Here is a 107102-nt window from a genome sequence, read left to right on the forward strand (position 1 = left end):
GTAAATGTTGGTAAATCTCCGTAAATTTCCGTAAATTATAGAAAAGTCGCTATAAATTAACGTAACTTTGAAGAATACTTGCTTAAACTGGACACTACATTCTCGATAATAACACTGATGTTTTTGGATTAAAAAAAATCTGTATTTACTCCAGTGTCGTCAGCATTGTTGGTTTTTTTCATTGGATCGCTAAATGTACTAAACTCCATATTTTCTTGAAGTGTATATATAGCTGTTGCTTCTGGGTTTCGTTTGTTTATATGGAAAATTTCAGAGCAATTACTCTGCGCTCATTACATCCTTATTAATTGGTTTTTGTATATGTTTTTGAATTTCTGGTATCTATTTTTTTAATGTCAGCATTTATTTAAACGCAGCGCAGTTCTTAAAAAATAAATATTTTTGACAATTACCTAGAGGTTCTAGGGATAGAAGGGGATAACAGTGGAGTTGGGCAGTATAAAAAATGTAGGAAAGGGAAGAGAAAAACAACATACAAGTTTTAATGTATTTTTATTCCATATATGATTTATTTATATTATATCTTTTTGAGAATCACTAAATTACGAAACTTTGATGTAATAAATACCGTGCCTTCTTCAAGCCATGTCACTTTTGATCCAAGTGAAAAATTTCTAAAACATTTTATGTACAATTTAGAATATGTAATAAATATCGCCAATATTATTTTCATATTTTTTTTTCAATCCAATTTCAAAACCTACAAATAGGAGGAATTTAAGTAGTTATCGCTGAAAATCTATATACACGTCAAATCTAAACTAACAATTTTACAGTCTATACATTTTCTGGGGTTATTGAACTTAAATATTCATTAATTTTAACACAATAAATAATCTACACATTATTATAATTCGATTCTTTTATACATTTTGTACATACTATTATTATATTTTACAACAACGAATAATAGAGTTACATTTAAAAAGTGAGGCATTTCACTTTGAGACAAAATCAGACAAATTTTTTTATTGCTGGTCATCATGCATAATTTTGATATTGCAGTAGTTAATAGCTAGCTACCAAACCGTCCAATAGTTACAAATAATCCTCAACTGAGGACGCTACAGAAAATCCATGTAATGTTCACGTTAATCGAATAACTATTAAACAAATTGTTTCCTTTTAATTTGTTTTTCAAAAACGTTATTTTTTATCTATTAAAAGTCTAAATGGTGCATATAAATGTAATTGGCAATTATTCGAAATTATTCCATAGATACTAACAGACAAACATCAGTCAGTTTGGAAAATATCGCATTAAACACAAAAAAAATTACCTATGCAGACCTATTCGCCTGACAAATATCACAAGCGCCATTACAACAAAATAACCACCGAAAAAATTTTGATCGTCAACCAATACTATGAAATGACAGCCGGAATATAATTATATAAAGTATCTCAAAATAGTAGCTGAGTACTTCAAAGATATACGTATTTTAATATGTGCATTAGATATGCATCATTCAATAAAATCTGAAACGGTTTCTCTTTTTTACATATTTTAATTGCATTCGAGATCCGAAAATAATATACTATGCCATATAACATAAAATTATGGCATAAAGTTAAAGTACCATAATATTTAATTTTTTGTTCAATTTTTACATTTTGACAAATTATGGATAATTTTTCCATATTACTTTACTAATTTGCGATGTGGAATTTAGAATTGATAAGCCTTATTGCGAAACACTGCTGCTGCAATTTTCCTAATGTTTCTTTTGTAAACTGAGCTGAAAATCATAATCATACGGTTTTCCAAGATGTTTTAAAACTAATAAAGGAAAAAAATAAGTCGATATGTCGATACGTTTTAATGAAACGAAAATAGCTGCTCCATTTCCCCTTGCGTAGTAAGTAAAGTATTAATTTTTAATGGAGCAAATTAAACCAACAACTGTATCCACAGGTTGCTTGAACAACAAAATAATTATGACACTTTAAACTTCCACGAAGAGCCTATGTTTACCTGTTTCCAATTAATTAACCAATGTTTCCTAAAAACGTATCTAAACGTAGCTCTCAAGAGTTAGGCTTTTCAGAAACTCTGTGACATTACAACCAGCTTAATGGCAATGGGGGTTGAGTATACAGATCTTCCCATGCCAAGTTGCGTTCACAAATTAGGTTATTTATTTATTGGGCACGGGGTTTTTGCAAAACTTTTGTCACCACCGGAAATAGCATAAATAGTAAGTAACAAAAAAATGCAATTTTTATAGTAAAAATAAATATCAGCCATCGTAACTATAAAAAAAAATTAACTCAACAATTCAAAATTGACATTGTAGAAAAAAATGTATTGTTACATTTATGACAAATTCCGGATCTTCTAAATTAATTAATAATTTAGGAAATTAATTTATTAAATTCAGTCAAAATCAATAAATTCAGATTTTCTATGGTATTAGTTTGATTTTCTGTTTTATATTTTAAGGATACTGTAAAAAATATATAATTATTATTGAAATGTGCTCTTTTCAACAGTGTGTAAACAAGCTTTTGCGAACATCAATCTTTTTTCTGCGAATCGCAATTGCAAATCGATTCGATTAGACTTTTCCTTGACTTTGCATCTTTTCCAGCTCCTCCTCCTCCTTAGTCAAAGGTATAGTGGAATGGTTATACAAACCCTGCGCCATGAGTTGCAGCGCCAATGGATTTTTTTGACCGGACGCCTTTTTAATTTTTGCCCGTTTATTTTGAAACCATATTTTGATCTGAGCCTCATTTAAGCCCAACTCAGCACTCAACTGTTGTCTACGTCGTTCTGTTAAGTATCGGTTTTCAGCGAACTCGTGTTTGAGACGAGCTAATTGGGCTCCCGAAAACGCGGTCCTTGGTCGTTTTTCTTCAGGTACTGTCCCACTTTGTTTAGTACTGCCAGGTTTTTTGACTCTTCGTGTTCTTGGACCTATAACAAAAAATGGGACTCTATAGTTAATAGTATAAGAAAACCAGACAAAAGTTTAGAATGCACCTTAAAATTCGGCATTCGATAAGTTAGTAGTAGGGGAACAGAAGGAAAAATGGTACCCTTAAAGGTATGGCCAGGATAAAAAAGGTGAACTTTTCACAAACCAAACTTATATTTGTGTAACATGGGTATGTTTCCTTTCAGTATCATATTTAAGATAAATGAAAATAAACAATTACGGTTTATAAAACAATAAACTATTAAACGACATTTGCTCCATTTTGCCTTCATAACAAGGTACAACGGCACACGCATGAAGGCATAATGGACCTCAATACAAAACATTTCATCCTTGCATGTTTCGCAAATAAAAACTGCTTCTACGTATTTCATCTTCAGCGCCAGCGCAGGAACAGCGAGCCCATTGTTTACACGTGAGACACTGGATCCAGTTTTCTGTTGGCGTTGAATACAAATAGTGACAATATAGGCACTCTGCGCATTCTTCTTCACTTGGAGAGTACTTTTATCATATTGAATAGCAATGAATTTGAACAACAAGGTTTATCTGCTTCCGTCGTCGTTGGATCCAGATTTTAAAGTAAAAACAAACCCTGTTAAACCCTGCAGCCCTTGCAGCTGAGGTGGCATCTGGTTTGCGAAAACTAAGATCGGGATTTCGTTTTAAAAAATTCTCAAACCAATATCTACCGGCCATCCTTGTACTTGGGTCAAAGTGATGCTGGCCCCCATGTTTTTTACGTGCGCAGTAAGCACTTGCTCCTGATGTTGTTTTTAAATACCCTTTGAAATCTCCCCATTTTAGTCGCTGTTTCTGTGTCAATACTTTGATACATTTCTAATTCCCATAGCCTTAGGTGCAACTTCAATTATTGCTTGATTAATTGATTCTTCGGACCATTTTTGCCTCTCGATCTTTCTTTCGTATCTAAATATATTAAAAGCTTTGTTTAAAAGAAGTTGTTTAGGCAAAACGGACCGCAAAATGGTCCAAGTGTCCAGGCTATAATAGTATCTACGCACCTTATTATAGAAGTAAAAAATACAGATATTCTAATATTGTTTCATTTTTATATTAAATTCCACCATATTAAAATTTTGTAGGTTACTCTTTCCGGCTTGTGGCTAACTGTCCGGAGCTTGTTCCGTTCAGCAAAATTTCATGTTAACAACTTTGTATAGATGGTGTAAATAGTATTTAAAGTATTTTAACCCACCCACCGTTTTACCTGCAGGGTCCGTTATGCCTCCTTTTCTCCTATATTATGCAACAAGTTTGATAAATGCCACCTTGGTCACTAGTTTGATTTAGCACGAGCGTAGAGAGGCCATTTTATTTTTTAAAGAAGTTAATAAATGAAAAAGTAATGTTTCAAAATAAAGTATTTTATGCTGTAATATTAAAAAAATACAATTTTACGGAATAAGTTTTTTTAACGTGCTTTTTTTGTTGAAGTTGCTGAAATATTAGTAAACAAACCATTATTGTCAACGTGCCGTTTTAGTTTTTTGATATTATGTTGTGTTATTTGTAACATGTAATCCTCGTTTCGTTAAAAAAAAAATAAACAATATTTTTTAGGACAATATCAATAATTAAAAACGATATGTTCGCTGTCTGGTGCGAGCAGAACAAAGGAGAGCATAGAAAATATTCCTAACATTTTGATCAACAACTATAAAATAGAATATATTGCTTTAATTAGTTTGAATAATTGTTACCTAGTTAGCGTTGATGAAAGATAAAAAGGATAACAGTATTATTCTGGCTTAAGGACAAATTTTAAAGTAAATATTTGCGTCTAACACCTAGAAATATTTAAGCTGTTCATTTGCTTAATTTACTTTATAATAATACAAATACAACTTAAAAACAATAACTAACATATAACATATCCAAAGCTATTTACACAACGTTAGTTCAGTAAAAACATTTCTATGTTTGTATTTATTACTGTGTATGTCGCATACTATATTTTTTCTATGACTATTAGATTTTGGGTACATTGTTGCCAAACATAATGAATACATCCACTGTGACATGTGACGTGACTATCGGAACAGACAAATGTCAAAATACTATCACTCAAGTCCGTAGTTAAAGTACCGAAAACGTCCAAAGGGACAAGCCGCAGTGGATAATCAGCTGACGTCTTAAAGTGACACTTTGTGAATGTCTAATCAGTGCAAACGTTCTTAACATTGAGAAGCGCAATTACAAAAATGCTTAGAAAAAAACTTTTCCATTTATTCCATTTTTTTCTGTTATAAAACAACAATTAACATATCTTCTTCGAGGAACATCCTAAACATTTTAAAATGAATTTCTTAATCTCTCAATCTTTTAATTCGCTTTGTTTAGGCAAATTACAATTATACCTCAAAATTGGGATTATCCTATATTTTCAACAGATTCCGATCCATTTTGTGGAAACGAAGCAGGTGACTAAACCCACTAAGACCACCAGTAAAATCAGTACTAAAAAATTACTGATTGATTAATGAAACTTATTAAATTTACTTATAAATTTTGCTAATCATTTATATTTATATGTAAACATAACATAAAATTTATAATAATATAATTTTTTTAAAAACTTTCGACAAATGCGCATAAAAATGTATACCTATACTTAGAAATTCAAAACAATTAAGCTTTCTAGCATACTAATTGAAAAACACTTAAAATATCCATGTATACACCTATATATGAACGCTTTATTTCTTGAACTATTTTAAATTTTTGTGACAACAAAATACTAATTTATTTTTTATTTTTATTAATAATACGTACAAATAATACATAATTATATCTTACATCTGATAAATTCGAATTCTTTATATCAAAATTCAAAAAATGAAAAATGAGTTATAATTTACTTATAAAACAGATCAAGTCAATAGGTGCGTAAATAGTCTATTTATAAAAAAACGTTTTTTTGCAGGTTATATTTATCGCAGTGCAACACAAAACAAATAGATACATACATACATAGATACAAATAGATACATATCAAGATTGTGTATACTACTATTAAGTTCAAAGATGAATAAACAATTTAAATGATTTTACAATGATGAAAAACCCAAACAGAAAAAAAGCGAGATAATTAAAACAAACCGTTATTACACCTAGATGCAATTAGTATTAACATGAATACAGCGTCCGAACCATCCTAATTCGTTAGATGGAGTTCACCGATGACACCATATGCTGCCTCCAAGAAACTCCTAACGGTATAACGATATTTTATTTCACCTGTCATCTAGATATATTTGCCATTAGTGTATAAAGTTAAGCGCTTTGCTTTGGATTTAGCTTCGTTGCTCTAGACAAATGTCCATCTCCTAACCGAAAACCATATTCCTATTTCTTACACTTCTCACATCTATTTTCTCTTGCAATTCTCTCGAAGTTAATGCAGACAATTTAACATTTACTTGTCCAATGGCTCGATTAATTTCTTCCGCTTGTAGCATTTGCATTCAGCAGCGAGTATGAAGACCACGGGGAGAAGTTAAAATGAATGACTTCGTTCAAAGGTAATTTGATGGAGCCAGTTTCGCACGCTCGCCATCTTAAACGCCGAATATTTTTTTTTTATTGTCGAGATGTGAGTGAAGTTTTTACAAAATATTTCCAAGCAATCAAGAGGTTAACAATATGGGTTGCTCAAGTTAAGGGAGACCTATAGCTTTCATTTACCACATCTCATATAAAAAAAATGTTATATGGTGTTATAAGTTGGAGAAAATGTAGAAAGAAAACTCTTAAAATATTTTAAAACACATGTACTTCATCCACATCCAAAAATCAGTGCCCTAGCGATCGATTTTCCACTAAAAACCGGAATAAACCCACATTCCCCCTAAAACGCCCTTAAATTATTCTCGAGCGTCTTCGGCGTTAAAGTTTCAACTTTACAGTAATTATCACGAAATGGAGCTTTTTCCACATGACAACGCAGGAAGCTCTAATTGGAAACCTGTCAGACTCAAACGAGCATTGTCTTAAACGTGAACCAATATAACTGTCACTAGTCACATCTTAGTAATTATAAGTGGAAGCAGTTTCTTGATGGTTCAGTTGAGTTGTTCGGCTAATTTAAAATTTGAATAATCAAGCGTACGGGTGACTATAGTGTATTGAATCATCATTCTTAAGAAAAAATAATCTGTTTATTTTTTTTACACAGAAATAGCAATAGCAATTACCAATACAAAGTGACGTAACTATACGCTACAAAAAGAGACTAGCTAAATAATGACTTTATTTTTTATTGATGACAGCTGATTGATTTTATTGCGTGCAATACGAAGCAGAGTCAAATACAAACCTTTACCTACACCTATACAATATCCACAATATAGAACTAACCGAAACTAATCAAAACTCGCTAATTCTATTATATTCTCTCTCTCTCTCTATCTCTCTCTCTCTCTCTCTCTCTCTATATATATATATATATATATATATATATATATATATATATATATATATATATATATATATATATATATATATATATATATATATATATATATATATATATATATATATATATATATATATATATATATATATATATATATATATATATATATATATATATATATGCACTTTTATTAACTAAATTTGTTACGCAGGTGTTGGTATTAAAACGTTTTTTTTTTGTAATGCAAATAAAATAATTTTAGAGGACTTGACGTCAAATCCAATATTACAATTAGATCTCGTCAAGAGCCGTCTCAAGTAATTCATCAGAACTAGACCTGCATATAGCATATACAGATAAATTTGTTGTGTGTCTACTACAGCCTATTCATTCCCCAGACCTCATTATCAGCGGTTATCATGATAGAGAACAAAAACCCTTCGTTAATCACAAAAAGTCAATGTTACAACGGTTTGGGATTCGTAGATCATAAAAATGCTTACACATACGCACAGCCACAGACATAGACACAGAAACATGCTAGTTATTCCTTTTTGAAAAAGAAAAGTGTTATCAAAAAACCGATAAACTGACAGTTTAATAAAAAGTTGCAGTATTGGTATTTGTTTTAGTTTTCTTAATATATGAAAGTGCTTTTAGACTTCTTCAGATCGATAGGCAATAAATTATAAATTTGTTTAGCAGAATAAGCAGATGATTCGTAAATGTTTCTAAGTGACCAACGTCAACGAGTAAAAGCTCTTTTTTACAACACATCTCCTCTATATTAGATTGCCATTTTAAATAAACATGTTTTTGGTCCGCAAAGTCGACGTAAACAAATGATTAAAAATGGTGAATCAGTTTTTGGGATTTACAATGTATTTTCCATAGAGTGGTTCTATAGCTAATCAAGTTTGACATGTCATAGCTTCCATCGGAATCTTTACGTTATACTGATTAGTAAATCATTTTAGAAAGTTAATTTTGATTGATTGATGTAAATATAAAAGTCTCAATTAAAATTATTTTTAAATAAATAAATACATATCACTAAATAGCTGTGCAAGGAAGTGCATCAAACGCAACGGACGTCGAAAAATTAGAATTATGTTTACCGTTGCGTAATAAAGTTTACCAACATTTTTAAGCTTTTCATTTGACTCTGCCTCGTAGGTTGATCACCATATATTTTCCTTTAGTAAATCAGAACCAAACTAAAGCATGAACAAAAAACATTCGCATCCCAAATCATACATCGTACGAAAAAAATTATAAGCCATATCAAATATTTTTCGTAAACCTTTTACGCATTCAAATAATGTTTTGCAACAATAAAATCTTACGACCCAAATGCAACGCTTCGTTCGTCGCGTGTGTGTGGCTTAACCAGATTTATTTTATGGTCATTATGGCAAAGCAGTCATCAAAATTTGTGGCTTTTTTAACAATACGTCATATAATATCCCATTTATGGGCCCACAAAAAGTAAGCTTTGTGCATTTAAAGGTCATATTTTACCACAATACAGTTCGTCCCGTGCTTAATCTTCTTAATCGTTTTGGAGCTGAGTCATTCTTTCGTTAACTACTTTGTACCTGAAGCAAGTATTTGAATATGTTGATGGTACCTTTCATTTGCATATAATGGGATACAAGTGATACAAGGAAAACAAAAATTATATATAAAATAAATGTGTCTCACTCGATATTACTGGCTGGCTGTTGAGTGATTGTCTACTTACTTCGTCCTAAAACAAAAAGAAAACAAATGATTAGGAGCTTACCAATCACTGAAAACAAAAAGCGCAACGAAAATAATTCAATACGACAAATAAGGCAACGGGGAAAAAATTATGTTAAGTCCTGTTATGCAGACTACTATTAGCGAAGCCAATTATGTCTCGTGATCGAAAGGCTCTTAGCACCTCATGACTATTGCATACCGAGACATACACTAAATGAAACTCTGTCGACTGAAGCTAAAATTTCAAATTATGTTTATAACACAGCTCTGAGTCTTTGGATTGGAATTGGTCGTAAAGAATTGAAACAAAATCTCTTTATTTGGACGGATTTAAAATTGTAATTTAATTTGTTCATTCGCTAAAATTGATCATTAATGGATCATTTCCTTAAGCGAACTGGACATTTCGAAACTATTAATAAGCTCTTTTCTCACTTGGGATACAAAAAGTATCGAATTGCCTATAGGACGATACCATAATTTCTTAATCGGATTGGACATGCTTAGTAAACACGAGAGCAGGTTCAAATCATCGGACTAATGAGATAGGACAGGTGCGAAAGTTATACCCACAGTGGACCAGTTCATATAGCAGAAAACGATATACCTAACATTATTTTTAAAAATATAAAAAGCAATAGTTGCTTGAAATAATACAGAGAAACACAACTATAAGGATAAATAATTTTTCATGCGCATAGTGGCTCACAGAGTTATTTTATTTTTTCATATTCTTTTATTTAGAGTGTACCCAAAAATGTAAAATTCAAATTTTTACAATTTTCGGTATATCACTTTTCAAGTTTTCGTGTAAAATGAGGAATTCAATTACAACACAAAAATATTTGATAATATTTCTAAATTAAACAATTGTTTTATTCATAAATAAATCTATCTGATATGAAATTAATATTTTGACGAAAATGCCAACCAAACTATCATTAACCCACTATGCTATTTCTACACTTGAATAAAAAGAATATAAGAAGAATAAGAAAATATAAGAACTTGTAAAGTTAAAGTCATTCAGCTGAAGAAATTACCACGCTTAATAGGAAATAGGCAACAATAACGCAGTAGGTATGGTATTTCTCAAAGTATATCATTTTGACTTTTGGAAATACCCTGCCGACGGCAACACCTGACCAGTCGGTATTGTAGTCCAGAGTATCATAGACATACTTTTACGATGGTTAATAAGAAATACGTTTATTTAGAAAATACGATGACATTAAATGTTATACAAATTATCAATAATTACCAAAAGAAGTATGTTTTTGTTCAAAATCTAATTCTCTTTCCCTCTCAGAGTCGTCATTAAGATTAAGTATAATGGGCTCGCTATGTTATTTTGTATGCAAATGTAAGAATCCTCAATTTTTAAAATTTGCTGTACTTCATTTTCGAGTTCTCAACAAATATATTATTAATTACATTTTTAATTAAATTTATTACACTCGTAAAGTAAGAGTAATATTTTCTGCTCTCACATTTGATTTTGCTTGACGACACAAATGTTTTATGGAATTGAATACACACGCTCTTTTATCTATTTACGTATTAAAATCCTATTTTTCAAATAATTCTATGGAGGGTGACTTATAATTATATTGGCTTCATCTTCTTCTAGCTTTCTTTTGATGATGATGTTCATGAAGAATATATTTTATTTCTTATCATATCTTGGTAACTATTGTCCAGAGGGAGATTGAAAATACCTTTTTTTCTTTTATTCAATAATTTTGTATAACAGTAAAACGGGATATTCAACAATGCCGACACGTTGTCGACATATACTTGAGTCGCCCCTGTCCTGACCTTTAAGTATAGGTAAATTATTGGTTGTTCGATTTACTCAGTCGTCGAAAAGCAAGATTTGAGACACATACCTACGCGTTTTCGAATTGAAAGCAAAAGTCCGCAAAATGTAAATGAAAGTATTTTAAAGTTATAGAAAAAACTTCCAACCTTAAATGCGAGCCTGAAAACTTTGAATGAAAGGCATCCAAAACTTTATATTTATCTAACACCGTTTAAGTTAGCAGTGTCAAGTGCAAGATAGCAAAAGACGATTGAGACATGTAATTCACACTAAAAAGTGTCATGTTTTAACAGTTGTTTATTTAGCCGCTTTGAATTTACTGCTTAAAAGCGAAATCCGGCATATTCGGTTATCTGCCGATATTTCCCAAACCAATTGACCGATGGTAAATCTGAAGTCGGTTATCATAGTCAGTTAGTTTGCTCTATAACTTTCCTAATTCAACCTTTGCGATCGGTAAAATAGGAGGCATCAGGTGTATGTAGTATATTTAATTTGAATCAAACAAAAACTGTAAAAACATTAAATTAGTTTGTTTCAATTAACTATGAAAAAAACCTAACACAGGGTGAGATAAGCACAACTATCGTGTAAAACAAACCCTCAAACTAACTAAACAAGATTACATTCAAATTCATAGGTATTATATCTTTATTTCAGTTTGTATATTGAAAACAAATGGTTCACACTGAAAGTGACATATTATACTATAAAGGATCAACGATCAACAACCCACACTTATGTAACACTCTGTGTACGTTATTATTAGTTCAATTTTTTTAAATTGAATGTACACGAGTTTCAATCTACTTCCAATAACAATTATTTCGATTCCATAAACTCGAACGCGGGGTTTATTTTGTGTGAAAGTGAAGTTGGGGGACCAAAACCCAATTCGAACTTTAAAATTCTTCTTATAGGCCATTTAGCAGCCCACTGGGCCGTGACAGAATCAGGTTTTCGGCTTAACTAATAAAAATTTTATTGGTTACTTTTATTTTATTATTTAGATGGGAGTAAAATACTGCGATTTACTTCCGTATCGGTAAATGATGCCCTATTAGAATTTTGATTTTTTGGATGTACGGGGTGGCCCTTTTATTATGGCATGATTCTTTATCTATTAAGGTTGTGGAATTGACAGATCAACTATTTTCTGTCAATTGACGGAAATAGTTTTTAAAATAATAAAAAAAAATAAAAATTTATAATTATTTATATATATTTTAAGTATCGTATTCGAGTACGCCTTGAAGAGGGTTATAGGTAAATTAGACATCACAAACACATAATAATTTATTATAAAATACATATTGTTATTAAATAATGATAGATAACACTCTACAATTGCAAGATGTTATTTAAAACATTTTGATCGAATTTGACTAACATAGCCCTAACTTAGAATTAGTAAATAATATTAAAAAAAACCTAAATTTGTTTGGATTCACTTCGACTTTTATAATTTAATATTTAGAAAAAACACCGTGTATATAAGGCATTTTCAATTCCTCGGAACTTTCTATATTCATATATTGTATATATAATAATCTATAGTTAAGTCTTATTGTTGCTGACATATTTTCAATTTTATGTCAAACATGACGTTTGCAGGTTGAATCGCAGAATTCTTCGATTGAAACCCTTTGTCATATATTTGGTATTTACTGATATGTGTTGATATTTGAATAAGCACATCGTTACAGGTAACTTTTTTTTATCCTATTTCACATTTATAAAAAGGTGACTTTGTATAAGGTTTCCTAATTTATAAAAGTTGTCGATTTTCGATTTAGCAATAAAATGGTTTTCCGGTGTAAAAATTCCAAATGGCTATTAATTGGCCAATAACGGTAATCAGGCACTAGAGAACTAGCAACTACTATGACTGTGACTGGTCATTTTTTTTAACCATGCCTGGGAAGTTAACACATCAGATTTTAAAATGGAATAAATTTTATCAAAAACATTTAGATATTTGCTGAAAATAAAACAAAAAATTTGAAAAGTTATACTAAAATATCATATTATAAAAAATATATGTTTTTATAAAAAAAATCATTTTTGTTTTTTTTTGGATGGATTTATTCTCAATTTCGTTTGGCAATTCATCATGAATACACTCACGCCTGAACAACGCTTGCAAATAGTGCAATTTTATTTCGAAAATAATGGTTCTGTGCGGAATACGTATCGCGCACCACGTCCATTTTATCGTCGACAAAATCGTCCATCAGAGCAGTTAATTCGATTAACCATGGAACGTTTTCGCACTACGTTGACTCTTATTGATAACTCGCATCCCCAGAGACGCAGTACGGTGCGTACAGAAGAAGCTATTGCTGCTGTAAAGCGTAGCATTGAGGAAGACCCGAATGAGTCCATCCGCCATCGAGCACAGGAATTGGATCTGTGTCCATCCACTTTATGGAAGATTTTGCGGAAGGATCTTGGTTTACGTGCTTACAAAATCCAACTCGTGCAAGAATTGAAGCCAAACGATCATCAAGTAAGGTGTAGATTCGTCGAATGGGCCCAAAACGAGATTGCCGTTGTTCCCGATTTTCATAAGCGAATTTTGTTTAGTAATAAAGCGCACTTCTGGTTGAATAGCTACATCAACAAACAAAACTGCCGCATTTTTAGCGAAGCTAATCTTCAAGTGTATGTCGAAACACCGTTACTTCCAGAAAAACTGACTGTTTGGTGCGCTTTATGGGCTGGTGGAATCATTGGTCCGTACTTCTTCAGAAACGATGATGGCCAGAACGTTACAGTCAATGGTGATCGGTATAGAGCTATGATTACTCTTTCATTCCTAAATTGAATAACCATGATGTCCAGGAGATGTGGTTTCAACAAGACCGCGCAACATGTCACACAGCTCGTCCCACAATCGATTTATTGATTGACACGTTTGGTGACCGCCTAATTTCACGTTTTGGACCTGTGAATTGGCCTCCAAGATCTTGTGATTTAACACCGCTAGACTACTTTCTGTGGGGCTATGTAAAGTCATTGGTCTATGCGGATAAGCCACAAACGCTTGACCATTTGGAAGATAATATTCCCCGTGTTATTGCCGATATACGGCCACAAATGTTGGAAAAACTCATCGAAAATTGGACGTCCAGATTGGACTACATCCGCGCCAGCCGTGGCGGTCATATGCCAGAAATCATATTTAAAATGTAATGCCACAAGATTATCTTTCGGATAAATAAAATTCATGTCAATCGAATAATCCATCGTTGTTTTATTGCAACTTAAAGTTCTATACATCGAAAAAAAAACCCCTTATTTGCGGTACTTGGCCGATCACCAAGTTTCGAAAAGTTTCCTTTGTTAGTTCTCCCGGACTTTTAATTCGACACTCAACGTGAATCTTCTTGGCATAAATATGAGAGATAAAAAAAGTAACAAGGAAAACAAACATCCGCACAGCATTTCCATTCCCTAAATAATCTAGTGCATCAACAAAACGTTTAAGTAAATAAAGCCGAGCCACCCTCAGACAACCTGTAGATTGTGCCGAGTTATCTCAAGATGAAAGAAACCCCAAATACAATAAACGGGTGGCGAATTAATGTAGTACAACGTTTACGAGACAGTTGCAATATTGCTCTCCATCTCTTTCCAGAAGACTTTCGATGACTTGTTTGGATGGATCAGTGGCGACTCGATTAAATTAGTTATAACTGTGCACTTTTTATCATGTTTTATTCGGGTGCGGATGTGAACTGTTCTGCCATTAAAGTTTACACCTCTAACTTCGACAACACCGAGTCAAGCAGAATTACATGCCTATATACATATTTCTTAAATACCGTTCAAGCAAATGTTAATCTTTCGTTCCATAAACTAAACAGCTTGAAGTTCTAATATTTAGTAAGTTTAAACACCAATTGCTTCTACAAGATCATAAGAACCAGATGCGTCAATGTCAATGTAAGAAGTGAAAAAATGAACATAACTTGTTTACGAGTTTCCTTTAGATTTATGCTCATATGAAGTCGCACACACGCTTAGCCTATAGCCATGACCTAAAACTCTCAAATTAAAACGTGAATTTCATATCCATTATGTCAATATTCCAATTTATTTCCGGATCCACCTGGCACTGACTGAAATTTTTGCTAGTAATTTATGACCGGTAATAGTTCGGTTTGATCCTTATTTATCGGAACTGGGTAGATATCTGCTTTCAGCTGCATGGTCGCATGCTTCCTTTTTACGTAGATAACTATAGCTTTTGTTTGGGTCATTTGAATTATAGTAAATGTTTTTTAGTGATTGAAACCGATTTGCCTCGGTTATGGGTACCCAGTTCGAAACGGTATAAGGGTTTGTTGTTTAAATAAATAATAGCCATAATTAAATTGAAACATTTGATAAGGATATAACAACTGAAAATATTTTAATTATGAATATTTAAATTAACTTCTAAAATTAAAATAATTTTATTAATATCAGAAACTTAAAGAAAATGATCTATTCAGAATTGAAATTTGAATTGGCCTCCATGACCAATGCAAATTTCACACCACCACAAATGTTTCTAATGAAACACATGATCCATGGTCACTGATTTTTGAATTTGGTATCCTTAGGCTACGTTTTCTACCCCTTGAGTTTATGTACTTCTGCTTTCTCCAATTCATCCTTACATTCAATATCCAACAACTAATTTATTATTATTAATTTTATGCAAAAGTTACTTTAAAGGACCTAATAGTGGGACAGAAAGCCGAATTTGCTACGTCACTGAGTCTTTGCCAGAGTAAACGGAAAGTGGGCTGATAAAAGTCGTTGTGGGAGCTGAATTAAAGCGAATGCTGATTCGATTGCCCCAACGGCGCCATTTAAAGGTTGCTGCGTGGCTCAGATAACAACCGGAACGGCCTGTGAATTTATATTAGAAAGTGGCGAGTGTGAAGAGGGTGCGAGATACGAGGGAGGGAAGGGGAAAAATTGAATTAAAGAGGGTGAGCCGTTTATTGCTTTGCTATGGTGAAACTTTTTCACGGAAAGGTGTAAAGAATTTAATTCAAAAATAACGATGGGCCTGGTATTTTAGTCATGGGTTTGCGAATGATCTGATTTTTCAGTAGATTTTAGTCACGGTATTTTGACGTTTTGTCAGTTCTGACAATCATGTGACATGCCGTTTAGTGATTAATTATATTCCTGTTGTTTTGCAAAAATTTACCCAAAAAATAATGGGCATAGAAAAATTATGGCTCACAATATATTGATGAACTTCTTTTGGTCACTCGGTTATTAAGCATTGACTCGGCGTTTAATAATATAATATTTGATTTAAGTTTTGCGAACCAAAACGGCATATCAGAGGAAAAAACCCGAACTTAAGCAAAACTTATTACGTTTAATATTCCAACCGCATCATTTTTTCAATCTTGATTTTTGTTTTGAACATATTTTTGTTAAATGCGATATCCGTACCTACATACAGTATACGTATTATGCTAAATAATTTTAAAAAAAGGAAGAAAACCCAAGGTAGACATTTTAAGTATTTTTTCGTATTGACCTTAATTATGCAAGGTAATAGGGTACAGAACACTTTTTGCTAGTCTATCACTCTTATGTACAAATTTCACAAGTTTCAACAAAATGTAACAAAATCTACGAGATTTATAAATAAAATAGTTATTTTTTAAATAAAGTTCAACGACCTGCATTATAGACACCTAGACCGAACATAAAAATTGACATATTAGAATCGCATATATTTTCACATAAAGAATCTGTCATTTTCGGGTCCATCTTCGTTTCTACTTTATACATGTTTAAAGGATGGTTTATGCGGTTTGCCTTTGTGCGGCGTAACTGTGAGGAGCAAGTGCTGACTTTACACTAAACCGACGAAATAAAATGTAAATAAAAACAATCCACTATGACCGACCTTCAAGAAATAAAAAAAAAAAAAAAACATATTAAACCAGAATTCAATGATGCCATTTAATAAAAAAAAACTATGGATATGTTTATACGAATTGCATTTCCTCTGAACCTACCGCAGTCCCGTATATACTGTATCACAAAGACTGCACAACGAAAACGACAATTTATACGGCCGTTTAAGTTCAGAGCTGTATAATTAAAAGTCATATTAAATAAGAATTATCGCACTTGTTAATGACTTAAGAAATCTTTGAATGCGCCTTCGGAACTCTATTATGTTCGCAGATGCAGATATTTTCGTATTTCGAAAACTATTTTTATCGCAGGCGAAAGGAAACATTTAAATAAATTGGTTGCATGGTCCGCCGTCCGTTGGGTCTCACCGTGCACATGTTTATTTAATATTTTAATTGGATGTTATAACTTTCTGTATATTGACTAATTAACGTTAATGTTCCAGTCAATTGTTGATTCTAATCACATAATGAGAATTTGTGAATAAGTCAAATAACTGAACTGCTGATGGACACTCGAAAAGAGTAACTAGAAATTGACTGCTTTTAAAAACCACCGCGGACAACCAAAACTGAAATAGTATATTATGCAATAAGTTTAATAAACGACACTCCACAACTCTGGCACCAGCGCAATTTTGGATAGTTACTACGACCATCACATGATCACAGCACGAGAACATTTACTAAGGGACCTAAGAAATTCAGACCACAAGCACAAACTGTCCAAATGTTGTCGTGTTTTAAATATCTACCGTGACCCCACCTCGTGACTAAACCTTGGAAAACGGTTGAATTAGCTCGGGATAGTGTTTGAAGAAACCAACGTTTTCAAGTGACATCTTGCGCATACTTGGTCTGTGCATGATTGCGTATTTTAAAGTAGGAGTGAAAACTCAAAAAATGGTCATTGATGGTATTTTGATGTTGGTCGGTTGCAACTGTCATGTTGCATTTTTGTGTGACTGTTTCTTATTATAAATAGAACACCATGTATATTAAAGCATTTTTAAATTTCTGGGAACTTTCTAGACCTACTTCATGTTATACCTACTTCATAATATAATTTACAATGTTTTTTTTATGTAAATACGTTAAAATTATTAAAATGGGTTTGCTTTCATCAAAAAAATTTTTTTTTCATTTAAAGTTTTAAGGTTATTTTTTGATGATCCAGCATTTATTTATTTTTATCATTATGGAGTTTCAAAACAAATACGAAAAACTTAAGTGGGTGATGCCTTGTTCAAAAAAAGGTTGTTTGTTATATGGCGGAAAAATAAGAATTTTATTTATCTCCAAAAAGAAAATATAATAATAAAAGTATTACACAAGTATTTACTACTATAAAACACACTTTTGGCATAATTTTTTATTTTTCTACAAGGAGTGAGTTAGATTACCCCTATCATTCTTCTCTACTAAATTTATTTAAATTTCATGTTTTATTTATAAGCTTTTGTCTCCTGCAAAAACGAGATAAAACAATGTATTAGATAAAAAAATCTAGTGCCCTGCAGTCACTTTTTAAGCCATTTCTTATTATTGCTTCATATGACATTGCTGACTGCACATTTTATTTACTGCCATGTTAACAGAACTTCTTTATTCCTTTATGCACAAGCGTATCTTAAGCGCAAACCTTCAAATCACAGCTTGTTTACCCAGCCTCATCAAAAGCTACATGAATCTCGCAGTTCTAAAATAGTATATTATATATAAGTGTGGTAAACGGCATGACTCACGAGTATATTTGACACGAGCGAAGCGCACCGGAGCGAGTGTTTAATAAACGAGTACCTAAAAAGTGTTGCATACTATACTTTTTCTACGACCGTTAGTTTTTGGGTACATTTTTGCAAAACAACACGAATAGATTCACTAACATAACCGTCAGGTTGCTGTGTTAAATATTATTGAACGGCAACCGGAGTATCAGGAAAATCGCAGAAGAATTAAATAATGATGCGTCAAGTGTATGGAGGATATTAGAAGAACAAGATTTTTTTTAATGGTTTCGCCGAATGAATGTTTTTTTTTTTCTTGAAAAATTCTCTTTTCGGATGAAACTAATTTCTCAAGGGATTTAATTCAAAACGTTCATAACAGGCATGTTTTTGGGTTGAAGATAATCCTCGTTTAAAAACAAAATAACAAATATCAGTTTGCCGTCAGCGTTTGGTTAGGAATTATCGAAGAACATTTAATTGGACCACATTGTTTACTTTTAAGATTATCTGGACTCCCATTTTCGTTGTTTACAAGAATTACGATCTTTGCTAGAAAATGTACCCCTAGTAACTAGAACTAGACATACGATGGTGCAACAGGACATTTCAAGTTAGATGTGTGAATGTTTTTAAATCGTACCTATAAAAACCGCTGGATACGAAGATGTGCCCTTTATCATTGACCGCCTCGATCCCCAGATTTAAATCCTTTGGATTATTGCACCGGGGGTTATCTAACACAATTAGTCTACACTACCATAGAACGAATATCGAAGACCTATTAAGTCGGATAATTTTACTTTGTAATTTCATAAAAACTAACCTAGGCATATTCCATTTACCATAAAAAGTGTATTTTTGTGTGCTTTAGATATCTTGCCTATTTTTTGTATTTTTATTTGGGTTACGTTGTGTTCAAAACTGTTTATTAATGAATTCTTTTTTTAAGTAGGTTTTTTTCAACATACATTGTTTTACATTTTATATTTTTATTTGGTAACTGTAAGTTTTATGAACATAATGCAGGAGCCACAATAAATCTGTCAATTGAAATGTATTTTTTTCTCAAAATCGTTGGGTCAGTTTTTCTTTAAATTTAGTTAAGAATGATAGGGCTAATCTAATTCACTCCACACATTTAAAAAAAAATAAAAATTATGCAGAAAGTATGTTTTTATAATAGTAATATTTCCTTAATATTTTATTGTTGTGTCTATTTTCGCTTTTAAGATAAAAAATACACACATAACATTAGTTCTCCGCCATATTTGTATTTATATAACAAACTACCTTTTATTTTAAACAAGGAATCACTCCCTTAAATTTTTCGCATTTGTTTTAAAACACCCTGTATATTTTACTAATTCTTGGACTAAGCTATAGCCATGAGGAATAATTCATTCTAGAAATGATATACGAGGTAGATCAAAATTGGACAACTTAGAAAATAAATATTCTAAAATTAAAACAGTAAAGCGGTTTAAAGATATTTGGGTCAATTTTGATTGACTGATCTTTTGTTATCTGTTATGTACATAGGCACCCAGAATTTGCACATTTAAACAAATGTGTTAATTTTTTTACATGGAACATTGTTGGTTAATTGAAGATCTTAACTACTTGCTTCCTCACGAACAATAATGATTAAAATAATCATAGTTATTCAATGTCCTAATGGGCTTAATATACACATGGAAAAACCATTGATTGAAGAATACGGAAAACGCATTATTATCATCCATAAAAAGAGTTTTAAGGCTTTTATAACTTTTCTTGGGGCTATTTATGCGATCGTTGGTACCCAATTAAGGAGACTGAGTGGATTTTAATTACGTTATAAAGTAAAATTTGAATTGTTCGTTCAGGTAGTCGAAGGCGTGAGTTTAGTAAAACTGAAATTCGTACTTTACTATGCCAACGTCAAATCGAAACCCAATATAATTACATAAATTTCATAACATGAAAACAGTCTGGTAGCGCGGGCCTTCAAGGCATTATTTATTAATACAAAATATATCTTTCAGAATTCAGAACTGAAACAATCGGAACATACCAATAAAACAATAAATTAATTAATTAAAAAATCGTGGGTACTGTGGTAAGACTCAAATCCTTCTACTATCTTAGGAGTCATCAGATGCTCAAGCTTATTATTTATTACCGATCTCTAATTTCTCCTTTGCACTATGTAGCACCAGTTACGCAAAAGTTATTTCAGGTGAGACCCGTTCGTAATTCGTACTTTCGCAGTACAAAATAATGAAAAGTTCTGATAAAATCTGCGTGCAAATTTTAATTTTATGCCTCCCTTATTGCAAACAACCGGTAATTAAATATTTTCCATTCCATTCTCCCAATAGGGCCCAGTTCTTCTCATGGTTGTCAGTTAGTGGTTTAATTAAATGGTTTTATTGCACCCCTTAGTGTGTTAAACCTACAGCAGTAATTCGTGTAGCACTAGAGTATTCAATTACATGCATTATAACTTACTACTGTTTCGTTACTAATGCGATGTTTGTGTATTAAAATTTAAACTTTAATTTTAGGAAATAGAAATAAACACTTCAAGAATTTCGCTACTTCAGCTTCAAAGCTTCAAAAGCAACAAAAAATAAATAAAAAGATTCGTTTTTAAAATTCTTTAACATTTTGTGCCTATGCATCGGCCTTTTATTTTATGCATTCTCATAATATGAAAATGTTAAATTTCTGGAAATCCAATCCGAAGTGTCGACTCGACACACTATATTTGGTTTTTTAACTATGTGCTACAATGTTGCCGATAATATTGTCTATTTAAAACTAAAAACTTAAAATACCCTTAAATCCTTACAGAATTATTTTCTTAATTCTGTAGGACCTGTTATTATATTTTTCTTACTGAATGGACTTTTCATTTCATTTTCATTAGTACTGTTCATGCCAAGAGCATAAGGTAGGATTTCAAGTTATGCTGAATAATGATACCTGTAACTTAAGCTATAATAGTATGTATATTCTTACGTAAACGACAACTTAGTGTTTTTTTTTGTGTTTGGTTTGTGTTTAGTGTTTAATAAGTGGGTGTCTGGAGAAGTTTACGTGTTGCATACTATACTTTTTCTACAACCGTCAAAATTTTGCAAAGCAGCGCGAACATATTCACTGAGTGACATGGTGAAACAGATGAATCAGAACCATCAAACGCTAAAATACCATGTTCTAAATATCTTGCGAAAACATCCGATCGCTTCTAACCCGCGACTAAAGGCACCGAACATGCTCGCGATGCTGTACTTGATCAGTACAAAATTCCACATTTTAGAGTAGGGAATAGAAAATATACCATAACCAAACCGATTCACCGAACACACTAAATATATTTTTTTCACTTTTACCGGACAACAATATCTAACGGCACAAAGCGATCCACGAATAATAAAAATAACCAAGTACGGATCCCGCTTCTCAACTGCAGCAACAGCACTTCGGTGGAAGAGGTAGGTGGTCGCGGACGTCGCCTCGAGTCAACTTATTATACATTTGTAAACTTTGGTGTCGCTATGAAATATACAATAAAGTTTTAATACAATCTGTTCTTCTTTATTTGACAAAGCTATATTTCCTTTAAAATTCTGCACAGCTTGATCTAATTTGTCGAGATCTGAAACGAAATGTTTAAAAAACAAAAACCGTGTCCAATTGTCCTTTTCGTTTTCAATACTCTCAAATACTCAATTATTCACGAATCAGGGATCAGGGATCACGAATCACAGGATGGTATTTTCAAGTCAGTTCTGATGGCCAAATCACACGTCACTCAATGAATGTATCCAAAAACTAATGGTCCTAGAAAAAAAATAGTGTGCACGTTGACAAACTTTTCAGTCACTCATTTATTAATCACTCGCACCATTCGTGCCAAATTAAACTCGTGACTAATATTAAACTTGTTGTTAGGGTTGTGTATTTAAAAAAAAATCTAGCATTTTTGCAAAAGCCATTTTCAGTGCTCGGTAGCTCGTCACCACCAATGAATCACCCGGTACATCAAATACACACGAAATTCCAGGCGGGCGAAAAAAAAACAACTCGCACGACCACATTCGAAGATTCTTTCCTAACATTCGACCCGTGGAAAATCATTAAAGCTCATGTTTAAACAAAAAGGTCCCATTAGCCCGCCGTTTATCTAATATTTGTCCACGGTTGTGTCTACGATACGATAGCCGCGGGTGCGAGAAAGACGGCTTGCCGCATCAGGTCGTTTGTCAGAGTGGGATAACTAGAGCGGCCACACAACTAGAACTCTCCCGACCACCAATTAAGGATGTAAAGCACATTAATTTGGCCGAGTTGGACCTCCTGTATGTGAAAATTCTGTGTTCGATATACGATCCGCCACATGTCATTGTCAGGCTATCTTTTGGTTCTTCATATTGTGCGCTACGACCAAAACGGAATATACTCATGGACGACGTGTAGATACTTGGACGTAATTAGAGGCCGAAGTCTGAAAAAGATACGGAAAGGATTCGGTTTTGTTCGGTTTCCTGTCGTTCTTTTTTTTTGCGCGCGCCTTCTTCGATTCGTTATTTGGGTAGGTTTTTAATTTGGCAAATTTAAATATGGCAAGGGCAGATGGACACAGATTACGTGAATTGCTGCCTTTAATTAAATTAGAACACTGTGATGTGTTTCTTGGACCCGTCCCTTTTTTTGGCGGCGACGCAATTCGGCGAATAACCCGCGTACGCGGTTGATCCTTCAAAATGATGAAAACGGTATATTAGGCAACAAGTTCAATAAAGGACGCTTTGGTCACGAGTTTGTTTGGGCACAGGCGGAGCGAATGAAGAAGTTTATCAACGTGTTGCCTAGTATACCTAACAAACAAGCATTTTGACGTAGCACTGACGTCGTTATAGGCGACTCGACGTCGGCAGCCGACGTCATATTACTTCATTACCTAATTTTATACCTAAATAGAATGAGTTGGCCAAGGTGTCGGCTGCAGACTTTAACCTAAATTGAACTAGGACCGACGTCAAAAATACTTTACCAAAGATCATAGGTAGGTTTTTACTTCTCTGGGTATTTTGACACGCCAAACGACACAAAGGAACTTAATCTGTAAAATTTTCTTATAAGGTTTATAAAGCACCAAGATATTTTCTAACTATTCAAACAAATTCCTGTGCGAAATCTCCGTGCGACGGAAATTTTAATGATAAATAAAACAATTTTTAACATGTGTTTTTTTTTATTTTGCAAAAATAAATGTTTTTACAAAACTAATTTTTTGGATCAATTTTAATTTAAGTCAATAACAATCTGAAAAAAAACACTATGTTTTCCACGCGCATCCACAAGATAGTTTAGTCACTAAATGTACCTAATTTGTACTACTACGGGCATCCGGTCAATCAAAATACCACGGGAAAACATGTTATGGACATTTGCAGGTCAGCAGTTTATGCCATTGCTTCGATTTCAACGACGGATAAACGGATAAATGTCCACAGTAACAGATATTTCTAATTGTGTACTTAATACGGTGGCCGGTACATTTTAACATAATATAATCTGCAGCAGTGTTAGTTGTTGGTAGAAAATGGTACAGGAATAATATCTGACCTTAAACTCCATATAATTTTATTTTAGATTATGATGTAGAAATGTTTTGTGGAAAGCTAGGTTCTATTTCATGTAATTTCCCAGGCTTTTCTTTTGTCTATTTTTTCCTCTAGACGTAAAGCCAAGAATTAAATTTATTTGGAATTGTATGGAAATTTTCGGCTATCAACCTTTATTTGAGTTTCATCGATAACATTGCAATTAATGTTGAACGAAGAAAGACTTTTTCTTCAATGTTGATTTGACTGAATCCCTAACGGCACCGAATTGTGAACGAAACAAACCAACCAATCTTTTTATCCAACATCTTAACTTAACTTAATTTAAAAAAAAAAACAAATGGCAACCAAAAGCAAAGTGGAGATAGGTAAAGATGTGGTCGTCAGTCCGAAAAATGCTACTGGGATACTTTTTCGACAACCATTCGTTTTTGGACAGATTTTAGAAAAATAATTTTGCAAATGTCTAAATGCTATGAGGGTTTAAAATCGTACGAAAACATCGAATCGCCCAGAAACTCCTAATTAAAGTTGAGGTACCACCAGAAGTGATTCGCTACAATGTTTAATCAAGTTGGCGTCTTAAAATGACATTGTGCGGTCGAACGATCAATGCATAATTGGGTAATTTTTCAGTTGAGGCTAGAACATGTTATTCTAACTTAGATCAAATTCATCGAAATAATCCGAATAAACTACCCCAAACCTAACCGAAAACATTAGAATTAATAATCTTGAATGAAAAACTCAAAAACAAATTATGTTATGGGCATCGTTCAAGACAAGAGAGCATATACCTATAGTGTGTCCTTAAAACGTGAAATGCTTTCCCAAATTTTAATTTAATAGGGAATGATTTTACAGATATAGAATGTCAAAAGACGTATTTCAAGAAATGAAAGAAATTAAAAATGTATATGAAAATATATAAATTAAGAGAAGTTAATTCATTTTAAATGTTGGCAAAACGCTCTCGGTACTACCATGAAGATGAAATTATATTTTAAATTTTCATCCCACAAAACCTGTAGCCGAATATTAATCCTAGAATATTAATGAGCGAGATACATTATTATAACAGTATGATTGTAATTATCGATGTATGTAAAGGGTTGTTAATCACAAAACATATATTTATGAAGTCTGGACTTTTTAATGCTTTATACTAATTGCCGACGTTCCTAGAGAACAAGCTGCTTGCTCTTAATCACAAGCATGAAGTATCTTTTTACAGATTCAAGAAAGTCCGTTAGTGATTAAGATTTTTTATTGATTAACTTCGAGGTCTTTTGGTTTGTTTACCATGGCACTCCCAGATCTCCACAAATATCATTTAGGCCTGTAAACTGACTCATTCGAGAGAAACCACTCATAAACAGTAACAAAGCAACAGTTCTTAAATTTAGATCAACATAAATGCCTTCACTATTAGAATTATCGTACTATAGCATAATTAAAATTGGTAGCAGAAATACAGAGAACTTTTTTAACTGACGCATTAAAAACAAAGCTCATAACGAACCAATGCAACAAGTTAAGTTTATGACAAAATATCCAATCGACCAAAACCCGTGACCAAAGTAACCGAAACGCTCAAATTGTCGGGCCGCAGTAGTTAATGATGCTCAAATTTTAAAGTAATTCATTGCACATGCTTGATTAATGCATGCATAATAGCATATTTTAGAGTAGGAAGTAAAAAATGGTATAGTATGCAACAAGTGCGGTAAACGGCAACGAGTGAGTTAAAAAGTTTACCGAACGTGTTGCATACTATACTTTTTCTACGACCGTTAGTTTTTGGGTCCATTTTAGCAAAACAACACGAATACATTCACTGACATGACCGTCAGAATTGACAAACGTCAAAATTCAAAGCGTGGGAAATATCTCCGAGAACATCCGATTGCTCCCAAATCCGTGCGGTAAAATCCCGGAAATGTCCGAAGTGGCTCGGATTCATGGGAAACGAAACTGACGTGGTAAAGTGACACGCTAGATCGGTGGGTAATTAGGTATTTATATTATTTATATATTATATTATTTACATATTATATTTTTATTAAACTGTTAAAGTTTAAGTGCGGACACGTACGAGTGACATGGACGCGCGGCCTCTGAAGATGCCAAGTGATATTTTGGGGAATCGTCAGGCGAATTATCCCACTCCAGGGTCAAACAACAATATATATATATATATATATATATATATATATATATATATATATATATATATATATATATATATATATATATATATATATATATATATATATATATATATATATATATATATATATATATATATATATATATATATATATATGGAAAAACGTGAAGACACTCTATTCCGGAATATCATCCGTTCGCTTGTTGAACTCCAAGTGGAATCCTGCATATATATATATATATATATATATATATATATATATATATATATATATATATATATATATATATTCTCACGTATTGATTCACGGATGGAAAAATGTGATGACACTATATTCCGGGATATCATCCGTTCGCTCGTTGAACTCCGACTGGAATCCTGCATCCGACTGGAATCCTGCAAATCTTGCATCCGACTGGAATCCTGCAGACGTTTCGCCAAAATCTCACTTGGCATCTTCAATGCTCGCGCTCGCGAACACTGAGTGTTCGAAGTGTTTTCGGAGCGCGAGCATTGAAGATGCCAAGTGAGATTTTGGCGAAACGTCTGCAGGATTCCAGTCGGAAGCAGGATTCCAGTCGGAGTTCAACGAGCGAACGGATGATATCCCGGAATATAGTGTCATCACATTTTTCCATCCGTGAATCAATACGTGAGAATATATATATATATATATATATATATATATATATATATATATATATATATATATATATATATATATATATATATATATATATATATATATATATATATGTTTGTGTGTGTCTATTGTTTCAAAAGCGAATCAATCAACCAATGCAGAACTCACTCAACTACAAAAAACATATAAAAACAATTACTAACAAATTTTATCTTTCGTTGACTATACGGCAGACCTCCCACGGTCCAGGCTTTTTTCACAAAATAATTTTAAGCAAATATTTCACAATAAACGAATACGGCTCCAACTAATTTAATTAGGTTTTTATGTTTATTAAAAGTCGTCAGCCTATTTCAGGAACTTTTTCAATCGACCGCCGTCGTCTGCTTCACTAATCAAGATATTAAAAGATCGACCCACATACAGGGTGGATCGGCAATATTATTCTCCGTTTCTCTAAACTACAAGTTCGTTTATAGAGGCACTGCATATATCCACCACTTGAAAGATGCGCAGTTTCAGTAGCCTGTAGAATCCCATGCTTTTCCATACGTTGCTTATTCGATAGTTTACACGTATTTAAAATTTAAGTTATAATTGCACTTTTTCCTTTGCTTAATATGAAATTTAACCATGTTTATGACATACAGGGATCCCCTGTATTTATCTATTTAAATAAATTCATTCCTCTGTTACTTATTTGTCAACGAAAAACCTTTACCACCTTAGTATTAAAAGAAAAATAATTAAATTGTGAATTACCGACAACTGCAAAAGAAGAAATTGAAAGTTGAAACTACCAAACGATCTCTCTCACTTGTTGCTAATTAACTTTTGCATCTATTTTTATTTTATTTATCAATTTACATTATTATACGTGACCTAACAAACAAACTAACAAACTTAATGTGAAATTGGTAAGTCCATTAAAGTAGTATTGTAAATAAACCTGTTCTTCATTCTGTGTTAGGTATGTATTGTATGCGTTTGCTATTAACATAAGATTGTATAAACGTCAATGGATATTATTATTATAAACATTGTGGATCATGCTTTGCATTGTCTTATAAGCCACAAATAACTTGTTTTTCCAAATTCCTGTCCTCGGTATTTTCAGCGATTATCAATTGCAGACAATTTTTCTTCTCGCTTCTACCTAACGTTGCGATCATACATCTTAAAAATGTTTACACTTATAAGTGAACTTCGTAGTGACAGTTTATCTCATTGTCCAATCTTCGGGCCTACTTCCAAGACACTGAAAGCTAATTGAGGTTATACTAAAACCAGAACTTTGATTTCTGGTAACAACCAGCAGCCGCAGGTTGGATAAAATGATTTTGATTCTACGGAGGTACGTTCAATCTATGAACTAAGTTCATTTCTCATTGAACTTCAGTTTCACAAAACTGCGATCAATTTATGTAAGTACTAATAATTTTACTTTCTTTTTAATATTTGGTCGGTGTTTATTAACATTTGTTATATAACATTATTTATTTGTAAACTATAATAAACTGATATAGACTTCGACTTTTTCCACATTTAATCTAATTCCAAATACTTATAGAGGAAAAATACGTTTTAAAACTCTGATGTTCTGCAGTCGTTCTTGGATTAGAGAGCGGAGTAACAGGTAAGGTTTGATACCATAACGAACCGCTTCTTCTCCGTCAGAAATTTGAACTCTCACATTGGGACAATTCAGAGCTCCAATATATCTAGGAAATATGCTTATCTTAAAAAAGTCATTATAGAAAAAGATGAATCTGCTTCTGCTAAGCGAAGAGATTGCTGCCGAAACAGTAAACAGTAACAATGTAAACAAATATACTAGTTGCAAAAATTCCTTGTCATTCCATTTTATAAAACAATCACGACGTTCCCTAAACGTTCGTGGTATTTTATATACAACATACGAATCAATTACGATCATTACAAATTACAAATTTGAACTAAAATCTCCATAAAATACTGTTTATACCACAACTTTTTTATTTTGAACTGTAGTATAACAGTAAATCATAGTTCATCGACCACGTCTGCATAATATCTCTAATCCGAACAAATTAAAAATTCTTTAATTTAAATAAAATAAATGTTTCAATTGTAAAAACTCTGTATATAGTGCCCAAAATCCCTCTCTACACACCCTGTAGACGCAAACCATAATGAGTTCCCGCTCATAATCACAAGCGTTTTTATAATACTAATTTACAACATTTAGAGGCTTGGCGTTTAATATAACTACGCGTTTTCTCTTGTGGACCGTTCGTCTGTCCCTTTTTAGCCAACCGTAGCCAATCTAGCGTTATCTTTATCCCACTCATAGGATGACGTCATAAATAGTTGCCTGATGAAGACATCTCAAGCATGGCAGCTTTGTGTGTGGCATTTTGTGTTCAGTGTCTTATGCGAACGGACAATATCAGAGACGTGCATACGTTCGTCTCCTCTTTTTTTATAAACGAAGAGAAGCTTTGGTACCAGACAGAGACGAAAAAGTGAAGGTACCGGCCGAAATTAAGCTTCTTAAACGCCAAGATAGATCCGGTCTTTAAAACGTCCCGTGATTTTTTGAAAACATAGTCGTATGTCAAGATGTGAAATTGTATACGGAGGATCGTTTATTTTAAGAGTGAGTCGGCGCATACTTCGAAGGGTTGATGCACTTACGGGTCCGCTCTTTATGTGTTTATGTACGCGCAGTAGCGACGTTTACTTGAAGTCAACCCTGTGATTAAATTTTAATTTAAATTTTCCGCTAAAATGACCAAATTAATTTAGATAATTATCCTGAAAATAAAATTCCAAGATTCTGCAAGAAAATCTTTTTTTTTTTAATTGAGCAGATTATTGGATCAATAACAAGTTTTGTTTGTTTTGAAAAAACGCTACTCAACCAACCAAAACTAACTATAAGAACTATTAAAACCAGTAAAATAGTTTTTGCAATTTGAGAACATAAAGTGACATTTTTCCCACGAATTTGCAAATACAACAGAAAAGCAAATCCAAATATAGTTTATTCAAACAGAACACTTGAGCATTAGCCTATTTGCATTGCTGTGGAAGGTGTCAATTGGAAAGTTATAACCAAAATTTTAGATTTCTGGCCGAAACCGTTGAAGGATTGTAAGCGATGCCTTTGCCAAATTTCAAAAAAAAAATAATCTCAATTCTACCATATTTTACAAAAAAAGTTTTCATAGATTCTTCAGCCAAATATATGGCAACGTTGTAATGTCACGGATATTTTAAAAATACTTCCATCGACGCGTGTATCGACCCTGTATAATAACTACAAAATTATACCGTCTCATTAAAACGAAAACCAGCAAATTTAATATAGAACTAAATGCAATTCTTTAATATTTTTTATTACAAAGCTCTGTTAAGCAGCCTTTCCTAGAAATCATTTCATTTAATTATAGAAACAAGTAGGTGAAAGTGGTGATATGCCTTCGTTTTCAGGATTCCTATATTCCAAAATTATTTTAATTTTTGTTTGGAGGCAATTTTGCGAACGGGCATCGACACAATAATTGCTCAATACTGGTTGTACCTATATCGCTTACCGAAACCGGAAGCAGTCGTTTTTATATCGGAACCTTCATTAAGCGCTCTCGTCCCGTGAAATCGAAAAGCAAAGGACTAATTAAGCTATTAACGACGTAGCGCGAGACGTCAATATTTATCGTTAATAAATAGCCAGTAATACATCTGTCGTACCAACAACCATCGAGCATCATCAGAGTTCACATACGCGCACAGATGTCTAATATTTTGTCGTTTATTACTCGCGGCATATCTCGGTTAATATCTCGTCGTCCTCTTTTCGTTCGTCTCCTTCCTTTTAAGCTTGGTGGGTGGTACGGCTATAATAAAGACGTACCGAACGTCAAGTCGGGCGATTTTATTTTATGCGACTATTTATTTATTTTGGGATTGCTTGATGGGCCCTGCCGAAGAAATATTGGCGTTTACCAGAAGCGGGATGGATCCCTTTTATTTATTTACGGGGCGTGCATTAATTTACGGTATACCGCATCCCACATTTTTTCAAATTAAATTATCGTTCTTGATAAGTGTCCACTAAAAAAATTATTTACACATTTACACACAATACTGAGTAAATTTGCTAACCAAAACTAGCGTTTTTTTCTATGTCAGTAAGAAGTGTTTTGTGCATGTGCTATTTTCAAGGGAAGGTAAAAACTAAATGATTTGTTACTACTATAGTTTTTATTGTTTAGTTAATGGATTTAAAGTCGGGTAAACATTTAAAAACCCACCATGTTGTTTTTTTGCTAGCTAAGTTTAGAGAATATTTTTTTAGTAATTGCGAATAAAAATTTGAACGCAGGCTAGTTCTTCTTAAATTTACAAAGTTCTATGAAAATGCGTAAAATTACAGATGTAGGTGTCTCCGAATTTCATTTAAAATCGCAATGTATATTCATAAAAATTTTTTAATCGATTATATGAAATTTATGGTTTTAAATAACTCATTCCCAACCATGTAATTTCACAAAATACTGTGTGATATGAAAATTGCAGCACTCAGTAAATATTCTATTAAGATTTTGGGAAATAGTTGAGATAAATATGAATAGCAATCCAGAACATTTTTAAACTAATTTATTGAAGGGAGTTGTGAATCCACGTACGTTTTAGTAACTGCGCATCAAATCGAAGCTTTGCATGGGGTAGGTTGTCCTAGTATGATCTTCAGCCTGCTACGTATTATATCCCATCCATGTTCAATACGCAATAAGTCTGGTGACCTTGCGAGCTCGGAAAAAGAAAGACCGGAACGGATCCGGAAGAACCCAACCCAATTGCACTCCTGATTCCAGCGATTTCGTTCTTGGAACCATGCCATAAGTAGATGCCTACGTCTCTTGGTTAATAGCAATAGAGTACTAATTCTCCGATCAATCGATGTCTGGTTGGTTACAAGACCAGCAGTCTTCTTCGCAATTGCTGCCCAATATCGTATCACGTTTTAGCATTCCGGCAAATTCATTTTCTATTTTCAAAAAAGGACTTACGTTGTTCAAATGCACTTAATTGATACCATGCCTTTTTATAGGATGAACGATGTTTTTAATACCCCAAAGGAGATGAAACCAGATACCTCTAAGTAAATTATTAAAAATAATAACAATAATTAAAAAATCTGGTTATTAGTAAACAAACTGAGACAAAAATGTTCTACACTACAACGTTATAGAGTTGATATAATACTGAGTGTGACACACAGTACTAATCTCACTTATACTGGGTTAGTAAAAAGTATCGGAACGCTTGAATATCTCCAAAACTGCCAAAGCAAGATAAAAATCAATCTTGTCAGATTTATCACCTTTGCCTTATACGTCATAATTTTGTTATTTTAAATGAAATGTCATATTTATTTTTGTTGCAATGAATTGCGCATATCAAATTTAGTAAGGTCTCATAATTTAAAAATTGTGTTGCTATTAATTACGGCAACACCGCTTAAATATCTCTAAAACTGCTAAAGCCAGAACGATAAAATTCAATACCAAGGGGTTATTTTAAAGCCGCCAAAAATGGAATGATAAAATTCAATACCTGGGAATTTTGAACACACCAAAATCAAAAATATTAACAGCGCTATTGCCAGATTTACCCATGTAAATGAGAAAAAAATTAACAACTTTGGAAGTTTCTTTTTAACATAGGAAATTTTTGAAGTGTATTAATGAAGGGTTGACAGAATTATAACTATCATCGCGAAATTTGACATTATTGTTAGCATTTTTGAATTCTGCATCTTCAAAATCCCCCGTATTTAATTTTATCCCTTGAGCATTTGTTTTCGAGATCCTTAAGCATTCCGGCACTTTTTACTAACCCTGTATAGAAGCTGGATGCTTATAGTGATATTTAAATTTGGAATATGGAAAATGTCTACCTCTATTCTAGGCTTCTCTGTAAACTTTGGTTGGTCTCTTTCATGCATGATAAGTCATTAAAAAGCTAAATTTAATTAATTAAATTTCATTGGTATCTCATTGAATACCTGAAATTATTCGTAAAGCTATAGAGGCTTGTGTGTTTGTTATAAAATTGTTTCTTGCGTTATAGTGTCATTGTTATAATAGCGTGCCATAAAGAAAACCTTTAAAACAATTACAAAATCTATGCAAAAGTTGTGTTTATTGTAAATGATGACACTTAAATTCTAACACTATGTTGACAAAAATTATATTAACATTTCTTAAAGAAATTAATACCTTCAGAACTGAAAAATTCGTCTATATTTGCTTTTTACTTCACAAAATGTTAATGAAATAGTGTCCAGCAGTGTAGTTACGTTATAAATTTACAAATAAAATAACGATTAGCACCTTCGTTTTACTATGAACTCATAGCATTTACGCTCCATCGCCGACCGGCACGATAACCACATGACCAGGTCAGTATTCATATGATTAAGATTTAATGGCATACAGGTGAACCGCAACATATAATAAAAAAAATAAACAAACACTTAAAAAGGTTTTAAACGCTACTTTGTCTTGTTATTTGCCCGATCTATTTGCGTCTGTTCCATAATTTTCTGCCTACTAAGTTTTTGCATTCTCGCTTTTCCTGGAGTTGCGTTTGTTTGAAAAAAAAATGTATATCAGAACGGGTTTCAAAGAAAAGTTTTACGTCGATTTTAAATCTAATATACAGTTGCTAATATGTATTAAAATCTTATACAAATGGAAAATAAAAATACAATTGATGTACAGAACGTTCTGTGTAATCTTTCTATGTTTCCGATGAGCTGGGACAATTCCAAGCAAATTTATGTAACAAATAAACATGTGATAAAACGTCATCATCATATAATATAACCATGTGATGTCAAGAATTCCACAAAAACAGCAATAATCAGCAAAGCTATAATAATGGCATGTAGCTAAGTTTTGCTATAACTTGTCTTTTGTGCTATTTTACAGTTCATAAATATATCATAGAATAAGGAGTTAAAAGAATGTATTAGTTTTGGTTAGCAGGTTATTTCGGGTCAATATCCTAAAATCAAAATGATTTTTGCTGCACATGCATTACTTATTTCATTTGCAGTTTTGCCACAGGTAGATTAAATTTCTGCAAGTAACCACTAATATATCAGATATAATATCATTAAACTATAAAATGATTAAGATTGGGTTGTAAACGCATAGTCCAGTGTCCCTCAGATTGAATCTTCTCTGCAAATTGACAAGATGTTCCATATATATGTAACATCTTAGATTTAATTCAGATATCTGAGCATGGAATCCTAAATCAAACTAAAACTACTCAATTGAAAAGTATAAATTTTTTGTTTTCATAAAATGGTCCAGTTGCTTATACTCCAAGAGTTTGGGAGAAAAGAATTTAAATTAAAAAAAGGAAAACAAAAAAAATACTGTGTGTAACCTTTTAATCCTAATTACCAATAGAGGCTGCAAAAAAGCAGAAAACTTTTACTTAACATATAGATATTCGACATATTTACATATATAACTTATGAATATAAAACTGTTTTGCTTCTCGCCTCTTATTCTAATATCGAAAACAAAGCCCACGCCAATAACATTTTTGAATACGAAACTCTATACCACGTCGAAGCTTTAGACAATTTAATCGTCCCAGCATTTTGCAAAATATATGCCGTCATTCGATACTTTTTTGCAGCAACTGATATCGTGGTAAGGCGACACCTCAATTTAAACAAACCTTCTTAAGAAAGGATGTGAAACGAAAGATTTATGTACCTAACTATTACTAAATTAGTCAATAAAACCAACAATGCAAAGCGTCAGAGTTTAGTTACCAGCGCTAATTATTATCGACTAGCTATAATTACTACAATTTTAATAGATAAAAAGATTATTGTGACTGCCCAATTTGTCTGGGGATCTCGGAGTAGGTAAGGGGCTGGAACTTAAAGTTGCTTGCTTTTTTTTTTCATTTTTTATATTGAAAGTTTGAAAAAATCGGCAAGTACATTAAAAGGCATTATTTTTATTTATGGTAAAATTACAACAGATATTTTATTTAATTATCTAAGCAATGCTTGTGACAATACTGGTCGGCATACATAAAAATAACTTAGCAACAATTCACACTTACATTTATACATGAGCTATTTAGTCATAATATGCTATAATGAAATTTCGTATTTTGTGTACTCTCATTATTTGATTTGTCTGTAATATTATAGTTATTAGTTACTTCTTTGTATTATTGCATCAATGTTTTGTTATTTTGGACGTACCGTTATAAAAAAATCTTGTTTTATTGTATCTAAGAGAAGATTGTAGACATCTTTGTAAAATTTAGTAAAAGCATTCTATGCAACCAGAGGCAAGGTCCACAATATATGTTTTTATTTCTATCAGTGGCTTCCGTCTGCGGTTAGTATCACAGTTCTACACAAAATTTATCTCTAACGTTTTTCTTGTCAGATGCTACATTGCACAGAATTGACTAAAAAATGACTCCAACCAATTTGACACTTGAATTACATCATTCTCAATATCTTAGGTGTGATCTTTTATGCAATTTTAGTTATATGTACGCAACTTTAACTCCAATAATTTTTAAAACTATTTCACAGTAATGGCAACGTTGCAATATATTATTTTATGGCTTATTTTGAACTTTGTATTTGTATTTCCATCATCCGTGCATTATGTTAACTTTTTTAAAATTAGTTTATGGATTAAATTTGTGTTTGCTTGTTGAATTCTTTAAGTGCGTTTGTGTGGTAAATATTATTGAAATGCAATAAACAAAAAAAAATGCTCCTATTACTCCTGGTTGGATGCGCTGAGTAAAAGACAAATTTTTATTAGCCGTTAGCATTTTTATCATTTTTTCTGTTTTTAAAATAAATTTAAAACAAGACGACTTGCATTGCCGGATTGTATTTTCTTTGTCTCTCAACATCTAGTCACTTTTTCCCATCACCAAATAGGATATATTAAAAAAGAACCTACATATATCTCAATTACTATCAACTGTCGAAGACTTTTCAGAGGATGCACTGCAGAATCAAGATGTTAAATTGTTAACTAAGAAAAATGCTGATATTATATTTTAGTAACTTTTACAGACTGATTTTTCGCCACATTCAACATTCGACGATAGCGATGCCGACCCAGAATTTTTTCCAGATAGATCGTCGTCAGACTCAGAAATAGAGATCTGTAAATTTAAGAAGGTAATAATAAATAACTTGGACGATTACCCAAGAGCAAGAAACTTTCCGCTAAGAATCAAAACAATTCTTTGCTTTGATCTTGTCGTTTAATTATTTTTTGTTTTTCTTGTGTTTGGCTTCTTTTCACATACACTTTCTTATTATATTTTCAAATAATTGAGGGAGTGTTAAACCATACCTCGGAAGTTATAGGTTTCTTTTTGTGGCAATTTAACAAGGTATCTTGCAATATAAAAAAATATATTTAAAGCATATCATAAAATTTTGGTTGCAAATCGTCGGTTTCAGTCAATTTTTTCAAAACTGGTTCAGTGATTTAGTCTTTATCGTAGTATAAACAAGAATGTCTTCACTTTGCTTTGTCATGTTATTTTAAGATTCTATAACCTGGTTTTCATTTACAGAAAATTACGGTTTTGCAGAATATTCGAGTGCAAAATTCAGAGGAATCTTAACCAGACTCTGTAAGTATTGTCAGCTATTGGTTGCGTATATTTTATGGATTAGGAACCGTTTCAGGACGAAACCACGGATACAAAAATAAACACAATTAAAGCGTTGAGAAATACAAAAGACAATAAAAAATATACTAGGAAAAAGGAGTTGTGCTACTTTTGCGAAACCGATGTTCAAAATTTTCCTCGACATATCGAAAGGAATCCCCGGTATGAATTAGAAGTATTGCAAATTTTTTCCAAACCTAAAAAGAGTGAGGAAAGGAGAAAACTTTTAGCCCTATTAAAAAAGAAGGGCAATTTTATTAAAAATTCCGAAGCTTGTCAAACCGATGAAAAAAGCACGGGAGCCAGAGAAATCATTTTTGCCATGCGCAAACTGCTTGGTATTTTGTAGATCGAAATTTTTATATCGACATACAAAGAAATGCACAGGGGCTAGTTCATCAAAAAATGCTCAAGTTGCAAGTCAAAACTTTTTGATAAAAAATTTGACCCGAATTGACCAACAATTAAAAGATCAGGTTTTTCCTAGAATGAGACCTGATAAGATTTCTTTAGAGGCTAAGAATGATATGTGCCTTTGGAGCTCGTTATCTTAAGACACATCGCGAAAAACATCTTATTAGTGTTACAAGTAGAAAAATGCGAGAGTTGTCAAGAATTTTATTAGAGCTAAAAAAAATGGATCCAAACATAGCAAATCTATTTAAAGCATTGCACCCAAAGCACTACGATAAACTGGTGGAAGCTACAAAATCTGTGGCAAGATTTGATAGCATTAAGGAAGTGTTTGTAGCGCCCACATATGCACATGAATATTTCCATATCTCTGAGACAGTGTTGCGATATTGCAACTTATATGACCATAAAAAGTGAACCATCAGTTGAAACGGCAAATATTGAATCTCGATTAAAAACGATGGTAAATTTAGGTATTAGCATGGCGATTTGATATATCGAGTCGAGCTGGCAATGATCTAAACATCAATAAATTTAATAAAATAACAATTGTTCCTCTAGCGTGTGATCTAAAACTTCTAAAAGAACACTTAATGTCTACTGCAGAAGCAGCTGCCAATTTACTCTCTGCAAATGCAATGAATGTCAATGCCTTCTTAATTTTGATGGAGACAGTGTATTGTAGAATTATTTTATTGAATAGAAGGAGACCAGGAGAATTACAGCGGTTATTAAAGGATACTTACGTTGCTTCAGAAAAATCATCAAACTCTTACGAAGAATTTAGTGAAGTTACCTCGAAAGCAGAAAAAATATTGTTACAACACTTTAAAAGAATAGTGATTAGAGGAAAGAGGGGCAGAGGAGTGCCAGTCATATTTAGTCACGATGTGCAGGTACATATTGATCAACTACTACCGGCGAGATCAAATTTCGTCAATGACAACAACCCCTACCTTTTTGCAAACCCAAACACGAATACTCCAATATGTGGCTACAAAGTTGTTGCAAAATATGCTAAAGGTCGTGGCGCTAAGAATCCTGAGGCTATAACATGCACAAGGTTACGAAAACATCTTGCAACGCTAACACAATTATTCAATCTAACCGAAAATGAAATTGAACAACTGTCAAATTTCATGGGCCATACATCGAATATGCACAGAGGATCATATAGATTGCCAGACGATGTCTATCAGACAGCAAAGATATCCAAGCTTCTTCTTTTAATGGAAAAAGGAGAGGCAGGTGTTCATAAGGGGAAAAGCTTTGACGAAATTACAATTTATTTAGAAGAAAATCTTTTAAATGAAGAAACTAGCGAAGATGAAGATCTAGAAACTTCGACGAAAACAAGTAGGAAAACGGAAAAAGAAACAAAAGATATGGATCAAATCAAAGAATTAATCCAGGATGTAAAAAGGAAAAAGCATTAGTTTAGAACCAGTTTTAGAAGTAAAGGACAAAAAGCGAAAAAGGATTTTGATTCCATGGACAGAAGAACAAAAAAATGTAGTTACATTCTATTTTTCAAAACAAATAAAAAATAAGAAGGCACCCAAAAGATGTCAATGCGAAGAATTGCAGGAACAATACCCAGCGTTGCTTCAAAATAAAGATTGGCATAAAATTAAAGTTTTTGTACAAAATCCATATTCAAAAAAAAATTAAAATAAATAAAATTAATAATTGTGTGCTCGAAAAGCGTTTTATTTAGTACATGAACCATCAATGATTTTTTAAAGAAACGTCGGCATGCTGTCGACGGTAGATTGACTCTTCTAGATTTATCCTCGGTTAGGTATGGTCGCTGACAACCAAAATCTGTGGAGAAGAAATCCAGCAGAAGTCAATCTACAACCATCTTTCCCTAAAAAAGCAAAATAATGCATTGAGTAGAACAAGTACTATCTGGCGTAGGCCGTCGCTACCTCGAATTGCCGGTGAGATTTAGTTTCCATTCAATGAATCATGTTACTTCTTGAGAGCTCCATAAGACAACAACAAACAAACAATTGAATTAGGGCAAATGTTGGATTGGTAATGCCTCAGTGTGCTGACAGTGTGTGAGAATGGGACTAGTGGTGACCTGACATGTTTTGTCACAGCCGGCATTAGAACCATACCACCCGCAATTCATCTGCTTTTTATGACTATGTGTATAGTCCTAAAATATCAAAAACTGACATGTAGACTTGTACAATTTTTTATATGAGTAATACATTTGTTATCTTTCTCAAGTAATATACAGTTCATCAGGAGGTTTATTTTGCACCCAGCTATGTGGTTACGTGCGAAGTAAATATTATCAACTTGGCAACATCTGTGGACGCAAAATAATTTTATATGCAATTTGTTTTAGCATATGAAAGAAAATTATACAAAAAGGACGCAAATTAGATATTTCGTACTGGATGTAGAAAGTTGTGCAACTTGAAAAAAAATGTATATTTAATTTTTTATGTTTTCGGAAAATAAAGTACATTACGTTTAACCTATTTTTTTCTCTTCAATATACATGCAATACATTGCAAAATAGCCGCGGGATGTATATATATATATATATATATATATATATATATATATATATATATATATATATATATATATATATATATATATATATATTTACATCCCGCGGTAATAATTATAAAGTTGCAGTTCCTATAAAGAATGTAATTCTGCAATTCTCATTGTTTTGTAGAAAGTTAGATAAACAAAATATTATGTAGGTCTTGGATTTTAGGGTTAATAGAGAAAATATATCATTTAAGTTGTTAATGGATGCCGATAAACACAATTGAAATCGTATAAAAGTAGCGATAGTTGGATGTTTTTAGTTTAAAACTCCGTCAAATGCTTTGTGGCTCTGTATAGTTTTAACAATTTTCAATGGTATCTTTTTATTTATTTTTTTATTTTTATATTTTTTCCGCAACGTTTCTCCTTGTACATTTTGATTGTGCTTTGACTCCGTAATGCATTTGGTCTGGTGTTTTATGGCACCACCACCACATTTTATCATCAGTAACATATTTGGTTGAAGTGGAATAACATCTCATACAAGTGATTATTGATGTGAAATTTGCCCTTTCATTGAAGTTAATTTATTTAAATTGTTTATTACTTGAATAAATTGTATAAATAGCATTAAAGTTTATATTTTCACATAATACAAAGTGTACTTACTCAACTTCACCGCATTTATTAAAGACATTTTGTTGTCGTTACAAAACATAATCATTCGTGGCAAACTAGAGAAGTAAATGTATGTACGTATAATGGCTTTCATAAGTTATACTAAGGTAATAAGCAACCAAAGTAGACAGGCATAAAATGGGAAGAGCAGAAATAATTTTTCAGTCGCCCATACAATGAAACGATTTTTTGTTACGACGTTGAAAAAAGAAAACGTATTTGGTCTACTGTTTTTAACTCCCTATAATGACTTTATACGCTAACACGGAATATGTCGTGACTATGGCGGACTTGGCTAAATTAGTCGTTCGATGTTGAAGTATACCGCGTGTGTTTTGCTTCACATGTTTCGATTTCTCGGAAAGGCCCGTCAGAAAAACAGTTTATAGTATTATACCGGAAAAGACATTTTCTGCAACTCTATCGGAAAACGGTCATATTAAATATTGTTCGAAAAGCTAATATTTCCACGGACTCAAACAGAATTGCAAATCTTTGTTGAATAGATGGTAATATTATAATATGATATATTTCGGAACCATATATCCGGTTAATTGGTGATGCAAAAAAAAAGAGGCACGGCTGGCAAAATGTAAGAAATGAGGTGACTCTCTATGAGGAAAAGGAAATTTATTCATAACCTAACACTATAATATCTGCCAAACGTCCATACTATTTACACCAAAAGATAGATCTTACCATGATACCCATAATTAAGAACTTAAGGCATACAGATCAGATATCACCGCCCTTGCACAAAGCAGCACAATGTGTGGCTTAAAATTTATTAAACAGATTTGCAACATTATCTCATCGTTTTTGACGAATATGTCTTTTGTTTTTCCTTTTATCTTTAAACAATTGGTAGTTTTTTAAGAATCCTATTTTATCTACCTTATGGGTGGTCGGTCACAAGGTTACATTAGGTTATATTATGATAAAACCGGTTCAGACAGGAATCTAAATTTCGCCTTTTGAGGTTTTATATTACAATAAAGTGATAAATATTATTATTATTAAAGGAGGTGAACAATCTAATATTTTCACCACGAATTGCTTATTACCAAACCTATACTTATGCGCGAACCACTTACTCCTCTCTAGCGATTTTTGAGTAGTCCTAGATTCAAAAATAAGTCCAACGGCCATACGATCTCAATCGTTCTAAATCTGTCATTTCAAACCTCCTTGTCAGTATCCGCACTTAAAACTAACACAAACACTTGTCAGATCTAACAGGCGCCATTGAACAAAAGTGAAAAATAAATCAGTCAAAATTGTCTCTTTTATCTCGCCTGACAGCGTCTTATTACAACAATCGGATAATGTTTGCAGTATGCAATAAAAGAAGCAATTAATAAAAACTTTCGAAAACGTAAACACTGATCGTTGGCTGTTATGATCAGAACATTTATGTTACAAAAATATGCCACACTATTATTTTATGTATCATTCTTGTTCCAAAGAAATATCAATTATATTAGACATGCGTGGGTTTAGCGGTATTGAATTTAATAATGTGATTTAATTTGCAGAACCAAAATAATCCCGCATTTAAGAGTAAAGGATTTATAGTTTTCTAGTCTCCTTATTTATTTTGTTGAGGCAAAAACTACTTGGTCGTCAGGTGCCCTTACTCGCACTGAAACAAAAAATTACTAATAAGCAATATTAATATTTCTATTACTTAAATGTAACTTACATTTTTATTTAGCTTAAACAAAATTTTTAAAAACTATAAATGTTTTTTGTTTTCTTTAACTAATCTGACAATTGTTATATAATCGCAATACAACACAACAATAGACAAAAAAGTTAGAGAAGTCATCAACCTAACAATATAATAATTACCTTCAAGTCCACGGATATTAGGTCACATAAAATGCGTGGTAAAAGGGTAACACACCCTCCATTTTTTTTATTACTTCTATGAGCTTTTTGCAAATAATGATACAAAGATTGTGTTTAGATAAAAGTGTGATATACGCCAAATTTCAAAAAAATATCTCAACATAACAAAAGACATTAATATATATGCATTTCAAAAAAATCACATTAGACAGACTGTATAATGAAAATAAAGCGTTCAAATGAAACGTGATATAAGAAAACTCCCATTATTTTAACCAAAAACTATATGGCTAACGGGCTGGTCCACTATTTTGTATATAGTAATTTTGGGAAAATGTTCATTCAATTTCACTCCTTTGATTATCATATCAAACTGTCTCTAAATTCGCTTACAAAAATCATGTATATGATATGGGATTTTAATTTTCAAATAAAAATTATTTTAGAACGTACACTTTGTTTATACGCACTTTCATTGCAAGAGCACCTTCGACAGTTAAAGTCTGAGACAATACAATACACCCCCTATTGCAAATATTTAGTAAAAATCTTGGTAAAAATATTTTTTGTAATCTTTGTTTAACAAATTTTAAAAATGTCAACCGTACATAATTATGGAAAAGCTTATAATTGTATGCTTAATTTGTCTAAAAAGTTGCCGTTCGTATTGCTGCAGTATGCGAAAGGTTATTGCACCTAATTAATTATGTCTTATTAAAAATTATTCTGAAGACCTGTAAATATTCCCACACGCACAGCTTATAATGTTGAATACTTTATATGTATTTTTCTTAATTTCCAAATGGAGGGTAACTTAGCAGGACGTCATTAAAAAGATAATAAAACAGTATATTTAAATGTATAAAAATCAACATGGTTCAATCAAATGGTTAAAAGCTGGAGATTTCATTAATTTTACACCAGACTATAGGCCCTAGATAGGCATATATCATAATCATTTTGACACCAGCAAAACGTTTGCAGTGCTATTTTTACCGCAATATATGGTATATTCACCCTTAATAAAAAAAATAATATGCACATAACTTTTTTCCGCCCACATTATCATTCAGCCAGGTAGGAGTGTATCCCGCGAAAAAAAAAGCATTCCCCTGCCATCACTGTCTCCTCAGTCAAAACACCCACGCAACAGTTACTTATCCCATCGCGACGGTTGGGAACATTCTTCAAACGAATTGTAAATAAACACCTATATAGGCCATCAGTGAAGAATAGGGCCGTTTAATTCCATTATAAATAATATACACACAATTCCCGGGTATTTGACAAATGTCGGTCGTTAACCGTCGGAAAGCATCACCTATTTATAACTCAATACTGGATCTCTGAAACTGTCAAAAATCGGTTTTAAATAATGACCCCAGTCAAAACACTCGATTGTTGGTATCTGTTTCCATAGCCACCGGTGATTATTAGGTTTGTTTAGATTATAAGAGCCGGACAGAAACGGGGGTATAGGAAAGCACACGGGCGAGAAAGAAATAACAAAGGGTGTGGGACCTACCACAGTGTTTGGTGACAAAGTGGACAGATGACTGTATTCGTAATGGTATTATTTAAAGCTTTTATGTGTGGTGTGACTTCTCGAGTGTGACCCCCTCGGAAATGTAGACGCCATTATTTTAGGTGAAAGGACAGTTCAAAGTCGAAGTTGCATTCACCGTATAATTTTTCGGTTCCGTTAATAAGGTGTCGACATTCCGTAAGCAACAATTAAAATATTTATGTGGCAATGAAAAATTAAAACATTTGAATGGTAATATTGGATAGTACACCAACCTGAAAAGTCATTACAAACTCGTGCTTTAGTGCGCTTTAATAATAAATATTCCTAATTGTATGGTTTGTTCATAGATGTAAGAAAGTGACCAATCGCTTTTGAATGGGATTATTCAAGGGTGGTTATTAACATACAATGCAACAAGATTATTACCTAAAGTTTCGGAATTTAAATTCAGGTAAAACTGTGGTCCGTAATAGAAAATAATTTTATACCTATCTGTGTTTAATATTCTTTGGTTTGGTATACTACTTAGTTTAAGTTTATTAGTAATCATTCTTATTTCTTATTTAGATGCTCCCGCCTAAATCTAGAAAACACTATTCTATTGAGACTAAGGAAGTTTTAAACAATGTTTATTTGACTCTCATTGAACGTGGTGCTAGCAAGCAAGCATCTTTAGAAGAAACGGCCACATTGACGAAAATTCCAAAACATCAACTGTATGGAAAATTGTGAATAATCCCATTTCAGCGAGGAAAAAAAAAGAAGAAACATATAGTAACATATGGAAAAAGCAGAACAATCGCAATCCATATTGCAAATAATATAGAACAAATAATAATTAGAACAGGCGATGATAGCGATAGTGATACTGATACATTATGTGAATAATTTTAAGTGATTTAAGTAGGTAATAAAAATAATTTGTTGTTTTATTTTAGATTTAAACATAAATACATATTTCCTAACAAAAAACCAAATAATTAAATTCTAAGCAAAGTATCTGTTCGGCCATATTTCATTCTTACAGTTTGCCCGGGTCTTTTCTTAATTCGTATCAGTTTGTCGCTTTCCCATATCTATATGAACAGACTTTACCCTGTATACTTTTCGGACTCAATAAAATAATAATTTGATAAGAAAAATTGCTAGGGATACCACAATGGAGTTTCACTCAAAGAAAAGAATTTAGCCAAATGAAATAGGAAATATTTGGTTGCCAATATACATTTCTGGTGTAGAAAAATTTACGTCACATCAAAACCTTGATAAACAACAAAAATAGACCTACTGATCAGCCAACCAGGGGAGCTATGAAATTAGTTAGTCGGTTTTTTAAATACCTAAATGTTCTTTCTTTTTTGAAGTTTGAGGTAACCAAAAGAAAAAAAAACTATTTGAACGAGATTAAGCAATTTCGCATTAAAAATAAACAGTAAACGCAATTTTGAATAAAATTTCACACCAACTAAAATAACGTTAAAAATTTTAAAAAATATATTCTTTAGTTTAACTGACGATTGACGATTTTTTTACCTGACAATGCAGAGTTAAGTTTAATAGTTTTATTTCTCCCTTACCTTAAATTTGAAAGGCAATGAACCCAATATTTACACGCATTAGATTATTAATAATAAATTATTAATAAAATATAAATTAAAATATATACTAATTTATAATTATTATTAATTTTTTATATGGATTTTCCTAGAAATTGTAAAGATTTGGGTTAAAGCTCTGATTTCATACGATTCCATGACGCACTTGAGTCCTGTAGTGATACGGAGATTTCTTTTTTCTACTCCTTTAAGCAAAATGCCTAATGTTTGTGAGTTTCTTGGATGTTTCCGGAGATTTCACCGCAAGGCTCGAATTTTGACGTTAGTCAATTCTGACGATTATGTCAGTGTCAACGGTCGTAGAAAAAGTATAGTACGCAACACGTTTGGTAAAATTTTTAAGTCACTCGTTTATTAAACACTCGAATGCCATTTACCGCACTTGTTGCATAATAGCCTCGTAAAAATTAATGTTACATGATATGTATATTGCGTTTTATCAAATTTTGCGGAAAGTTTTAACAAAAATTTATCAATTACCTTTAAAAATTTAAATTTTTCAAATTTATCCACAGCAGAAACCCTGCTTTTTATGATTTGGTATATTAAAAAAAAATACTGCAAGGATAGGCTCATACTGCTAGTGGTGAATACCTGCGGATTATTCTTTGAAAGCAATATAAACGGAAGCGATTTGGCAACGCGGCCAAAGCCGCTCCAGTAGTGGCCCATCGCGTGCCCGCCGTGGACCACACACGTGGAAAGTTGTTAAATAAAACATAAAGCACGTTAACAGTGTGTCCTTTATTTTCGCTCGGCTTACGTTTTTGTCTGACGAAGATGAACATTTACCGCATAACTTGGAATTATAGGGGCATATGTGCGTTTGCGAGTAATGTGAAAGTCAGCGTACGTACCAACTCTTTAACTACGCGATAAGACCGCCGACGTTGTCAAACATCATGTGTGACCGTAGACGACCCGATGATGCGTGTGAATACGAGTGAAACATTTTGTTCTGGATGACCAAAGCGATCGGTATGTAAAAACTGGTCCGCGTCCTTTAACAGAGAGTGCGGCGGAAAGGGGAATCGAAGACGAGTTTCGATCTTTCTCATATCCGATCGCTTCCGCAAGTTCTTAACGACACAATCTGTATAAAAGAATTATTACGAAATAGTATTACGTTTAATAATTATTCAAAATACACAAGCCGCATTTGCACGTTATCCCAGGTTCTGCTCACGTCGCGAAATACAACTATACAGACTCTTAATTAGAAATGAATGGGTCATCTCAACGTCGCTAACTGACCTAGGGTCAATGTGCTAATTCTCGACCAAGGAACAGAACGTATACAACCTTGTCCACCAGAGTCTAATTACTTTCATTTTGGTTTCTTTTCTGATTTTAATAATTCTTTTTTTCGTAATTTCTTCTGGTTTAGGGAATTTAAATGATTCTTTTTTATTCAAGTACACCACACACACCGTAATTTTGGACCGTTTGAATGTCACGAATTTGATGCAACTCTTAACGCGTTAAACAAAAAGGTAAGAAGTACACATTTCATTTTTACCCAAAGACCTGCGGCAACCAACATGGGCAGTAACGGATCGTCAATAAGTTTGGATGCGGTATTTTGAGGGCAGTCAGCATGAAACAATTAGAACTTTGGGAATTGAAGACCCATTTATAACAAGCTTTAATTATATATTATGTGTGTAAAAAGGGGAACCAAAACTATGCGATATAAATATAATTATTTTATCATCTAACCTGTTAAATAACAAAAATGATGTATGTTAAAACCAAAAAAAAAACAAAACATTTGTTTTTCCAATGAACAACAACTATTAACTACATCAAACAAATGTATTTAAATACAAAATCAGTTGATTTTTAAAGGGAACTATTGGAATATTTGTTTTAAATTATAATCATATTATTTTTAACAACAATGTTATTTTTAAAAACAATATCTTAACAATTAAAGAAAGGGTTATTTTTCGTTGCTAAATGATACTCCTGCATTGCGTTACTGAACCAAATTGTAATCATTTCTCAAAAGTTTTAAAAATGGGTTTACGCAGCTTTAGAAAAAAGTTTTACTTTTTCTATAGTTGCTAAAGAAAACAAAACTATTGCAGTTTTAATTAAAAACAAAGATGCTTATTGTTTTGTAACAGTAAAGATACTTTCGTAGAGTCCACGCAATAATATCTTGCCCACTATCTTGGTTCATTATATTTGTGGGTACACGTCGTGGTATTTTTTTTACTTTGGTTTTTAATATCTATCAGATCTTACGAAATTTTGTACGGGAAAATATTTTCCATTGCAGAAGCTAAATTTTACGACACACGTGGCAAGTTTTGTTTGTTTATTTTTGAAAACATTGCTGTCAACCACTTCCTGGAATATCGTTCAGACTAAAACTACGGATTTTGTACCTGTGAACGTAGACTTATTGTGGGGGGGCCCTTACATCAGAGTAAATGTGATGACAAGGAGAATCGACTAAATTATTCTAGTGTATTTATATTTAAAAAATGTAGATTTCATCAGCCACATCCAAAAAAAAATATCGGCAAAGGCCACAAGTCCCGGAATCCTGTGGTTCTCCAACTTATCCCTTTTTCATCCTGGTTTTGAACAACAATAAACGATTGTCTGAGAATGTTGCCATATTGTTAAATTTTATATAATTTGTTTCAATTATTTAAAAATACTGAACGAAAATTATTTTATTAAATGGTTTTTATATTTGTCTCAGATAGCTAGCTCAATTATATTTGTATTTAGTTCAATTCAATTAAATTCAGTCCCATATATAAAAAATGCTTACAATAATTAGAATTACTATCAACTATCAATGATGGAAACATTTGTATACAAAAACCTCACTGACTCCCGGAGTATTTGTTTCTTAGGGAGAGATTGGAAAAAAGAGAACCTTGCAAGTTTTTAATTGCCGCCAATTACAAGGCCGCGCTCTCACATTTATCTGAAGAGTTCTTCGAACATTTTTGATTCCGTTGGTCTTCGCTGTATCGACGTGCAAGCATTCTAACTTAATTAACCCATTTGCCTAGCGATGTCTCCAACCACGGAATGCTTTATAAATGATGCCCATGATTCACTCTTTATACGCAAATCAATTGCCGCTTTGTGACTCGTGTGCTAATAGTCTTGCCTCATGTTGTAACGAAGCGTTTTTGTTTGCTTTAGTAAAAATGTAGTGCTCGCATTGGTGTAACAACTGGCATTTACTTTTTTTTTTCGATAGAAATGAAAACAATATAAAAGGTGTCAGCAATAAGTAAAGAGAATTGAGAAACCTTACGCGCTCCGCTAGGTATGATCTGTCCCAAAGTAAATCGTCTTGCCAGTTGACGGCCATTATCGAAATAACCTGCCGGGGGCAATAAAACGCCTGATCAGCCGATAATGTAAGCCAAACATCAGGGACTGACTTTTAAGGTGTTTTAAAAACATAAAGATTAAATATTATATTATGTTTATTTAATAATATTAACACATTAGTAGTAGCAAAAAATACGATGGCACCACTGTTTTACTCTCAGGGCCGTCATTAAGATTAATTACAACGCTGCACTGCACGTTTCCAGCTCTCAATTACATTTTCAATTATATTTATTACACTCAAACTTAAAGTAACATTTTCTGCTCTTGAGGGTATATTTTCCTTCTTATTATATTTTGTTTGATTTGCGATTGTCATTTCGTCGCGACATAACGGTAAAACGAGTTTATTCAACACTCCCACATCAGACATCAGCCGACACGTGCCCGACATCTAACTGACTAGCCCCTTATCCCTTTTTTTAAATTAAATTATTGGTTTTTGAGTTTACCTAGGAACAATATGCATGAAGGTCGTAATGTTGTGTGATAATGGGGTTGAGTCACTGAACAGCCAAGACGATATACTTCGAGACACACCATACGCTGACATAAGCGATACTGTTATCTGTGCATGAGCCCGGAAACTATTTTACTGAGAACCTGTGCTGCTATCTGTAGGTAAATGGCGAAATTAATTTTGGTTCTGATTTTAATTCAGTTTCGAGAATTGCAAAAATCGAGAAAATTGCTGGGTTTTGGTATTAGAAAGAAGTTAGTACTGTGGTATAAACTTTACCAGAATATTCTTATTTCTAACTCAAACTTACTTAAAAGTCGATTTTATTCCATCCCACAGAACTAATCAATGCAATACGAGGTACCTAAACTCTACTGTTAATATATGTTTTCTAGATTTATTTCTAGTATTTTATCTTGATAAATTTAGGCACCGTACTAAAAATATACATTCTTTCCACACAAAACATTAAACTTTTGTATTTGCTTTTTTCGTCTAGTCTACCCCATAAAATTGGAACCGCAGTTCTTTATCGCCTTCCTAATGAAATAACACACTGCAAGTCTATATATTGTAATGAACGGGTTTCTTTCTTAAGTAATATTTTCATCAATATGGTTTCAAATTAGTGAGTTTTTTGTCTCTTCCACTTTTCGTTACAAACGTTTTTACTTTATCAATTTCTAAACAAATTGTACATTTGTCTTTATGGAAAATTAATTGTTTTAATTATTTATATCAAATCGGCACCATCGCTGGTTGTAGAAGTAGAAATAAATAATAAAACAAAACACAAAAGGTTATTTAAGTTATACTTGCAACCAGATAAATTACAATTTATGCGTTAAACAAGAGTCACCGGCAGAAAAATAGCGTAAATAAATCGTTTTTTTTTAATAAGAATAATTGCATTTGTGATTACTTTATCAAGCCCAAACAACTCCGCAAAAAAGTCGCATTACCTTAAATTCCTTCGCAATTAATTCTAACGTATTCTCGTTCCACATATATCGTTTCGTAAAGGTCGTTTTCCATAATAAATGAAAATAAATTATTTAAAACCGGCGGCAATAAATCTGTCAATCGGGTCGTCGATTGTCAGTTACACTCAAAGTCTGGCCTTAATTGTTTGTTATTTCTTCCCAGCAATAACAGATTCGATTGTTTTACATTTTCATTTTATTAATAAAACTGGTAATTGATTTATCGCATCATTGTTGGACGCATTCAATTGCAATTGACGCAATGCTTGACTATTGGCACGCTGCATCTCACCGTCTCTAATCATTAGTTTAGTACCGAAAGTGTTTAATATAATATTCGAAAGAGTTCCTAATTTCGATCTCTCTTGCGTCCCATGAGTCCTCATTAATTCTAACGATTATGATTTAAATTAATGATACTGCACACTGCACCATAGTAATGTTGACATAAAATTTTCATAATGACATGGGAACCTGATGGAACTAACCTACCGTGCAGTTTTAACTATTAATTAAGGGTGCGTATACGGCTTTTGTATCATTGAGTGCATAAAATAATCGCGACTTGAAAGTAATACGGTTTATACATAAAATAAACTAAAATATTTTTTTATTTCCCACTCTAAAATATCTCATTATACACTGATCAAGCATGCCCAGAGTATCACTTACGTCAGATTCTATAAACACTAGCGCGACTCACTTCGGGCATTTCCGGTACTTTAGTCACGGGTTGGTAACGATCACATGTTTTCGATATATTTTAAACACTGAATTGTATCTTGTCTTATGTCAGTTCTGACAATCATATCATACTTCGATATATTCTTGTTTTTTTGCATAAATATATCCAAACACTAATGGCCACAGAAAAAGCATAGTTGATAAAATTTTTCAGACACTTGTTTATTAAACACTCGCTGCGCTCGTGCCAGAACATAATGATGCAGGTACAGAGTAAAATACAAACCAATTTTAGTTAATTTCTGAAGAATCCAACAGAATGCATCAACAACCAAAGCAGGAGGAATCCAGAAGATTTGTAAATAATATTACAGTAGCCTGTGGAAATTTCTTCGAGAAAGGAAGATCCTTCAGACTTTATTATAAAATTTACAAATATTAAATGGAAACCCCCTTTTTAAAAGAAGAAAAAAAAAAGAAATACAATAAAAACTTAAATATTAAAAAGTCTATATATGAATGCGCAACCAAATCAAATTTGATGGAGAGAGACAGACAGAGTCTTTGTCTTAATTCTATTGCTACCATTTTTAGATGCGTTTCATATTATATAAAATATAACGTATGCAATTTGACAAACAAAATTTCTGTCAAGTCACGACATCCACTAATGAACTAGATGTCATGCTATGAGGTAACTTCACAATTGCTCTGACTGGATTTACCACCTGATTTAGAAGATAAAACTTAATTCCGTCGTAAATACACCTATAAACATTTGAGTACGGAGTGCTTTTTTGATTTGGTTGGTTAGTTTGTGTTTCTATAAAATTATTCGTACTCAAAAAACCGTTTCAAACTTTTAATGCATATATAATTTTAAATATATACTTATATAGGTTTACATTTTTAACTAATTAATCTTTTTCACCTCACGTAGATATATAAATCAGATTTTTTTTTCGAAGTTTCCTTCACCTTCACGGAAAGTTGCGTTAAATCGGCATAGTTTTGTTTTTGATTCAGGCCCCTACCCTACGCAGAACACCTTTTTTCAATGAACCGATTAAGAGTATTTAATAATGCAATTTTCGCTTTCTTCGAAGAGGTCTAACGTTCCTGTACGAAAAAGGCGGTATAAAATGATACGGTACCTCTTTTGAGTAGCCTATCTCTGTAAATAAGGTCAAGTTAATTGTCAACAAAAACAGAAAATATCGATATAATTTTAGAGCAGTTTGACCCACTTTTCATGCTTCTTGTTGGTAATTATTGTTACCGTTATTTTAAGTAAAATAATGGCCACAACGGCTATCAAAAAATTAAAAAAGAGCAACATCTAAAAGTCGCAGAATAGATATCTCCTTTGCTTCAACATCTTAAAGCAGAGAGAATACAGTGGCATGCTCGGAGAGGCCCCGACTAGGGAGTCATGCATACCGCACGAATTTAAGATCTTCATTATGTGTTTTATGGTTCGGCCACCTGGTTGCCATCGTCGATTCCCATCACTTTTTTTCAGGGTTCAAACTCAAGCATGAGTTAAATGAAAATATCTACTAGGTCAAGCCAAGATCAAATATGGAATATTGATAATTGCTTTATGCTGCTTCTGGAGCCGCTAACAAACTTGTATATTATTTCATGGATGTTATTGAGTTTTCAAAATTTCCTGCTTTGATGTCATTCACCAAAAGTAACCACTCCTCTAACTAGTGAAAATGTTATACAATGCCTGTGTAAAAAATTAAATAAATGCATTTTTAATTACAATTGAATTTAATACAAACAATAATAATAATTTGTTGGATACAATTTGGAACATTTTGATTTTTTTTTACAAATTTAAATGCACGGCTTTATTTTTCACGTGTGATACCATGTTCCAAAATATTAGAGCCCGTAAACCCTTAGTTTATCCCTATATCAAAGCTAAACTATACAGTGGGAGCGGTACCCAAGGGCTAAGCACACGGCATTTGATCTCTTAGGAATTGAATGAGGGTTTTAAGAATAGGGGTAATTTAATTGAACTACATTAATATAGGGAAGTTTTTTTGAGTAATTTCTGGATTCCGAAGCGATTAAAATTGGTTTAAAGTCAATTGAAGTCAGGGGTTTTCCTTTGTAAGTACTGTATGCAATTATGCATTATCAGTTGGAGAACAAAATTTAAATATAATAATTAATATCTTAGTTACAGACAGCTTGATGTTTAACTAAAGAAATAAATAACCAATTTAACAAAATACAATCTCCAAGAAAATACTTTTAAAATGCCGGTGTAATAAGCAGAATTTTAGGAGATAGGCGTACCTTTAGTAACTACATTCGCTTTCGCATTGCTTGCAGATCAAAGCGAGTTGCAGTTGGAAATTGTTGCGCTTACGAGCATTGTTAGCTACTAGAGATATAGAGGCCCTGTATATGCTGATAATATAAAAAGTTATAAAGCAACTACGAATTTTTTTTTGAGAAGATCCATTCAACATGCTCAATTTTTAAGATTTCATTTTTAACCAATGACCTTGCGGCATTCAATAAGCAACATGGAAGTTGACAGTTCGTCAATAAGTTTGGATGCCGCATTTTTACGGCAGTATTTTCTCAAAATATGCCTAATTCTCGTTAATTGTTCTGGGAAAACGAGTTAAGTGTGTTTAGAAAGAAATTGGAGTTAGTTGGTAAAATGTAGGCATGCGTGCAAAAATCACTACCTTCTCCACGAAAATATCAATGCCGCTTGAGGCGTATTCCGATTCTTGCACAGCGTCCAGTTGTACCAACTGCATTAAAAAGATTTAAATGCCTTTAATCTAGATAGACCATAAGCTATTCAGTGAATACTTAAGAATTGCTTACCTGAGCTATGTAACATCCAGAACTTTGCAAGTACAATATTTTCTATGCTGCCTGTGATCTTTTTAGCACTGTTTTAACCAGTTTGCAAAATAACGTTAAATACAAGAGCAGTCCATCGGAAATTACTGTATCACATTCATTATCTTTTGGATGATGTGCCAACTTAGCCAAGATATCCGTACGAAATCACAACGACCAACAACAACGAAAAATTGTTCGACGTCAGCTTTTAGTTCCATTTTCGCTGATGAGATCTTATGAGAACTAAGAGTTTGTATCACTTCTCTTTATTTGAACTTGAAGCCAAAAAATAACACTGAACATACTCAATTTTTTATTTTAATGAGTGGCATATCGGTTCGGCCAGATAGCTAACCCTCTCATTCTAATTTAAACACCATTTCCAATAGCTTCAGCGTCTAGAAATTACGCGAAAACGATTCCTAATTGTTTTAGGTGTAAAGAATATCTCCACCAACGGCATACTTATATATAATACCATACCTTGAGTATACCGCAGCAAACAAATAGTCAGGAGGCCTTATTTGGACTCCCTTTTAATTAGCATATTAACGAAATAGATAAACGAGATAGAAAAATAGAACAGGTTTATAGCAGGTATTTTGCAGAGACTCGCCCTTCTGTTATCAGATTTGTCTGACGTTTCGCATACAACTCGCTAACGCGAGATATATTATACCATAAGTATGTGTGAAGATTTTAGTTTAATTTCATGTATAACTCTTACATAAAGCACCAATTTACAAAGTCTTTATTTTAACGAAATTATTTATATGTTCCCTCATATAATAATTACTTTTTTTACTTTTTTTAAACTTTTTTGACTAAAGGTTACAAAGGTGACGTCTAGTGACTACTTAACCGGTCTTAGCCACTTTCGGAAAGTAAAATAAAACTTCATTTATCCTGACAAATATTATTTAAGGAGGCATGCAAATGAATAATACAAATTAAGTAAAATAAGAACAAACCATAAAAATGGTTTATTCCCTACTCTAAAAAATCCAATTATGCACACATCATCAGTGCGCAAACTGTTAGGCCGGCTACATACACTTGTCACGAAGTCTGGACGCTAGCAATTCGGACGCATCGTTCGGAAGGAAAGAAGGTGTAAATCTCTAATTAAATCATTTAATTCACTCTGGTTAAACACTTCGGGCTCTCTGAAATCTGATTCTGACGATATGCCGTTTTCTAGTTCTTTTGGTAAGTATCGGTACATCTTGTCCATGAGGAACTGGTCGAATGGCAGAGTCAAGATTGGGATACACAATTTGCTTGTTATTTTTTTTGATGAATCGAACATAACACAAACAAAAATTGCAATCACAACTATCACAACTGTGATTCCTAGATGCTCGCCATACCACAGTGAACACCAAACTTTAAACATTTCTTCCTATCTTTTTGTCAGTTTCTTAATGCTTCAACGCAAATGGAACAAATAGCATGAGGAATCCAGGACTTGTCTTGGTAGCCAACTTTTACACCAAAAGAAGTTATAGTTTGCCTTTTATTATATATATATTTAATTATTAATAAGAATTGCACTACGACATAAACTACCACAGATATAACAAAAGTTCTAGAACATTAGAAATACGCAACAACGAGGACAACAGCCGCGAACACACACTGCACCAACTTTTAATTTAATAAAAATCAATTCATTTAAAAATCATGCCTAACATGGAACAAACATATTCATGTTATAAGTATGTATATTAATAAAATATAGAGCGTTATAATAAAAATGACGTGATGACTATAATAAATAAGTTTCATGCTGTGTGATTTGTTTAATTTCACGCGTTTGTCAAACCCCAACAATTTTTGTCGATTCAAATATGTAACAGTATAGTATGCAACACGTTGATAGTCCTTCAGTCACTCGTTTAATACTCGCTCCGCTCAGATCAAATCAAACTCATGATTAAACTACCACTTATCAAAATTGTTTCATAATGTACTATAGCGATTATCTTATTAATTTTTTGTTACCTCACACAGAGTTTAAGAAACATTTTTATGAAGTATGTACTTTATTTTTTCGTGCATCGTACTTTATATACCCGTATATATAGATATTTCTTGTGCTAAAGCTTGACAAAATTTGAAGCGGCAGCCATTAAACCAGTTTAGTTCCAGCGAATGTAAGGTACCTACGCCATTTGAACAACAAATTGTCACGTAACAGTATTTTTCGCTGCAATCTTGAATATTTTAGAACAATCGAATTATGACCGCAAAATCAATTACCAACACTTTGCACGTACCGTAGAAAATTCATAATTTAATAATTATGTCTTAGCTACATATACACGCGCTACATATCAGCAACTATTCTTTTATCAGGTATTAAAATACTTTTCACAGTTTACGATGCAATTTCAGTGCGTTGGATTATAATGAGTTTTCTTTAAAGCAGTGGGCGTAGATTCTTTAATCGGAAAGCAACTCTTCTAAAACTTTCGATTCGATAACCAGAGTCAACTTGTAAATTTATTATGAGAAAATTTAATTCAAATCGAGGCGAAGCAAACCATTAATTTACTAATTTAATCTGCGAGAGAAACGAAGTATTTATTGCAAACAACAAGCAAATTCGAATTCCAGTGGCAGTTCGCACGGATAGTTAGTTGCCTTTACCAGGTAGATAGATTTAATAAAATGTTGACAAAGAGATCAGCGTTTCTGTAAAACGCGACAATTGCTTTATAGTGGCAATTCGCCTTATTCGGATATGTTACTTACGACTTCATCTGCAACCTACAAAGTTCCTCCCTTATAAGTCACTTAGCCAATCTCTGCTCATATAAATATTCATCGATTGTTACTTAAACGTTTTTCTTGACACCAAAAAGTGCGTCGCATAACTCCAGATCGGCGTCAAAGCGCTCACATAAATCTCTGCTAAAAGAGAAATCTTTTTTCTTTTATATATATATATATCTATATAAAAAGCAGATAACCTCGATATCGTGAACAAATGGACGTCTTGAAATTATCTCTTTTGATTCCAAGTAAATCACGCAACTGATTTATTAATTAATCGGCATTTATATACAAATCTCCGGTGAATCGATTTTAATTCGAAATCTTGATTTATTTGCCTACCTTTCAGATTCTTGCCGGCAAATGAAATACAACTGTCGGTCCTGATTTTTGATTTGAGAACGCATAACAAGTGGTCAGTAAATAATTGCGTAAATCACAATCGTTGTTAGGCATGTCGTTGCGTCACTACAAATCGTGAAAAGCTATACGGGTTCAACGAATTCGGCTCTAAAGTAATACCAACATTTTCTGGCATTGGTACAGGCATTGTGGAACTAACCAAACCTAACAAAGCTACGAGGAATAAATAAACCACAGAGGAATTATAATGTACAGTATGAAGGAATTCTGGATGAATTTTAAATATTTTCTTGGAAGTGAATTCTAAGTATAAAAGCATTTACGGTTTATACTCTGCGGTTTATTTTATTTGCTATCATTGGCATTTTAAAAAAAGTTAATATGCTCGATACTTGTAAAAGCCATCTGTTGGAAACTGTTTAACCAATTTAATTGAAAACCGTCCTTCTACCCAGGTTCAGGTTCAAAAATTATCTGAAGGTTTAAAAAATCTCAAACTTTTGAAAAAAACATCTTGACATTTTAACATTTAACGGACTGCAGGTTCTTCACACAAACAAGAATTTTACTGTGCTTATATAGACCACATTTTTATTGGTCACCAAAAACAGATCCGATCTTGGATTTTGTTTATTGATCTACTCTACATAAAATCTAGCAAATTAAAAAAAAATCAGAGGGTTAATTATATTTTATTGTAAAAATTATTCTTAAATATTAAAAATAATGTCCTCATATTTCAAATTGCCATTCCATTTTTCGCGTGTCTCGCTCTCGTATCGGTTTTGACGCGGTCTACATTCATAATTTTTACATAGGTGTAATATCAACATTATTACTAACGATACTGCAATAAAATTGAATGCAACACACTCACTGTTATCACACATATCACACACATTGTTATCGCTCCAGATCTCGCGACACAAGTGGACTAAAAAATAAAAAAGCCACTCCTTATAAAAGATGTTGCTTATAGTAAATTAGGGTTGTGAAATTGAGTGGTCAAATGTGTTTGTGTCAATTGACCCAAATAATTTATAAAATACCATGAAATTTATATTTATTTATTTATATATGTGCGTTAGTTCGCCATCGCGTCATTCTGGGAATCAAACGGAGTCGATATTATTATTGGGATTCCCCGTATCGTGTTCGGATATCCCTTGAAGAGTATCATAGGCAAATTTAACATCACAAACGCATAATAATTTATTGTAAAATACATATTATAATTAAATAATCGTAGATTACTAAGTGGTAGGTACAATTGCAAGATGTGGCAACAGTGCAACAGTTTTGCTTTTATCAAAATAAAGAAAATAGCTTTAGAATAGAGAATATTTTGTTATTAATCCTAATACAGAAGGTGTAGAATGCCAGATAATAATAATTGACATTATTTTACACGTCATGTACATAATGTTGTATAATAGCTGTTTCCAATTCGTATTTCGAGGTGATAAAAGCTTTTTCTCAAAAACTAAAATTACAATGATCAATTATTTTGCCGACAAATGAATCGAAATAATATTTCTTTGTAAATATGGGGAAAAAAACTTGTTCTGATTTTTCATAATACGGCGACGTAATAGCTTGCTAATTCGACCGAGTCCCCCCAGGGTGCCGGTGTGCCCATGGCGAAGGCCTGCGGCACGCATCACTCCGAGCGACCACCCAAGTTGTGCACGACGGAGCTGCTCGGTATAAATGAGTAAGACCCGCGCTCTCCGGTCGCAGGAAACCTGTCTAAAAATGAGTTGTGGAGTGTGTAGAGTGCTAAATTGAATCCCCTAAATTTAGTCGAACCATTTGCGTTTTCTAAAATGCAGAGTTATTCAAGTTTAAGGGCAGGATAATTTGTTTGCTAACTTTCAGAGATGTTAAATAAGAATGCGCACCACAGGCCTAAGATATCGCAAAAATCTAATTTTCAAAATTTCAAATAGCAAGAACTATAAGGAGAGCCCAAAGGCAACCAGTAGCGATGAAATGATAATGAGATGATGAGAGATGTAGTGGCCCTGGCCATGCTGATAATACAGGACCTTATAAAGCATATATTAAAAAAAAAATGAATGACCTAAATTTGGACGCGGCTCAGTATCTGCCTACATCTCGTTAAATGTTCTGGGAAAACGAGTTAAGTGTGTGGAAATCGCTTCTATATGAAAATATCAATACCGCCTGCGGCGCATCAGTTATTACCGTTATCTAATAACTCAACTTAAATTTTAAACTCGATTTCCTTGATAAATTTGAAAAATTACCCTCATCTTTGATTTAAAAAAAATGTATTTGAAGAGACATTGAACGACTAAAGAACATTTTCTTTTTATGTTTTCCGATTCAAGCGAAATATCTAGTGAAGTGTAATAAATCCCAAATGTGCTACTATATATATTTTTTTAATAAGTAGCACTATTATTATTATTACCACCAGTTCGCAATTTACAAGTATACACTCTATTCTTAAAAACATTCACTGACCCTATACCACTCGGTTGTTGATAAAATTTTGTCTGGCAACCTTTGAGCATCCCTCTTTAGACAGTTTTTTTATTTGACCTCTGAGTGTTGTTTCGCTTCTTGTTACGTGGATATGTATCTAGATAAACGCTATAATATCCTGACATAATTTTGTGGGTCTGCATTAAGTCTGTTCATTGCTGGCGTTCTCAATTTGAAGCAACGAATCTCGAAGGGAAGGGCTTTAAATTCAATTGGAATTCGTGTGACGGGACGCTGTACGTACTCCAGCTGTATCAACTTTATTTTATCATAGAAATGTGCTCACTTTTAATAAATTTATTCTTTCAAACGGGTTAATGTTAGTAACCAGTCACTAAAATGCAATATAGAGTGTATATGAGAAACGAAACGGAGTACCTGAAGTATCTGAATTCAGTTCTATAAGCGAAATTCTGACGCACAAAAAAAAATATGGAAACTGTTCTTCTATCAACCAAATAACAAAAACAAACTTACCTGGATCAAAATCCTCTTTCTCAATTGGTAAAGTATAATTCGCATATTTGGTGTTGAATCTGAAATATCCAATTATAATATTTGACCAAGCGACCAAAAGAGCAGTGCTGGAACGAATGCGGAAGGTCTTGGAAATCATTAACGCCGTAAAGAAACAAAACTCACCTCAGTTTTCTGAAAACCTAAGCCAACAGAAAACCAAGAACAAAAGTATCATGACATGAAAATTTAATGGCTCGGAATATCGATGATTATATATAGATAGGTACCAACTAGCCAAAACCAAACGTTATGAATTGGAAGTCTCGCAATTTAATTTTATTTACAGAAACTTGTCGCTTGTATTTTGGCCGAAAATACTCTAACCAAACAAAACCAGCAATTGATTGGGGTCCGTCGTTCAATGTTCGAACACCTGTGTTTAAAGGAGGTGTTATAAAGTGGGATGGCCCAACGAGTACCGCGTGGGCCGTGTACATCAATCAATGTCTTTTTGCATGAAACGATTCGCACGATCGCGAGAATAATGAGCAGGCGGGAAAATATTGAAAGTGGGTACGATAAGTAATTTAAACTTCACAATTTAAACAAAACGTCCCTACGATTGGATGGTAACAGTTGAACTACACTGTGTCCTAGTTCAGAAACTCCTATGAGCGCATCACTGGTACTGGAGATTACTGGTAATTTTGGGGGTTTAATTAGCTTGGTTGCTCAGTTTTGATGAGTTTGTCTTCTTTATTATTGTTGCCTCGTTGTTAAAATTGGACTTGGCCATATTGGGCAAAATAATAAGGGTGCATGACCAGATAAGAATGCAATGCGCAGAAACCATTTGTCGAAACTTGCGTTAAAAAAATTTATTGCTAAAACGGGCAAAAGAAGATCGTGGAAAATATCAGATTTAGAAGATACAGATTTATTTGTTTTTTTTCATGGTTAAACAACTTTGCGACCACTACATCAAAAAGAACGCCAAAAAATGAAATAAATAATAAATAAATAAATCAGAAATAGAAATCAAGGCAACCGAGTTAAAATCAAAAGTACCAATTCGGACGGAAAATTCACGCAAATAACGATCGATTTATCTAACAGTTTTCTTTGCAGACAAGAGCACGCGTTTATATATATTGACTCCCACGAAAATTGCTTCTCTTTTTAATCCAGATCATAACATCTCTATAAAGTCGAAGTTAACGATGTTCATAGCCACACCAGACAACATAATCCCACTTTGCTCGTCCCGTTGTGACAGGTTAATGCATCATTACATTGGAAAACTACGTGATTGTGCAACGAAAATCGGGGCACCAGTGTTTCAGCACGCACAAAAGCTCATTGAAACATTTATAAACGAGATTAGAGAAGGCCACCCACGGTGCTGCAGGCCCGTTGCTGCTGATGGTTTAACACCTTTGAAATGATGCCACACACATACACAAAGCTTGTACGTTATGTTAACGTGCATCGCTTGAGAAATTAAACATCGATTACGTTTTACATGGAAGTGTCGCGCACTCGTCTAAGCGGTACTTCAAATTCTTCTCGCCTATCAAAATTCATTAAAAATATTTCCCATTAAGACGGCTGTAATCTAGTTCAGTTCGAAATCGATCCCCACTATTCAGCTGTCGGAAATTGCAAGAATTGAAATTGAAACTAAGATGCTGATTTCAGTACAGAATTAAATACCATTTAGAAATTTTTAAATTTTCTAAAATTGAAGATTTCGATTATCTTCGTTAAAATTGGAAACGTATATTGAAATAGACACATTAAATGGTATTTAGCCAGATTTGATAAGTTTACTTTGGAATTACATTTATGTAATTTTACTTTTAAAGTAAAACTACATACTTACTGTATGTAGTTTTACTTTTTTCAATGCGTTATTGTTAATCTCTCCTTGCCTATGCCGCAACCCTTAGTTGTGTTGCAATTTCGTCCAATATTATAAATAATGGATATGTTTGAAAATATTTTTTTAACGTTTACATGCAGTTACTATCAATCTTGTAATAATGCTTTTAATACTTTTCGTTTCAAACTTTTTTGAACTCTAATTAACCTGATTTAATAAAAGTATACCTACACCTATATTTCCAAAACTTTAATGGTTAGAGGGTCGATTTTAACCTATCCTATATGTAATGAGTTTGTAAATCCGTTGCACCAAATCAAAATGTCAGGTTAATAAATTTCGTATAACTCGAACAAGATTTTTTTCATTCATATTTGATATTAAACCCACGTCCCGTAAATAAACGAATATACACACTATTTAAAAAATATGTTATATCATGTTGGTTACCTGAAAATTACATTGTTCATAAAATAAACTTATCACTTTTATAATTCATCGATGGTAATCAACTAGTATTTACTATTTTGTTTATTGGTTAGTTTTGGTTAGGGTATTTTCCCACGTACTTGAGTTTTTTTTAGGCCTACAAATATTGTATAAGAGGCTGTAAACTGATGTTTCATTTCAAAACCATAGTGATTTGAAAGATGAAATTCTACAAATTGTGAGTTTTAACAGCCGGTATTTTCAGCTTGAACTAACCCCGTGTTTATTGTTGGAGAAGAGAGTTATACGTAGAGCCGCCAAAATAATAAAAATCTGCTGCAAACAAGCGTAATTTTGCAACACTGTTAGACTGACGCTGACATTTTTGTAATTCCGAAAATTTAGTAAAATAAATATCTATAACCTCATTTTCTTTAACATAAATAAAAGAACTTATATCTCCACAATTAATTATTGTATTATTGATCTAATAAGACAATTTCAATAGCGCTGTATCGTAAAATAAAAACAAGATTTTCAGATTTCGGTCACAACTTGGCAACAGGGCCAGTTTTCTGATCCACGACGTGCAACGGAGTTAGTCAGTCTTGGATGAAGTAGATAGGAAGTAAGCCCCCAGCAAAATATTTACTACTTTTTTTCAGATTATATTGATGACGTTAACGTTCCAGATCGCGCTGCCATCTGACATCAGTTATGTTAATTATTTAAAAATATAAAAAATATTTATTTATTTATGATTTAATTATTGCTCATCTAAAAAATAAGATAAAAAATTGATTGGCTTAATTAGAAACTTTTAAAGATTATAACATTTAGTACATAAAAATGTACAAAATTATGGTGTAGAAATTGTATGTAAATGTATATGGGAAAAGCGATAAGCACTTTGTTTATCATATTTCTAAAACTTCTTACTTCTTTTACTTCAAAAAATAGACGTGGTGGCGTTTGATTTGGTCTCCACATCGGAACAAACCCTTTGATCATAAAATCGAAAGTCATTATCTAAAAAACGACATGTTTATTCATACAGATTCGCATTAAATATGCACATAAAGAGTTGTTTTTATCTTCTGATGCAACGATAATTGAAGCAGTTATTTACAGCCAGATTATTTCCTGTCAATAATATACGATACATTAATATGATTTGTGTGCTATCGAGTGCGTTTAGTGTTTGTAAATTGAATTTGATTACTTATAGCAATTTTTTTCTATTTACCTATATTATTTATACGCACGTTTCTAAAGTAGAGTTAAACACGTAATTTGTAGCGTTAATCAAACCTAGAAGTAAGACGTGCAGGTAAAAGGTAGAGGCAGAAAGAACAGAGTTTCCTCTTCTTTTTATAATTATTTTTGAGACCAGTTAGTCAATGTTACGTCTATCTTGATTGAGAGTGTTTACCCAAATTTTTTTAATGTTCTATACGGCGGGAGCTCAACATTTTGGCAAAAAATGTTTTAGTCGAACAAAACTGGGACAAATATTGAATGCAACAATTTATTAACTTAATTATGAGAGCGAATTCCAGGATTTCATTGTATACTTTTTACAAAACTTCTGGATTGCTCCTGCGTCGGTGTTTGCTGAGTCGAAATTGCTGACGTTTCGCCAAACATCCTGCTGGCTTCTTCAGAGCTTGACTGAAACTGGCTCGTATTTTACTCTGTACCTGCTTATATATTATTTGAGAGGGGCGCTAATGAGAGGCATAAACACCGTGTCGGATGACTGATTCCCAAATTGGTGACAGGTAGAGACCTGAGTTGCGGTTAAGATTGTTAAGTTTATAGATAGATAGATAACTAAAAAACTTTTCATTTACTTCGTCTATGATGAACCTGAAAGTATTATGAGCCACCTGCGAGAATAAAGCGATTGATTTTTGAAAACAAAAAAAACTTCGTATACGTGTTTGTCGTAAAGGTAAATGACTCTCTGCCTACGGCTTGAAAGCAGCAAAACCTGCTTTAATTAACTTGTCAAATATGTATATTTAAATAAATGTTTGAATATATGAATCGTTAATAAAGCAGTACAATAATTTGCTAACAATATTATTAGACCTGCTTTCGAATTATCCCATGTTATGTGGATGTGATTTAGATGGAGACCTTCAAACTAAAAACAGTTCTTTTATTTTTGTGTGAGGAATATACCTTAATGGGGTGTACGACTTTTAATTTCACATTACTAACATTTGTAAACATTAAGATGTATCGATGACGTAATGGATATTGACAATTTTTTATTACGCTAGTTTTTTATAATTTTTTCTCAAATCTATGCAATCAACTTGATTCAAATAGGGAGACTAATTTTATGTTAATTAATTCTATATTTTGGGCGATTTAGCTTTTTAAAATAAATTGGGCTTGACCCAATCTTAAGCCAGGATTACCCAACTTCGGAATTTTAGCCTAACCTATGCCAAGTGCAACCTTATTTTTTTTTAGGTCAAAACAAAATTTTCCGGTTGCGATATTGTGACACTATAAAAAATCCTAATAGTAAACTAAATTATCCAAAAGTTGTAGCAACGACAAGCGACAAACGCGCATCGCATTTCAAAAAAGTACCTATGAATTTTATTATATCGACATTTTATTTGTTAAATATTTAAACTGCTAAAACTGTAAACTGTAATTTTTTTAAATTCTCGCATTAAAATGTTACCTATTTCAAAAAGTTCTGGAGACAATTAAATACATAAAACTCATAAAAACTGTAAAGCGAACTATTAAAATTTAAAATAATAACATAATCAGTAACTAAAGCGCAAATTGATTACGTGACTGCAACCGATCTAATAATTAATTTAAAACCAATTTATCCAACTCGATCGAAAAGGTGTCTCTAAAACAAAATTACGTGCATTTGTAAACCAATCGAACAATATTTTTTATTGAGATAAGTAACTAATTCATAAATTAATGTTTGTTGTATATAGGCGCAATGAAAGTTAACGGAATATCGAGCGGTTTGCTGTAATAAAACAAATATACAGGTGTTTAATTTGCATATTCAGTGCTCTTTTTAATAGGAGAGACCGATTTTTCGCTAAACGAACAGTAATTAAACATTAAAGATCTGAACGTTTGCTCTAAAACCAAATTGATTGTCGGTTTACAGTTAATATTTTTTTATTACTACGAATAACGAACTCGATTAGCATTTTCTTGCACTGCTATTATTATTTTTCTAACTTTCTAACAAATAAGCTACGATTTAAAATTCCTAACCTTCAAAAACTCAATAAGAGATTTTCCTGATGAATATCTGGGACACCCTATGTTAGCTTACAAGAACAGCTCACCGAAATATACAGTTACCTTGTTTGTACGAAAAGAAAAACGAATAAATGATTAATTTTCGATCTACCTATACTACGTATATGAAAAAATATGAAAAAAATAAAGAAAAACAATTCCTAACCTTTCAGTTTTACAATAGATACAAGAGATATATATTCCTGGTAACACTGCAAATTTACATTTAGCTCTTAAGTAAAATCTCTTATAGTCTGCATATATCCCGGTCCCAAGATATCGTTTATGTGATTTCTCCTTCTCAATTATTGTATCTTTATAACCATAACTAGAAGGCTGTGATTCTGTTGTTAGTTTCTTTCACATTTCTATTGCGATATAGAACGCATAGACAACTATAGCTTTTGTATTTAAGGTTTTCATATATTGTACAGGGTGTTCGTAATTTTCTGTGCTATATTGTAAAACGTCATAGGTGTCTCAAATATGTAGTCATCGACTTCAAATTTGGCAGGGAAGTAAAAGTCCGTAAGCACATCTAAACAGTTGAAATTGAGCGTAGTGAAATGTCACCAAATATATTTTTTTTTAAATTCAAAAATTTTCTTTGCTTAATTTGTCTTCCAGAAAATCATGATTTTCTCAAAAACTATTCAACCGATCGGCAAAATTTTAGAGCCAGAAAATGTGGGAGATCCGTACTGTAGGCATTTTTTTGATTATATACAGCGTTTTTCAATTGTGGACAAAAATCTAAAAGACCGTGAAAGTTGTACTATTTTTTGAATGAATTATTAACCGCAAATCAAAATTCGTAAAATATATGGCCAATCGGTTCAAACAGTGTTATAGGCCGTATCAAGAGTAACAATTTTTTTTACGGTTTTCGTCTATCACATACGCTGTTCGAGATATTTGAAAAAATCTATATGAAAATCGCTGATTCTCGCCCCCAACCTAGACCCGATGACGTCATTTACTATTACCACGTACTGCATGGTTTCAGAAAACCAATATTTTCTTGAAAACCACTTACTCCATTGAAAAAAAATCAAATACCAGGAAATACACAAAACCTTCCTGCAAAACTCGCATGGGAAGCCAAAAACCTCTCCAGTGTTCTTCGGCTTTTTAAAATACAGTTTGTAGCATGTGGCTGGCATTGTGAGGTTAGGCCGCACTCTATTACTTCAAATATTATGCAACAAATTTGATAAACTCCACTTTAGTCACGTGCAACGCAACGGAGCAAGTGTTTCACAAACGAGAAACTGAAGAAGTTTATTAATGTGTTGCTTACGTACTTTTTCTATGACCATTACTTTTTGGGTCTGTGATGTGACTGCCAGATTTGACAAGTTAAAATATCCGATCGCTGACAAAGTCAACTAAAGTATCGGAAATGTTCGGGGTGACTCGCGATCGTGAGACGTCTTATGGTAGGTACTTATTAGAGCATTAGAGCCATTACCACTAGGGGAAAGAATAAAACATCAAGAAAATTATTGGCAAGATTTTTGTTTTTACGGGGTCAAAATGGAAAACTACTGGTTGATATGGACAGCATTTATCTGAAAAATTTCGGAAGATTGTCGGCAGCAGACTATGCAATACCATAGTATGTCTTATGGGACCTAGAAATTGTAGAACAGATACCCAGTCCCGCAAAGCTATACCTGCCAGGATTGCTTAGCTATATTACCGTTGTTAGCGACATGAGACGCATATACAAATTTACGATATATTTTGTTTAATTTCTAAATAATAGAAATCATCAATCAATTAAAGGCAAGTATTTAATTCAGTATCTTTAAATTTTGCAAATTCCAGAAAATGCGTCGATTACAAAGCACTGGATATTGTTCATTAACTGAGGCTCGAACTGAAGGCACTTTTCTCTATTCCACTCCATTGCGTTCAAAATACCATAACAATGAAAACTCTGCGCGCTCGGTTTGTTTAGTTTGTTCGGAAAAGAATGCATGGGTTTCCACCATTCAAGTGACACTTTTTTTGAGCTTGGTCAATACATAATTGAATATTTTAGAGCATTGATTAAGAAAAAAAAACATGTATAATCCAAAAACTACTTTTAAAGGTTCACGTGAAAGTTTTTGCTAATTTGTTATTATAATCGACGTTCTATCATCTGTTATAAATTGCTTATAATATACAATGCGAACTATCCTCTATATCTAATATAATGATTAAAAAAACTATACTCCGAAATTTACGGAATTTGTGGCGTTGAGAAGCGCCAAAGCAAGCACAGAAAAATAAAAAATAAAATGGAAATAAATAAAAACCAAATTTATGTTGCACCTTTGTGCTATGAGTTGTAATTATAAATGATTAAGTGATTTATTAACAATATAATTACTGGTTTGCAAATTGAGATGTTGGGATAATATGCAAATTTGGAATAAATTATTGCCGTGGGTGGTACGGAGAAATGTTTTTACGACTGAAGCGGTTATTAGCAAGTCATATCGCGGACTTGCATTAAGTCGTTTTGGAACGGTTTCCCGAATGATTTAGAATAACCTTTAGCTTAAAACGTGTATACGTTTGCCATTTCAAATTCCCGTTAAAATGATTGGGTTTAGAAAAATTGAAGTTAAAAGAATATGTTTTTATGACTTCTCAGTAAAATGAGATACATCGTAAATGTGTGTTTAAAATTATTAGTAGAACGCTCTACACCGATTTTTCTTAATTATATCTGATAAGAAAATATAAAGGCTCAAAACACATCAATTCTCACGAACGTTTACATTGTAGATTTCGATGTTTTTCTTGAAAGGATAAGCTGCTAATCCTTAGTAGTGTGAACCCATAGGTTATTTTCAGAAGAAAAGTTCAATGACACGACAGAGTGCTAAAAATTTTATTAACAAATTCTTTGTTATTAATAATTTAACAACTTTTCAAGTCCTAAATATCTCTAGAACGGCTGGTCATTGCGGCCTAAGGCAAATATCCTTTTTTGCTTGCAAATTTTATATAAGTGCAACAAAGTCATCACTTTTAAAAGAGACCATGTAGGTGCACTCCTTTGCAAGTAGACAGAGCAAAAATTAATTCGAATTTAGTCTAATATTTGACGTGGTATTGCAAATTTGGATTGAGATATCAATATTACTTCATATAATATGCAGAAAAATATAAATAACTTGTAGCTCCAAAGTTACTAGTGTCTTATTCTGAAACTATTTTATCATTTCAGTAACAGTTAACAGTCAAAGTAATAACATTAATTTCAAAACTCCGCATAGAATTTGGCATTTACCAATTAGAACAAAATTAATTTGGCGCCTTCGCCTATATATCATGAAATTCTTGTGATAGAAGATCACCAAAAACGGACCATATTTTTTGTTGTTAAAAAATTTTTACTCGGTATCAACGGACAACAAAAAAGCAACAGCGTTAAAAAATAAAAAACAAACATGCCAAGTGATGGTAAGTGCCGACTGGCCGTCGTGTAGTTTCTTCGCCGCAAATTATAAACGCACGCAGACATCAATAACCGTATTGAATGTAAAGAGGCCCCGCCCATTGCAACACGTATAACTCATTATTGCACTTTGAGAGTCAAATCTTCGGTGCTGACAATGCTTCATCTTCATAATTCGAACAATTATTCAAATATTCAAAATAAAGATTTGCCTTTAAAGCCTGTTCAGTTGCGTCCTACACACATCATGTCTATTGAATATCGTCGTTCTTGTGACTGATGACTTTAAGGATATAAATACCGAATCAACCACATGGCACGCAATGTAGACAAAAATGTCTTCAGGCGTTTAAAGTCGCTGACGTACAATCCTCAGGAAAAATTTCAACGACTTCAAAGAGTCTACATCACTGACGCTAAATTCTCAGATTTTGATTGTCAGTTTCTGATGTCCAAGATTTCTACCGAAAGATTTCTTTGCTGAGTGACAGTTTAGAATAGTTTCGTAATCAAATCCATATAGTTATATAGACACCGTACTGTTTGTGGGTAACCTTCACGGCGATATTTCAAGAAAGCGCGAACTGGGATAATTTCCAAATATGTTGCGATAAAGAGTTCCGCAATTTTGATAGATTTAAAAACTCCATGAAGATGACAACACTAGTCATTTTGGATTGCAAGTATCGGTAAATTTTGTTGCGGTTGCGCACCAATTGTGATTAACGATATGAACAGGTATTTCTAAAGGCAAATTGCTAATATTACTTAATTATAGCATCATAAACAAAGAAATATAGTTTATTATGGTTGTGTAATTTGTGTTATTATTAAAAAATAAAGCGTCCAGTAATTATAAAAAACAACCCTGCTCCCGTAGAAAATAATGTGGCTGGGATAAAAGTGTTTCCATATATCCCATTTAGATAGATTTAAACCATTTTATAGCGATGTCTATTTAACAAGTGTGAACACAAATTACTTTTTCCAGATTGTTCATGCTACAAAACCCAATCTGATAGATGAAAACATCCCATAAAAGTTTTAAAGCGGAAATTTTGGTATATATAGATACCTACGCTAACAATTTAGCTACAATTATCGATCCTGAGTTTTATTAAACAAATTAAGTACAGAAGTAGGCATTTTCTTTTGGATATTTCTTCGCACATTGATATTAGTTGGCAACGTATGCGTTTAAGGGTGATCTGGATGTCTTCTTTAGATAAAATGCCATTGATATTAATAATCAAAAAATAATTCACAAAATCCTACCTGAACTCGGTCGATCTGAATATCTAGTGCAGTAAACCCAGGCCGGCCACAGCATCGGCTGCTTTCCAGCACCACCTTGGTCGTCGGAAGACGCCTTTTTATCGCTAGATACCCCCTCCCCTTTACTCAAATCTACGGGCCCAACTGAAGCGGGGCCATTTTTAACTCCGTCTAAACTTCTCCCCAATTCCAAGTCGACGCCGCTGTTACTGGAATCTGTAGAATGTTTTCTTGGAGGTGGTTTGGTTTTCCTTATGGTTATAGGGTCCGTTATCCGGCTCCTACCGAAGTCTGCTTTGAGGATGTTGTCGATCGAAAATTTAAGTGTGCCATTATTTGTGGACGCCGACGCTTCGTTAACGGGATGATTTTTCGACGACTCGCGACGCTGGGGGTGGTAATGGGGCGAGTAAAGGGGATCGTGGTGATGGTGTCTGAAATGACGCCGAATTAATGGCAAAATAAAGGAACAATGTCACGTGGATACGAAAATGCTTCGTTTCTGAGACACGTGTTAACTTTTTGGAAAAAAAAGTTTTAATTTTAATTTTTTAATTTAAAATGAATAGGCTGATTTATGAGATATAAACAATTTTCAAACCTCTTGACCGATTACATATTTGATGCCTACATAATTCACACCCTATATCTCGAAAATGTTCGGATGAACAGTATTCCGTAATTGATAGAGCGGGATCTTTACTAGAATTTTGTCACTTCAGCTCTAAATCAACCTGCTCAAATGATTCAAAAGAAATACGTGAAACGACTTTCTTTCTGACAATTAATTGACACAAACTTGCAAAAAAATAACATCATATTATTCACATCAGTTAAAATTCCAACAAAATCTTTACCTATTTTTGGATAACAAAATAACAACCGTTTACTGCCTTTTATTAAAACTTAAACCAACTAACCCAAAGGACACGAAAAATGTACCAAATTTAAGCGCAAATTCAAATTTAGATACTTGAACAATAATATCAAAAAAGGTTAAAGTATTCAAAAAAAAAAACACTAGGTATTTACTAACAGGATTGTGATATATCAACCAAAATGACACTTCTTACGCTGTGGTTGTACTAAAAACTAAATCAAGAAATACCATACCATATTATCTATCTTAGAACAAGTATATTAATATGAACATATGGAACATGGAAATGAAAGTCAAAGTCTTTCTTTAAATAAAACAATTACATAATATATATTCTCCGTTACCTTTTATCGAGGCATTGGTTTTATTAACAATTAATAAACTACCTGATAAAATGATTTAATTCTTTACTTACGGAGCAGTAAAACATTGGAAATAAAATCTCGTCTTTTTAGTGGCAATCTTGCCACAAAATAAATGAAAACTAGACATTATTCTGCGCTTTGCATTTTGTTACTTATTCTTGTTCTTTTTTATAAAATGTGCAAATTCTTATTTAAATTCCAGTAATTGCTCAATAAAAAACCTCAGTGTAATACATTTATGGCTTATTTTGATATACTGCAGAATCTTTGCACCACCTATACAATCTAATATACAATATTAATATTTTCTAATATTCCAGATTTTTCCTGACTTTCAGGTGCCATTTTCCAGGCAGATTTCGATAAACAAAATACAAAAAGAAGCATTATTCTTAAGGGATCACAGAAATCTTCAAATTTCATTAAAAATTAAGTTCTGAAAAATTTTAAGAGTGATCACTTTTTTGATTTATTCACAAACATAGTTAAAAACAACATCTGTTTAGAAACAGGATCTAAAATATGATCTTCATGTTATGTTATTGTAAACAAAAGACTGTATACTTTTTGTGAAAGTTTCTTTGAAAAATTCAAAGACTGTGTAGTTGTATAGTGTACTGTATAACTTCTTCCTAAAATTATTAAACCCTGACTTTTAATGTGGAGCTAACTTTCCATGTTGAATTTCTTCTTGAAACTTTTAACCTACCTTGGACTGTCTGGCGATTCAGGATCACTCACAGAACGCGGCGAACACAAATTCGAATTTTCACCCACAGTCCTGAACAAAAATCCCATCGGGGGAGGAGACTCGATACCAAACGATTTCGAACTACTACTGGGACTCAGTCTACTATTACTGTTCACTTTGGGACTAGATACGCGATTTTCCAAATTCAAGGTGCTGTTTGTGATTTGCGAAAGAGCGTTCAAGTGGTTCTCGATATTTTTAAACGACAACGTCGGAGTAGTCTCAGTACTGGCCTCATCTTGTGGAGGTTGATTTTCGTTCTCGTTTCCGACCGAAAGAACTGTTTCATCGCTACAACAGCTGGTGTCATCTATGTTTGGCGAATCTCTGTCAAAATTCTCACTAGACGAGTCCATAGAAACCGACCCATCCGTACTTCGTTGACTGAAACTATGGTGATGAGGTAACATGGCTAGATTACCTGTTAGGGCGGCCATTTTCACAGCCCTTAATGAAGCATATTAAAGAGGATTTATCAACCTGCCGTGCACAAACAAACACCACACCGTTCAGTTCATTATTGACAACAATATTTTTGGACGCGTTATCGATAACTAACATTTAATCGATCCTAACCGACCGGCTTTCCGTTGCACTCTGACTGTTCTGAAACGGCCTAAAGGCGGAGCTAGGGTTCCGGAGGCGCGGCAAAATAGGCGGAGCCGCGTTCAATGGCGAATCATTTTCCGTTTTAACGAGTTTTTTGTGGGATGCGGTTTTATTTATAGAACAAAGCATGAAAAAAGTGGTAGGAAAAGAATCTCCGAGAATATTACACCAAGTACGTATTACTTTGCCAGGTTGTTTACTGCATCGGTGATTTTTTTGATGTTATGTCTTGTTTGAATTAGGTTTTCGTCAGTCGAATTCAATTTTGGTAAATAGATGACGCGTCTATATACAGATATATTCCCACCTATGCGGCACGCGAGGAAACTTTTCATTGTCGCTTGTTTGTAGATTCTCGGTATTACATATTTACCATTAAAAAGTATAACTAAAATATTAAAACTAGTCTTTGGTTGATCGATTGTTTTTGCATTGAGAACGTAGCTTCGAGCATATAAAGTACTTACGAAGTGAACTGTATCGGTTCAGGATGATCAGATCCCGCATGAATATTTATAATATAAAGATAGATAACGTCGGGTCAGTTGTTGACACCTTCCTGCATTATTGCATTATTCACTATAACTATTAACATTGGTGTGGCTGAAGGGCTATTACAGTAGGTATCAGTGATTAAATTAATTTCTTTTTCTTAAAGATTTTTTTTATTGCTTACTATGTGTATTATATTGTTATATTTTGTAGTTATTGGTTTGCAGATAATTAATATACGAACAGTAATCCGCAGGACGTTTAATTGTGTCTCATCGGAGGTGTAGGATAGCAACAATTGGTGACGAGGATGGGATATTGGATTTTGTTTTTGATTGGATCCTGCAGAATTGTGGACGGCTATTTATTACGTAGATAAATAGTTCGTTTCTTTTTTGCCCTTAATGACAAATACCACTAGCAGGTAGCACATAGGTATTGTATTGAATTGTAATTAATAAACAAAATGAGCGAGCGTTGACAAGTCTAATGTTGCATCGCATTCAATTGTGATAGATGGGGATCCAAAGTGAACACCGTATGTCATACGGATAATCGAGAACAGTGCTCCTAGGGCAATAACCGCGCACTAGGAAAAACGATAAATGAACAATAGCAACCCACATTTTCCAATTCGTTTCGAACTTTCCAACTTGGGACCAATCTTACTGAGATCAAACAAAATTGTGATATGTTCGTATATATCAAGGAAAGTTTGGAGAGAGGGCAGAGTGAGCTCCTGGGATGGACTTGTCTGGTACACGGACGGGTCCAGAATGGGAGATCTGGCCGGAGCTGGAGCGTACTGCGAGACAACGGGATCGAGCTTGTCGGTCCCTCTGGGTCAGTACTGCACTGTGTTTCAGGCGGAAATTTTTGCTTTATTGATGGCGGCCAGAGAGGTGCTTCGGCTCAACCACGGAACCAGGAGAGTCTTCTTCTGCTCGGATAGTAGGGCTGCACTCATGGCGCTGAAGTCAGTGCGTACGCGCTCCTTATTGATAAAGGAGTGCAAAGGGGTACTGAGGTGGGTGGCTGAGAAGAGAAAGGTCACGTTGGTCTGGGTCCCGGGTCACACCGGTATCCGGGGCAATGAGGCAGCGGACGCCTTAGCCAGAGAGGGCTCCTCGCATAGGCATATAGGGCCAGAGCCCCGCTTGTGGATCGTCCCGTGTGTGAGGCGGGGAGCTCTCGAAGCCGGGGCGAGAGACCGGGCCGCGGGGGGCTGGAGAGTTGCTCCGGGAATGAGGCAGGCGAGGCTGATGATAGATGGGCCCTCCCTTCCTCGGACCAGGGAGCTGCTTAGACTGACCAGAAGGGAGTGTAGAGCACTAACAGGGACCTACACAGGACATTGCAGGCTTAGGAGGCATCTTTGCTTGCTAGGCATTGGAGACGACCCGGAGTGTAGGTGGTGCATGGAAGGGGAGGAGACCCCGTATCATCTGCTTACCGAGTGCCCTGCCTTGACATGGGCAAGACTGGGTGTCTTCGGAACGGCCCTGATCGATCCGGACTCAGTGTACGGTATTGGGCTAAAGGAGCTGCTGACCTTCTATAGGAGGGGCGGCATTCTGGACGCCCTCTAGAGCGGCCTGGGGGCACAACGGGTCTATCTGGTGGCCTAAGTGCTTGGACGCCCGCGAGGGCGCCCCCCTTTAATACCAATACCAATAATGTGTATTATATTGTTATATTTTGTAGTTATTGGTTTGCAGAGAATTAATATACGAACAGTAATCCGCAGGACGTTTAATTGTGTCTCATCGGAGGTGTAGGATAGCAACAATTGGCGACGAGGATGGGATATTGGATTTTGTTTTTGATTGGATCCTGCAGAATTGTGGACGGCTATTTATAGATAAATAGTTCGTTTCTTTTTTGCCCTTAATGACAAATACCGATAGCAGGTAGCACATAGGTATTGTATTGAATTGTGATTAATAAACAAAATGAGCGAGCGTTGACAAGTCTAATGTTGCATCGCATTCAATTGTGATAGATGGGGATCCAAAGTGAACACCGTATGTCATACGGATAATCGAGAACAGTGCTCCTAGGGCAATAACCGCGCACTAGGAGAAACAATAAATGAACAATAGCAACATACCGAGAAAAACCCACATTTTCCAATTCGTTTCGAACTTTCCAACTGGGGACCAATCTTACTGAGATCAAACAAGATTGTGATATGTTCATTCTTGCGGCTAAGAGTTTTAGAACTAGCACATGAAGGACATCCGGGAGCCAGCGTGAAGAAAAGGCAATTACGGTCGAAACTCTGATGGTCTCTTATCGGCAAGAATGGGGACACTTTCGCCGCCTTATTGGCCCCAAACTAATGGAAAGGTGGAGAATATGAATAAGTCGATTCTGAAGAGGCTCCAGATTTGTCAAAATAATAATAATTATTTTAAAGCGGAAACCCAAAAGTTTATAACGTTGTACAATCTAACTCCCCATGGGAACTTCAGAAGGATCCAGGAGAAGATTCCATCAATTACTGACATCATAGGAGAGCAGGTGGATAAGGAAGCTCAGGACACAGACGTCATAAATAATCAAAAAGGAAAAAGACGGGAAGACGAAAGTAGAAAACCAAAACCTTATGACATCCAAATTGGAGATAAGGTGGTAATACAAAATATGGCGAGACCCATGAGCTTTTGCACGCGGCACATGCCATGGAAATTATTCCACCGTATGACAAGGCGGACCAAAATCAATTGGACTGGTATTCCGCTGGATGTCGAGTGTTCCCCCCAGATCGAGACGAATCAACTGCAGCTCGACAACTGCACCGTTCGGCATGGCCCCTTCGCTCCAAGCCTCCGGAGGCAACGGAACGACCAATACGTTAGTGGTGTTTAGTCCGAAATACTCCAATCGAGTATACGGAAAGCATTACGACGTCGTCAGGCAGTCAGTCGTCAGTTTCGTTACCTACGGCTGCGAGCCACTTGGGACATTTTTGGGATATTACCAGGGCAATCGTTTATTAAAGCACTTGCTCCGGTCGTGCCAAATAAGCTCGTGACTCAAATGCCGTTTACACACACCTTCTGCATAATATAAAAAAATATATCTTCCAAAGCAACAAACTAAAGTAATATCTATCTTTCAAATTATTTTATATAAAAATGTAGGAATAAACTAAACTAAATTGGATTAATGCTTGGCTATATATCTTGGCTATAAAGTTTAAGTTTTAACTAGAATAATTCTTCAGCCACGACATCAGGAATAATATACGTATAGTGTGTAGTCCTTCACGGATGGAAGGTGGTATTCATCCGTTCATTGTTAGATCCTAGAGTAGGATCGATTGTCTGACGTTTCGCGAGAACTTCATCTGGCATCTAGCATAAATGTGCAGACTCGGGACACGTAAATACAAGTGACATGGACTTGCAGTTTCTGAAAATGCCAGCGAAATGTCAGGCAACCGATCCTGCGCTAGGATCAAATAACAACCGGATGAATACCCAATACAAATATATTAATTAGGTATATACGGGATACTTTCACGGTGAGCCCCAACCTTAGTTCACTTTATCAAATTCAGAATTTAAAAAATCTGCCTCCACGAGAAAATTTACAATTTCAGCAATTGAGGAAATCACCTTTTTACTTACTTACTTCAGAAAAAGATATTTCTTTGAATTTTCTTAAAATATTCCTGAAGCTCTATTACAAGTACCTGCGGTGAAGCTTTTGTTTTTTATTTTAATGAAATGAAAAAAAATATATTTTTAAAATAGAAAAACTTACGTAATCGAACCAATTTCTGACTGCCTTCCAAATTCCTAGCGAATCACTCGCCCAGAGCGATTTCGAGAGATGGTTAGCTTCAAATGAAGAAACAGAGTTACGGTACAGTTGTTATTCGATTGGAAATATAGGTTCTGGTATGTGTGCGAAGTTTTCTCAAATGAATCCACAACTTTTATGTTGAATCGTCTTTGATATTTTCTAAGGTAATTTTTTTAAAGTTTGGTCATATTAGATATATGTAAATTATATTCAGACACACTCAACTCTTTGATTATGTTGAAAATATGTCTCTATCACTATGCTCCCTTTACTCTAAGCATCTAACGTAGGTACGTCTATATGTACCGATTTAGGTCAATAATGAGCAATATTGAATAAATAAATAAATAATCTAATAGTGATATTTGGAACTCAGCTATACCTATATAGACAGAAACAAATCACCAATGAAAACCGCTTTGCTTATATTTTCTTAACTGACTCAATCATTCTTCTTATAAAAAATCTTAATAAAAAAATATGGAAAATTCTATGTTAAATATCACAAAATAAAACTTTTCTTACTTTGTCCCAACACACCGGAATAAACTTCAGTTCAGTAAAAATAAGTTATTAGTTGAACAACGACTACTGTAAACAAAATCATTCGAGCTTAATTGAAAAATAGCTGATACTTCTAGGCGCTTCAATTATTTTTTTCTCGCTTCGATTTTTTTTCTGTGTGATAAATAAATCAGGTTCATAAAAAAATAAAGTTTTCGCATTCTCTGTGCAGGGTTTTCAGTAGCTAAAAACTATTTACATAAAAGTTGGATATTTTTTCTCCATTATATTCTGAAAGTAATAATTAAAACAAATAAGCGCCGTGAATGTAAATACAATCAAGAACTTTATTTTTTTTTAATGGAACCTGTGTATTTTTACTTAAGATAAAAGTCCCTTTTGAACCGATTTCAAAAATATGTAGTTTGTCATTAGTTAGTTAGTTTATTATGCAAACATGGAATTTAGTAATCACCGTCACTATTGCCTTGGAAAACAAAACATTGTTTTGATGGTACCTTGACAGATATTAAAAAAGTCACGAAGACTAATTATAATTTCTAAAAGCGCTATTTATACCGACAAGCTATATATTTTCGAACTCGGGATACAAAGGACTCTCATCCCAAGTTAAAAAAAAAGTTGTTTTTTTCCTTAACAAATTTAACTTGTATTTTTTATGTAAAAATAAAGGAATTTATATTGTTATTGTTGATACTTGTTTGATTGAGGGAATATTTTTTTGAACCAAATAATTTCATTTTTATTTTTGCGCGCTACCGAGAGATTAACGCAAGTTCGAATTTTTCTTTATAAATATATTACATACCTACCCTGTCGAGTAAGATTATTAACCCATACGTGAACGCAATTAATCTCGAGAATCGAACCGAGAGTAGGTATATTATCTCCTTCGTGGCGGATCATCTCCATACACGTTTACGCGACACATTGTGTCATCATCCCGGGACGTTTTCGTGGAACCCATAAAATGATAGAAATTCCTCCGTACACACAAAGCTCTTTAATCGATTTCCAGAAATAGAAACCGTCGAAGTTCACAAAAACACTTGACGTTTCACAGTATTTTAATTAATGGAACGAAAATTGCGCGTTCGAATTACCCGAGAAAATGCAGTGAGATCGTTTCCATGAAGCAGTTTACCCGAGAAAATTATGACAGCTGAATTTTTTGCGTTCGCCGTTTTTCAAACTTGATCAATCAAGGAATACTTTTATGTCTTTAACTCTGCTGCTGAGTTGTCGGTTTTATATTTGCAAGATATTTTATTTTATTTATTTTCAGAACCATTTCATCAATACTTTTTATAGACTATTCTATAGAAGGTATATCATTGTTCAAGAAAATTTATTATTAAATAATTACTCCTTTATTAGGTAAAGTAATAACAATATATTTTTTCAAACCAAAGAAGTACATAGATGGACATTTTCACTCAAAAATAGCAGATTATTAAATTAATTAAATTAATCAAAAATTATTAGCCAAACCTGCTCATGTAATGTAATTATATATGTAATTATTCGGCTAATAATGCTGTTTTCATATTCACAACTCATTTCCTAGCCAGTTTATCAAGTGCTGGAAAAATTGGATAGAAATTCTAATAGTTCTGATGTCAACGAGGCTACAATTCAAAATCACTCATTTTCTTATTACTTCCATAAAAGTTTCTAAAGCAGTACGTACCCCTTTTGGACTTAAGCCAATGTATCTGATAATATTTTTCTATTCCCAGCTCTAAAATACCCAAAAATTATGTAGGGATCAAGTGGCGCCTTGAAAGTATCACTGTAAGATGTCGGTTTCCTTATGTTTTCGGTAGTATTTAGTCATAGTACATCACTCAGTGAATGTATTTGTGCTGTTTTGTAAACTCGTGACCAAAATAGGGTTTATCAAACCTGTTTCATAATATGATATTACATACTTACATAAACATACTTAACCTATCTGGACGATTCAAAAAATGTATTATGTTCCATTGGTGACATTCATTGATTTTGTTCCTCATTGTTTTTTTTTATTTTTTTTAAATTAAATATCATTTTAATGTCAACGGTTGTGATTGTGTTGCTTACTGTGGTGTTTTCTTAAATTCGTGTATCTATCTAAGAAATGAATCAATTTAAATAAAACATTTCATTTTGGTTAGTTGATTATGAATATTACATAATACGTCAAATTGGATTCATTTTGCGTTTCGTTTTTCTCTTTATGTTGCTACTGCATTACTAGTAATAAAAAATATAAACTAGCCTAGTATGCGTAGATACTATACTTTATAGATATACATTAATACTTGCGCATCCGGCAAAAACCTAAGTTGTCATAAAGAATTTATCAGATATTAAAAAAAAAGCCCATCATAAATGCTAAGCCATTGCCTACCCACAGCAAGCACTATGTCCAAAGTATCAAAAAGAATTTGCTATTGCTATTTAAATCCAGCTGCTCAATCAGGCTGAACCAACAGTCCCATAAATTTGAGTCATATCTGTTCTCTTCGGATACACACATTCTCAAACAAAATATAAATCTAACCCTCCAAACTAAACTAATAAAACGTTTCCTAATACAAAAATTATTGGGGGTCTCTAAACTACTTCTATCTATCCCCACTTGTTAACCTGACTCCACCTAAAATCTACCCCACTAACTTGGCGGGATTATTGCCCTGCCCATGCATTTCCCCTAAATTTCTCCCTCTATCTAGTTAAATCTGGCGTGAAAAGGCCCGATGACACATCAGAGCCACGCCCATATCAGTGGGTGTGGCTGTAAAACCAATCAGTGTGACTTCGTGTGTGGTCCAGCCGAACGATCTTTATTGTATTCTCGCCTCGTCAGTGTTGCCAATTTGGCGATTTGAAACGCGGTCTGTAGGAACTAATAAAGGGCTCATCTCGCACTGCGCGTTGGGAAAGGCCTAAATTATATCGAAACGGTTAATGTTACATTGGGTCGGATCGAGTATATTAATAAATTCGGGAATGACCATTTTCGTATAAAAAGCTAATATTTTCCATTTGAAATTTTTGTTGTTTTTTCTACTCCTTTCTGCAAAATACCCTAATTATACACAGATCTAGCGTACGGAAAGCTTGACTTTTCCAGGTGAGTTTCTTGTCCACGTAATCGAGCCCCTTCGGACATTTCCGGTATATCACGGCACGGGTTTGAGAGCAATCGGATGTTTTCGGAGAGTCATGTCATATATTCGTGTTGTTTTGCTACATTGCGCTCCGCTCGAGTCATATAGACTCGTGACTCAAATGCCGTTTATCGACATATTTGTTGCATAATATACTATTGTTAAAGATTCTTTTCTACTCCCGTCTGAATACCTAATTATGCACCGATCTAGCGTGAGGAAAGTGTCATCTAACCACTTCAGATTCGTTTCCTACGAATCCGAGTTTCTTCCGGGCTTCTGAGCAATCGGATGTTACTCATTTATTAAACAAAATTGCAAAATATACTATTGTTTACTATAGGTGAAAATAACCATAAATGAACCTGTTTTTAATTTAAAAAGTTTTTCATGACTTTTAATGATAATAGCTGCTTTTGAGTTTGAAAAATAGTCTAGATCATTAAAATATTTCGCGGACGAGTTAAAAAGAAACTTTTTTCTACAAACGTAAAAATATGTTGTGAATACCACTTAAAATTATTCTACAATCTGTCACAGGCTGAGTTTTATATAAAAAATAGTATGGAACTGACTTAATATAACAATCTATAAAAATAAAATTAAATATTACCTAATGTTTAGAAATAAATGATTTCTTGGGTTTTTACTTACAATGTGTAAATCATTGTAATTTTTTGAAGTTTGCAGAAAATAGTATATTATGCAACAAGTTTGATAAACCTCATTTGGGTCACGAGTGACTGAAAAAGTTTATCATACGTGTTGCGTATTATAAAATTTCTACTACCATTAGTTTTTGGGTAAAATTTTGCAAAACAGCACAAATACATTCATAAATGTGACATGACCATCAGAATTGACAAATTTCAAAATTCAAACCGTAATATCAGCCGTAACTAGCGAAACTGACTTTCTAAAGTGACATTTTCCTTGTTATTGCTTATCGTAATGTTATAGTTTTTGCTTATAAAGTGCAAGGAAGTGAAAATACTTTTAAATAGGGTTTATAATTATAAACGAACGGATCTCAATTAACTATATAATATTTATTGTATTTAACATTTCCACTACTACTTTTAGTAATTTCATTGACACCCTTTTTCTCTAAAATAGGGCTAGATAAGGGCTTTTTTGATTACTTTTCACTTTCACACACAAACGGTTTAATCAATCAAAATTTGTCATACATCCCAAAATCTTCCAAAAATACATCTTAATTTTTATAACTATCATCCTGTAATAAATAATTAAACCTTTAGACTTTAGTCTCTTGATTTTAAGAATTAAAATGAAAATAATAATAAAAAATTGTGTATCCTTTAATTAAGTTCATTTAAATGTATTAGTCGCCCTTATTATTGTATTTTATGTATTACTTTTTATCCAAGAAAAGAATTAAGTTAATTAGTAATAATAATAATAAAGATTGCGTTATGGCTTGTAAATATGTTTCAGTTTCTATTGTTCAAATCAGATAAAAGGTTTCTATGAATCTCACTCATTTAAAATATTTCAGAAATCTGCGCATCTGCCAATTTATCAACAACTTTTTCTTTGCCTTGGCTTTAAGTATGATCTGTCTCAAAGAATATTGTCTTTAGTTTTGACGGTCATTATCGGCCAACCAACAATAGAACATCTGACCCGTCAGTATTGTAGGACAGAGCATCAATTACATAGTTTTAAGGTATTTTAAAAATATAAACATTAAATATTATAATACGTTTACTTCATAAAATCACATCAGTACTAATACAATGACGCTAAATATATACAAAGTATCAATAATTACTTAACAGTACAGAGCGTCATTAATATTAATTACTCTTTGTTATTTTGTATGTAAGAAGCTACAATTTTATAAAATGTGCTGCACTTAATAATTCAATAGGCTGGTTTCTCTTAAAGCTTAGAACGCCACCGAGATGGGTCGATATGTGGTCGATATCTACCTGACTCTCGCCTGTTTTGCGCCTTACCTATAAATAAAATATTCGGTGTATGGTCTTATCCAGTAACAATATGAAGGTCGTAATTACATTCGGGGTAGGGTCCCAAACGCCAAGACAGACAGAGTATACTCATCGAATATATATCATTGAGTAACACCATCCAAAGAAAAGTTTTCATATTTTTTTTATAAATGAAAAGAAATTGATTGTAGGGAAACTCTCATTTACATTTTGTATGAATGTACAACTACAACAAAACGTGTGTGCCAATAATACTGAATACCGAATTAAATCTGAATTATCCGCTATAGAGCAACAGCAATACTACCTATTGGGTATACTTATATCTCAAAATAGGAAGACTTATTCAATGCATGTCATGATAAATGTTAATCGATAGAAAGATACAGGGGATTGAATTAAATTTCAATAATTTCAAATAAAATATAGGTATCATTCTGCGTAGGCATAACCACTGTACATCTTTAAAAAATTGACTTGCAGACAAAGGTGTGACCGAATTTTTCAAATATACTTTAAAAAACGGTGCTAAGTAGGTAGGTAAATGGTATCATACTTCATTCTTAGCAGGTACGAACGATGCCTAGAAGCGTAACACGTACACGAAATTTACATTTCCCTGTGATTAATTAACGTTTAACCCTCTTAACATATTTTTTAACTTGGCACCCTCTTGTCTCGTTAATTTCCCAGCAAAAGAATGCCCAATTAAAAGAAACTTTTTAATTATTCTCGCCAGTTAGTTGCTCCAGAGTTTTATTTTATTTTATTGGCTGTTTAATTTGCGAATCCCCTTCTTAAAGAATTTTTACGCGATTTTATATGATTGGGGATTCGTGTTAAGGAGGGGAAGAGCAACCAAATAAAGGTTGTGATCGTCAGATCTTTCGACCGTTATATAGGTATCATATTCCATATTTGTTCAGAAATAAACAAAAGTAAATAAACTATAACAGGTTACCAGCAGAAATTCTACTTTAACAGATAAGCCGAAAATTCTTATAGTTAATACAAAAATTCTAAACAGCAGAATAAAATTAAACAAAATATAATAAATAGTAATAAGATAAAACAAATAAATGGAAAATGAAATTTGTAAATTCTCAACACAAAAAAATAAACTTTGTCAATTCTGAAAATGATAGAAAATAAATAAATATGCCTCCATTTGGTCAAAATTGGCGTAATAGGCCCTGCCATCAGACATAATGGTGCTAGGTAAATGAATATATGTTACAAAAAAAGATAATGAGAAACAATACAATTTACTAAAACTTAAACTTCGACTCTGTTAAAGTAAGCAGTAAATCAAATGCTAATCGACATGCTGAAAATAAATGTTAGTTTAACGAACATTTCACATTTAACGAACGATTAGTAACAACATCCTGTGCTCTTTAAAAGGGCATTTCCCGGTTGCAAATACACCGTCCACTATTTTTAAGTCATTGAATTATTAGAAAGTGGAAACGGCATCATTAAATATGGAAAACTTTATAAAAGATTAGGCATTCAAAATAGCATGTTAAATAAAGTTTTAAAATTTAAAATAACCGAATCATCTAAAATTGTATTGGGATCAACATTTTAATTGTGTTACACGACCCCTTATAGATTTTTGTTTAAACTGAATATGTACGAAATACACACAAGTATAATGAACGGTCACAAGGAACACGATCACAGAAAAAATAATTTAGTATTTGGCACCAAGAGATGAAAAATTGCAATTAAAAATACTATGCTTGCGATTTGCGTTAATTCTGTCCTTTGCTTAGCTGAGCGCTCTGGTTATTATCATTTGTTCTGTGCCAAGCGGCTATCACGTATAGTTGTCTAGTAACTATACGGGCTATGACAATCACAGTATACTGATAAATATAGTATGGTTACAGCATCTTTCCAGTGCATTTCTAATAAAAAAAAGGAACATCGGGCGACATCGCTTTGCAATCGAGGAGCCACGATGAATCAAAAGTCCCCTTGACTTTTTCAGCAGCTTTTGCGCTGTGCGATGCTCATTTCGCGTTGTGCTGAGTTTTTGCGATTTTTCTAGAAAGATTTGTTGTGTGTGTTAATAGTTTTGCGATTTTTAATTTGACATTACATATTTTGAGTTTGTGATTCCAGCTGGGAAAAGTGAGTTAAAAAACTTAATAACTTTTCACGTTTGGTCTGTGATTTGTAAAAAGTAATTTTATATATTCCCATTTGTTGTAGGCATGACATGAAGTTTTGACAGTTTTCAATATCCAATAAAATTACAAGCTCTAAAATTTTTTGCTATCATAGTTCTTCGCGCAATTTCTATTTGTTAATTTTATTATTATTTATTTGTTTAATTTATTTAAAGTCGATATTTCTTTGTACATTTCTTTGTGTAAAATATTAAATGGCTGAATAAGTAGGACATCTAGTAAGTCTTCTTTATCCGATTAAAATCATCACTAGGGAGAAGTTGCATTCTACGTTTTGTTTGTAGGAATATATTACACGCTTATCGTAGAATAAAAAAATATATATTTTGCTTCTTACAATGACATGAAAGACATTTTTGTTTTCTACATGCACGTGATAATCACAAACAAGTAAAATGTAAACTTGCAACTTTCCTAATATAAAGTGCTTTTGTATTTAATTTTGAAACCAAATTCGCTAAACTTGCTCATTTGATAAAGAAGAAATCTGTCGAATTATTTTACCAGCATTTTAAAATGATAAACGGGACAAACATAAGATGTCACTCTTTCAATATTATTCGAGGCGATTAGACCGTTTCCATTTTAGTCTATGACCTGTGATCACAATATAACCAATAAATCAAAATTTAAACCATTTTCCGCTTTAAAGATACATTATTTGTCCGTTATAATGACCAATATAATATTTGCTTATGATAATGACATTTGAAGAAGCTATCATGATTGAATTGAAAGGTTATACCTTAGAAAGGTTTTGAGGTAACGTTAAGTAACCGAATTTTAATTACAGCTATGAGATTTACATTTAAAATATAATTCAAACTTGTACTAGAAGTTTCACGACTAACACGACTCAGCAAATGAAGTCCCTACCGAGAGCATTATTTGTGCTGTCCATATTTTTGTTCCTTTTTCTTATTTTGCTAATTATTCAAGATTCTGGGGAAGGTAAGTTCCATTACATAACAAGTTTAGAAGTATTGCCTTGGATAATGCCTATGTTGTATATGTGTTGTTCAATATTTTGATTAAAAATGTTGCTTGTTTGATTTTCAAGTGAAAAAAGTTTATGGGATTTTGTAAACTTTTAGGAAATAAGAATTTTTTTTGGTTACATAGGCTTTAATATTTTACTCCCTATTTAATTAAGGAGAAAAAGTATTGATTAAGTTGGTTTTTATTATAGCGGATGTCACTGGGTGGGAATTCAACAAGAGTCGAAACCTTAATCACTACATTAAAAAAAACAAGTTAACCCCTATAATTTTCCCAGAAAAGTTCTGTGATCGACCTTCATTGTTGGTGATAATGATCACCACTTCGCCAAATAGAACAGAGACGAGGACTGCAATAAGGGAGACCTGGGGCAAAGATAAGAAGATTCTGGGTTATGATATATCACTATATTTTTTATTGGGAAAGACATCTGACGCAAATACTCAGGTAATGCAGGATGCTCTCGAAAGTTTGTAGGCACAATAGGAATGCTTCTTTTTTGTCTTAAAATATAATAAACATTGTCACTTAACAGTAAACATAGCAGCAACATAAAAAACTGTGAGCAAGTAGGATAAGAGGGTAGAGAATGTAATTGTTGAAAATTTTCAAATTGGCTAAGTGTATACTTGTAGTCATTTAATTTGGAAAACATAGTGAATTATGACATTTTTCTAATTTTTTTTTAAACATTATTACAATATTTAGATTATTTTTGTTGGGATAAATGTTTGGTCTTGCCTTATCTGTCGAATATGAGTAATTCCAAGTATGAAATAGCCCTCTATATTAAGGACATGGTGTTTGTAAAAATTCGGCAGCTGACTGATTTTTAACAAAACTTCCTCTTCTTTATAAATGGCAAGCAATTCATGTAAGGAGTATTTATATTGAAAAAATATTTTGATTACAATCAATAATGAAGCAATTTAATGTATTGTAATTTTTAGTTATTTGTGGACTACGAAAGCCAGAATTATAAAGACATAATCCAGGAAGATTTTGAAGATACATATAACAATCTTACTATTAAATCAGCAATAATGTTAAAAATATTTAATGCAAAGTGTTCGCGCAACTCTCAATACCTTTTAAAGATAGATGATGATATGTATTTGAGTCTGCCGAAACTAGTGAATCAATTAGTCAATAGAAACACTTCTGGCAGTTTGCTCATGGGTGGTGTAATTTGTGGTGCCAGGCCAATAAGAGACCATCATGATAAGTGGTAAGATGAAATTTATTAATGGTTTAATTTAGATATTCAATATTATTTTGAGATTTGTTTCATATTTATAAGTATTTAAATTGGGAGAAATAGTGTATGGACTATAAAGCAAGCTTAACTCACCATTAAAACTTTGCACAATTTCATAGTAAATCTTCTCTAAAAAAATTATATCCTACTATTTTGGAACTGTAACTGTTTATAATATTTTGCATAATTTGAGAAACAATAAATATTTGGAACATCCAATTTTATACAAAGTAACTGTAACTAGAAGTTTTAAATAAAGTTTTAATAATAAAAGTTTTCAATTTGGCATTTTTTAACCTCTAACCAAGAAAGTTATGTAAATGAAATTATAAAGGATATATGGGAAAGTTTGTTGCAATTTTGACCAAATGGTCAACGGTGTGGCGTGTACATAGCAGAGCACCAAAAAAAATTGTAGATGTGACTAGATAGAAAATATATCTAAAAAAATTATAATTCTTAATTTTTAAAATTAATTCAAAGGTTTGGGTGCAAACTGACTGTGAAGTTGTGCCAAATTTTATGATTTTGCAGTTTAGAGTACAACAAATATAGTTTTAAAAAGTTTGTCTGGTTAACAGGAATTATAAATGACCTTGTAGGTATGCACCCACCTATTTGTATCCAGGCCCTGTTTATCCAAAATATATATCAGGAACAAGCTACTTAATGTCCTCAGATGTTGCGGAAAAGATTTTTAGAACAGCGTTAGAAACCCCTATATTTCATTTAGAAGATGTTTATTTTACAGGTATGCTAAAGCTTGTTCTGCTTGACACAAATAATTTTCGACAATAACAGCCGTTTTTTTTAACATCTGGAAACTTGATATTGTTTTAGGAATTTGCTCAAAGATAGCTGCTATTGAATTAACGCACAACCCATTATTCACTTACCGTTGGTTAGGAAGAAATTATTGCCTTTTTAGGCAATTAATTACTGTTCATTACTTGTCACCTAATCAAATACGTGGCGTTCATAATGCATCAATAGATCCAACGATTGCTGCTGGCTGCGAAGTTGAAAAGGAAACATTCAAGGTGCACAGATGGATGATGGATAATGTCCTTACGATTAATAAAACGCATCGTCGAAGAACATGTTCATAATGTTGCTAATACAAGTACAAAAAACAACATGCCCTTTGCGGATATAGTATTAGATTGCGTGGTTCAAAAGGTATTTTATCTTCCTTACATGATTTTCATTAGTGAATTGGGTACTGCAGATATCGTGATAAATTGAAACTATTTTTTTAGTTTAGTTAGTGGTGTAATTCAGAGTAATTAGTCGGTTGTGATTATATGATATTCATTAGTTCCTTATAAATCCAGAGGTTGAATCTAAGTTTTTGGTACTGGTTGCTATAGTTCTAAGGGAAAAATTCTGAAGGTAATTTACTCAACCATTAATGGTAGCGTAATTTTTCTTAAGTTTATAATGAGTAGTAATCTACATAGAATCTAACAAAGTAACGAAAGTATTTTATCACATCTTAGTTAAAAAAACAGATTCTCTTTGATGGTTTATTTCTTTTTAGCTGATTTTTCTAAAGGTTTGTTCCATTTCCACCTTTGGTTATAACTATATTAGATTGTATAGGGGTCGTAAATACAGACAGCTATAATATTTTCATACAGCGCGCATGACCCGGAATATATAGAAAAAATGCCACATTCAAACTGAAAACTGTTGAATTGACCAACTGGTAACGGCATAATTGTTGATTACTGCAATAGATCTTATTGATTGAATGCTCCCTCTCAACACTTTTGGATAGGCATAGGCAAGGCTAGGAAATCTAGTTAAAGCACATGCCCTTTTATCACGCGACTCTCCAGATATATCAACTATAATGTTTCAACTTGATTTCCTGTAGATAAATTATGCACACAGATAAATGAATAATGAAACTAAATTTTCTGGCTTTTTGTATCGCAAATAAAAACCAGTCAAAAAATGGTTTTACATTTAATAGAATATTTTGGAAATTGGAAAATTCACCAGTTCAGATGTAGATGATACGCTACTATCTGTGAATTGGTTATTAATGACACCTATCTATGTTTGTATTTACACAATTTTCTGATTTGATTTATATAATTAGTGACTGTTGGGCCCTCATAGTAAGAGTGCATGTGATTATGTCTTGATTTATTGAAAAAAAAAAGAAAACACTAAACAAGGAAATTGTAGATATGCGGAACTGAAAATATCTGCAACAAAAAGCATAGGTCATGTTTTTTCCCTATGTTTACTGCCTTAGTTTTTAGTTTTGCCATTTCCATTTAAAAACTTTAAGCTCTCTTCAGAAGAAAACAACTTGTTTTCGCCATTTCGAGGTGATTGAAGGAAATAAAGTTATGTGTGACTGTTTGCACGGTAAAGTTCATTTAATTTATAGTCGCAGTTAATTTGAATTTCTTTTGCACCTTTTATTTTTCTCCAACTTAAATTTCTTATAAAGACGCATAACCTTCTATGTACTTATTATTTAATTTATAATGTTTTTGAGTTTTGATTGGATTTTACTTGTTTACGTTTTAGCTTAATTTTTGTTTTTATTAAACGGTAAGACTGATAAAAGACGACGTTTAGCTTCTCTGAATATGCATAGCTATGTGCATATTATAAAGACTCACTTGCTTAAAAATGAATAAACGGAATAAATAACAACCAAAGAGAAGCTTAAACGTGAAAAATTTTTGGGAGACGTTTCCAAACTGCCTACTTCAAAATTGGTTTTAATCCTATAATTTATAATCGAAATCTAGGGGCAAATATGTAACATGTGTAGAAATCTCACTTTTATTTTAGTTTACTGTTATTATTTAGATTGTAGTATTTTTGTTTTTCATTTTCTTACAATTTAAACGTTTCAAGACCATGAATGCTTTCAGGCCTTTTTATTTCATACAAGAACATTTTGCTTTAGTGACTTTATAACTGTTTATGGTTACATAATAGGCCTAGCTTATTTGTTATATACATGTTTTATAGCTTACTATATGTTGATATGTTAGTATTATGATGTTAATTACTTCAACTACCTATCGTCATTCGGTAATGGCCATTAAACAAACTTATATAGAATTAAATAGATTGAAACAATTGAAATTAAAAAAATAAATAAATACTCAGCAGCAAAATTTTTGGATTTTAGGATATATTTATTATATTGTTTAAATATTACTTTAAACTACAATTTTTTACGTATTGCTGTTTTAAATTCTGTATTGCCAGTAGTTTATAATTAGACAATTTTTGTCTTTATGCCTCTTTTAATTATTTGTGATAAATGTTGAATGGCACTTTCACTCCGCTTTAGCTCGATTCTTGAAATTAACTGATTTCAGGTACCTAAAGTAATAATGCAAAAAACTATACCCATATTACGGATGTACTTCAATACATTTTGGAAAATCGCTTTGTTCACGTAATTTCGAATAAATCGGATAAATTTCCAAAATTAATTTCATTATTATTTTTTGCAACGTGAAAAATAAAAACACACTATTAGCGATACATTATATCAAGGGCAAATCTTTGCATTTTTTAAACCTCTGAATAATATAATTTTGACGATTTAGCATTTGGCGCTGAATTATTGTCCAATTTTCTCTTTTGAAGTACTGTGTATTGCAGGTATGTGTTTTGTGCCAAAGTATGTAAAATTAAAATATTAAACAATTTTGGTAACGAATTATGTATATTGTTTATCAGTAGATAGGTTTAAAGATTGAAAAGTAACCAACTCGTTTTTTATAAAACCTTGCGCTTAGGTATGTGGTTAATATCCGATATATATTCAAAATATATTCGAACGGGGGTTTATTTAGGGTGTATTCAATATTATGCATGTTATGCATGATTCTTTGGTTTAATTTCACAGACTTTCTGATCATATTCTCTGACATAGTGCTTACAGCTACAGATTAGATAAAAGAAACTGTTATAGATTTAAAAATATTTTTGCAAAGGTATTACACATTAATTATAAATTACATCTTTTTACCAATCCAATTAATGCTCTGTCTAGAACATGATACTTTGTAACTTAAAGTTAAGATTTTGTTGCGTCAATATATTGGAATCTAGAGTGCCTTAAATAGTTTAAGCAAAAATGATTGACATTGTTTGTGTACCGAGGAATGGACAAGAAAATATATAACGGTTTTGTATGTGGCTTTTTTGAATTTTTAATTAAAGAAAATTGTTAAATAAATTTTGTTATTGAAATTAATTTTTTAATATTATTTCACCCTGCCTCCATTTGAGATGCAAAATATTTAAACCACATAATTTAATTTCAATTTACAAAATATTTTACACAACCATCAATTAATTTATTTAAGACTAAATTATGATACTAAAATTATCTAAAAATATGGCTTTAATGAGTATTATTCAGTAACTCGAGTATATTGCTTGTGTTTGACCGTTTGATACTTCCCGCCTGCTGTAACCCCCATTTATATATTGACTTTGCGGTATCCTTTCGTAATGTTGTTGCTGCCTTACGGGTTGGTTTTGATATACATCTGAGGGGCTTATAATAGAATCAGCTACATATCTGGGCCGCTGATAGGCGCTATAACTGTAATCGCTACCGGCACTAAATCCGGTGGGATAGCTTCTGACCGGTACATTTGGCAATGTTGGACTTAATGCCTCGTTCAAAGTTACGTCATATTCATTTAAATCTAAAGCGTTTTTTCCTGGAAATGTTTTTTCGGTTGTCCTAACAGAAGGAAACTCCTTTTTGTAATTCTGTTGTCTTGATGATTCTGAATCGAAGACTTCTTGTGCTTCTGGGCTGGATGCTATGTACTTTGATCTAATTGGTACCTTAATAATTATTGGCGAAGCTTTGAACGCAGATTTTCTCTCTTCGTCTGATTTAGAAGTTTCTTGGTTAGATTTGAAATCTTCGTGAAGTGTTTTTTCCGACTGCCCTTGCCTGTTGGAATTTGAGTCATTTTCAATATTTTTCTTATCGGCAGCTTTAAGTCCTACTGGTTGCAGACCTCTTGCTAAATATGGATTTCCTCCTCTGCTCGGTAAGAATGGTCTTTTAACAATTCGCACTATGGGCTCTGATCTCTCCTTTGGAGGAGGAACTTCTGTTGTCGATGTTGTAGTGGTGCTAATAGTTGTGGACGTTCTTTCATTTTTGTGCTCATTGTTCTTCTGTTTAATTTCCTGAACCTCGTATTCATATTCGTCATCATACTCTTCGATTACAGGTTTTTTCGTGGTACTAGATGTACTTCTGTTGGGTGCGTACTTGTGTGGCCTACCACTGCCATATTTCGGCTTTATTGTAGTCCTTTCAGGTGTTTGTTCATTTTCTGGTCTCCTAACTTTTTGTTTTTGTGTTGACGCAGCTTGTCCCCTGGAGTCATTGTTTGTGTTATTATTTGGGACCTCCTTATTTTCGTCGGATTTTATTTCTTGATCTTTACTGCTTTTTGGAACAACATCCTCTTCATAATCACTGTAGTTCTCCTCTACCAAAACTGTTGCAATGGTAGATGATTTAGATCCACCTGCAGATTTGTTATAAGAAAATTTATCGGCTACATTTTTAGGAACGGGCAAATTAATTCTAGGAGCCAGTCTAGGTCTGTCATATATACTGCCGCTGATAGGTTTAATAACGGGTCTGTCATCATTGTCCTGCGCTGTGCCCGGTTGTTTTTTTCCATTTTCTTTTCTTCTCCTACCCTCGTAAGTTCGACTGTCGTCGAACTCGTCTTCATAATCTTCGCCACTTGGCTTCCGGACACCTTTTCTGGTAGACTTGCGCTCGTTCTCTGCGTCTTCAGGATATCTTCGCTTTTCTGTTTTTGGTCGCTTTCGTTCTCTATCTTCAACCCTGTCGTCCTCAGTATTTTTCACTCGATCTTCGTTTCGGTGTCGTTTGTTTGCTGAAAGGAGTAACAAAAGTTGAATTTTCTAATTGGTAGCACAATGAAGATATGTCACCTGCAACAAAATCAGCATCTTCAAATCTCTCCTCGACTTCTTCGTCTTCATACTCTGGCTTCCTTCTTCCCTTATTTCTTCTTCTGTATGGTCGGCGTCTTCCCGAACCCCTCCTTTCGTATCTACAATATTTAAAAAACAATAATAGAGCTTTAATTAGTTTTACACTTTTAAACTGTGAAAATTCGAATTTTTAGAGAGAAATGCGTAAGAAGCTTGGTCTTTTTATATGGATCTTTAATAGTGCTGAACCTAACCTACGAAGGAAGGGAAACGAACCATTGCACATGGCGGACGTTTGTTCCTATCCGCTTATAATAAAGTAGAAAACGTTTCAAAATTGTGTCATTTCATTTAAAATATTGATCAGCATACCCGTTCATTGATTATATATATATATATATATATATATATATATATATATATATATATATATATATATATATATATATATATATATATATATATATATATATATATTATTACTTTCATGATACGATAATAGGAATACATATACGGATTTAATATATACAATAAAAATAATGAAAAACTCTACAGTAAAATTTCCCTAGACTATTCTCACTGATTTACGCTCACTTATTGTTAATTTACTAATGGAACGTCGAAGGTAAACTAATACCATTTAACAATTCTCGAAAATTGACTAACACTGCCTGCGAGAGGTTGTCTAGCAAATAATTAATAACTTTCCTCAAGTGGAGACGCGTAGTGATTAGCGCAAACTATTTGTATCACTAGAGTGTTCGAGTTGTGTGGTAGGTTTTTTGTATTTACTACTTTGTGTGGCACTGCTTCAATTAGTCAGCTTGCTTAAAAACTTACTTTCTTAGATTGATAGTAGGTTTTTCTTCCTTTATTCAAACATATTCCAGTCAAAATCGGCTCCTCCGACACATATCGTACCTAAAACCGCATTAAAACTACAGATATCAGCTTAAACTACCATTTTTTGATCCAAACTTAAAAGCAATAATTGCAAAATATTGATGGTCCGGAAACGATCCATTAGCCCTCAGGTGTGTGAACATATTCAGTGCAATAAACTTTCAAATAGTTAGTCATGACCAATCGATTCACCGAGCGGCTCCAGCAATTATCCCACACGTGATATCGGATACCATCTGACCTGGGTGAACATGAGAAATCCGGAAACCGACCAATGCATAATACAAATTCATAAACATTCGCATAACACAAACAATAATTATAGTACGCCTTTAAAAAATCAATGAACGGATATGCTGATCAATCAATATTTTAAATGAAATGACACAATTTTGAAACGTTTTCTACTTTATTATAAGCGGATAGGAACAAACGTCCGCCATGTGCAATGGTTCGTTTCCCTTCCTTCGTAGGTTAGGTTCAGCACTATGACTAATTGAAGCAGTGCCACACAAAGTAGTAAATACAAAAAACCTACCACACAACTCGAACACTCTAGTGATACAAAGTGATACAAATAGTTTGCGCTAATCACTACGCGTCTCCACTTGAGGAAAGTTATTAATTATTTGCTAGACAACCTCTCGCAGGCAGTGTTAGTCAATTTTCGAGAATTGTTAAATGGTATTAATTTACCTTCGACGTTCCATTAGTAAATTAACAATAAGTGAGCGTAAATCAGTGAGAATAGTCTAGGGAAATTTTACTGTAGAGTTTTTCATTATTTTTATTGTATATATTAAATCCGTATATGTATTCCTATTATCGTATCATGAAAATATATATATATATATATATATATATATATATATATATATATATATATATATATATATATATATATATATATATATATATATATATATATATATATATATATATAAATATTATATAATTATTACTGTAGCCATTTCTTAGATAGCCAAACTCATTTTTTTCCTAAGATTTTTCCAGTCTTTACCCCCTAAATATGACCCCGTCGATAATAAAAAAAAAAGATATGCAATTCGCCCAAGTTCGGAAAAAAACTTAAACTGTATTTTTATTTATCGTGAAATATTAACAAACCCTAAATATATATTTTTTAAATGCATTGTATAAAAATAATCAACCAACGTACTAAATCGCGTAATATTCAACATAATATTCACTCTCACTATCTAATGTAGCACTCGTTAAGAACCCGGTTATAACTAGTTGCACCTAGTGGTGTGCATTTATATTAGTTTTTTTAAAATTGTTATTATTGCAAGGGGGAAATACATTTTTAGTGCTTTACAGAACTTAAAAAAAAATACCCAAAAAGATTCGGTTCCCGGACTCTGAACTCGTTAGATCATGTAAATTACTACTACAACGCAGTTTTAACGCATCAACGTTTTGATGTTACTTGCCTTTCATCCTCATATTCCTCATAATCGTCATCATAAACTGGGCGTCTAGGTCTTGGTCGTTTTCTACCGCGGTTCCTCCTTGGTCTTTCTTCATAGTATTCGTCGTCGTAATATTCGTCTTCGTAGTAATCAAACTGAGGTCTCCTGCGATTGGGTCTATAAGGGCGCCTAGCTTCTAAAATACAATATCTATTTGTTATTGACATGTTTTATCCATTGATCGGCCTAACATAAACCTACCCGGAGGCCTTCTCGGTGGAGCAGAAGCAGACGGAAGTGGCGTTACGGGATCTCCAGCTTGAGGTGGAGGTGTATAAATGTCGAGTCGTATAGGTCGTAACGTAGTGGTAGTTGTCACAGTGTACAAGGCGTCATTCCTAAAAATATTTTTTTGCACATTATATGAAAACGCCTACGACATTGTGAAAGGGACCAAAAATAATGTTTTTTTTTTCATTTATTTCTGAGGAAGTTTAAAACACCTAAATGCAATTTAGGCCACAAATACCTTTAATTTGGTCATAAATTAGTATTAACAAAATTAACAATCCTGACATAGAAACTAATATCCAGATATTCTCTACTATTTTTTAATGTTGCCAAGTTGTACTGAGTGCATAAACCTCTTAAAGAAAAACTGACGAACATACGAAACAAAGTAAAGAAAATAATTCAAATCACAAAAATCTTGTTACATTATCATTATTCCTATGTCATAGCGATATGTTAACCGAAGCATACTATCCAGATGTGTATTCAGATCGTTCCTTTTTTTTACAACGAAAAACCATATATGAACGTGAATTGATATTTAATTTGAGATTGTTGACCGAACACCATTTATTCAATAGATCCAAACTCATTTGTATATACATCTAAAAAATTCATAATTGTTTCTGAAATAACTGAAAATCATTATTACTCAAAACATTACTTAAAATGACTTATCAATTCTGTCAGCATTATCCGTAACCTCAAATAACTCCAAAACCAGTGTTGTTTATTTTAAACAAAAGTACCTTTTTTAAATGCTTGAAAGTATTATTTTTGCCCAAAAAAATTAAAATATTACAATTTTGTCAGTATTAACTTGTATGGCCCAATCAAATGTCTGTGTGGTCTACATTTCATTTAGGTATCTCTCGTATTGTTTCTGAAATAATAAAAATATTTTGAGACCCCTTTTATCTTGTGCAGGAAGCGTTTTCGGACACACATTTATTTAGCAAACTAATGTTATTTTATAATTTAATTTGCACTACAAATTAGCGGGGAGTTTTTTAAACACCTTTAAACAACTATATAGTGAAACAACCCTTTAAATCTGTAATTTTAGGAGTTAAAGTGGAACTTTTGGTCCTTAGGTGTTAATAATATGCTATCTGTTGATTTTCTTCCTTCTCATGTATGCATTAAAAAACTAAACGTTGTTTATTCCAAACACTGGTATTCGCTTCAAAAAAAAAAACGCCCATAGGTTTCGAATGGATATAAATTAATCAAAGAGAGCTTTAATTGTTTCATAGATTAGCAACTTTGCTTATCTAGATCTCAATTTTACAAGTAGAACTCCACCCAATTTTTTTTTTCGCGCACTTATAAAAAGTGCCACTTCGCCGCTACGTTTTCAATGAATCCATAGCAAAGTTATGTCATGGGGTTGGTTGAAAACCTGATTTATTGATATAGTTACCTGTGCCAAAATTTTTTGGAGTTTTGGCAGTCCACCTCAGACACGAAATGGCAAATGAAGGTCTTTTGATCGAAGGCAGTATAATTGGCACATAAAAAATCGTACCTAGTACCAAAAAGACAGTGATGATAAACCTGGAAAACAATAAATTTTCCTATTAACATCTCTAAAGATATAACAGATAATATTGCTTCCCTGGCAACTATTAATATTATTATTATTATTGTATTAAAAATTGTTTAGAAACCTGTTGGTTTAGGTTTGATTGCGGAAGTACTTTTCTCTGGACGAATTAATTTTAAGCAGTATTTAGCCTCCTGTGCGGTACTATCTAATGTACTTTCCAATATTATCTGAGCGTGGAGATGTAGGTGTCTACCAATATATAGTCCATATGACAATAAACCACAAAAACGAAAACTGTCATTTGACAGCATTTTCTTTATCAAGCATGGGAATGCGAATTCATTATTCGTATTGTTTCGAAAGGAACACAAAAATGAATATATAAATATCTCTTTTAAATACATTTAAAAAAATCGAACAATACAGTGCGCAGTGTTCAAAATAATGTTACGTCTTTAAACATTTTCAAAATAATCGAAATATCTAAGAAACTATTGGAATTTGGTATAAGGAACCTGGAGGAACCTACTATGAAATTTCCTCAGAAATGAAGTAATATGTAGGCTGTTCCACTTAAAATATCAAAATTAGGTGCTGCGACAGACCTTATGTAATTTACCAATAAATATGTAAAAACTAAAAAACATCGTATTTAAATTTTTTCGATAAAATACTCTTATATATAGATATAAACGAACCCGGTATTAATGAGCTACAAATTATATATTTATACATGTTGTATACACATTTTTCCGTTTTTTAAATACTTCTATTTTCTTTCCGGGATTAAAATAATTTTTTAAAGATATGAATGAAGTAAGAATATTATTAATTATTTGTATTGTGTTTCGAAAGGAATACAAAAAAGAATATATAAATATCTCTTTTAAATATATGTAAAAAAAATCGAACAACAATACGCTGCGCAGTGTTCAAAATAATGTTACGTCTTTAAACATTTTTAAACTAATCAAAATATCTAAGAAACTATTGGAATTAGATATAAGGAACCTGGAGGAACCTACTATGAAATTTCCTCAGAAATGAAGTAATATGGAGGCTGTTCCACTTAAAATATTAAAATTAGGTGCTGTGACAGACCTTATGTAATTTACCAATAATTATGTAAAAACTAAAAAACATCGTATTTAATTTTTTTCGATAAAATACTCTTATATATAGATATAAACGAACCCGGTATTAATGAGCTACAAATTATATATTTATACATATTGTATACATATTTTTCCTTTTTTAAATACTTCTATTTTGTTTCCGGGATTAGAATAATTTTTTAAAGATATGAATGAAGTAAGAATATCATGTGGTGGTTTTTCAAAGACTATACGACTGCGACCAACTAACTAAAATTTATTACGTATTTGTAGTGTCTAATCTTAATTCGGATATACTGAGCCGATCACATTGGTAGTACCCAGTGTCATAGAAAACGTAGTTATTTAACGTTACGAAAAATGTCCCCATCATTTTTTGTGCAACCATTTCGAATTAATATTCCCTATAACATCTTCGATCGTGCGTATCCGCCAACGTCCAGGCAATTTAATTTACATTAAACGTTATATAACCGAACAATTCGAAAAAAAAATTACATAAGACGCACGTTGATGCTGATAATTATAATGCTTATCTGGTCTTTACCAACCCATCCCGCCATTTTACACACCTATGTTAATTATTTACATAAACTGAAATTAATGTAACTTAAAAATGGCGAAAAAAGTATCAACACCAATTCAAGGTGTTGTCCTGCTTATTTTTAGAAATTGGAATTTGCAAGTATTTGGTAGAGTTTTGATTGTTTCCTGTGCTTTGATGGTTAATTCAATAGCAGGCAGGTAAATTAATTCTGGATATGTAACTTTTCGAATCGAATATTTCTCTTATTATTTTTTTCTCCACTAATAAGTTTGTCATTTGAACTCACAAAAGTCTCTTAAGTCTTGAACCACAATCGACTAGGTTGTCTTTTTATTCACACAAACTTTCTTTCATTAATTTCATTCATTTTTAAGGAATAAAAATTGAAAACTATTCCTATTGAAACTTCGCAGACGTTTATCCTAGTTTCTATACTTACGCTTCGAAAACGATTACTTTACGTGAGAACAATTTTGTTGAAAGATTTATCAATATTAAGTTCCACTATCGTATTTTTAATTATATTTTAACTAGAACAAGTTTTAAAACTTTTGCATCTGTCTTGAAACAGTAAATGAGCAAATACTGTTCCATGTCCTAACTAATAAATAATCAAGATAACAATTAAATGTTCCTGTATGTTATGGAAAACATGTATCAAAGAAAACCGCGGCGTTCGCAAATTGTAAGCAGAATTCCAGCTTTCTATAGGCTCACATGGCGGCTAAATTAAAGTTTAGGTGGTGCCATATTAATAATTTGCAAACCATATTAAGCAGGAACAATTAGAAGAGGGTAGTAACACTAAAAATGCAACAAAATATAGCTAAAATATAGCTTATGCTAATTTTTAAAAGAAACTTCCTACTCCACTACTACTGAAGAAACCAACAGAATGATAGGCGAAACGTCGCCAACTCCAATTCATCATCAACCGACGCCAGGAATCCTGAAAATTTGTAAATTGTGTTAGAGTAACCTGTGAAAGGTTCTTTGAAAAATAACAAGCCTTTATGGCGAGGACATCGAGCGTAATAGCTTATGCTATTTAGGTTGACAATGTAGCCTAACCAAGTAATATTTATTAGGGTCTTTAACTCTGCCAGAAATTAAACCGAAACTCAATATCCTTTAAAACCCTGAAGATTAGTAAATGCTAAAGAGAGATACAGATTTTGTAATAATAGTGCCGATTGTTAATCGTTACTAATTATTATTTTCATAAAACTAGTATGTTATACATGGGCGGCCGGTGCATATGCGTACTCCCAAAAAATAAGATCTGACAAAAAAAAGTCTAAATAAAATTCATAATAATTCGCAGAAAAGTTAGAGAGAAAAGCATATGGTAGGCCATTACCAGATGTTACCAAAGTTGGTGTAAGTAGAGAAAACAGTCATACACGCCAATTTAGTAAACACATTTACTCAAAAAATAATGGATTTGTGGATGTAACAAAAAAAATGCTCTATATTGTTTGTCCTTCATACTTTTCTGGTGACGATAGAGCTTGGACGGAAATAGGGATCACCGATCCCATAATTGTATGGAATTTGCGTTATTAGGTTAAACAGAAACATATTGAAAATGTGTCAAAGAATAAATATAGTTTATCAAAAATTATGAATTGTATTAAATTTTGCCGTTCTTTATTTCGCTATATTTCGGCTGAATTAGATACAACTGTAACTAAAAAATTCATCAATATTTAAGGGCACTTCCAAAGAAATTCAGAATGAACCGTTACAGTGCATGCTTCAAGTTTTTCATAAACAAATAATTGAGGAAAATAATAATTCTCTGTTTTTGGTTGGATAAATTTTGCAATAATTGCATTATATCATCGCAGCTCCTAAATCTTTTAATTTTTGTCCCTAAAAATAATATGATATTATATTTAGGTGTTAATTGAATAAGGCAGACATTTCCGGAACACTTAAGTTACAAAATTTATGCTGAACAAAATGAAATGCGCTTGTTATTATTGAAAGTGGAATGACAGTTCAAAGACCGGCCACAAGTTTCCAAAAAACAAGTATTCTCAACCACTTTTTTTTGTACGCGTTAGTAAACAAATTTTTAAATAGTCTTCGTTTTTAAAGAGTGTTCGATACGTGATTTTCCTCGAAACTTTTATTTTTGTAATGACTAATTTTAAAGTGCCTTAAATACATAAAATTTGCCGAATCCATGTTAATTTTTATTCTAGTTCTGTCATCACCGTTAATTTAACACTAGAGCACTTTAAGATGAATTTACGTCAGCAGATGTTTCATATTTTTATATTCACCCAACTGATTTAGTAGGCAAACTAATTTTTAAAGCCTTTAAAAATGTTTCAAAATATACTTTGACTAGATTCGCTTCCGACATATTTCATTGTCGAAAAGTTGTAGAATTCAATAATTTGTGAAATTATATGTTTTACCTGAGTTAATTGCGTTTAAGGTTAGAAGCATGTAAATATTGGACCTTCAAAAAGCTTCGGCGTGTAATTTCTTCACGCATTTAGTACAATAACTAGGAGTTCGTGACACGAGATTTAGAAAATTTTCAGTTATGACAATAACTATAAGGGCAATTAGGTACCCAAAGGTTACGGACAAAGTCTAACCAATGAAATACTTAAATACGAATGGAATTCATAATTTAAAATTGCCTTCTTAAATAACATATCTAATATGTTCAGTGGGCTCAAAATTTGAATCGTAGGGTGTTAAAAAATTGGTCAATGCAGTAACAATATATCATTTTACATTTACAGAACAGAACATCTCTACCCATTTTCGATAGGTATGCTACGTATGTATGCGTGTGTAATAAAAGTCGATTTATTATTATTATTATCATTATCTAACCAAAAAATACCTATTTTCGAAATGTCAAATTTTGTTCTTCTAAAAAGGATGTAGAAGTTTGATCGCCTTTACCATGCTTATAATCTAAGGCTTATAAGTTGCGTTAGACGTATAGCTGAAACGCGCTGTTGATTTAATCGACAAATTCCTTTGGCGGAATTTGTTATACGGTCCAACACCAAATAATTATCGGTGTATTTTATCGAATTGTTTTCGATGGAACGCGCCGTTCGACTACCGACAAAAAACGAACACTGAGCAAAATTAGTTCCACAACAATTTCACTGCTACACTGGAGTGAAAGTAATTTTGTACGATATTGTTGAATGCAAGGTTATTTTTTTTTCGACATATAACCTGTTACTGCATTTATTACCATTAGCGGTTTACCTACGTTGACAGTACATTGTATAATTACCGGTGGCTTTATCACCCTGATACAGTTTCGTTAAAATCTACGCGTTTTCTATTTTTTTTTTATTCATAAAATTTTGCAGTTCCTTTACAAAATTGCTTGACTAACTCTACAAATTCGAACATTTTAGTTAATCAACTTAATATTATGCTTAATACTTAATAATTCAAATAACTGAATAAATAATAAATATTTCAGAATTGACAAAAGCCAATATTTTACTTGTTGTGAGTTTCTCAGAAGAAGCTTGAAATTTTCGTTGTGTAATAGTTATTCGTAATTTATGCCGTAATTCATAGATTTTTAGTCCACCGAACTTTGTTGACAACAAATTTATAATTATGAGTAACACTAAAAACTTCAAAAGTTTTTCATTAGCGTCGAAAACAATTTTTATTTTTAATTTAATTAAGTATTATACAAAATATTAGACGATGTCACACTTTGTTGACCCTGTTTGCCTTTAACGTGTGACGTAATTGGTCCAAGGTTATCTACGTTTTCGGTTTTAATAATTTGCAATCAAATCAGTGCAAAAACGAATACCCACCGTTCTCACAGGAGACTAAGAATAAAACTAAAAGTGAACTATACAACGGACAATTACAATAATTAGTTACAAAATAAACCAATAATAGCAACAATAAAAAAACGCCAGTTTTTACCTCCATTCAGAATTGAAAACAAGAACAAGAATGGTGGACAATTTTAAAACGGTCGCCATTTTGAAATAGCTTAACAATAGGCAAAAACAATTAGTATATAAAAGCACACACAGGACAAAATGTAGACAACTAAAATGACTGGAAAACTATTTTATTCTATTTATATATCGGAGGTATCGTGATTGAACTTTTTCTTCGGTTGATGCAGTTCCAAAACATTGATTGAATTACTAATTTTCTTTCTTGTTTCTTTCCAATAATACTCAAAACAACGACCAAAAATGTGCATTAATTTTCTTCGCTTCGAAAGTGATAACAAGGATAACTTTCTGTAACATTTTCTGTTGCCCGCTAATCAAAAAATTAATAGCTAAAATAATTTCAGCAAATTAAAGAAAACAAACCTGACATTTGTGAGGTACGCTGGCGTAAAATCCATCATGCAAACCATCGCACTTAAAGTCTATTTCTTCAGGCACCCTTTCATAGAAGGGGTACTCCGATAAGTTGTATCCATTCAGTTCTTTGGGCAAATTAGGGTCCCAAACATAGTCTATTTGTGGTATTCCCGTTAGGGTTTCGTTAGTGGAGTTTGTCGATGTACTAGCAACTTCTGCCACTGCGACTGTCTGAAAAAAAATGCAAAATAAATTTTATCAACCAAACTAACCATATTAAAAATTCAGTTAAAACATTTTAAAACGAATTTTCACGACTTTGAAAGGATTAGATTACATGACAATAAAAATAATAAATCATTTATTATTTTTTTATTCTATTAGTATTTTTTAAAAATTTAGTTTTTTTTTCAGAAAAATGTTTTCTGTGTTAAAATAAGCACAACAACAAAAAATAATACGGTAGATGGCATAAAACTGCCAACCATTAATTTCCAAAGCAGGCCATAATAGTTTCCACGTTTCTGTAGTGTTCGATGGTTTTTCTTTGCCATGTTTCGTCGTTACAGCATTTTTGAATGAAAAACTGTTTTATTACTAATATATCCAGATCTACAACTTTTTCAAATCGGCAGCCTTATACAAAGTCATTCTTTTTTTAAATGCAAAATATAACAAAATTATTGCAATAGGATACTTTTATTCTTCAAAGAAACTTCCACAGGCTACTGTAATACTATTTCTTTGAGTTAAGTTCTGAAGAAGCCAGCAGGATGATTGGCGAAACTTCACCAAGTTTGATTTATCAACAACCTACGCAGGAGAATCCAGAAGATTTGTAAATGGGATATTTCCATTTGAAAAAATTGACTTTGACGATTTTTTCATTTTTAATGTTATTCTTTGCATTTATTCATTTTTAATTTATCACGCAGACAAATAAAGTAGAAATTAGAACTAGTAGAAGTAGGAATACATAAAAAAAAGCTTTCACTTAAGAATATAAATAAATTCTAACCACTTTTGCCTTTTTTTTACAGATTCTGATATAAGGTATCATAATAACATATCAATTATAATAACCGGGTCACCCTGCACAATAATAACGATAATAATAAGTTAATTTATATTTAAATTACACTTCAGTTTAGTTCTAGTTGGCATTTGATATTCCTACAACACGGAACTGGGAGAATGATAGATATTGTAATTAGTGCTTTGAAAAAAATCTGCTCTATGTTTGGACATAACATGCTAATTGCAACAGCAAGAATTGGAAATTATTTACCCCCAATTTAAAAGGGTCTAAGAAATACTGACCCTTCTGACGGGTCCTTAATCGTGGTCAAAATTATTAGAACAACTTGCCAACAGGTGCAGCAATATCGTAATTAATGACCATTGTGATATTATATAAATAGACCAAACAAAACATATTCAATTGACCAATCTAAGTCGGCCTATCGTTTCGGCGAACGACCAGATTTGCGTGAACTGAAGTTATCGAGGACGCTTTTGACACGGGTATACATATTCTTAAATAGAAGTCCCAAAGGTGTTGAGCGCGCCATCAAAAGGCGTCTGTCTACCCGACACGGCCAATTTGAAAATCGAATGATACTTAAAATGTCGTTACAGAAAAATTCCGTCTCGCTCTGAATATTGCTGCACTTTCTATTCTTTTAAATAGTATAGCCTGATTACAAACTGTTTAATATTGACCGCGTGTATGGTCATTGTAATTATTTTAAGCAGGTGCGTGAATTTTGTAAGTGTCGATGATTTTGAAAGCAAAACCAACAGCAAAAGTGAAAATTTCCTCCTGTATAAGTAATCGTTTATTGTGTTTGACACGTCCAGTAGGGTTTATTGATCCATTATAGGTATCCGACATCAGATGTGATAAGATCTTTTTTTTTGAAGTTTTAAAATAATGTACTTGATAGAGCTTCAATCTTATCGGTACACTATATAGAAAATTAGAGCCGATTTTTATTATATTATTATTATATTTAACCCCCTTCGATTTAACCTATCTTCTTTCAGTAATTTACTTTTTTTCCAATAACTTTGACGTTGATTCAAAAAGTGTTAAATCCAAAATTATTCAAAGGATGTTTCATCGTAAAATGCGCCTTCTTCTTGTGGAGTATATGGTGTTAATTTTCTATTGTTATAGAACATCAAAATTTACATCGTCTTAACGATATGAAGAGAAATATTACGAAACATCCACTGTATTGCGTTCTGTGATTGTATTCTATTCTATTCTAATCTTAATTATACTGTTCACAAATTACAATACTGTTAATTATACTATTCACAAAATATCAGATTCTTCCTAATGGACATAATTTTGTGTTATTTTTGCATTTGCAGCTTGGGTCTGGTGTATGACTCTTTGAAACACCCTGTATAGAAATAAATTCTCTCAAAATATGTAACATTTCTTGAAACCTTGGAATAGTCTTTATTTAAAATATCACGGAAAGACCGTGGCATATGATTTTAATTTTTATTCAGCACGTTGATGATGTTTAAACGAAAGTAAACAAGCGTTTATATATATTATTGCGACCTTTTTGCGTTATGCATTTTTCTGAAATAAATTAAAGAGAAAGTAAAATTTTTCGCGTGTGTGGTGTTTAGATAGGATCCTGCAACAATTGGTTTTATTTTTTGACCGAATATCACCCAAAGAAATTTTTTTTATGAAACTGTTATCGATATAAAGTAACATCAAAACTTAAATTACAGAACTTTTTATTTTTGGTGGAATATCCAACTAGTACAACCGAAAGCATTGTTTATATTACGTTTCCAAGTTGAACAAAAAGAAATACCGCCAACATGTTACATTTTGCTGCTCCTTTCCTTTATTTATGAAAAGAGTTTAGTGTTTTATAATTTGTTGCAAGAAACGAGGACACCATGTGTCGGTATATAACATAGACATACAGTCTGTCCAAGATAAGGATGTTCACCATGTTCATTGGAAACCAATAAGAGACGGTTAGATGGATAAAAGATGGTGAAATTTGGAAAACGTTGCAAAATTTGAAGTGCTGTTCAGAAAACTAAAAAATTACTATAATTGCCGAAGATACGCCAAAATAAAAGCGAAATGTGCCGATTTTTTTTAATTTTTTTCTGGTGTTAATTGAAGAGATGTAAAAACAATACAGGTCACTTTTTGAACTGTACAAGATAGGAGAGATTTTAAGTACGACGTTTCCATTTTTTTATTTCACCAAAACAAAACCTTCGTATCTCTTGTCGTTTCCAATATCCCCATGATAGATAAAATCTTCGGATGGATATAACTTTGCTGCACGTGGTGTATGTTTGGTCCACGAAAGTACTGATTTGGCCCAAAGGTAACGATTCTTTTTTGAGTTTCCGTAAACAATGATTTTTCTTTGCCGTATAAGTCAAAAAAAATAGAAAATTTATCCCGCGAACATATTTTATAAAAACTAAGACCGGTATAGTGGTTATATTCACGACAGCGTTCTCTGGAAACATTCATCCCAGTTTCTCTCTTCCACCTTGCTGCTACTTGTCTTAGTGTATGTCTTCTTCCCGACTTATGTATGCCTTACATTCCTTTTTGAAACAGTTTTTGAACGGATTTTACCGAAAACATAAAAAACATAAATTCTGGTTTCATCAGATTT

General features: G+C 32.8%; 3 protein-coding genes across 3 annotated transcripts in view; 1 reads left to right on the forward strand and 2 right to left on the reverse strand.

Annotated features, from left to right (window-relative positions):
• Positions 1 to 538: 538 nt before the first annotated feature.
• On the reverse strand, positions 539 to 72818 carry LOC132705532 (homeobox protein invected-like). The gene is made up of 3 exons (XM_060676161.1): positions 72193 to 72818; positions 70239 to 70672; positions 539 to 2941 (listed from the first exon to the last, which is right to left on the reverse strand). The coding sequence occupies exons 1-3, from the start codon at positions 72669 to 72671 to the stop codon at positions 2580 to 2582; spliced, it is 1275 nt and encodes a 424-aa protein (XP_060532144.1). The 5' UTR covers positions 72672 to 72818; the 3' UTR covers positions 539 to 2579.
• Positions 72819 to 85600: 12782 nt separating this feature from the next.
• LOC132700299 (beta-1,3-galactosyltransferase 1-like) lies at positions 85601 to 88373 on the forward strand. Its single transcript, XM_060667487.1, has 6 exons — positions 85601 to 85740; positions 85796 to 85953; positions 86192 to 86448; positions 86952 to 87229; positions 87862 to 88010; positions 88100 to 88373. Exons 2-6 carry the CDS (start codon positions 85866 to 85868, stop codon positions 88366 to 88368), a joined length of 1041 nt encoding a protein of 346 aa, XP_060523470.1. The 5' UTR covers positions 85601 to 85740; positions 85796 to 85865; the 3' UTR covers positions 88369 to 88373.
• Positions 88374 to 91655: 3282 nt separating this feature from the next.
• Positions 91656 to 107102, reverse strand: part of LOC132700290 (serine/arginine repetitive matrix protein 1) — a gene marked incomplete in the record, with an annotated part of 23065 nt that continues 7618 nt past the window's right edge. Inside the window, 6 exon segments of the mRNA XM_060667475.1 lie at positions 91656 to 93189; positions 93248 to 93369; positions 95608 to 95782; positions 95848 to 95984; positions 97301 to 97434; positions 103432 to 103656. Of these exon segments, the coding sequence (XP_060523458.1) occupies positions 91667 to 93189; positions 93248 to 93369; positions 95608 to 95782; positions 95848 to 95984; positions 97301 to 97434; positions 103432 to 103656 (2316 nt within the window).

Source organism: Cylas formicarius, unplaced genomic scaffold, assembly GCF_029955315.1.
Source record: "Cylas formicarius isolate icCylForm1 unplaced genomic scaffold, icCylForm1.1 PGA_scaffold_10__41_contigs__length_53128322, whole genome shotgun sequence".
Classification (NCBI taxonomy): domain Eukaryota; kingdom Metazoa; phylum Arthropoda; class Insecta; order Coleoptera; family Brentidae; genus Cylas; species Cylas formicarius.

Bases quoted from the DNA above. Each gene is read 5' to 3' on its own strand.
- LOC132705532 (XM_060676161.1), bottom strand. From the start codon at position 72,671: ATGGCCGCCCTAACAGGTAATCTAGCCATGTTACCTCATCACCATAGT. The intron at 70,673-72,192 runs GTAGGTTAAAAG...GCGTCATTTCAG, and splicing joins GAATCGCCAGACAGTCCAAG to ACACCATCACCACGATCCCC. The intron at 2,942-70,238 runs GTAGGATTTTGT...TTTTTGTTATAG, and splicing joins TTCAGATCGACCGAGTTCAG to GTCCAAGAACACGAAGAGTC.
- LOC132700299 (XM_060667487.1), top strand. From the start codon at position 85,866: ATGAAGTCCCTACCGAGAGCATTATTTGTGCTGTCCATATTTTTGTTC. The intron at 85,954-86,191 runs GTAAGTTCCATT...TTTTTATTATAG, and splicing joins TATTCAAGATTCTGGGGAAG to CGGATGTCACTGGGTGGGAA. The intron at 87,230-87,861 runs GTAAGATGAAAT...ATGACCTTGTAG, and splicing joins AGAGACCATCATGATAAGTG to GTATGCACCCACCTATTTGT.